This window comes from Carassius carassius, chromosome 12 (assembly GCF_963082965.1).
Source record: "Carassius carassius chromosome 12, fCarCar2.1, whole genome shotgun sequence".
NCBI classification, from domain to species: domain Eukaryota; kingdom Metazoa; phylum Chordata; class Actinopteri; order Cypriniformes; family Cyprinidae; genus Carassius; species Carassius carassius.
In genome coordinates, this window is record NC_081766.1 from 6,069,169 (window position 1) to 6,213,347 (window position 144,179).

At 36.7% G+C, this 144,179-nt stretch overlaps 6 protein-coding genes and 1 long non-coding RNA gene across 10 annotated transcripts in view; 3 read left to right on the top strand and 4 right to left on the bottom strand.

Moving 5' to 3' along the window:
* The window catches only part of LOC132154623 (G-protein-signaling modulator 2-like), a 15,284-nt gene extending 9,112 nt beyond the window's left edge, over window positions 1-6,172 (top strand). For both annotated transcript variants that reach the window (XM_059563258.1, XM_059563257.1), the window contains 13 exons: window positions 728-949; window positions 1,649-1,784; window positions 2,286-2,425; window positions 2,515-2,638; window positions 2,741-2,856; window positions 3,209-3,364; window positions 3,570-3,678; window positions 3,861-3,990; window positions 4,138-4,214; window positions 4,344-4,517; window positions 4,810-4,969; window positions 5,087-5,316; window positions 5,439-6,172. In XM_059563258.1, coding sequence (XP_059419241.1) covers window positions 728-949; window positions 1,649-1,784; window positions 2,286-2,425; window positions 2,515-2,638; window positions 2,741-2,856; window positions 3,209-3,364; window positions 3,570-3,678; window positions 3,861-3,990; window positions 4,138-4,214; window positions 4,344-4,517; window positions 4,810-4,969; window positions 5,087-5,316; window positions 5,439-5,588 — 1,924 coding nt within the window. In that variant the 3' untranslated portion in view covers window positions 5,589-6,172. The remainder of the gene's footprint in view (window positions 1-727; window positions 950-1,648; window positions 1,785-2,285; window positions 2,426-2,514; window positions 2,639-2,740; window positions 2,857-3,208; window positions 3,365-3,569; window positions 3,679-3,860; window positions 3,991-4,137; window positions 4,215-4,343; window positions 4,518-4,809; window positions 4,970-5,086; window positions 5,317-5,438) is intronic.
* A 2,995-nt stretch (window positions 6,173-9,167) lies between these two features.
* LOC132154654 (apoptosis-associated speck-like protein containing a CARD) lies at window positions 9,168-11,196 on the bottom strand. Of its 2 annotated transcripts, XR_009437176.1 has the most exons (4): window positions 10,989-11,195; window positions 10,548-10,796; window positions 10,398-10,459; window positions 9,168-10,009 (listed from the first exon to the last, which is right to left on the bottom strand). XR_009437176.1 is itself a non-coding variant. In XM_059563301.1 (3 exons), exons 1-3 carry the CDS (start codon window positions 10,996-10,998, stop codon window positions 10,401-10,403), a joined length of 318 nt encoding a protein of 105 aa, XP_059419284.1. In that variant the 5' UTR covers window positions 10,999-11,196; the 3' UTR covers window positions 10,379-10,400. The 2 variants fall into 2 exon arrangements, 1 of the variants encoding a protein (XP_059419284.1); XM_059563301.1 differs by lacking the exon at window positions 9,168-10,009 and having other exon boundaries at window positions 10,379-10,459; window positions 10,989-11,196.
* A 603-nt stretch (window positions 11,197-11,799) lies between these two features.
* LOC132154629 (WD repeat-containing protein 47-like) lies at window positions 11,800-28,853 on the bottom strand. The gene is made up of 15 exons (XM_059563264.1): window positions 28,649-28,853; window positions 27,166-27,332; window positions 26,684-26,767; window positions 26,307-26,391; window positions 25,012-25,802; window positions 23,923-24,040; window positions 22,161-22,342; window positions 19,214-19,456; window positions 18,991-19,048; window positions 17,988-18,145; window positions 17,649-17,818; window positions 16,599-16,769; window positions 16,381-16,512; window positions 15,168-15,386; window positions 11,800-13,124 (listed from the first exon to the last, which is right to left on the bottom strand). Exons 2-15 carry the CDS (start codon window positions 27,321-27,323, stop codon window positions 12,982-12,984), a joined length of 2,712 nt encoding a protein of 903 aa, XP_059419247.1. The 5' UTR covers window positions 27,324-27,332; window positions 28,649-28,853; the 3' UTR covers window positions 11,800-12,981.
* Window positions 28,854-29,903: 1,050 nt separating this feature from the next.
* camsap2b (calmodulin regulated spectrin-associated protein family, member 2b) lies at window positions 29,904-70,309 on the bottom strand. The gene is made up of 19 exons (XM_059563306.1): window positions 69,697-70,309; window positions 64,174-64,433; window positions 46,192-46,353; window positions 44,566-44,643; window positions 43,109-43,250; window positions 41,312-41,451; window positions 39,494-39,584; window positions 39,329-39,413; window positions 39,202-39,227; window positions 38,961-39,027; window positions 38,624-38,872; window positions 36,234-38,052; window positions 35,542-35,678; window positions 34,363-34,583; window positions 33,914-34,010; window positions 33,662-33,727; window positions 32,523-32,635; window positions 31,765-31,883; window positions 29,904-31,478 (listed from the first exon to the last, which is right to left on the bottom strand). Exons 1-19 carry the CDS (start codon window positions 69,857-69,859, stop codon window positions 31,182-31,184), a joined length of 4,332 nt encoding a protein of 1,443 aa, XP_059419289.1. The 5' UTR covers window positions 69,860-70,309; the 3' UTR covers window positions 29,904-31,181.
* A 21,223-nt stretch (window positions 70,310-91,532) lies between these two features.
* LOC132154663 (uncharacterized) lies at window positions 91,533-106,184 on the top strand. Its single transcript, XR_009437179.1, has 3 exons — window positions 91,533-91,639; window positions 100,360-100,555; window positions 104,225-106,184. It is a non-coding gene; the product is annotated as an uncharacterized LOC132154663 (long non-coding RNA).
* Window positions 106,185-116,377: 10,193 nt separating this feature from the next.
* On the bottom strand, window positions 116,378-117,294 carry LOC132154656 (C-C motif chemokine 20-like). The gene is made up of 4 exons (XM_059563304.1): window positions 117,170-117,294; window positions 116,903-117,002; window positions 116,704-116,781; window positions 116,378-116,589 (listed from the first exon to the last, which is right to left on the bottom strand). The coding sequence occupies exons 1-4, from the start codon at window positions 117,246-117,248 to the stop codon at window positions 116,547-116,549; spliced, it is 300 nt and encodes a 99-aa protein (XP_059419287.1). The 5' UTR covers window positions 117,249-117,294; the 3' UTR covers window positions 116,378-116,546.
* Window positions 117,295-118,786: 1,492 nt separating this feature from the next.
* Window positions 118,787-122,457, top strand: LOC132154655 (monocyte chemotactic protein 1B-like). Of its 2 annotated transcripts, XM_059563302.1 has the most exons (5): window positions 118,787-119,637; window positions 120,628-120,922; window positions 121,814-121,922; window positions 122,033-122,110; window positions 122,341-122,457. In XM_059563302.1, the coding sequence occupies exons 2-5, from the start codon at window positions 120,820-120,822 to the stop codon at window positions 122,360-122,362; spliced, it is 312 nt and encodes a 103-aa protein (XP_059419285.1). In that variant the 5' UTR covers window positions 118,787-119,637; window positions 120,628-120,819; the 3' UTR covers window positions 122,363-122,457. The 2 variants fall into 2 exon arrangements, with proteins under 2 accessions (XP_059419285.1, XP_059419286.1); XM_059563303.1 differs by lacking the exon at window positions 118,787-119,637 and having other exon boundaries at window positions 120,462-120,922.
* Window positions 122,458-144,179: the final 21,722 nt, after the last annotated feature.

Here is a 144,179-nt window from a genome sequence, read left to right on the forward strand (position 1 = left end):
CTATACACTGGGAGAACAGTGACAAATTCGAAACTCTGAAAAAATGATTGCACAACACCATAAAAAAGAGTGTTGCACTTCTGAAGAGGGAAAACTCAAAAACAAAATTACGTTTGAAGAGATGTAATTTTTTTTACCACTTTGCAAGCCTGCAAAGCTCTGTTTTCAGAGTTTCAAAAAAAATTTCACACATTCGCACACCAGTTTTCAGATCACCATTTACAAGGTTTCAAACCTGGAAAACAATCTAATACAGTGGGAGAACACTGACAAATTTGAAACTCTGAAAATTTATTTGCGCAACATCGTAAAAAAATGTTGCAGTTCTGAAGAAGGAAATCTAAAAAACAACATAATGTTTGCAGAGATATATATATATTTTTTTTTTTTACATTTTGCAAGCTTGCAAATCTTATTTTTCAACCTTTCAGACCTGTATTTTCAGTTTTGAATCATGGCAGGATTTAAATCCCATAGAGATCTTGCATGATGTGACTTTCCCAGCATGAACAAATCAGTGGTCTGTTATGGTAGCACCTTACAGTCATCGAGTTTTCCCAGTGTTTGACTATGGGTTAGATCCATACAATTTGGTCCATAAAAGTTTATTTTGGGTTTCTGTAATGAGGACACCGTACCTCGATTTATTTCTACTAATGTTTGATGCTGAGACATTAAATCTACAGCTCAACCATTCCTAAAAATAGTTTTTTGCTGCCCCCTGCAGGATGGAGGCATCCTGTTTGGACCTGGCTCTGGAGGCCGAGCGGCTGTGTAAGGTGGGGGATTACAGCGCCGGCGTTTCTTTCTTCGAGGCAGCCTTGCAGGTTGGCACAGAAGACCTGCAGGTTCTGAGTGCCATCTACAGTCAACTGGGCAATGCCTACTTTCACTTGCATGACTACAGCAAAGCTCTGGAGTTCCACCACCATGACCTTACTCTAACTAAGTATATTTGCTCAACTTTTCATCAATTTCTTTTAAGAACTTAATACTTTTACTCCGCAAAGATGCATTCATTTGATCCTAGGTTTAAACAAAACTGTCACCTTGCCACGAAATGTTAAACCAGCACTAGTGTTTTCAACATTGATACTAACACTTAATGTTTCTTGAGCAGCAAATCAGCATATTGAGATGATATTAAGAGGATCATGTGACACTAAAGACTGAGTAGTGTCTACTGAAAATTCAGCTTTTTAAATGACTATAGAAGAGTAATAAATATATTAATAATTTTAAATATATTAATAGAAAATTCTATTGTAATATTTCACATTATTACTCTAAATATTCTGAATAAGTGTTCCTGTAGCTTAATTGGTAGAGCATTGCGTTATCAAGCGCAAGGTTGGGGGTTCCATTCCCCAGGAACACATGATAGGAAAAAATTGATGGCCTGAATGCACTGTAAGTCGCTTTGGATAAAAGCGTCTGCTAAATGCATACATTTAAATTTAAATATGCAGCCTTGGTGAGCATAAAAGACTTCTTTCAAATGCAACAGCAACAAAAAAATCTTGCTGACCACCAACTTGTGTGGTAGTGTAAATGCCAGGTGTTTTGGGTTGTGTTAATAATTCATGTTCTTTAGGATTGTATAATATTTGTATTGAATGTTAATGACAGCACAGATTTGTTCTCTCAGAACCACTGGGGATCAGCTTGGTGAGGCCAAAGCCAGCGGTAACTTGGGGAACACATTAAAGGTTTTGGGTCGCTTTGATGAAGCGGTGGTCTGCTGCCAGAGACATTTAGATATCGCTAAGGAACTGGGTGACAAGGTGAGTGATTCGTTTAATGTATACAATAGACATAATGGAACATATTACATTTGCATTTATTCATTTTGCATTATTCATTGATGCTTTTATACAGAGACACTTGCAAATGCTACAACACTAGCGATTCATTCTGATGAGGTGATTATATTAGTGCTCTGAAATTGACAAACAGATCAAACACTCAGCAGACTGTAAATTAATAGATGCCCACAAGGTCTGGTGAATGCTGTAGTTACAGTATATAAAACTTTTGTAAATGTAAAATAATCACTGCTGAATATCATACAGTTGTGTGAATTTTGATGAATAAATTAACAGGTGTTTATTTACCCTGAATTCAAAGTTGTAAATTGTCAGTGAGATAGATTAAGAACTGAGATGAAATAAAAATTGCAATTAAGTTTGTATAAGATGCACCCAAGTATGTCATTAACATCTAAGGTTCACATGTTTAGTATTACTTTTTTCTTTCAATTTATGTTATGTTATTCTTTCCTAAAGGTGGGGCAGGCCAGAGCACTTTATAATTTTGGAAATGTGTACCACGCCAAAGGGAAGAGCATCTGCTGGAGCGGAGCAGAACCTGGAGACTTTCCTGAGGAGGTCATGACAGTACTTAGAAAAGCTGCTGAGTACTACAAGTGAGTACCACCAACCCGCACGATTGGGCATTTTTAACATGACTTGTAAAGTGTTTTGTGAATCCTCCTTCTTTCCTCCAATTGTTCAGAGCGAATCTGTGTATCGTGAAGGAACTCCGAGACAGGGCAGCACAGGGCAGAACTTATGGAAACCTGGGGAACACGTACTACCTGCTAGGAAACTTCAGGGATGCAATGGCCTTTCATGAACAGGTGAGTGATCCGTGTCATCATTTGACTTTAGTAATTTCGAAAAACAGTGTAAGGCTGTGCAAAAACACTCACTGCACTGTGTGTGATCCATCTGTTTTCCAGCGTTTGCTCATTGCTAAAGAGTTTGGTGACCGGTCTGCAGAAAGGAGAGCCTACTGCAACCTGGGAAACGCTTGTATATTCCTTGGGGAGTTTGAGAGGGCTGCAGAACATTACTGGTGAGTGCAGTGTCAATAGTGTTAATTATTGATTAATAGATTTATTATGAGAGGGAAAAAGAAAGAGAGCATTACATGCCTATTGGGATAGGCTTAATGTTTGATATATGGATTTTGTTACAGGGTGTCAACTTTGTCTTAATTTTAGTTTAATCAAATTAAAGGTCAATTAAAGCCTTACATTTTTTAACAAACGTGGAAAATTATAATTTTATTAGGTCTTATATTTGAGAATGCGAAAACAGGAATTACAGTACATTCTAATGTGATGATTGAACTTAAAGTCTACGAAATAATTCAATGAATGTTATGTATCATTTGGGCTCTGACAGTGATTGTGTTGTGAGTGCAGGAAAGCTCTACAGTTGGCACGCCAGCTGAAGGATCTGGCTGTGGAGGCTCAGGCCTGCTACAGTCTGGGCAACACATACACACTGCTGCAGGACTATGAGAGAGCTATTGACTACCATCTCAAACATCTCATCATCGCCCAGGACCTCAATGACAGGTGATCTCACACATTAGGAGTCATGTTTTAGTAGTGGCCTGGCCAACTGATATATTCCCAATATTCCCTGCTGATTCCAATAATCTCAAAATCGCAGAATATGAGCCAATTAATTGTCTTGGCCATTATATTAATTTTTCTCCAGTAGTAGTTAATACTTAGATGTAGAAAAAATATATAAAATGTAATAATTTGTTTTCTGCAGGATCGGTGAGGCTAGGGCCTGCTGGAGTTTGGGAAACGCACATACAGTACTAGGGAATCATGACCAGGCCATGCAGTTTGCAGAGAAACACTTGGAAATAGCAAAAGAGGTACGTGCAGTTATACACCCATCAGTAGGTACATATCTGGACGTACCATTGATAATTGTTTCAAAGGAAATCTGTTATAAAACCAGTCTTGCTTTAAACTGCAGCAAGGTTATATACATTTTGAATAGAAGAAATTATTAATGTTCTTAGGACGTATTTTCATTAAATTCCCTGATTGACAGACTGGTGATCGTAGTGGGGAACTCACTGCTCGCATGAACGTCTCAGATCTTCAGATGGTCCTCGGTCTCAGTTACAGCACAAACAATTCAGTACTTTCTGAAAACAAAGAGTTCGACTACAACCTGCATGGTACAGCAGTCAAACAAACACTAGAACACAAGCACAGCCTTCAGCCATAGTATTTTAATTTCTTCTGTATGGTTAATAAGCGGTATAAAGCATGTGGCCATTGCATTTAAGCTTTTCAACTTATTGATTGGTTTGTTGTTTTTACAGGAGCCAGGCCCAGAATGAGCCGACGGCACAGTATGGAGAACCTAGAGCTGATGAAACTCACACCTGACAAGAACAATGTGAATCTAAATCTATTTATCTGATTCATAACTCTCTGTATAGTCATCAGTTCATAGGACATTGAAGCATGCTATGTTTTCAAATCTCAGCATCAGGAATCATTGAGTAATGTAATTTCTGTCCGGCAGGGTCAGAAGTGGACCAGTGACATCTTCTTCAAGCAGTCCAAACCCCCACTGGCCAAGTCATCCTCAAAGCTCTCCTTTGTTAATCGTTTCCGAGGAAAGAAGCACAAACTGCAGAGTAGCTCCAATAAAATCCTTCAGGATACCAGCAACACACGGGAAGCTCCTCAGAACAAAGTACTAAAACCACATGCAAACATGTTTACTAAAACCCATAGAATAAGACTGTTTACTTTATTACTCGACATTCCTGATCTGAAATAGATTAACGAGTCCATATTATTTAAAAGAAAGGGAAATTGCTTCACATCTGAAACATCTCTTTCAGACTACATTGGCTCTAATAACCAAAGTTAAACCATAGTTGACTTGCATTTGAATCTAACCAGTAAACTGAAAGTACTGGTTACAAAACTGTATGTTCTTTAGAGGGCGTTTATTTTAACATTTATTTAACCTTTGACCTCAGCATGGGAGTACAGACATGTTAGGAGACGAGGGCTTCTTTGACTTGCTGAGTCGTTTCCAGAGCAACAGGATGGACGACCAGCGGTGTGCCATCCAGGATGGGAGGAGCCACCCGTCTGTCAATTCTAGGTCCACCTCCCCACCCAGAACCATCAGGAAATGTTAGTCTTCTTTCACATTATTCATTAAATTTGTCTTTTAATATTCAAACAAGAAGTATTTAAAATTATATAAATATTATACAATATATATAGCTGAACGCGTCTCTGTCTATTCAGCATTCTCAGAATCGGCTGCATCTCCAGGTCAAGAGCCGTTTCTCAGACTATTGGCCAGTGCTCAGGGCAGGAGGCTGGACGAGCAGAGGGCAGGAACAGGGAACAGTCTGCCCGGCCTGCGCACTATATCCGAACACAGCAGCAGACAGATGATCCTCAGCCAGGTCATGGCAAGCACAGACGCTACCGAACCCGACGACCAGTTCTTTGACATGCTCGTCAAGTGTCAGGTGAGAACATGTGTTTGAATTACCCAGAGTAGAAAAAACGAGTAGGGAAAAAAAATGCAAAATAGCAACTGTAGGAAAAAGTTAATTTGTTTAAAGCCATTCTACTTTACTGGATCTCTCAGGGGTCTCGTCTGGATGATCAGAGGTGTGCACCTCCTCTCCCCTCTGCCCGTGGCCCCACTGTCCCGGATGAAGACTTCTTCAGCCTCATAATGCGCTCACAGGCTAAGAGGATTGATGAGCAGAGAGTCACACTGCCCTCCTGCCGCTGAACAGACATACACACTCTCTTCTGAACTCCATACTCAGAAATGAGCTTTCATACACACGAGTGTTGCAAACCTCATGCTGGTAATACAAATCAGGTCGGGTAACATGCCATCATTATGAACTGTGTCCTGTCTGCTACATTATTATGAATGGCATTTTGTGTACAGCTGTACTACATTTCTTTATAGATTTGCATTTGTAAGGATTTTAAAGATTGTTGTAGTTTAGGATGTATTGCTTTGATCATAAGTCAAATCACCTTTATTTATATAGCACTTTTAACAATACAGATTGTGTCAAAGCAATTGGTATGCTATGGAAAATAATTAACTAAATATAATAATTCACTACAATGACTCCTCTTTTGATAGATAACTGCAGGTTAATTTGTATTTAAATAACATTGTTACTGCCACTAGTTACCTTCCAGTTAACTACATGCAGTTGTGAAAATATCAAAAAAAAAAATTGTAATGTCACATTTAGTTTATAAAAGTAGTTAAACTATAAATGTATCTAAAAAGTGGATGATATAGTAAAATGTACATCACAAATGTATATAAATAAAACCTGTACAGAAATTTTACTTCACTTTATTCAGTGTTCTTATCAAGTATGTATCTTATCAAGAGTGTATTGCAACAGTTTTTTCCCCCATATCATTTTTACAGAAAAGCAGAGCATTTGAGTATTCTTTAATTCTAACACTGAATATGATTTACTAAAATAGTGTTGTCTGAAAGATGCAGTATAGTAGGGTGAGCTCTCGAGTGAACTGGTCTTCTGTAGTATACAGTTTCTCAAATAATGTAAAACACAACATAGAATCATCAAACAAAAATGGTTAAGAGTCAGATATTACAGGTAGGTGACTTAAAAGGTTTTTTATTTTATTTATTTTTTTACATTGTCACTACCCTTACGCGCTATGCTACAGATATTCCTCATGCTGGCTTCACTGGTTGAAGTGGAAAATATGATTTCCTTATATAATTCTTCATGAATTATTTGCTTCTGACACAGTTTGTCTGCTAGGGCGTTCACATCAGTAATGCTTTCAATAAGTTTAGACCAATTTCTATCGAAAAACAACAATCAAAGTTGATAGCTACTTGTGGTATCTCATGGATTTGTCCAGTTTGAAACAAATCAGATTCAGAAGTAACCTTGACTCCAAACAAAGCTTTGCAAACTTTTGCCGTCCAGACAGATTTCTGATCATCAATTCCAGTTATTTCACAATTCTGCACCACACTCCTCAGCTCCTGACCACCCAGTCCTTGGTCCTGTTTATATCTTATAATTTTGTGTATATAAACAAAAGCATACATTGAAATTAAACGGTATATTCTGTGTAAAAAATGTATTAATTATATAAATAATACATAATATATGGTTAATATATATATATATTTTTTTTGACTACACAGTGTCAACAGTCTGCCATATTTTTCTTACCCTATTGGCATATCATTTGTAAAATAAGAAAAATTAACTTCAATTATTTTATTTATATGTATGTATGTAGGACCACAAAACCAGTCTTAAGTGTCAGTTTTTTGAAATTGAGATTTATACATCTGAAAGTTGAAAAAATTAGATTTCCATTGATGTATGGTTTATTAGGATCAGACAGTATTTGGCCGAGATACAATTCGATTTTCTCCGTATTTTGATTTTATTGCACCCTCAGATTCCAGATTTTTAAATAGTTGTATCTCATTGTCTCCAGTGGCAACATGCACGATTTGTGGTGATTGCAAGTGACGTCACAGGTAGCGGAGAGTGCAAGTGGCGAGTGCAAGTGACATTGTAATTTAGTTTCTTTTTTCTTGTCTTCACCACCTGGCTACTGTTGTAAAATGTTGAGAGATTTAAACAAAAAGTTATCAAGTGCAAGTCCCATAGACTCCCCATGTTAAAATGCCCAACTTTACAGCAGAAAAAAAAAAATGTTTATAGCATTGTACAAAAAGTGGTTTTGGTCTATAGAAGTATTTTTGCCCTTCATGACAACTGTGAGGGGGATACATTTTTTATTTAACTTATCCGTTTAAATTAAATTAAGGCTGAAAATTCTGCATAATTAAGGGAGTTGCCACTTGAGTGACAGGCGGATTGCCGCTGCTTTCCAAGTCATCGTCGTCGAGCTAGGTGGGCGTGGTTTCAGCAGCCAGCTCCTGTCTCTTTGCCATTTTCGATTATCCTGGAGTGACGCGCTGCCAAGATAGATATCATAACATAACTTAATCTATACAGGAGCAAAATGCACTTGCTTACACATATTTGAGAAACAAATTATTTTCATTATAGATTTAACACGTTAGGAATCTTTTGAATGAAAAGGAAAAACCAAGAAAAATTGAAATTGCATCATAATACCCCTTTAGGTTTTTTGTTACTACGTTGAATATTTCTTTTAATAACCATAAATTATAGTCTACTATTATTTAATAGATCTTATATAATGGTTAAGCGAAGGATGCCAAATAAATTAAAGTCCATTCTGTCCCCATCCAACACCAACAAAATGACTGTACTATGTCAAAGGGCTAATGGATATTTATGGGGGTAATTTATATGCATTTTCTTCATCAATTTCTTTATTAAGAAAAAAAAAGCACAGAAATGAAAGCTTTCAGTAAAATGAACAGGTACCCATTGCCCATTGACAGCAGTTTGTGTCATTACCATCACCCTCTGGATGAGCTCAGACCTGTGTGTGTCCACATACTGAATCCCCAGAGAAGAAAATAAGTTATTATTTTCCATCTCCAAATGATTCCCATTTCCATCTCCAAATGATTGATTTTTCTAAACATTCACTAGATAGATTTGTGATTAAAAAATAGTTTGGCAGAGATAAATAAATAAATAAATGTGATCATTTACACCTACTCATGTCATTTCAAGGCTGTTTTATTATCTTGCGGAACAAAAAAGATGTACACGAACAAAAAAAGCAGCAAAAATCAGAATGCCCCTTTTTGGCTTTGTCTAAATGGCTCATGACAGCCACAAAAAGAAGTATTAGGCCTATAGGTTTAGCCATAAAAGTAATATTAACTACTTTAATGGTAATTTTATGGCTTTTTGTAGTTTGACAGGATTGATAAATTGACAGAATCTTCATTTTGACTTTGAACCATCTCTTTAATAAATGTAGAATAAAACAATAAAAATAAATAAAAAGAATAAAAGCCAGAACAGGAGACAAATATACAAATCGTCTAAATTATGCACTTAGTCCAGGACCAAACAGTGGCTTGTAGTTACTTATAAATGTATATTTGCCTTATATGTGGAATATAAGCTTTATTTTTAGAAGTATAATAACGTGGTACAAGGTTTTAAGCAAAATATAGAACACGGCTAAATTTTTAATTTTAGTATATACAATTTTTCATATGAAAAACAAAATTGGCAAAGGCAAATAGACGATACAAACATTTTATGTTTTAATAAATTGGTTAAATTTCAGATTACCAAACATTTAATAGCTGTCTCTCTCTTTCTCGGAAACATTAGATGTGAGCTTGCTTAAAAATAAAATCAATGAACATGCATGAAGTAACAAGTAACTTTATTTAACTACTTGTTTTCAGAGCCTTACCTCATAGATTTGAAGAATAGTCACATCAGGTACCTTGCAATCTTTTGATATATCAGTATCAAGAATATTAAAATCAATGTATATTTCAGGTAAGAAAATTTAATGCCAATTACAAAATTAAAGAACAGTGTAAAACCACCAATTTATCAATGAGAAGGAAATCCTTATAGTGAAATATAAAAACAGATGCATTACAGTGCAAAGATTATTTCAATTTACTGTGAAAGGAAATTAACAGTAGGCCTATAAATTCAGTAAAAGACAGTATACTATTTATATATGAAGGCATCCCTAAATTACATAAAATCAAGTATATGATAATTCAGCATTCAAGTATGAAATCACTGATGTAAGTCAATGGATGGTTTTCACTGATTTAGATTTTTATCTTAAATGTATTAAAAAGTAGGTGTAGAAAATGTTGGCTATAGTTTGAAAAGAAATAAATTTTTTGCAGAATATCAGACAGTGACAGTGCTATTTTACAAGCACGGCAATAAAAGTATTTGTCTCTTTTTCAAAATGTTTTATAATATGAAGACTTGGTTAAATAACTGTGGATGATAATGTGTAAAATATTTAGATTTTAGCATAAAAAACTGCATAAAAATGCTTATGGCTTGAAAATGTTCACCTACAAAATGAAAACCTGTATGATGTAGAATACATCCTACACATTCTGATTAATTCCTTCTTTTGTGTTTCACAGGGGAAAATGTATCACATGGGTTTTCAGTTTTCCAGGTCGCATCTTTATATATATTTCCGTGTCTTGGTTGCAGGAGGCTTCAGTTTCTTGGTTGCAGGGGGCTATATTTGGGAAAAGAAAGATTACATTTAGGATGTTTACATTGTGTACTGTATTTAATATTTATTAGGCCTATGTATTGGTGTGTTTTAAACTTTCATCTAAAAAATAGACATTTTACAGAAAAGTGTATTAATGCTGAATTTTTGCTCCAAGGGCAGGATATCATCAATCTAAAAATGAGAATTTTGCATGCCAGCATATTTCTCTGGTTATTGTTTAATTTTATAACATACGTGTTTGATATTATAAAACAATAACCTTCATAACATGCAATTGAAAACAGGTTTCACTCACTGTCCAGTTTATAAACTCAGTTTATAAACTAGTTCATGATTTTTATAAAACAATAACCTTCATAACATGCAATTGAAAACAGGTTTCACTCACTGTTCAGTTTAACTGTAGCTCTTTGTTCTTGGTGCCATCAATGTTATCCAGTGTCTCACCACCTGATACCATCAACCATAGGACAGGTCATATTAGACAGGTAGGTTCAAGTTTGTGTATTTAATTTAATTAACACTAAGATTCCCTTACCCAGGTCTCTGAAGAGGTATAGTTCATGATTTCTCAGAGCATAATAAAAGTCACTTTTCACTCTGTCTCCTCCAGAATTTAGTGCATTAAACAGCCTTCTCATTTTGCCCTGGTTGGTTTGTTCTGCTTGGATCTCTGAATATGTTTCAGGATGTAGCATACCCTTGTTTTTTAGTTCATCTGCTATTGCCATCACTGAGGTGACCCTCTGAATAAGCGCTGCAAAGTTCGAATCCACAAACTGGGCCTCTGGAAATAAAACATAAATGTACAGTATATCATATGCATTTTTTGTAGGGTATACATTACAACAATTTTTGAAGTTTTTGTCATTACTATAAAAATAAACAGCCTGATAAATTATTTAAGAGTACAAAATAGAGATTTAGATCTGCTTCAGAGCCAGTAGTTTAAGTCAGATCAGAGCTTTTCCTCGCTTACCAGAGCTCATCGTGATAGATAGCAGACCTTGATCCTCGAATTAAATTGAAATGCCAATCAGCCAGGTACTTTATTTAATGCTTTAATCCAGTATAGCCAACCGCATTTAACACGCAATCGTAAAATTAAGTTTTAACCGAATTACTTTCAAGTAAAGAAAATGTTGCACACGTCTGCGGGCGCCAATGAAAACGAAAGCAGTTTTCAATGTAAAGTGACTGGGGTTTTACGTCACTCACTGCTGCTTCACGCCATTTCTGTATTAGAAGTACATACTTACTGTATCGCTTATAGCCTAGGTTTTCAATAAAATTAGACATTTTGATTTGTGTTAGCTCTAGATTATACAACTTGTTTTCTTTTCTTTTTGTAATCCACAGGCGGAGTTGCATTCACTTGTGCAACATCTCATGTGTAATATGCAATAACACACACACACACACACACACACACACACAGGTACATAGTAGTTCGGTTAATTTCTCTATCTCTCTTCATATGTATATATATATATATTAGCTTTTCTTGCTTAATATGCGAAGACGGGTACCGCTCAAAAATTTTACTAAATGTTACTACTATCTTTGTATTTCGACTTTGTATCAAAACGTTTTTGAATAACTTTTGATAGTAGACGGTTTAAAAATGAAACAAGTCTGTTCAAAGTTGAGACGAGGTATTTGGATACTTCCTGGTTGTCAAAGGTTAGCAGAACATGTCCATAGTTAATGTGATGAACTACACCTGTGAAAAATGTAATCAAAGTAAAACATGATCAACAAGTGCTTAATGCAAATGAATGAACACCGAGTAGAGAATAGGGTTCTTTATTTAGACACAACAGCAGCACACTTGTCCCACTTTACTGTAATCACTGATGTCCAAATATGATTAAGATTACATGAACAACACAATATTTCACTACGTGACTTCAAAGAGAGCTGCTTATGAGCATAACTGTGTCAACATGTTTGGCTTCGTTTTAAAATTAATGACATTGATAACAACACAATCTTAAGATTAAATAAAATCTATATCATTAGAAAATATATAACATAAACTACCCAAAACAGAGTGCTGTAGAAACAAAACAGGAGGTGGGTGTTAAAAAACACAAAAAGTGCAAGCTCATAAGATCAAAAGTTTTCACCTGTTTAACAAACCTATGCACCAATGCCCAAACATTTCATTTAATGTTTTTAGCACTACGTATAGACTTAAGTTAATAGGACACAGTTTCCCTTTCAAAAAAAATTCAATACTTTGAATCATGCCATCAATTCAGAGACACTCACGCGTGATGCAAACGGTTTCAAGCGAAAACAGTATAATTCAACAAATGATGGACTTACTTGACAGCATTTACAAAGGCAGTTTACATTAACATTACTTTTGAAATTTGCACGAGCCGCTGAATTTTGATACAGTATTTGCAACAGGTCATAATGTCTGTTTTTAAGCCAAGCATTTGACTGCATGTATATATTTCACTCCAATACGTTGCATTTATTTGGTTTGCAATGATGCATCAGAAATTACTCAGATAATGAATATTGCATCTAATTTCAGATGCTAGATTCAAACAGCCAAGTATAGATATTTGGAGAGCAGACACACAGAGAGGAAGGCCACAGTATAGATCATATGACACCACTGAGTCTGTGTTTATCCAAGCATGTGTGGTGTGGAGGGATGGTTCAGTGTTTGATAAACTATTGAATGGGTAGCACATACATAAGCAAGCACACTACAGCAAAGCACTGCATCCCAATATGGCTCAGGGCCATCAGACACACAGGCAGTCAATCAGATATTATGTACATAAAAAGGGTTTGCACTGATTTCACCCATTCATTGTTACAGAACTCAATATCCAGGAACACAAAATAAATACACACTCATAACGAACAGACAGACTTAAAACAGAAGCACAGTGCCACACACACATACTGTATATACTTGTGTTGTTTCTCTCTGGTGGCCAGAGCTGGCTCTACGTGGCCTCTGTCCAGAGTGTGACCGTGCGGTCAGCTGAGGAGGACAGGAAGGAGAGGTGGTGTGTGTGCCACCTGCACTGGATCACTTTATCAGCATGCTCTCCAGCTACGGTCAACGGCAGCTGCTTCGTCAGGTCACCTGTGCACACATACAATTGATTGCTTTAAAACATACATTGCCTTAAATGCTTGAAAATGTTTAAATACATACTTAAACTTCAACGTTTGCATACATTAGGGCTGTGCAAAAAATCGAATGTGTTGCCAAGTCCACGGGTTGAAGTGACCCCAATACCAATAATGTGATGTTTAGCCCCTAAAATGCAAATTTTACCAAGGCAACCCTGCCAAAAAAATGTGTATTTTAACCCCGGGACGCAATTTTTATAGGGGAACCTCCTGGAAATGCGATTCGGCTAGTTTTGGACCAGTTTTGAGAAGCAAGTGGGCAGGATTTGTTTTGAAAACCTGGCAACCCTGATCTGATCGCACGTGTTGGAGATGTACTTCTAATCACATGAGTGCCTTTACTGACGAGATGCACATCCGATTTTTTTGCACAGCCCTAGCATACATGCACTTAAATATAAGTGTAGCTGACACTTCCACTTCCAATAAAACAGGTTCCCACAACTTTTGACCAATGAATTTCCATTACTTTTCCAGTCATTTGAGATTATAGGATATCATACTGGTTTAAAAAAAAATCATTTAATAGAGATTAATTATATGAAGAGCAATTTATAGGTTTAAATTTTGTATTTCTCTTGAATGTAGAAAACTTGATAAACTAGTTTTGTGATCATGAGTCAGATTCACATCTTTAAAGGAGCTATGTGGAGGTTTTTACTTAAAAAAAATCTTTAAGATAGAGTTTTCATTTGTACATGTATGAGCCAACCATGATGTAAAAAAAAGAATGACACCTCGACTGTCCACCACGGTTGCCTCTATCAGCCTGTAGGCTGTAAAAAATGTGACGTCATGCGCGTTCTCGTCTACTTGGGCTTACAACCTTACGGCACGCCAGCCATTATAGTAAGCAGCGGCAATAGTGTTTTCAAATGGACTCTGCGGATGGAAAGAAGCGACCAGCCTCCAGCACAGTTCAGACACCCACGGACACTCCTCGTAAGTAAAAAAAAAAAAAAAAAAAAAAAAAAAAAGAGCGTGCGCACTGAGAACGAGCATGAGACTGGCTGCAGTTCCTCTAACGGCCACTGGTGTCAGTAACGGTTAGAAATTTCAGAACCTACGTAATGCTCCTTTAACGCTATGAGCACACAGGATACACAAAAGTGTCCCTTCCAAAACTTGCTTTTTACATTTTTTAAAACGTTTTTTTTTTTTTTACTGAAATGTGACCATTTTATAAGATTTTTTAATTTCAACAAGCTGTTTGCTTTTTGATTCCAATTGTTTGATATAATAAATAACCATAAATAGTTTGTGTTTCCTTTCCATTATTTTAAAATCACAAAGATAAGGCATGCACTCTATCATTATTCCACTTTGTCAATGAAAAGAAAAAAGTCATTCAATAATCGTAAAATGTTCAATTAATATTGATATTTTAATTTTGTCATATCGTCCAGCCCTACTCTCTCTTACCACCATGTAACTTCTAATCTGAAAATGTAAATAATTAAAATGGATTTCTATACTATTGGTAATTTTTGGCCTGCAGTATATAGAGGTGTAAAAATGTAGTAAAATACACTGATGTACTGAAATAATTACAAAGACTAATGAAAATGACAAAAAAATCCAAATTTACCTTCAACTAAAATTAAAATCAAATCAGAAATATCTAAATAAAACTGATTCACAATATTAATAAAAACTATAATAGTATTTCAATAACACTGGTTTCATTGGAGGCGTATAAATGTAGTAAAATAAATTAAAATATAAAAAAAGGAAACAAGTAAAAAAGGGGTTAAACCATAAAAAAAAGTTTAAATACACTTAACTAAAATAGCTAAAAATAAACCAAAATTAAAATGAATGAAAACTGTATAGACATTAAAAAAAACACAACAACAGAAAATATGAAAAATAAACATGATTCAAAATATTAACAAAAACTACAATAATATCTCAGTGATAGTACAATAGAAATGGTTTCATGTATTAAATTCATCAACACTCAGGGTGAACTAAGGGGTGTCTAAGATCGCACCTTGCAGGTCAGTGACGATGACCTTGGTGTCGTAGGATCCCGTGAGCAGGTAATGAGCCCCGGGGGAGAAGCGCACCGATCGGACATCGCTGGAGTGTGGTCGGTACGTCTGAACCATGCGTCCACCTCTGATGTCATACAGCATACAGGAGCTGTCCTCCTGCCCTGTTGCCAGCAGACGCCCGCTCGGGTCGACCGCCACCGACGCCACAGGGCTGCCTGTCAAACCATGACAGACAATCACAAACTTAGGAGACAAGATTTATAAACACTTCATTTTGTCAAAATTCATTTCTCAGAATATGAATGGGGCATAAAAAGTAAAACTAAATTAACTAAAAAAAAAATTTTAAAAAAAGAAACCCATAAACAATTAGTTGTCATGGCAACATTTTTCATTTGTAGTTAGTTTAAAATAAAGATTAAATATAATAAAAGAAAATATAAATAAATTATTCATTATTATAAAATAAAATATTTATAAATAAAAAAATATTAAATTAAAGTTATAAAATATATCTATGTCTCAAATGGACCACTGATACTACTAATTGAAATTGTCGATAGAGTGTCAATAGTCTACTTGAGGGATAGTTGGCAGTAATGCACGTAAGTATGCGATCCACCATAAAGCAAGTAGAAGAAGATGATATCTCAGGCGCCTGCTGCTGAGAAGCGCGTTCACAAGAGTTCTAACAGTTCAGACATTGCGTGAATCAGAGGTAAAAAAAAAAAAAAACTAAATAAATACTGTTCAGTTTCTTGCACAGACCAATCGTTTTGTGTCTTTACACATCAATGTATCATCACAAGCCGCAAGGGTTTAATTTGGATTTGGGCATGTTTTTTTTACTCTCATAGATTCTGTGACCATTGCCATCCATTGTACGACTGAGAGACTGCACCGGCTGAAGTTAAAAATCATAATTTTTTTGTTCTACTTAAGAAACAAAGTCACCTGCATCTTGGATGCCCTGTGGGTAAGCAGATAAACATAAATTTTTAATTTTTGGGTGAACTATCCCTTTAATGCTCTACCATGACCATTTCAGCCTTACTAGCATTTGAACAACCGTCTAGATCAGTCTGAACCAGCCAATAAGCATAAATGACCAATGTAGACCAGCTAAAAAACATACAAAACCAGCTCCCATCAGAAAATTAATCATGCAAAGTAAAAATGAAAGAACAAAGTGAAGGAGGTGAAGCCCACCTGCGCCGTGGAGGGCAGTCCCCACCACTCTCACACAGCTGGGAACACGCAGGTCCCAGAAACGCACCGTCTTATCCTGAGAGCCAGATGCTATCATCCAGCCCCCCCATGTGTACAGAGACAGGATATGATCTGAGGAGAGAGAACACACACAAACCAACATATTTTTGAGGATCTGTGTGTTTATATAAAATAAATTAGTATTTTTTTTTGTGTACCTGTGTGTCCGCTTAGCGCATGCAGGCCCTGTCCTCTCTGGCAGTCCGTTGTGTAGATGTTACAGTCTCCAGCACCTGCACTGATTAAAATGGCCCCTCCACTCTCAGGACCCTCCATAAACGCCAAATCTCTGATGGTCCCATCATGCATACTGAACTCCAGATCAGGACCTGAAGCAAAAAGAGTCATTTCCATTACCCTTCAAATTGCGCAAATTGAAATTGCGAATCGAAAAAAAACGCCTAATGGAAACACGTCAATTTTGCAAAACTCCCAAATATTGTGAAAAAGTTTTTACGCTCCCATGAGGTGGTTTTTCAGGCAATGTGAAAAAGGAATAATTCAGCATTTACAGTTCACATGGCGTATGTAAAAAGTCATATGATTATTCTTCAATGTACTATAACCTCCAAGAAACACTTCAGAATTGGCCGCTATCCAGTATAAGGGGCTTTCACTACCATTAATGCTTAGACAATTTCCACTGCAAACGTCTGCGGTGCAGTGTGGCTCTGATACGGCCACTGAAGCTGACTGCATCCACTCTAGTCAACGCTTGTGTTTATACCAGCAGCGCCGCGCTTGTTTCTGAAGCGGATCTCTGTGCTGCTTCCTAAAGATACACACATATGCTTCCTTTGAATACATACAGCCAAAATCAGTCAAAATCCCACCAAAATCCAATGCCAAGACTTATCACGAGAGGCCAAAGATTACATTTTAGTAGCATAACATTGGTTAATGGAAATCGCCATTTTGCAATACTTCGCAATACAAAATATCGCCAAAATTTTGATATGAGATTAATGATATACGGACAAACATGGTTTATGCAATTGCTACTAAAGTTGAGATTTCTGAGTGCAGGAAATCATTTAATGAAAATAAAAGTCATTGAAATCTACAGAAGTAAATAAAAGTGCATTTTGGTTGTTATAAAAACCAAATAGCCCAAAATCTCAATTGGCCAGTGCATGAAAAAACTGTGTTTTTGTAGTGTGTAACTTTAAGACTCATGAATATTGGTTTGCGATCTTTCTTTCTCTCACCTGTAGCATTGCAGGTTTCAGGGTTGAAGGGCAGCACTTTGACATATTTGTCATTGGAGCCGGTGGCCAGTAGCTGTCCGCAGGGGCTCCAGGCCACACAATATATGGAGCCTTTGTGATGCTTGTTCCTCTTGAAGCAGATTACAGGAGGTTTACTCGTGCCCGAACCACTGAGAGAAACAATACAACTACAGTATATCAACATTCAACAGCTAACTGAAAGATTCCGATTCTCAGTTTTATTGCTGAAATGAGGATTTCTAGGTCCTTGCTTGTGACCTATCATCTATAATGTGTTTAATCATTAAAGCAGGTTTATGCAGTGTGTGGGTTGCTGACCTCGTGTCCAGCGTGTCAGGATAGGCACACACACGCAGCATCTTAGAATTGGAGCCGACAGCGTATAACGTCCCTGTGGGGTGGAAAGCCACGGCCCGGACCGCCTGCGTATCCTCCAGGGTGCTGACCATCACAAACTTGGCTTTAGACTTCTCTTTCTACAACAAACACAAAAACACATTTTGTATGTGAGAAGGGTTAATTCGAAGATTAGGCAATATATTAATCTTGAATAATCCAGAAAAATCCCTAATCTGGGTTTGATCTGAGAAGTTTTAAGAGCTGTAATTAAACCAACACTAAAGCCTTTAGAGAGAGAGACAGAATAAGAATGTTTTATTCATTGAATGTTAACCCTGTATAGCCAGACATGTTTTTTGTTGAAAATCATATTTGATACATCAGGCATCAGTTTATAGCTCACTTGGTATGATACACAGGAGTGTAGTATAAAACATATCTGAGGAGCACTGGGAAAAAAATATTAAGAGGCCCAAACTAAACAAAAATATGCAATTTGGTGCAGTTTCTGATATTTATATAGCCAAAAATATGAAATTCTGTCAGCTTGTGAATCAATGAGATCTTTATAAGAATCTAATGCAATGCAATACAATACAGTGATGATTAAGAAATTTACAAATAAACATTCCTCAAAGTCAAACCATATCTGATACTCAAATTAAAAAAAAAATTACAGTATAAAATGTATTCTTAAGCTTATCTAAGTGAAAAGACATTAAAGATTACAAAACAAAAAGATATGTAGCATAACCTGCCCTGAAGGATGTGTTTTAGTGTGATACTTAAAGGCCTTTTATTTAGTAAAATATTACATAATATCAATCAGATGACAAAAGACATGTAGAAGATTGTGTGCAACAAGTTTTTCAGCAGCATTTATCATGTTGATAATTTAGAGGCTTTAGACCTTCGCATATCAATTATGATACAGTATGGGTTTTACTGGATTTATTATGTTGAGCTGTAGGGGGCACTGTACCTCTGGGCCTTTAGAGCGGGTCAAACTGTCATTTTGTCCAGTTTTGTCTTGTTGGGCACTGCAGCAAACATTCCAAGCAAATTTCAATTTTGGAAAAACATTAAAACTTGATATGACAAAAAGATCATATTTCCCACCAAGCAAACTTACTTTATGGATACACTGATATAGAAATGTTCAAACTCTTTTAATGAAGAAAAAATGATTTGAGAGTGAGACTCACCTCTGGGACAGTACAGGAGACTGGCTGGGCGGAGGGCAGGCTGCTTGACCTACTGACCGCTGAGGAGTGCTGGTGACCACATCGCTGGCTCCTCCACACTCTTCCTGTGTCTGTGGCATGGCTGAGGAATCTCTCGGTACACTGCTGTCATTACTGCCTCCATTACACTGCTGAGAGAGAGCCTGCACCTCTTCTCCCAAATCATCCATTCCCACATTCAGCTCCTCCAGCCTCTGAATAGACCTGCACACATACAGCACTCAAAAACATGAAGCTTTAGAGTCATCTTGGAGCTAGACTTATTCTCAGGTGGTATGGCCATGGGCAGCCAACTGATCGTTCACTGACAATGGCTTTTGTGATGGGGTGGGGGCTCTGTGCCCCAGGACTGATGAAAGACTTTTTCCATTATGCACACATTTAAGTAAATAAAAGCTTATAAAATGTATTCGTTTTCTTTGGGGATTTCTTCACCCGCTTCAAGTTGCGTAGCTACTTGGGGTTACCATATGTAGAAGCCTGAGGTTCATCTCATTAGCCTTTCATTTGATATTCATCTTAATCTCTGCCAAACACCACCCACTAGGGCTGGGATAAACGATTATTTTTTAAACGATTAATCTAGCGATTATTTTTTCGATGCATCGATTAATCTAACGATTAATTTTTCCGGGCCGATTCGATTTCGATTATCTCCCCATTAATTGACTACTAACAATTTATACATGTTGATTTACATATCTGAATGAAAAAAACATGAATTCCTTAACATTGCAATATATGTTTATTGCTCTTAAAATTACAAAATAAAAGACTGACTAAGAATGCATTACTTTGCAATTGTATAGAGCATAGCATTCAATAAAACCTTGAAGCCTTGAAAACACATACCCTTGGTTTCACAGACAGGGCTTAAGACTAGTCCTAGACTAAAATGTAAGTCTGAGCTGTTTCCACTGAAATAAACTTGCACTGACTGATCTTAAAAATATATCAGTGCCTTTTTAGTTTTAAGATGCACATCGGTAATGTTTTTTTTCTAAGCATGTTTATAAAAATTACTTAAATGTCCTAATTGATCTATGGTCTAATCCTGGCTTAGTCTAAGCCCTGTCTGTGAAACCGGGCCATAGCTTACTGAAACAAGCTTACTGAACACATAGGGCCTAGCTTACTGAAAAAAAGTTCTTCTTTCAGATGAAAATAACAACAACTTGATGTCTAGCATTCAATAAAAAAGTTCACCCAAAATACTTGTTTAGAGCAATTGAAAGAATACAGTAACCAATGTAAACTTTAGGGCTTTAAGCTAATACAGAGAGTGCTTTTCCAAAATAAAAATAAAAACTTTAACAGTGGGAGCCAGCAGCCTGTCATGGAGAAAAAAAAATCTCCGATTGCTCCACGTGAAACTTTGGCGTTCCGCCCTTTTTCTATCGTGTCTAATGATTTTGGTTAATATTCACGAGGGGTGGGGGAAGAGAGAGAGAGAGCGCTCGTGTAGTTTGAAGACTGTGAGTGAAACTGCGCGTGAAACTTTGGTGTTTCGCCCTTTTTCTATCGTGTTTAATGATTTTGATTTTGCACAAGGGAGAGAGAGAGCAAGAAGCGCTTGTGTTGTTTGAAGACTGTGAGTGCGCGCGCAGCCGGGGCTCTCTCTCGTACGCGCTCTGTCACTGTCACTCACCGATCAAATAAGACTTTGACACCCGCCAAAAAAAAGATCAATGCAGAAAAACCCCTGGATTGGTTATATAACGTTGGACAGAATGTTGATCCGGCCATCGCGTATATTCAGCGCACATAAGGTAAACGTTTTGCAAACGTTTTTTAGAGAAATAAAAACAGGTCGACGAATCGATGCGCATATTTTGCGTCGACGCAAAGTCATCGATGACCTCGACGCGTTGTCCCAGCCCTACCACCCACCATTACCATGACTGGTCAATTCCCAGTGGTCAAGGGGGTTTCCCCCCCGAAAATCCCCTGAAGTAGATGGCATAAGGCCAGAACACACAGACATACACATTTTTAATTGTTTTTAATCTATTTTTGATTTAATTTATTTTGCAAAATAGTAAATTCCTTAACTTTTCCTAATATATATTCAAAATAATATCCTACATTTCTGTTATAACTAACGACCAGTAGGCTAAGGCTTCTTGTTGACAAAACAATGAATGTTTCTTCTGCCCTCCCTTCCTGTCTGACATGCTGCATTATTTATGGCTGTGGCCTTTAATGATGACATCACCCTCTGTTGTGATTTGGTTTTACAAGTATGTCGTAACCACAGCAACAGAAGAACTAGAGAAGGATCAAAGCAGAAATAAAATGAGTTCAGCAATTCTCAGATTTCAGTTTTTGTGGGAGTGGGAGCTCACACAACATCAATAAACACTCTCCAAAAAAAATCCTTCAACAAATTAGCAGATTCTCAGAGAGGATTACTGACACATTTGGAGTCTGTTTTGCAATGTGCAGCGCAAGCAATGTATTAAAATCCATTTTTAAAAAAGAATCTAAAATCATTATTTTTGAGCTTTAACCTCTCCTAAATCTTGATGAATCTTCTCATCTCTTTCCATTATTTGACACATAGAAGGAATCACACAAGTCCCTGGGTCATTGACGTACATCAAGTGGGATGTAAACAAGTATACATTTATATGTGTTTGTTTTCCTTTGGGAATTCTCCAACCACTTTGAGTTCTCTGGCTGCTCGCTGCACCATCTGTAAAACCCTAAGCTCATTCTCATCTACATCTCATTAGCCTTTCATTGATATTCAACCTGCCAAGCTTTTTCTCTGCATCTTTTCCTTTTGCTTTTAGCAGCATCATATGTCACCTTGTGTTTTTGTGTTTGTAAACTTCAGCTAGTGTGATGTACGTCAGTGCAGCTCTAGAACAAATGACCTTTGGATGTGATGTGGAGCTTAGCTGACCTAGTAAGGAAGGCTTCTGTGAGGTTGTGCTTGGCAGTGGGCGGGGCCTCGTGCTGCTGGACTCCGCCCTCTCGTAGCATCTGCTGGTAAAGTTCCCGCTGCTGCTGCTTCTGTTCCAGATGTTGCTGCACACGCATACGCTGGCGGTAATATTCCTGAAACTGCTCGGTGGATTCCCACAACTATACAGAAACAGGAGACAAAGACATGCTGAGAAGTAAACGAGAAAGAGGTATGACATTGGGAAAGCCTAACCGAGAGTCAGCAGGTAAGCAGCTAAACGCTGTGCCACCAAAGAGTTCTCAAGCGAATAATGTCTGGCTTTAATCCTTTGGTTCCTTTGGTAGACACACTGCTTTACTCTCATTTCACACTAAATGCTTACTAGTAGACAGACGCTGAAGAGGAGTCACTTTCTCGTCTTATGAACGGATTTAATACACCAAAGCTTTACAGTGATTACTACCGCAGATTAAAAACCTAGACAGGAAACTGTGTTATGTTGTCACTGAACTCAGAGCCTCTATTTGAGATATCAACATATCCAGACTACTTAGCACTGGCAGCCAACCACATATTTCTTTAAAAATATCCAAAACATTTGGACGAAATACCAAAGTAGATGTAAAATATTAATTTGTCTATTAGATCCAAATACAAATAAAATGTTTTATTTGTTATAATATTTACCAAATAATTTTTAGTAAGCCTTAAACATTATTTAGGCATATAATATAAAACAAATTAGATTCCCAGAGTCAGGGAGAGCATATCACAGCTGGAATGACCACACTAGTTTTCTGTAATCCACAGGATATGGACTAAAGGACCCTAAGTGCTTGCTGTCATAACGAATAACTCATATTATCCTTTTCATGTTTGTGTGTGATCACAGAGAAAGGGAAGATGGGTGAGTTTCCTGATGGAAAGTGACCTAAGGAGAACAGGGCTGTGTGTAACAGGGTAAACAGAGCATTAAAAAAAAAAACTTCTAATAATAATATATTTTTTTTTATTTACTTTATTTCAGCTAGCACCCAAGGCAATAGATATCATTTACATTTAGTTTAACTTGATGTACTAAACTATATAAACAATTGTAAACAAAATTACAACTTTAATTAAATTTAAAATGAAACCAGAAAATATAAATATGAATACAAACTATAATGGTATCTAATGATACTAAAACAACTCTGCTCTATAGCTCAACATTTCTTTTTTAACTTCTTACAACAAACTAAATGTCAGCATTCCAGAACTCTATTTACAACAGCCAATAATGGTGAACATTCTAGAACTCTTTTCACCACAACCTCTGACAGCCAACATACTAGAACTCTTCACACAAAAAGAATGTGAATTTATCGATCAACATTCTAGAATATTTCTAGTTGCATTCAACCACAAACACATGCCTAGCAACTGTAGCTTGGTGACAGCCAATCTAAGCCCTGTGCAACTATGCAGTGATAAAGTGGAAGCAGTAGCTGAGCTTGCCAGTTATTTATGACCCTGCTCAGGAGAGAGCACATGAAAACTTCTACTGCTCAGACATATAATCACAAAGCATGTACAACAGCTGGCACAAATAAATTAGAAAGCCACTAAAAATGAAAGCTAAATTGAAATACTATTAGAACCTAATTGCTCAGTGTCCAATACTGTTCAATTAAAATAAAGAACAGCATTAACAGAAACATATAGAGTACTTTATCTAATGTTCAGGAGATATCTATGGATTTATTGACTGGCGAAGTACCTCATTTTTCTCGGCAGAACCAGGGGATGGAGCATCTTGACCAGGGGCAGAGACTGGGCGAGAGATTTGAGGACCAGGTGAGCTCATCATTTTATCAGATGGAGTTTCAGTTCTGGAGCTGCAAGACCAGAGAGTCCACATTACTCTTTTTAGACACACACCTCACCTTTTTAATGACTCTGTTCTGCCACACCCATCAAAATTCTCAGAATTCAATATGCGTTGAATATGTAATGCACACTGCCATATTTTTACACAGTGTTTGAACTAACAATGCATATGCAATACCTTAATAAAAAACATTTGAAATAAGTCTCCTATGCTCACTGACACATCAATGTTGAAAACACTTCTGCAGCTTTTATGTGGAAACTGTAATGCACTACTTTTCAAAAGTTTAGGGTAAGAAAAAAAATCAATACTTATATTCAGCAATGATGCATTAAATTGATCAAAAGTGACAGTGAAGAAGGCATTTATAATGTTACAAAATAAACGCTGTTCTTTTGAACTTTCTATTCATCAAATAAAATATCATGGTTAAAAAAACCTGTTTTTAACACTGATAATAATAATAAGTAATATTAATATTTCAGCACCAGTAATAACTTATAATGACTGAGAAGAAATTCAGCATATTAGAATAATTTCTTAAGAATCATGTGACTGAAATAATGCCTCCTGTAAATTCAGCTTTGCCAACACAGAAATAAATAAAAGTTTAAAATATATTGAAGTAAAAAAAAAAAATTGTCAATTGTTAATTAATTTTTTACTGCTTTTACTGTAATGCAGCTTTGGTGAGCATAAGAAACTTATTTCAAAAACATTATAAAAAAAAAAATTCTTCCAAACGTAGACATAAATTTAATAAATCATTAAAATAATAAAGACACTATGGTTTTAATAATTACAGCTAATTATCAAAATATCTGCTAATTTGCACTGTAGTAATGCTATCAAATGGTGCAACCGATCATATTAAATATGTACAGGTTAAGTATTCTGGAGCTTGTTTTAAATGGGTCAGGCATCTCTAACTCAAATATTAATAATACAAGTATTTTAGGTGTATCAGATGATGTTTACCCTTCCGGTGACTCCTCAAAGATGCTGTGACATCCTGAATTCTCCATCATCACACTGCGGTTCAGGTGTTGAAAATTAGCGAATGAGTGTGACATGGGTGAAGTTTTCCCTCCGCCCGTACCAGCTGCTCTCTTCTCTTGGCCAGAGAGACCGTAGGACAGGCCGTCCAGCGCAGGGTTCAGAGAGCGTGACATGTAGGTGTCTGCAGACTGTGGGCGCCGAAGAGGGGAAGCAGGGTACGGGGAGAGCTTGCTGATGAGTGGAGTGAGGAGATCTGCATAAGCTGCCTTCGCAGGTTTAACAAGTCGATCCACATGGATATTAAGCATCTTCTGCTCAAAAGCACAAGAAAAGACGCTGGGCGACAGGTTCTGGAGCCAAGAAAGCAAGCTTAGGTCGAGATCATCACAGCCGTTCCCGCACAGCATATCTATTCCCAGAAGAATCTCACTCTCTGTGATCTCCTCTCCAGTGGCTTTGCTCTGGCAGAATTCAACGCAGCATTCATACAGAAGGCCTTTAATAAGAAGCTGGAATAGACGGTTGGAGCTAGCGCGGAAACCCGCCTCACTCAGCTTTCGGTCAGCGGGAATAAACTCCGCCACCATGCCGCAGGCCTCTTCGAAACACTGCACGCGTGCTGTACTCGGGTTCCAGTCCTTAAACTCGGCATGGTTGGTGAGGCGGGGCAGTGTCAGGAGAAGGCAAAGCTTGCTGTAGTCATCCTTTGATGGACAAAACTCTTCCAGCGAATGCAGACACTTCACAGCCTCCTGCATGGTCATCTCCAACTGAACACAGAGAAACAGGATGAGAGAGAAGCCAAAGCCATTTGCAAACAAGCTCTAATCGGTTTCTCACACGTTGCTACCATGGTTTAATGGACAAGATACTCTCTCAAGATCAACATCAATATTACAGGCACAACATTTTTTAAATTATTATCATTGCAATTAAAAAAAAAATTTCTATTTTGATGCATTTATATGTAAGATAAAATATCATTTATTTCTGTGATGCAATGCAAAACTGAATTTTCAGCAGCCATTATTCTATTCTTCAGTGTCACATGATCCTTTAGAAATCATTCTAAAGTGCTGATTTGGTGCTTAAGACATAATGTAAAAGCCTTTGCTGTCACTTTTGATCACTTTTTAACCGTATGCACAATTAAACAGTTTAAAAATCAGTGCCACGTAATGACAAACAAAATAAATCAAACATCACATGGTGGCATCTGACGACAAGACACCATTTCTGTGTTAGGTTGTCATGGTGACACTGATGTTACTCACATGCTGTGGCTCATCCTCAGCAGACATGGCGTTGTTCACGCACAAAGCTTCAAGAAACTTCTGTTTCAAAACAATGTAGCGGAACCTGAAAGTACATGGAAAAATGCAGCAATATAAAGTACGTGAAGTTAAACCAACAGTGCCTCAATTTTATTGAAATATCCATATAAATAATTTTGCTCTTAATTTGGGCAATATTGCTGGTTTTATATTGCTATATTCAGGGAACACTTATAAATTGAGTGTTTATGAACAAAATGATAATTCTAAATTCTCAAATGTAGAGGACAAAATTTATTTTCTTCATATTTAAATGCAAGTAAACTCCTATTAGATACGAGATGCAATTCTAGAAAGATTCTGAGCTGATATCTCACCTTTTCCTGTCAAATTTATCCAGACACTCAAGAGGTTGAATAAACTGTAACACCTCATCCCACTGTCCATCCAGAATGAGCTGCCTGCAGGGCAGAGGAATGGTTGAGGGAGAGAAAGAGAGTCTAAACTTGGAACAAGTGTGGCTACACAATTTGACTTGTAATAGCACAATAATAATACCACCTTCCACAACTAACAATTTAGACAAGTTTACAATATAATCAAAGAGACTTTTTCAATGAAAACAAGTCAAAATCAACTGACTGGTATTAACAGAGATGGAAATTAGCAATACAAAACACGCTTAATCTAAGTTTAGTAAGTTTAACGTGGTGATAAAGGCACCTTTGCTTATAAGGGTCCTGGTTTCTGAAAATAGACCCAAAATCTCACGCACTGATTCAATGAGTCATGAGCAACACTCAGAGAAAGTTATTCAAATAATAATTTAAATTTCAAATTTAAATGAGATGGATCAAACCTGAGGAAGAGCATGTCGTCTGAATACAGGCCGTTGATGACCCCGCTTTCCTTCTCCAGGGCCAGCATGCTAATGTGCAGCTTGCGGGAGCTCAGAAAGTCCAGCATCACCTTGATGATCTCCACTTCCTTTACATTTATGATCTCTTCAGCCGTCATGGTGGCAAGCTTTCACAGAAAGAATGGGAGAATGAATAAATCATTTAGCAAACAGTTTTATCCGAGAACAGCTGTAGTATGGACTTTATCAATCAACCAATGGTCATCAGGCCATTGCTAAATTAAAAAAAACATGAATTCAGAAACAATTTTTATGTGTATTTTTCTCTCTCCAGATCTAATGACTAGGCTAGGCTATAAAATATAGGACTTCAGGGTCCTTCTAATCACAGGGCTAATGACAATGTTCCCAACTCCCCACCACCGATGGCAGTCCTGGTTCAACATTAGTTAACTACATAATTTAACACTTCAACATTTGCATTAATTAACATTTCAACATGAACTAATACATTATTAAAATCAAAAGTTGAATTATGTAAGTTGCATTTTTATTACCTAACATTAACATAAGACACTGTAACAAATGTACTGCTAATGGGATCTTATTGTTAAGTGTTACTAATAATTATTAATTATTATTTCAGTTCATAAAGCCCTGTAATTTACTGTAGCTAGCTAGAAATCACTACAGTGCTTAAAGACTACAACTGAAAAAGCAACAACCATTACTTTCTAATTAAAATACCAAACCAAATGTTATGACAAAGAAAGGTCAACATACCAGAAAATGCAAATGAATACACACAAAAGCATGGGAGGTGACCTGCCATTCTACCAAAACAAAAACAGCCTGCTCCTCAATACTATCACATCACATTCTCCAACTTAACCTATTTAAACTCATTTCTAGTGAAAACAACACTTAGATTATGTGCACATTATTCCTGATAGCTAAAGGAATTAGTACTACATCAACGAGAAAACTATTTATTAATATTAACAATATCATTCCTTTGAGAATGTTCTGAATGTACATTATACATTCCTGGCAACCCATACATTTCTACAACAAGCACAATGTAGTAGTTTATGAACAGCTCTTTTTGGGATTGAAACCTTCAACATTTTAGTATTACAAGCTCATTCTTTGAACCGCTAAGCCACGCCACGCCACTCCTAAACATGCTCTATGGGAAACGCATATTTGCTTTCTCATGCTTTCCCACCACTGAACCTGCACGAGTTCACTGCTATACATCTATCTGACAGTTTACACGGATTATGTCCTAAATAAACTACATTACATCCCATCAGGCACCAGTGAGAGCGGACATCCAGCCAATCCATATCCACCACAGACATGTTCTGAAGCTGCGGGGGGAGAGTGTGTGTCATGCAGGCGGCGGCGCAGCAGCCTCCCCGGCCTCGCCTATCCTCAAAACAACGGCGATAACCGCCGCGACGAGCAATTTTAATCTCACCTGAAAATTTCTGCATATAAACGAAGTGCAGGAATCCTCTGTGTGTCCGCCGAGGGTGTCTCGACACGCACTGTCTATTGTTTTTTCCTCCGTGTTTCGGGGTGAGAGGCTCTTGTTGTCCCTGGCGCTCGCTGGTTGTCAAGCGCAAGCTTCCTCTGCGCTCTCCACCAATCCGCGCTCACGCACACAAACCCCCGCAAAACCCGCCCAGGCCCGCACTGACCTGCGTGTTATTCAACAAACTGGGGCTTAATGGGTATTTGTGATTAGCAGCATTATGTACGCATTATACTATGTGTGTAAACTAATACTAAGCCGAGAAAGTAGCGGTTTATGGGGATGTTTGGGGGTTTTGTAATAGAATTGGCATGTCCTAATGAAATGTAAATTATTACAAACAACACACAAATACAAATAGCACAATATACAAATAAATAACACAAAAATATAACTAAGTTACAGAATTAATAACCGATTTTTAATTCAAAATGTATTGCTCGTGGTTGAAATGTTTAATTGGGGATGATTGATTTCAATTTACAATTCCAAAACAAGATATATATAATAATAGTTTTCTTTATTATATTTTTTTTACATTTAATTAAAATCCGTTAAGTAGCCTACGCTATCTAAAGCGTGCTGCGTGACCAATGTAGTTCAACTCCCGAACCAATGACTCGGTTCTTTTTTTTGTGAATCTGGAATACACCTCAACCACTCCGGTCTGAGTCCGACTCCCTTCTCATATGAATCGGTTCTTTTAAAAGAATCAAAATGTATACAGCACGACCAGTGTAATCCGACTCTCCAATGAATCATTCTTTTCTTTTCAGTGAATCAATCATATTCAAAAGTTTCCACACTACCTTCCGAGTCTTAAATCACTTGCTGTATTGAAACCTTGAACGCAATAAGTGTTGTTTTTGTTTATACATTATAATGAACTAAGTAAGTTAATGCTTTTTTTTTGTGCACTGCATTCATGCTGCCTGTTAGGAGTGAAAAGGTCATTTAAAACACCTTTTGCACCATTTTTTCATTGATATTATCTCTTCATTTGTAAATCAAAATGGTTGAAATCAGTATTTTTCAACATTTCCATTAACAATTATAATATTTGTAAGGACCAGAACGGTCCATTTTTTTAATGATACACATCCCTACACATTATTACATACCAAGTCATAAATTATGTTATTACAAGTAGATAATAATATTGTATCATAACAGCCAGTGGAAAAATAGGTCAAACAAGTTTTGGTTGTAATTTGTAAATCTTGTATTTATGTTGAGGTTAACATTTAAATACAAACAGACAAAGCATTTGACGAACGAACAGCGGAGATGACCTGGAAAAAGATTAGACAGCGTGTGGAAATGAACATCTTACTTCTACTCTTATCGTGTCCCATCATATTTGCACCTGCTAAACAGCTTTTTCATATGAAAAATATCAGTAATATTCAATGGCTTAAAAAATAGGCTTAGTATGTAAAACTATATCTGTACAGCATCAATAAATCCAAACAATGATTTACTTCACGTAGTAAAAATAACAAATATCTTTCGATTCTTTTGCACCGGAAGACAACATGTGTTATGAGACAACAGCCTGCCCAAATAATCCCAGCTCTTTAAAATGCACTTCATAATTAAAAATTAGTTACCACATGATTTAGCAATAATAAGCATCATCTCTTTGAAAGCTTCATTATATGATATTCAGTAACTCAATGTTTCCTCTGTATTATTCATATGGAAATGTACTATCCTCAAATAGTCAGCTAAACTGCTCTGTCTCTCTAAAATGTATGTTTCAAACATACATGGCACCCAGATATTCTGGGTCACGACACTAGCGATAGCAACATATAGGAATGTATTTTACCATTCTAACTACTGTAACATGTTTAGTTTTGGTCCTCAACTAAATAAGTTAAAGGCCCCATCATTACTTTTACACCACATAAAGAGTAACCCAAGCCAAGCAACCCTTGAGCAAACAACTCTTACTGTAGCTAATTTTACACACGTTCCTGGAGTAGCAGACGTGCAACAAGAATGATGAATCCTATTCAAAATATAAAAACAAGAGACATTAAATAAAGCAAGAAATTCTGAGGTCCCAGTACACTAAATGCTTCTTCAACTGCATGGCCATCTGTAACGTTAGTCTTCAAGTGTAGTATGTCCCTAATATAATCTTTTACACCTCCATTTCCACAAACACAAAAAGAAGCAGATTATGTATCTTCATATGATGCAATGACTTCCTCATAAACTCAGTAAGTGTGCGTTAGGCATTGCATAAAAGACACAACAAGACAAGCGTAAGGCCACAAAATTGAACATGTCTGAAATAAAAACGACTTAAAAGCGCATCTGTCAGTGCTGCAAACAAAGTGTGTATGTGTACTGTTGAACAAATGAACATCCAAAGCCTGCGAAAAAGATATATACATTCAGGATGTGTATCATAATGTGCGACAGGCAGAAACACTCAGTTTCAGAGATCTGCCAGTGAGCTGTCAACTTATTTGAGGAGTTTTTTGGGTGTGTTTTGTTTCTTGATCTGCCAGAGGTGGCTGTAGATGGTGATGGCGTCCACACTAGCTGACATGGTCTTAGCGGGGATTTTGCTGAACTGTTTCTTATCCGAGCTGTATTTGTAGAGGTTCTCGATCATTTTAGGTGTGATGGTCTTGGGCCCGATGCCAGCCAGCTTGTTGATCTCCTCCACCTCTGGATAATACATGTATAGAGAGCGAAACTGGCAGCCAGAGTCTCTGAACAGAATCAAGAAATTGTTGGCTTCGGTTTTCTCCATTTCCTGGGAAAATGAAAACAAATGCTTACAAATATAAAATCATTATTATTCCCCTTTGGGATGATAATCTAGAACTCTCTGCACTGCAAGTAAATCAGGAACTATGTATTTAAATAGGACTCATGTAACATCTTCATATTCCAGAGTCTCACAATAGAAAAAATTAAATAAAAATTAATAATAAAAAAGAAAGATATATTTGTTATGTAGATAAAGACTTTTAATTTGCTACATAAATTAAAAAATATATTTTTTACAGCAATACTTGTGCAACATTTCTTCCCCTCACCTCCAGGATTTTGTTCTTCTGTCCCTCATTGACGCGGCCCGCGAGGCAGCAGTGAGCCAGTGCGTTCTGGATGATGTGTTTATTTGATTTAGCACTGGGCTCCTTGTACAACTTTGGCCCTAGAGAGGGAGACACATAGAATTAGAGGAAGCTATCAACATTTGTGTGCAGACTACTGTTGAGGGTCAAGGTTATGATAGTGGTCAGTCAATTTTATCAGTTTTAAATGTCAAAGTTGAGTGTATTCAGTTTAATCTTACAGTAAATGGCATACTGCTTGTTGGTAGCTGATATAAACACTCGTTCAAACGTTCTACATAAAGATTTTAGGTTAAGATGTAGCTATTCTACCCTTGTTGTTTTTGCAGTTCATTAAAATAAATACATTTTTAAAACGTACAAACATTACATATACACTACTGTTCATAAGTGTAGGGTCAGCAAGATTTTTTTTTTTTTTAAATAATAATTATCTTGCATCACAGGAATAAATTGCATTTTAAAAATATTACAATGGACAACTGTTGTTTTAAAATGTATTGTATTTCACGTTACTACAATTTTAACTGTATTTTTGATCAAATAAAGGCAGCCTTGATGAGCATAACAGATATTTAGAAAAAATACTACCAACCACAAACTTTTTTAATAGTAGTGTAGTACATGAATAAGTCATAAAAGCTGCATGCATAATAATGAGAAAATTTTACATATTTTTAGATGAAATACAGCACGACACACTGCAGGATTCATGTCACCTGTGTATTCTGCGTTAGATGCTGCAGACGATGTTGTTGATTCAAGCTCCCAGTTCTCCCCGTTTCCACTTACAGAGGGACACGGTGACAGAAAGCCCTCTGTGGACTCTGGCCTGAAAATACACAATCAGACACACTTAGAATAGCTCTGAAGTACTCATTTTACAGGTGGCCTGTATTGCTGCTGGAAAAAGCAATGTTTCATATAAAATGAAGTGCCCAAAAACTAGCAGTAGGCATAATTCCACACACTGATGTTGAGAAGCTGAAGGCAGTAAAAAAGGAAGCAGAGCGTGGATGAAGGAGAAATTGCAATTCACTGCATTATGTTCTAACCAGGTGCAAGTTTCCACCAACTAATTCAAGTAATTTAAAAAGCCCACAGAAAATGCAAAAATGTTTGCATGACTTGTCATAGAAGTAATGGCCAATCAGAACATATGTGATGTTTTTATACAGTGATGCAGATAATGATTTTGTTGCAACCAGATGGACTGACAAAATGTCTTGTAACGTGTCATTTGTCGCTGGACAAAAACTAACATGGTAGTAGTATAATTTATTAATTGCAACTGGTTAGAGGGATAGTCCAACCAAAAATGAAAATTTGGTTATTTACTCACCCTCATTTCATTCCAAACCTGTATTACTTTCTTTCTTCTGTGTAACACAATAGAAGATATGTTCTGGTCTTACTGACTTTCATAGGATTTTTTGTCCATACTATGAAAGCCAAAGGGACCTAAAACATTTGGTAACCAACAATCTACAAAATACATGATCATGCTCTACAGAAGAAAGTAAGTCATACAGGTTTGGAATGAAACTTTTTCATTTTTGGGTGGACTATACCTTTAAGAAACAATGCTAAATTGAGTTTCATAATTTTTTTGCTAAAAGATGAGCCAATTTCTGTTGTTTTTATGATAAAGTGGCCAAAAAAAATACTGTAATACAACAACAAAACATGAACACAAAGACCGCCACTGATTGTTGTATAACAAATGATTCAAAGATGATAATTATAACAGTTTTCCATTAATATGCTGATGATCTGGTGAACTGATCTGTCCAAGCGAATGAGTTTGTCCAGTATCCAAGCTGAAATGACATGGGTATGATGCTGTCTGCAAACTGACCTTCCCTTTCTCCCTTTAGGGGAGCTCAGAAAGAAACACAGACTGCCAGGAGACAGTCTGCTGCCTCTGAGCAACCAGAGAAAAGACAGAGATACCACAGACAGAGAGTTATGAACAAGACAACAGAGATGTGTGTCAGTACTGATTAATACAAGAGTGTGGCATTTATTATCTCGACAAAAACTCATTATTTTCTCTGTTTTTGAATGATCTTTTACAGGGAAGGTAACAGTGAACAGGACATGGTCTCACCTGGATGTCCTCTTATCTGATTGGACACTCTCACTGTCTGCCAAATTCAGGGAGGCGAGTGATAAGCTGGACACAGAATATCCACGAGGTCTTGACCCTGAACACACAAATACACATGCATATATACATGCACATAATTGGCATAGAAAACTCTGATATCATGAGAGCATATTACGTGTATTTAAGATAAATATAGTTTTTATATGATTAAAAATATAAACATTTTAATAAAACAGAATGTAGATACATAATTATTAATTTTATAAAAAATATATATTTTTTTAATAATACTAAGTATGTAATAATAATAAAATATATAGATAGATTCATATTTATTATTAATACTAATTATTGTTTTAATAATCATAATATTAAAATAATTCTAATTCATATTTTAATAACTGATTTATTGTTTAAAAAGAACAAACAAACTGTATTTCCCATCGTACCTGTGGTTGTCCGTGCTGGAGGTTTTGGAGACTCCATGATGTCTCTGTGCATAGATTTGGGGCGTGGCTTCTTCTGCTTGACACTAGGGGGGCGTGGCTTAATAACACTGTCCATGTCATCCATCAGTTTGAGCTGCTTCTTCCGCAAACATTCATTTTTTATATAATCCCGTCTTGACTTCTCATCCTCTTTCTTCTCACGTTCTTCTTCCGCTTTCAATCTGATTAAGGAAGGAATACAAGTATGATGAACAAATTTCCCTAAAACATTGTTTTTTCAAGTTTAATGGATTTTACAAACCATTTTGGATTAGTTTATTAGCAAATTGCAGTTTATTAGCATATAGCATATTCCAGTGACAAGTGCCGTATTTTCCGGACTATAAGTCACACTTTTTTTCATAGTTTGGCTGGTCCTGCGACTTATAGTCAGGTGCCACTTATTTATCAAAATTAATTTGACATGAACCGAGTGAAATGAACCAATAGAAAACATTACCGTCTACAGCCGCGAGAGGGCGCGCTATGCTGCTCAGTGCTCCTGTAGTCTACACTGAAGACATAGAGCGCCCTCTCGCGGCTGTAGACGGTAATGCTTTCTCTTGGTTCTTGGTTCTAAATGAATGCGACTTATAGTCCAGTGCGACTTATATATGTTTTTTTTTTTTCCTCATCATGCCGTATTTTTGGACTGATGTGACTTATACTCAGGTGTGACTTATAGTCCGAATTTTTTAAATAAAAATTTTAAATTTTAATTTGCGTCATCACTGAGAAATGTTCTGGAATGATCTTAACTTAAATGCTTTAAATTATTATAGTAAATATTGCATTTTATTACTACATATTGTTATACTATTGAGTATAAATTAAAATAATTAGTTCTTAGTTTATATTTTTATTAATAATAATAAATATTTATTGTACTGTTTATTTCTATCTTCATGCATTAAACATTTTAATGATCCTCTGCAACTGTTACTGCTCAGTCAAAATTTTCACTCAAAGTTCGTTCACCTGCTTTAAAAACACTTTTTCTTAAAACACCTATATCCCTAGTGCACATTGATATCTGGGAGCATGATGTTTTGATTTAGCTACAGTATTTGTGATTATGTGGCTTAGTTTACTGTGATGGGGTAGTTCTCTGTTATTGTGTGATTTTGGTATTTTTCATACCGTGCTGCTTCTTTCTTTAGTTCTATCTCGGCCTCCTGTTGCTGTTTCTTGATCTGCATCTCTTTTTCCCTCCGTAGCCTTTTTTCCATCAGAGCTGCCTTCTTCTGTGCAATATCCTCCTCTGCGTTCAGGTCATCCTGAGTCACAGCAACACAAAAAAACAATCATTTAGTCTGTCACAGTACCTCATGTGCAGCTGGGTGTACGAGAGAACGTCTCTGACAGAACACTGTGTTGTGCTTCATGAATGATAGAAAACACAAACATTGAACTCAAACACTTTTTTAAAATAAAAAGAGTTTATCTCAAACGAGTGCTTACTTGAGATGACTTGCACATTAAAATGGGGTTAAAATTACAAAGACACACTGAAGCCTTTGAACAGAGCACCATACACTGTCACCATTTGTATCAAATACAAAGAATGTAATTTTTTAATTAGCCCCTGGTTTTCGCTATTTTAGAGAAGTATGGGAGTAAAATCTGATGGTTATTGTAAATAACCTAAGAGTTTAAAAGACACTACTTTTTCATAATTATAAAAGGATTTAGCTTATTTATTACATTTTTTAAAAATGTCTCTAAACTGGGGGCCCCAATTTGAAAACCCCTGATTTAGACAACTTTTCTTGACATGTAAATGATTTCTGCTCTCCGATTCTTCATACTTCTGATGTAAATATTTTTCTCACCTTATAGAAGAAGCCACAGCACATCTTCTGGTCTGGTCTAGATTCTAGTCCAGTCTCTGTTTCTTTGCTGCTCTCCAGATCATGTCCATCCAGAGGCTTCAGAACAGAAAGAGGAACCTCGATCAGACTCTTCTTCTCATGCAACTCCTCTTCATTTGTGTGTCCACTGGCTGTTAGTGTCAAATGGTCCTTTGTTGGCTGAGACAGAACCTCAAATGTAGGTGCATTCATGATTCGGTTACTCTCTCCAACATCCTGTTTTTCTTCTCTCTGTTTTTCATTCACCTGAGCAGATGGCGAATTATCACCTGCATCTTTGGACTCTTTCTTACATGGCTTTTCTCTAGCTGTGTGGTCTTCGCTCGAAGCTCCCTCATCATCTCCCATATAGGCAAATGGGCTGGACTGCGCTTGACTCTGCCAAAAACGTCTAAGTCGAGGCAGGCTGTCCACTGACTGTTGAGTGTTGAGCATGCGGCTAAAAGAGGTGACCTTCAGGTCGTTGGGCCTTGGCGTCCGTGGCGTCCTTGCGTGGAAAGACGCAGACTTCCTTTTGATCATAGAGGGCGAACGGTGCGTTGTGTGTGGCGAACAGGTGGACGACAAAATGGGGGAGAGTGACCCCACCGAACCTCGGCCAACTAAGCTGCTGCTGCGCAGCTCACGCATCTCTTTACGTGGTGATGGCTCTGGTGGCGAAATCACCCAACTTTGGTGTTCACGCATTTGCATGATGTGTTCCTGCTGCTGTGCCAAGCGCTGCATCTCTGACTGTAGGAAGCTCAGAGACACGTTCAGGTGCTCGATGGATCGCGTATACTCCGTCAGGTCTACCTCTGCGGCTGCTTCCTCTAAGGGCGATTTCGGCGGTGCGCCGTCAGGTCGACATCTTTCAAGTGTGGGATCGGAGTCATTCAAATTCAAAGGTGTCTTTAGAGGTTGCAGGTCACTGGTTGGTTTTTCCCGACCATCTGGGCCTTCACTCTCACCCCCTAGTGGGGACACAACTCCTTTACGCCTGACCACATTGAGAAAGGCGGTCCTGCCCATGCGCTGCCTGTGACGTGTGAAAGCTGCTTCGACTTTCTTCTTGTGTGCCTCAATGGCTCTGCGTTTCTCTTCCAGCTTCATCTTCAACTGCACCATCTCCGACGCCAACAGGTGTGAGGTATCACGAGGGGAGGTGATGTGAGAGGGGCTGTGTGCGTCAGGAGTAATCGAACGAACTGTCCCAGACGCTCCTGGGGTTGTGATGTTCAGGTCGCCGTTCTCAGGCGTGTTACCGCCACTCCCGCTGCTGCGGCCATCACCCTGGCTTAGTTTACGAAACTTCTGTTCGGCAAAGTTGGTCATGCGAACTACAGAACCCAACGAGGAGGCCATGCTAGTGGCCAGGGAGCGAGTTTCCAAAAGGTTTGGACATGGGATGCTGGATATCTCCGGAAGTGGACAGGAACGAGCTTCGAAGTCCTGGTCCATGTCCAAATAGTCCTTCAGGGATGAATCCTCATCCTGTCCGTCTTGGATGTCTTCAGTACGGACATGGATTCCAGTGTCCATGTCAGTAGAGGTGGAATTTAGGTCTGCATCATCCACTCTGGCCTTGGAAAGCGAGTCCTCTGGATCATTTGGATCAGATGCGGAGTTGTGGGGAGATGGGCTGTGCAGGAAAAAAGTGCTGTCCCCAGAAGGGGGCTGCAAGCTGCTGTGTGGTCGCTCAGAGTCATGGATGATCTTCAGGGCTTCTTCTATACTAGGGGTGTTGGGCTGAGGGGCATACGGAGGGCTTGGGTTGTCTGCTGATACACCATTTGAGTACCTGAAACATGGGATATTCGGTCAGTTTTTAAGACCTGGAAAAGATCTATTACTTCAATAAATTAAAGCTGTCCACTGAACAAAATAAAACAGAAAACATCTGTGAGGTCGAGGTAGTGACATTTGTCCTAATCTTTTTAAAATATGCCGACTGTGCTGAAGTTTCAATTAAATTTAGTGTGTAAGACATATCATTTACACATAGGACACATTGCATGTATGCAAAATATTGCAGTTTGGACGCTTTCATTGCAAATAAACTGGATTACCAGTGGCTACTGAATTGAGTCTGAGAATAAATGAGAATACAGCAAAAAGATTAATATTGTCACTTTTTTACAATTTTAGTATGGACCTAACTAAGGACTTGTTCTTGTATAGACGGTGTGTGTGTTGTTTTTATTGTGCCTTTATCATTTTGACAGTGTCCTTCTCCATGCAATTCCATTCATTAATACTTATTTTGTGTTTCAAAAAACACACAGGTTTAATATAACACGAAAGTGGGACAAAATGTTCATTTTTGGGTGAACTGTAGCTTTAAATGTGCCAAAAGGAAAACAAAGATTTACCCAGTGTAGTTTCCCAGACGGTGTCTGCTGATGTGTCTGGTGGATTCCTCACCATCCTCCTCACGAATTTTGCTGTGGGCGTTCCCATTAACGGGCTGGAAGGAGAGGTTCCTCCGCATGCCTCGGGCCGCCTGGTGAACTTTAAAACCCAAACCTTCACTGCTTGCCGATCGGCTCAGTCCACGTCCTGAAGATGAACTCATGCTGTCATCAAGTGGAATCTCAAATGATATCCCATGAGCTGAAGACCTGAGGTGAAGACAAACAGTTACTCATCTGTAGCATGTAAACAGAGTAAGAGAGTCAAATGCATAGAAAGTTTGCAGAGTGCACAAACCGTTTCTCTTTAGGCCACGTCCCCACACATCCATCCACATACGACAAGGAGGACGACCGCCTGATAACTGTTGTGAGAAAAAAGAAACCCATTTACTAACATGAAGCATCAAGTAAGTGTTTACACAACTGTGTTTTACCAGATCTACAGAGCTACAGGATATACAAAAGTAATATGAGATGCAAAATCTTTAATATGTTCAATAAAAGTGTGACTTAATTAATAATTTTTTTTGTCTTACCTGAGTTGTCATTTTTAGGTTGTGACCTAAAGGAAGAATATTTTTTTGGAATATAAATTCAGACTTGCAGAAGCTCATTATTTAAATTCTTTGTAAACCTCAGACTTGCATTGTATTAAAGACAAACCTAGACTGGTCTGGACTGCCTGGTCTGTGGATCAGGTTTTGTTTGGTTATGGGAGCCATTTTATTGGACTGGGATGGGTCAGATACTACAAAAGAAAAGATAAACACAATTGGTCTTAATAAAATGCATGACATGCACACCAAACATAATCTCACCAGAAATTACCTTTAGTACTGAGTGTGCGGGGCTGAACAAAAGATGGTTTCACAACTTCACACCACCAGAATAGCTCTGCCATAAACACAAGGTAGTTACTCTGAAAACACACAAACACACACTGAAATTATTGAGAAGAAAATTAAACACAGCAAAGAGTAGTAGAGAAGAGACCTAGATGGAAAACTTTCAGACGCTCTCTCTTCAGAAGGGCCTGTTTGTAATGTTGCTCTATAACCACAAGATGTCATGTTCTCTTATAAATTGTAATAGATTAACTTCAAAAAGCAAGATAATGGCTACTGTATGTATATACTACTCAGTATATACTGTGTACTGCCTACTGCTTTTAAAAATAGTGCGGCGCTAACTTAAAAAAAATTGTGAAACAGTATGAAATATTAACCTTGCTATTTTTTGCATACAGAAATTCTGCAGACTTCACACAGTATTCATACTATACACTGTATGAGGATTAGTATGGATGGTCATGTGATCTGAACGTGGTGGCAGTGAAGTCTAGATTCTGATCACCCAATAGTCATCATAACATTCTGTTGTGACCGAACACACAAACACAAGTTTAAGCTATTTAAACATATTTCCTCAGTGTATAACGTAATATACTGTGTTAAATGAAAACAACTGTGCAGCAACCATAAAGAACTGTCTCTTTCAGTGCATTAAAGGGTGTTCTGACTCAACAAGAGCAACAAAGCAGCCGGGGCAGGCTGACACAAACAGAACAGACCCAGCACTCTCTGCTGATTTATTCAGTCCTGACACCTTATTTCACCACAGTTAGCGGCTGTTAGCCTCATGAATGAGGCCTGATTTAGTGAAAAACACACCACTTAAACCCTAAATGACCAGAGAAATCAGATGCACCTTTGTTTTACTCAAGTACATGTGACTGGCTGAAGCAACTGACAGGTATTTTAACCTGATTTACATAATCTACCACAGACTTGTCTGACGTAACGGTAAATACACGACTTCCTGTTTGGAAAATGTAACACACAAAAAAAAATAGGTTATGATGATATCAGTGTGAGGTAATGGTTGCACATGCACTGTGTTTATCTAGACACATAACTGTCTGAGGCAATCCACTAGGCAGCGCTCTCAAATACAGTGCACACAAACGATGACTCAGTCATCCCAAACCGTCAGATTTAAAACACGCACTGGTCGGCTTTCCTTTCCTGCATCAGCCCTGCTGAAATTCCCTGTAATACTCCAGGGATCACTTATTCATCAGCTACATTCAGTGGAAAATCACCACATAAAGTGCTCCGAATCTGTATCCTAGAAACCATAAAAAGTTTGCAACACTGAACCAAATGGGAAACACACATCCTATTCATTGTGTTGAAACATCTGAGAAAACTAAATACTAAATCATACCAGGAAGAAAAAAATATATATTACACACCATTGTCTTCCATAAGAAAATCAGCACATCAAATTTCTGAAGAAAATCAGAGCAGTGATTGCCATGTGACAATCATTATCAAAACATGTCAGGATGAGCAATAACAATTAAATCCATCAATCAATCTTTCAGTAAAATGGTATCGGAAAATACTTTTATTGTACCTTTATTTATTTACAAAAAATAACTTTTCTTCTCTGCATTTCTTATCTTCTCTATCTTGCTTCCTAATCAAGTTGGCAAATAAACCTGGCATTGTATATTGCACATATTGTTGGCTCCTCAACAAATTGCTTTTGTGCCTCTTTTGTCATTTCGGATAAAATTATCTGCCAAATGCATAAACATATATGCAGTAAAGAGAAGTAAACTACATGAATGTCAGGCTTTACTTTGATGGTGCTGGAGGCGTACAGCATATCCTCCAGGGTGAAGTGACAGCAGTTGTTGAGGTTTTCTTTGCAGAACTCCTGGATCAGCTGGAGATTGTACAGACTGTCAGCCAATGACATTGTTTCTTTGACACAGATATCTGGATGGGGAGGAAACAAACAACATTACAGCCAATGAGGTTATGAACAGATCTGAGGGGGAGGAGACAGAATTTAAGTAGAAGCCAGTGATGTTTCATAGAAGTCTGTGAGGGGCGGGAACAGAATGTGTGATGTAACAAGCAGAATCCTCAGAGTCACGGGGTAGAGACGTGTTTATGTTTGAATAACTGCTCCTCTGTTCGCTCTCAAACGCACTCCTACTCGCTCCTATTCCTTTCGCTCATTTCTTCTTCCACCCTCCATTTACCTTTCTATCCTCAAGAAATTATGACTTTTATATAGCAAGGATGCATTACAAGGATCAAAATTGACAAAGACATTTGTGTTGTCATCTAGTGGCTTAAGTAGCACAAATAATTGTCTTTCAAATCAAGTTTAACGTCAAAGAAACCCTGCTATTATATCATTAAGTCGAATTTAATTTAAGGTAAAGACTTTGTGTCCTTCAAATGACTCTAAATATCTGAATGTTATGTTACTGACATAAGGGACTTCAGAGAGAGTTTAGTGGATAACGTAGTTTTCCAGATGCTGTTTGTGGGTGTATGTCTGTTATCTATGGGGGCAGATTAGGGGCAGAGTATTTGGTTGAGAGTTTATCTGTACAGGCCTCTGTTGGAAGGCTGTGCTACAGTATCTCAACTACACCTCTCAATTAAACAAAAAAAAAGACAGTAGGAATACACTCTTTCTGACTAAAGTATATTGCAGTTTTGTTGGTCACTTCCCCAGACAATGTTTAAATGGTTTGTTCATTTTCGGAACACAACTTCAGATATTTTTCATGAAATCCGAGGGCTTTCTGACTGCATGGAGAGCGAGGGAACTACCATGTTCAAGCCCCAGCAAGGTAGTGAGGACATCATTAAAATAGTCCATGTGGCATCAGTGGTTCAACCCTAATTTTATGAAGCTACAAGAAAAAATGTTGTGCACAAACAAAACAAAAATAACAACTTTATTCAACAATTTCTTCTCACATACATGCATGCTTGTGGTGCTGCTGACACAGGAGCCACCGTTCTGACGTAGAACACGAATGTGCTGCGCCTTGTTTACAAGAAGAGTAGTAATGAATGTGTGGTGAAGACTGACAACTGACAACTGACTACTGATGTCACATGGAATATTTTAACAATGTCCTTACTACCTTTCCGGGCCTTGAACGTGGTAGTTGCATTGCTGTCTATGCAGGGTCATAAAGCTCTCAGATTCCATCAAAAATATCTTAATTAAGTGTTTGGAATGACACGAGGGTAAGTAATTAATGACAGAATTTTTGGGTGAACTATCCATTTTAAGTCTAGTCTGAAACTACACAAGAATTACACTTTATCAGACATAGTACAAGTGGAGAAAATCACTAATTGTGCTCTTGAATTTCAGAAATGTGTTCTAGCAGTACTACGCCAAAACAGGCCTTAGTTACTCATGCGGTAGGACAAATTTTAGTCCAACTCATGACACTTCCTAGTCCTTTTTATGTCCTCCATAATTGACTTCAGAACCACTCAATGTGCCATGTCATCATGTCATCACAATAAATTGTGAAAAGCATTCACAATATAATGTTATAAGGCTGAACGCTGGAAGGAGAAACAGATCCATATTTCTCAGTGTTTCCTGCATAAGTACCTTCCAGTGGCACAGCATCGGGACAGTAGAAGTGCAGCAGTGCAGCCAGTGAGCAGCCGTCTGTGTTGTCCTTCAAGAGATTGTCCACCAGGGGGAGACAAATAACCTGACGTGCTTTATAGTCCTCTCTCCTGTACCGCCCCTGTGGATTACACACACATAATGGTTGCCATAAAAGCAAGAAACAGACCCAGTTAAAGACAGAGTCAGTTAAGGGACACACACAGAGAAAAATTACTTCAGCATATAGTGACAGGGCTGATGTAAAGTTACCCGAACTGCTACAGTTACAACTGCATGCAAAAGGATGCAAAGAATGTGAGATCACCATAGAAATCTGATATCTTCTTCATATTTGATCTGTATAAGGAAACTTAAAGGGTTAGTTCACCCAAAAATGAAAACTAGCCCATAAATTACTCACCCTCAAGGCATCCTAGGTGTATATGACTTTGTTCTTTCAGATGAATCCAGTTGGAGTTATATTAAAAAATATTTTATGTTTAATGGCACTCAGCAGGTGTTGCAGTGCATCAGTCCAAAAGAGATAAAATAAAAAGCGCACATCCATAATAAAAAGTGTCTCACACGGCTCCGGGGGGTGAACAAAGTCTGTACATCTCTACGTACTAGTGTCTCTCAAACTTAGCATTTCATCTCAAGCTTATAAAATCTTGACTTCAATGATATTTGTGTTTGGATTAATGGATTTTATGGTTTTTAGGTATGTTCAAGTTTGCTGTGGTTTGAGAGGGGCAAAGTTACAAAGGCACAAAATAAAATTGGCCTGCAGACTTGTGAATATTTCTTAAGAACTGTTCATGTTTATATGGAAGTATTCCTCAATACAGTACATTCATTGCGACTGTTTTTCCATGCCAAATAGAGTAAGAACAAGCTGCAAAACAGATTCCAGCACTACATGAATGACAGAAGGCTTGTAGTGTAAGTACTGCTGAAGTTTTCATTCATTTTTCATGATGCAGAATTAAATAAATTGCTTAGCCTGTAGCTATGCTTCCAAAATAACTTCCTATTTATATTCTGTCATTTCTTTAAATTATAATTTCTATAAATATATTTTAAATATAGTGCATTCATTAATTATTTAAATATTTGTCAAAAGTATTTGAGAAACAATGCAAATGAAATATTAAGTGCTACATTGGTATACAGTATAGGAGCTTTGAATTGTTTTTATTTTCACATTATTTTCAAATGTCTTCATTAAAGCTTTATCTGTGCATTGACTTAAGTAGATTGTCCCAAACATCTGTAGGGCAATTTATGATTCAGCGGCACAGTGAGGATATGTCTAACCTCAAAGGAAAGAAAAGTATAGTTTGTATGAGCCCATGCCATACTGTAATCAATCACTTATTTAATATTCAACAGCATGTCAACATAAGTAAAGAATAGCTGTTCCAGAGTTTATTTTTTAATGATTGTCTCCTCACCTTTTGAACAGTGCAGGGTTCTCCTATATCTCGAACTCTTTGTTCTTGGGCCAATAGGTCTCTAAGATGTTCATTTACCTGTATTGGAAAATGAACGTGTGAAATAATCATGTTGCCTACACAGGGACACACAAGCACAAATAAACACAGATTAATTCAGAAGATTTTTCTGTCCATTTACCCCGTAGTGTAGTGTCATTGATCTTTGAAACTAAGAAGTACTGTGTGTGGATTTAACTCTAATATGTCTTTACTTGTCTTGTCAGCTGGATGCTTGGTAAAACATGATAAGAAAAAAAAAAACAGGGATGGGCAGAGCTAAGAGAGTGTTTTCATACTCTATAAGAGGTAAGATAAACAACAGAACATGAAGAGTTTACATGAAAAAACAGATAACTTCATGATCAAAAATCATGTTTTTTATGTTATCATGTTTTTATTGTGCTGTATTGTGTTAGTTAGCTTTCCCAAACACAGCACACTGAGGCCAGGCTAGACACAACAGTGAAAAAAAGACGGCATGTCAACAGATCAAACACAAATATCTAAAAATGCCCAAAATATCAAAGAAAAAATATCACATAAAAAAGAAAATACAGAACTTAAAAGTGCTAATTCCATGGAAAAATTAATAAAATTGGGAAAAGATTCAAAGGATAAGACCTCCAAAAGAAGAGCCGCGACCAAAAAGAAGTCCGCTTCACAAAATAAAAATATTCCACTTTCAGGAACTTCTAGAGCTTCACAGGAAACCGTACCAACTGAGTAAGCTGACCCTAAATCATCAAACATGAATGTGGATAAAATAGATGGAAAAGAATGAGGCACGGGAGCACATGAGGAAGTCTAGATCCACACAGCATTCCATTTGATCAGAACTCGGTTTCTCATCGATATATTCAGAACAATACTCTACCGCCAGAGACAGGAGCAGGAAATCTTGAGGGTACAGAAAACATATTAAGTATTTGCACTGCAGATGCTTTGTTTCAAAAATGGAGGGACTTCATTCAAGCCCGATGTGAACATGACATCAGTCAACAGAGCATATATGACCTAGAGCTTAGTGAAATCAATGGGACAATACTGAAACTGGGCCAGAACAAGCTAAATGCTCAGTGAGTCTTCAAAAGAAAGAGGAGGATCTTATGACATCGCTTGATATCTTGTGTGGAAATGAATGCGAAAACGAATATTATGAGAGCTCTGCAGAATTTAAAGAGTTCAAAATTAAAACGTAGTCTGAGTTCTATAAAGGAGGCAAAGTGAAATGGTGGAACTTCTATTTCTCAGAGCCACCTGCGAGAAGAAGTAGCCCAACATGTTGCTCATCTAATAAAGTGTGGAAAAAGTGAGCATTCATTAAAAACACCAGTTCTGCTTTTAGTGGAAAACAGAAGTATTCATTGAGGACCATCACAGGAGAAACGGGGCAAGTGTCATCATATTAAATTTAATTGTATTAAATTGTATATTTTTCACTACAAAAGGGGGGCCCGGAAGACACAAAAGAACAAGACATTTTGGGTAATCTGAAGAAATCCAATAAGAAAAAAAATTACATTCTGAAATTCACTAAAACTGTAGGCAATTAACATATTATAATGTGAATTGTAGGGATCTCACCTTGTTGATCCATGTTGTCACAGCCTCTTCAGTATCATAAGGGAAGTCTTCCTCAGGAAGAAAAGGAGTAAACTTCTGTATGCAGGTCAGCACTCTCTCCACACTGACCATTTCAACTGTGTACGCCATCATCAGAGTGTCAGTCAGTGCCAGGTGAGAACTCTAAATTGACAAAAAACATAAGCACTGATTCTTCCTAGCAATTCTCAATACAAAATAACTGTTTATAAAAGGGAGCTAATTTACAAGAGGGACAAATAACATAATAAATATGTTGTGCAATTTTATGTAAATGAACACTGAGAAAAGTTTCTGTTTTTTCATACATTAAATATCTTAGCAGAAGGTCAAAAACAACGTGTTTGTCTGCGCATGCAACATACATACAACTTCTTAAGTAGACATTGCTACATTTTACAAGTATTGATTTTAGACTGGGAGGAAATTCTGATTAAATATCTGCAGAGATGTATAAAGTACTAGAGACCCAGACTTGAGTAAAAGTACAGGTGCTCTATCAAAAAATTGACTTGAGTAGAAGTTGAAGTGCTCTTTAAGCACCACACTTAAGTAGAAGTACTAAAGTATTCAACATTTTTTGTACTTAAGTATTGCAAGTAGTCAATTTTTAAATTTACTACTCAAGTACTGAAAGTAAAAGTACAAGTATTGTGTTATGTAGTTATTAAAGAAAGTAGTCAAAAGTTTGAACATTGTTTTTATTATTTCAAATGATTAAACTAAAGGACAATCACAATTCCTTTGACTGTAACTTTTTGTAAAAAAAAAACAGATTAAAGGGTTAGTTCGCCCGATTTGCAAAATTATGTCATTAATAACTTACCCTCATGTTGTTTCAAACCCGTAAGACCTCAGTTTATTTTTGGAACACAGTTTAACCCTTAGGGTACTAAGCCCTTTTTGGTCCGTTTTCTCTATTTTTACATTTCGGCTTATAAACCATATGTAATGATGATGGACCACCATGTATTTGGTATCGATGGATTCAGAAGACCCTAAGCTACCATAAGCATGCATGCAATATGTTTATAAAGGAAGTATGAGTGAAAAATTGTACAATAAACTAGAGAATTTCAAAACAAAAATGAGATTTTTGTCATTTATTACTGAAAATCCTACCTCACACAACAAAAGTGAAAAGTTTTTGACCCAAAAATATATTTTTCAAACCCTTTGCTTGACAGAAATGGGTTAATGTTCAATCAAATGTGTAAAGAACAATTCAATAATTAACTTTATTTACAAACAGTCCTAGGCGTTTTTTCATTTTTGGGACTAAGCCCTTTTTGGTCTGTTTTCTCTATTTTTACATTTCGGCTTATAAACCATATGTAATGATGATGGACCACCATGTATTTGGTATCGATGGATTCAGAAGACCCTAAGCTACCATAAGCATGCATGCAATGTGTTTATAAAGGAAGTATGAGTGAAAAATTGTACAATAAACTAGAGAATTTCAAAAACGAAAATTAGATTTTTTTTTGTCATTTATTACTGAAAAACACACAATATAGAACAGTTTTTGAAAAAAAAAATTTTTTTTCAAACTCTTTGCTTGACAGAAATGTGTTATTGTTTAATCAAATGTGTAAAGAACAATTAAATAATTAACTTTTTTTACAAACAGTCCTAGGCATGCCAGTGAGCAAAGCAAGGCCAGGAGGTCTTGTTGTACACTTTGCTTGCCTTGCAGTGCTCACAGTACTTTCTGACATCTGCAGGCTTGTGTGCAGGGTTTGCTGGGTCCAAGGGACAATGGGTAGGGGTGTGCGGCGAGTTGTCCTGTCTGCATCCTGCATCAGAGCAAATACACAATCAAACTGGAAGCTTTTTTTGTGTCAAAATTCAATGTAGAAAAAATAACTCCTATAAACTCATGTAACCCTATGAAACTCCACTGTACACTAAAAACACATTTCACCTCTCTTGACCTGAGCAGTTTACTTAGTTGAGTAAGTCAGTCTATTGAAACAAATTGCACACCACTCTTGAACTGAGTTTACAGGGAAAGAGTAGTATGGTACACTAAAACAAATATTTCATGCCTCAATCGCTATCTGACTAAAAATCCAAAACATATACATACTCAAGATGTATGATATAATAAATTATAATGATAAAGAGGTTATTTGAAGTTACATACCAGTCCTCAAATGGATCTGCCCCATCCTGGTAAAATACTTCGTCATCTGTGTAAAAGCTGTCTGCTCCAGATTTCCCCTCGTCACTTTCCAGTAATTGTTCCAGAGCTTGTTCTGCCCTAAATCTTTTACTGCTTGCAATTTTGATAAAACAATTCTGTAATAATGCTATATCTCTCTCGAATTTATCTCTTTGTGCTCGCTAATACTCCGATCGTTCTCTGTAACACTCCGATCGCTTTCTGCTTTCTCCACCTCATGCTGATTCTCCGATCGGTTATTGATTACACCTGGCTGGAGGTCGTTTTACTATAGTCCAGCCCAGCTTTTACAAGGCTACAGCAGAGCTACAGAGTCCTCTGAATGGCTAGAATAAATCATGGTAACCTTCCTCTGATTGGGTTAGAAAAATATTCCTCCCAGCGGTTTTTACATTGGTTGTTGCGTGTTGAATCTGCCTAACATAATAGTTTTCATTGGCCTGTTTACGCAGTGGTATTGCGCAATAAGGGAAGCGTGTTTAATATACAAACTGGATACCGCTGTTTTCAGTGGAATCTGAGGAAGACGGCAAAAAAAACCGCATCTCTCTAGCATTAATAGTTTTTGAGATAACTACACATTTGTTAAAGTATGCCATTTTGGGCGGTACCGCCCAATCCGTCCCCAGAGGGTTAAGATATTTTAGATTTAGTCCGAGAGCTCTCAGTCCCTCCATTGAAGCTGTGTGTACGGTATACTGTCCATACTGTCCAAAACATCATCAAAGTAGTCCATGTGACATCAGAGGGTCAGTTAGAATTTTTTGAAGCATCGAAAATATATTTTGGTCCAAAAATAGCAAAAACTACGACTTTATTCAGCATTGTCTTCTCTTCCGTGTCTGTTGTAAGACAGTTCAAAACAAAGCAGTTTGTGATATCCGGTTCGAGAACGAATCATTCGATGTAACCGGATCTTTTTTAAACAGTTCACCAAATCGAACTGAATCGTTTTAAACGGTTCGCGTCTCCAATACGCATTAATCCACAAATGACTTAAGCTGTTAACTTGTTTAATGTGGCTGACACTCCCTCTGAGTTCAAACAAACCAACATCCCGGAGTAATTCATTTACTCAAACAGTACACTGACTGAACTGATGTGAAGAGAGAACTGAAGATGAACACCGAGCCGAGCCAGATAACGAACAATAGACTGACTCGGTCACGAGTCAAGAACCGTTTCTGTCAGACGTGTCCGATTCTAGAACCGAGGAGCTGATGATACTGCGCATGTGTGATTCAACGTGAAGCAGAATGACACACTGAGCGTCTGAACCGAACTGATTCTTTTGGTGATTGATTCTGAACTGATTCTGTGCTAATGTTATGAGCCTAGGTAAACCGAAGGCTTGCAGTCAACGCCAATGACGCCATTACGTCGAGCGCAAAAGAACCGGTGAACTGTTTTGTTCAACCGGTTTATTGAATCGAACTGTCAGAAAGAACTACTGGTGAGCCGAAAACCGATGCAACCGGTTCTTGACTCGTGAATGAGTCATTATCTGGCTCGGCTCGGTGTTCATCTCTCTCTTCACAACAGTTCGGTCAGCACGCGCTGAGTCTTCTTAATCGCTTGATTCGCTCAATGATGTGCCAGCTTCATCAAACCTGCCATCTACAGTTCTGTTTGTAATGGAATGATTCGTAACATTTTTATAATTGTAACGAGTAACGATGCAGCACATAAAAAAAATATCGGAGTAAAAGTATTAAACTCATCGAAAATATGTACTGAAAAGTGGAAGTAGGAGAAAATAATAATACTCTAGTAAAGTACAGATACCACCTTTTAGTACTTAAGTACAGTAGTGAAGTAGTTCTACTTCGTTACTATACATCTCTGAATATCTGTCACTAAATTGGACATCACTAACTATTGTTCAGTTACAATTAATACTATTACTGTGACTGCTGTTCTTGAAAATAGAGCTCAAGAAAAAGCATTACGGAAAGGCCTACAGGATAGCGGAGGAAATATCATCTGAGTCAACTGAGGATGATGGTAGTAGTAGTGAGAAAGAATGGCTGCCAGAAAAAGAAGGATTGCACTGTAGCTATCCTTTGAAACTACACTACAGAAGAGTGAAACAGAGAGTATTCCTCAATTGCGTTTGCAATAATTGTTGTAACATATATTTTTTGTATATATTTTATAGTTTTCACATGATATATCATTTTATTATTATTTTATTTTTTCATTTTATATCATCTGCATAAGAGCTTTAAAGAACATTAAAACTAAAGAAGGAAAAAACAGGATTTCTTTTGAGTGCTTTCAGCCATGATGAGTTTAGCCCCATCCTGGATCTTAAAATCTTACATTAATGAGATTTCCTTTAATCCCCTTAAATTAAATTGCCTAAATATCCCTAGAAATACAGCAAAAAGTTAACTAAAAATGCCCACTCCAAACAAATCTTAATCTGAAGGAGATTCTTTGATTATACGCCTTACACATTCTTATTTAAGCAATACATTTTCATAAGACATTTCCAGCATTTTACACAAAGCTGAAACAAAATACCAATACAAACTTGATACAAAATGCTAATGCTTGTTTAAATACTCAAGAGTTATCTTAAGGGCTATGAATGAAAAAGCAGACATGGTACAACCACTTCTGGTCTCCAGGCAGCTCCTGTGGAAGTGGTGTCCTGGAGGAATGCCTGATCAGACCTCCATATTGTGCTCTCCTTAAAGGTAAAGTTTGTAGGACCTGCCATGAGAGGGCGCACTACCAAAACAATAACAATCGCATGGTTTGATGACGCTAAGGAGGAGCATGGGATGATGGGATTTGTTGTCTTCTACCCAACCGCTGACCGCCATCAATCAGATGGAAAGATAAATCATGTATTTAATGGATGAGGTAAAGTTTTGTAAATGTTGTGTTTGATGTCATAATTTTCAAATGCGAGTTCAACGATTTGCGCGAGTAGATTACGTACAAAGTCAATGCCAAGACGCGATCAGCCTATGGATCAGACGCTCCTTGCGCGGGTCTAGAGACGCGATGCCCCGCGTTTGGAGTGTATGCCCCATAATACTAATCTTGTTGATCGTTATAATAGCATACGTTTTCTGTAAAGATACGAATCAAAACAACTCACCTGTCGATTAAAACACAAGTGAGATCGGCATCTCTTTTTATGTTTACGGGAGCTGTCCTAGTCGACAGAACCAGCGACAGATGGTAAACAGTAATTATGTTCCATAAATAAGTAAAACAATCCACCATAAAACGTGCAAGAAGAAGTAAATAAGGAACTGCTTGAAGCAAGCTAGTGGTTCGCTGGACGCTAGACACTACTTCCGCATTTGTCCGCACACTGTTGTCATGTGGTTTCTACGTCAGTAAAGGCGGTAACAAAGGGTAACTAACGTCATTTACAGGCGACTGCACTGCCCCGTGTCACTGTTTAGAATGGGAATTTTCTCATGATTTACAAGTAGTTGAAAACATTAGAGATATTGTTAGTAATCAGCTGGACAAAATATATAACACTAGCCTAGTGGTTTTTGGATATTTTACTGCAAATATCTTACAAATTGTATCTTTGAGCCCATTTACAAATATAAAATGCTTAATTACTATAGCAGCCATATCTTTGGATAATGCAACAGTGGTAAACCATTACTTGTGTATTTGTAGAGTTTCTTAGTCCCATGTAATTGTGCTTTTCCATGTGAAATTATGTTATTTCTATTATCTGTTACATATTTAACTTTGAGACAAGATCAAGCAAGTGCCTAAACGTGTACATCTGTAGGCTGTGACTGGCCTTAAATCTCTTTGACCAGCTTTAACATTCTGATTAAAATTTGAAAAAGGACACGTTACTTAATCAAGCAATCCTTAAGCCACTAAAATGGACAAATAACAATTTAATCTAGGGAGATCAGCAAGTCTTGGCTTTTCACCATCCCTGAATAACGAAGAAAAGACTTATGTAAGATTCACATCCACATGCTGTATAAAATAAATTTAAGAAGAAACACAGATGTGCCTATCCAGCAAGTGCTCATATTTTGCCTAAAAGATAAAATATTAACAAATTCAATATGCAAAAGTAAAGCTCTTTATGAATGCTAACAGATGACAAGCGTTTTTACTCTTTAATCTGTCTGGGTGATATCTTAAGTCCAAGAAGCTTACCAAGTATTTATTGTAAGCATCCAAAAATCTTTCTTTGGACTCCACCCAAACATTCAGCATGTCCAACTGAGTGCTGCCACGCAGTTTCTGTATATGTTGATATTTTTTCATCTGCATGATTTAGGTGTTGTTCTCAGGGCTCCACAACAAAATGATTGCAAATGCTACAAAAATATAGCATTTGCGAACTCTCAATTGGCCAAAGTCGGGAAACCTTTGTGCAAAGTATGAGCATGAGCACTCATGTACCATTTACAAACAAATGACTATTCTGGAGCAATACTCAGTCAAAAACTTCTACGAAACATCCAGGAGTTCACAGCTTAAATCAGACTTACTCAGTAGGGCTGCAACAAATGATTATTTTGATAATCTATTAATCTAACGATAATTGGAACGATTAATCGACTAATCGTCGATTATTTCACTTATTCACTGAATTTGATTGATTATTCATCTCTTAAAATTAGTTAAAATACTGTTATACATAACAAATAAATACAAGATGGTCTAATCACTTCAGCTTTGGGAAATAATATTACAATTAATGTGATAATGTTATTATTATTATCAATATTTAAAACAGTTGAGTAAATTTTTTCCAATTTCTTTGATGAATAGAAAGTTCAGAAGATCAGCATTTATCTGAAATAGAAATCTTTTGTAACATTATAAATGTCTTTGTCAATTTAAAGCATCCTTGCTAAATAGAAGTATTAATTTCTACAATAATAATATTTTGAAACAAATAAATGCAGGCTTGGTGAGCAGAAGAGACTTCTTAAAAACAAAACAAAAAAAACAATTAAAAATCTTAACGTTACCATTCAAAAACTTTTGACTGGTAATCTCTCTTAAATTACCTAACTGGGTTATGATAATTAAAACAGTCCTGAGCTAGATTAAGCTTTGATCTCTGCAAACCAAACTATCACATCAATCAAATATTTAATAATAATGTTTAATACCGTAAAGCTGCTTGATTTAAGGTATTACATAAAATACTATAGACCTGTCGTGAATGCTTTACTGAGCTCATGCACACATTCACATCGGTGTAATAAGATGCATTTTTAAATGCTGCTTTCACACTGCTGTGATTTTTTTGTTGTTGTTGTTTATTTCTTTATTGAGAGGAAAGCGCGCGTCATATATTTTCAAATCCAAACGCTATTCGGTTTGGCTCACGTGCGTTTCTCTGCAGCAGCACTGAGTGCTGTATCTCATCTTCTCTTGAATTGCATCAAGGAGGGCTGAATTACAGTCTCGCACTACAGTGCCACACTGGTCAAACCGCATTATTGCAGGCTCTAAATTAGGTCAAATTAAATCAAACAACTACTCGACAATAAAAAATATTTGTAGACAATTTTTTTATTGTAATGTTGATAATGTCGACTAATCGTTACAGCCCTATTACCCAGACAGTGAGTGAATCATTTAAAGCTGTTACTGAGTTCATAATTGACTACCCCACTGAACCATCCTTAACTGTCCTAATACAAATGTTTCCCGAAATGTTTTAGGTTAGTGTTTCTTGTAGCAATGGTATATGTAATATCACACTATTACTTTTAAAGACAATATTTTAAAGATAAAATTTTAAAGTAAATAACACATGCATAACTGCTGCAATAAAATGAATGTTTATTTTATATACTTACTAAATTGTAAATAATTAATTGGAAAATATATATCAATATGCAAAAAATAACTGAACTTAAATCTGTAAAATACTGTAAAAAAAGTCATGATTTTGTAATCCTACTTTTCAAAACAAATAAAGAAAAGAAAAAGAAAAACACTATAACCAACAGTGCACTCAGTATAAATATGACATGAATAAGACGTAACGGCTGACTGAATAGCACAGCATAGTTTAAATCTCTTTGGACAGCTTTAGTGTTTAAATGGGTCAAATTTACTTACTAAAATGTCTGTACCCAAACACATGGACGTCCACATGTTTGGGAAATTAAATATTTATGAAATGTTCAAAGATTTGTTTAAATGATATTGATGTGTATTTGATGAATGCTTACAATATAAGAGAAAATTTGTCTATTAATAAGACAGAACTTTTAAACAAAGACAGTAAACTGAATGCATTGTTACATTAATATATTTACTTCTTGTTCATATGATACTCTATACAGAAAACTAACAAATGCATGAAAATCCATTTTTGGGTGTTATGACTGCCTGCTGGAGTGCCCATGAACTCTGCTAGAGGGATCTCTATCCCTTACCTTTGCCACTGAAAACCAGACTACATTTCCCATAACCCCTGCCTAGGAACTAATTTACAGTCACACCCCGATTCTAATCAGGTGGACTATAAAAGACACACTCACATACACACACTCATCGCCGAGTATCGCTAGCTTGTAGTGTTTCCAATCTTCTGTCTTTCTTAGTTTTTGCCTTGTCTGCGTTTTATCCCTGGACTGTGTATCTAGTTTTTGATTGTTTGCTGCTTTGACCATTGCCTGTTTTGTGGATTACTCTTTTGTCTCACCCTGGATTGTACCTGTTTGTTGGTGTTTGACCCTGCTTGTTTTGACCTAATTTTGAATGTAGCATATGATGAAAACCTTTATTGCCCCGAGGGGAATTTGTTTTGCACTCAAGGGAGCCACATTTAACATTAACACAGATAACATAAAGGATACAGTAAAAAGTAAAACAAAACAAACAACAACACAGCAATGGTGTTGACATACAATCATCAATCTAATCACTAAAATAAATCAATAAATAATTAAACAAATAATCAATAGTACACATTTAAAAATGTCTATGTGCCTTTGTCTGATCTGTTCAGTAACTGAATGTTCCTCGGCACAAATGATGTAATGGCACATTTAGTTTTTGTTAGGGACATTCGAAATCTGCGTCCAGAGGGGAGGGGGGAAAACTCCCACCAATAAAGTGGGAGGGATGGATCATCCAGTATCCTCAGAGCCAAATTGAGGGTATACTGATCTGCGAGATTGGAGATGCTTTTAACCTCAGATCCAGTAATTTTCCTACCTATTTTAGTCACCTTGTCGAGCATATTCCTGTTCTGGACAGAAAGACCCCCCCCCCCCCCCCCCCAGCACTGGATGGCAAAAGTCACCACACTCTGAATAAAAGTTAAATAATACAATTTCAGAGTTGTTGTGTCAGCATTGAAACTACGCAGTTTCCTTAAAAAATAAAACCGCTGCTGTGCTTTCGAGCATCTTGCTAATGTGTTAGCAGACCAGGTAAGTTTGTGATCAATAATAGTGCCCAGATACTTATACTCCTCCACAGTCTCAATAACTGTCCCTTGAATAGTAACAGGTTGCAGTGGGGGGGGGGGGCTTTTTCCTAAAATCGATCACCATTTCTTTTGTTTTTGAAATATTTAAAATTAATGAAAATTGACTGCACCATTCATGAAATTGGTCAACCTCAGTCCTGTAGTCCTGTTCATTCCCCTTCTTGTTGTACCTGTTAAAAAGTCCTGAATCCACTTTACAAGATTGAGATTTACACCCATGTTTGTCAGCTTCTCTATCAACATGTGTGACTGGATAGTATTAAAAGCTGAAGAGAAGTCTGCAAATAGGATGCGTACATGAGAGGCAGGTGTTTCAAGGTGTTTGTAAATTCCATTCAGAAGGGTTGTGACAGCATCTTCCACCCTCCTTTTCTCCCTATAAGCAGACTGTAACGTATCTATGTGAGCTTTGGTTTGTATTTTGAGATGAATTAAAATGATCCGCTCAAAATACTTCATAGCAACAGAAGTGAGTGCTACTGGTCTAAAATCGTTCAGTCCAACTGGTTTGGGTTTCTTAGGAAGTGGTAAAATTTCCGCTGTTTTCCATATCTTTGGAACTTTATGTGTGTCAAGTGATTTCTGAAACAATCCTATGAACACTGGACTCAGTTGTTCTTTGCAGCTCTTTAGGATGGTGCGTTCCAGCCTGTCAGGGCCGGCAGCTTTCCTTGTCCTTATATGGGAGAAGATCCGCCCCACTTCCTCACAGCTTACCCTGATTGAAGCACTTGCTCTTCCATCAAGGCTTATTGGATTGGCTGGCACGTCACTCTCCCATCTCGCAAAGTGTTCGTTCAGGGCATTTGCCTGCTCAACTGTATGCTCCGGGGTGTTAGAGCAGTTATTTTGACCTATGATAGTTTTAATACCCCTCCACGTCATACGTGAGTTATTTTCCTTTAGTCGTTTTTCAACTTTGTCTTTATATTGTCTCTTGCCCTGTTTGATTTTCATCTGTATTTCCTTCTGAATCAGCTTCCCTCCATTCCTGTCATTTGCTTTAAACGCTCTTGAGGATTTGGTTGAGGATTTGGATCCTTAACTTCATTGTCACACAATCCACGTTATACACACATTTCTGCATCTTTTATATTAGAAACAAATACAAACACCCAGAGTCTGGAGTTCACCTCAAACAGTGCTGTTTAGAGGTAGCAGATGATTACAAGGCCCTGTCAGGCTGAATTTATCTTATGAGTTTGTCTCTACATTGCAGGCTGTTTATCAAACCACAGAAACTTTCAAATCACTTAACTTTCTGTAAAGAAGCACCAAACAAGGCTTCAGTAAATCAAACACTGAATTTACATACTGTAGCAGTACGTTATAAAAATAGATTTTCACATTTCTCTGCCATATACTTTCAGCTGTTACAAAAAAAAAACACTGGCTAATTAACGGTTGGTCTAAATGTAAAGCAAAGGTCCAAAGAGGTGCTCATGAACCTGGCCTAGGACAGTGTGTCTGAATAGGAATTGCTTTCATATCATCAAAGGTGAGAGCTGCAGGTCTGGAACTGCTTCTGAGAGCTCAGGTATCCTTTACAACACAATGTGTTGATGTATACAATGCCATTTTCAGAGGGTTCATGCTTCGCTATGCAAACATGCTTTTCTTCTCTCTTCCTCTCTTTGCATAAAGACCTGTTGTGCTTTTCCTCTATCCTACTAACCGAGTGACTAATGGGTGGAGCGCTGCCAGCCAAAGAAGGTGAAGAGCATGAGAGGAAGACTGAAAAACAGAGTAGCTCTAGGAACTATACTATAAATAGTTTTCATTCTGTTCATCTGCTCTTGACTTTCAGCCTCACGTACAGTACAGAACATTACAATTAGAGGTCGACTGATAGTGGATTTTACCGATACCGATAGCTAGGTTGAAAATAAAAAAACTATTTTGAATCACTTTGTATATAAATATTAATATTAATATTAAATATTAACTTTATATTGATAATTAAAGTTAGCTCATAGTTCATAAATTCATGTTAACAGAAGCAACTTTAAAATGTCAAAATGTATTGGTAAATTTTGAAATTAGACGGAATTTTTGAAATATCTACACAAAGGCCACATTGAAATTACATAGATATGGACATTTTATGCAGACTCTCAAACTTTATTTGCTTTTATTTTAGAACACTTGATGATTAGCTAAACAAAATACCAAAATATGGCAGTCACACACATGGACAAATACTCATCGCGTGTCTGGGACAACAGGTATCACACACACTGGACATGAACTCTAATTTCAACTACTGTATATCACACTCACATACATTACAGACATTCTAATATATTCAACAGTGTCCATGAGATGTTATTTAAAACAGATAGATTTATTTTTGAACAATATATATTTATTGCTTCGGATTTAAAACTAAATAAAAAAATTTCAAAATCGTTTAAATATTTAGCCCTGGAAATAAACAAAAAGTTTTAGGATTTTGAAAAAAAGATAAAACAAATACAATTCATGACATGGAGAAGAAATATTTTATATTCTGCGCTATTTCTAGGTGAAATATCAAATAATTAGATTTATGACACTGATCATGTGAATCCTTTGCACAAACGGTAAGATGTTACTCCATTAAAGGACAAGACACTGTTTGGCTCATCTCAAATCATGATCATCAGGTTTCACACAAACTTACAGAGTTCATGCAGCTTGAATGCTGCCTTATATTATAGCAAAAGAGGAACAAACAAAATACTAAGACATTCTGCAATGTTAGTTATTGCAATTCTTTTTCATGTTATAATATAAATTAAAATGCACAATGTTGGATTAAACTAGAAAATTATACAAAATAGAAGCATTTTCATTATATCAGACCCTCACTGTATACAAGCAGTTTAAACCACTACATTTAGTGTTTAACCTGCGGAGTGACAGTGTATGTGCAGTCAACACTTTTCTCCCAAATATGCTGATTAAAGTGAATTTCATCAATGCAGTTTCACAGTGCAGACCCCTCCTCTCCAACTCACACACACCTCGACACACTGCCGCAGTGCTAATCGCCATGCCAACAGACACACCCACCCATGTGCACATAATGTGTGCACTCGTACAGAGACAGGAGACTAAGCTGTGTTTTTGGACACAGTGGGTTTACCTATGGGTGAGTTTTGCAGACCAACGAAGGTCACATTCTTTTTTCTAAATCTCATGTCACATGTGCTCTTCTTATCCAAATAACCTTGCCAATCATAAACACACACACACACACACACACACTGTGGCTGATCCAAAGACAAATCTGATAGCATACCGAAATGTGTTTTCATTTTAGAGCTTACTGTACGTAGGGGGAGTCTGTAACAGTGAGAGCTGTGGATGTGAGTGTGCTAGTGTCTTAATGTGCATGTTGTTTCTGTGTTAAATCAGATGGTCTAGACTGAGCGCTCCAGTTTCGGAAAGGTAAAAGCACCAAAATTGAACACCGAAAGGATACTGACTAAAGGATACTATTACTGCAGAGATGGTGAGAGCGAAAGAGAGAGAGAGTACTGCAATGCAGACATCAGCAGTACCTAATATGGCAGTGTTCAGACCTGCACCTTATCCACCCTACACTTTACACCCTACAACAACCTTAAATGAAGTGCACTGCAGCTTACACACAGTCACCAAAAACAGCACAGTTTGCATTACCAGTTCAGTACCAGCAGATTCATGTTATCACTGCCCTAACTTATGAGAGTAACACAAAGGAAAACCTCAAAATTACAGCCACACCAAAATCATTTTTATTTTGTTTTGCTTGTTCTATGAAAATCACTATGAAGGCATTACAGCAGACTTATGAAAGCTTAGGGTAAGGATACACTAAAATTCAAATTCTTGTTGATAACACTAAGCTGATTAATATGCCAGAGATTACATATATATTATGTTTTGTAGTGGTCGACCAATATATCGTCATGGCCAATATATCGTCTGATTTTTTAAATATCGGCATCGGCAGATACATTTTTCTGCTTGGCCGATATGTTCGAGGCGGGACTTTTATTTTGACGGTGCTGAGAAAGGCAGCGCCTGAGCGCATACAGCTCACATTCTCCCTGTTGTTCTCTGTCGTCATTAACAGTTCTAATACAGATAGAAGTCTGTCTAATAATTAGTGGACGAAATTATGATTCTTTCAAGAGATTCGTTCATTTTCAGTTCATTCACCAAAATGATTTGTTCAGAATCGTTCACTGATTTGTTCAGTGATCATTTCTTCGTATTACACAAAATATTAAGTCAACGAACGTATTCACTTGTTACGAAAACTGATCTGACTTTATTAAAATGTGTGCATAATCGCATTCAATATATAAAGTCTATTTAAGTTTTTCAGATGAACAAAGCACAAGGTTTTCTTGCCTAATTAGCATTTTAATTGTTTGGTCAGACAGTTTGTTTTGTATTGTCGCATCATGTCAAAAATACGTCATGATGAGGAAAAAAACATATATAAGTCGCACTGGACTATAAGTCGCATTCATTTAGAACCAAGAACCAAGAGAAAACATTACCGTCTACAGCCGCCAGAGGGCGCTCTATACTGCTCAGTGTAGGCTACAGGAACACTGAGCAGCATAGAGCGCCCTCTCGCGGCTGTAGACGGTAATGTTTTCTCTTGGTTCATTTCTCTCGGTTCATGTCAAATTAATTTTGATAAATAAGTCGCACCTGACTAAAAGTCGCAGGACCAGCCAAACTATGAAAAAAAGTTCGACTTATAGTCCGGAAAATACGGTATGTGCACAGTACCTGTAACTGCGCTTTGCATTTTGCGAGATTGACATGCGAAATTAATCTGGAACAATCTTAATAAATTAATTGGTAAAGATACTCAGCACTGCGCACCGGCACTTGAACTGAAATTAAATGGAATCATAACCAGAGAAGAAGATATTATAGCAAGCACTTTTAACAAATTTTTTATCCAATCAGTTGAGGAACTGGCACAGAAGTGCATTACTAGTAATATAGTGAGCATTCCTATTGATAATGACAAACCAGTTTTTAGAATTGAGGAAATTAGTGAACTTGAGGTAGAGAATACCATAAATTCACTAAGGAACTCAAAAGCTAAAGATGCTTTTGGTCTTGATTCTGTATTTTTTAAAACTCATAAACAGTCTTTAATTATACCTCTTACACATTTAATTAATTTATCAATTAAACAAGGTATTTTCCCAAGTTCCTGGAAAACAGCCGTGGTAACCCCCATTTTCAAGGCCGGTGATAAAACACTAGTAGAGAACTATAGGCCCATCAGTATACTACCTGTAATATCCAAGGTAGTAGAGAAATGGGTGGCGAAACAGCTGACTGCTCATCTTAGTAAAGGCCATACACCACTGCACCCAATGCAGTTTGGCTTTCGAAGTAATCACTCCACGGAAACAGCCAACTGCTTTTTTATCGAGAACATCAAAATGAATCTAGATAAAGGAGGCGTGGTGGGTGCAATATTTTTAGATTTCAAAAAAGCATTTGACACCGTCGATCATGACGTTCTTTTGTCAAAATTATCCTACTTTAATTTCTGTGGGAATGCAATTAAATGGATGAAATCATATTTAACTGACAGAAAACAAAGCACACGCATTAACAACACTCAATCCACATATCTAAACTCTAGAATAGGTGTCCCTCAAGGATCTATACTGGGCCCCCTTTTGTTCAGTCTCTATATAAATGACCTGCCCACTGTTTGTCCATCTGTACATTTACAAATGTATGCAGATGACACAGTCCTCTACGTGCATGCTAAAAATAAACAACAAGCTGCACACCAACTGACTGAGGCCATGAGCAAGGTATCCATATGGCTAACTAATTCATGCTTACATCTGAACATAAGTAAAACAGTATGTATGTATTTTACAAAACAAACTACTGTGACTTATGACCCTGAGGTAATTGTTAACCAAGATAAGGTTAGAGTGGTATCTGACTTTAAATATCTGGGAATCATCCTAGACTCACAACTCTCCTTTAAAAAGCATACAAAAAAGGTTGCCAATATTGTTAAATTTAATCTTGCAAATTTTAAGCATATAAGATCATATCTACCATTGAAGGCTGCAAAGCTTTTCTTGCATGCGATGATCTTATCACATTTTTCTTATTGTTTAACAAGCTGGTCGCAAGCCAATAAAACAACATTGCAACCATTGGAGTCACTCTATAAACAGGCATTAAAGACATTGGACTGTAAGGCTAATAGCTATCATCATTGTCACATAATCAAAAAACACAATATGTTTAGCTTTGAAAACTTCAGACACTTTGCTGACGCATGTCTTGTCTTTAAGGTACTCCGTGGGCTTGCTCCACCACCACTGTGCCAGTTTATAAAACAGAAAGATAGGGTCAATAGAGTAACCAGAGCAACCACCAGAGGGGACTGCATAGTTCAATATAGAAAAAGTAGGATTGGAAATACAGCCTTTTCTGTCAGAGCTACAATTTTTTGGAATAGCCTACCCAATGAGTTAAGGGAGTGTAATAGTCTCTCCTCTTTTAAAAACCAGCTTAAATCTTGGATTAGGGATAATTATAATTGTAACCATACACCAAATGTTTAAGTTTATGAACATATATGTATGTGTGTATGTGTATATATATATGTATGTGTATGTGTATGTATATATATATATATATGTGTGTGTGTATATGTGTATGTATGTATGTATATATATATATATATATATATATATATTTTTTTTTTATTATTTGTTCATTATTTGCTCTGTCACATCTCATACTCCAAGGCTATTGGCTCGAGGTTGAGTAATTCTTTGACAGGATGAAATGGTTGTTACCTGGTTCACTGAGCTGCACATGCCCTGTTAATAGCGCCGCGCTGCTGTGGAGGGAGGTACTTCAGTGAACAAGAAATATGAGTCAGTGGATTGCGTGAACGAGAACGATTCGTTCACCTAAAAGATTTGTTCAAAGATAACGATTCGTTCATGAACGACACACTACTAATAATCAAATAGATCGGATAAACAAAGGAATGAATGTATACAAAAAGTATTATAATGATTGCTTTAATATTATTAGTAATAGAAAGGCAAACATTATAATACTTTCTCGTTTGCCGTCAGAATTCAGCAAACACGCATTTATATAATTTAAACAAATCTTCGAATGGCTAATGAACATTTAATTTCACAAACCTTGCAAACTTTGTCGAATCCAGCAGTGAGATCTTGTGAAGTGTGCATGTATATCCAGTATGATTGTGTGTTCTCTGCTTGATGGCTGGTCCGTGTGAATTGAATGCTTTCAACTTTAAACTCGTGATTTAAAATTATGCTGCGCTTTATGCATTTGTCCACAGTCATATTCATGTCACTCATTTATGAGCGCCCTGTTGGTTACAGTATTTACTTCATTTTCAATTATATTTTTATTAAATATTTATTTATTTGTTAAAAAAAAATACTTTGGCATCAAAGTATGTTTATTTTAAACATTTATTTTTTGAATCCATTCTCAAATGATTTCAAATTTCTTAAATATGAATTAAAATGAATAAATAATTTGAATAAATGTTTATTAAAAAAAAAAAAAAAAAAAAAAAAATATATATATATATATATATATATATATATATATATAAACTACAAGTGAATTTAGACATCACAGCATTAGTTGGTCAATTCTGTTTAATTACAATAGGCCAATAATTATTAATAGTTAATTAAATTAAATTCTATACTATTTTGTCTAAATAATTAATAATAATCCAAAATAAAAAGCTAAAAACAAAAAAACAATCATTTTAAATTAACGTGAATTAATAAATAACAACATTATAATGCACAGTACAAAAAAAAATGTATATTCATTTTGAGATTTGCGAAATATTACCTTTAACAATGTTATTAAATTCTACTAGGTAATCTAAACAAAAAAAAAAGAAAGACATAAATATAAGTATTGTAATTTTATGTTCTACCTAAATATTTGACTTTTTATTTTACAGTGAAATATTACAATAGTAATGTTTCTTATTTTACTTAATATTTTACTGAATAATGACAATAATATTAAAAGAATAATACAAATTATTATTATTATTATTTATATAAAAAAACTCAAAACAATTTGGCCAAATTGCAGCCCTATAAAGAAGCATTTTTACTTTTTTTAAATCACAATTTTTATCAGGAAAAAAAAAATTCACCAAATTGCACAGCCCTACTCTCCATGCTTTGTGCATTTCTACTAAGCACACATATGTCAGCAACAGAAAAAAATTAAGATGTAGTGCCAAATCACTTGCCATCTGTATGGGGATCTTGCAGAGATCTCTCTCAGTCACAAGTCTCTCCTGGTCAGTGACGTAGAGGCCCTTCTGAGCGAGGGCCTGGATGATGGCGTTGTGACCCAGCAGAGGTCTAGCCGCGTCGCTCCTGAGGATCAGACTCCCAGCACGGCAATACAACTCAGCAGAAAGCAGCAGAGACACAACAGGCGGCTTCACATGCTCCTGATCATACTGGTCTCGGTAGAATGGATCCTCCAACTCCACAGGCACACAGTCTAAAGAGAAAGAGAGAGATTGTGATTGATTACACAAAAGTGTCCAAGAATTTGGAGGCTAATGTTTAAAAGTGATTATTCAGGTGGTTACGTGAAGTGGGTAAATCATTTTGTCAACCCCCCCAAAAAAAACAGTACTATTCATTTCTTTAGGTGAAAAGCATATCTTTTAATGTGCCTTTAAATCTGATTTAGAATCAGTGCTTGGTCAAACAGGCTGATCTGAGGTCAACAAGTGGAACCTGAAAAGAGAGACACACTGTTTTCAGTCTAATCCCATTGTGCCTCCCGCTTAATCCGATTTACTGAAGATCTTCAGAATAGCACCAGACTCAAACACACACACAAAACAGACAGGTACAGGCATGCATGAATTGAGTCACACACACACACACACACACACACATACAGACTGCAATCATTGAGGAGCAAGCAAATACAATTATACACACGTGTAAACACCCAGGTATAGGCCTGCAAAAACTGAGTCACGAGCACTTGCCTAAAAGACAAAGCAGTCATGATGCACACAAACAGAAAATAACAGCTTTAGGATGACAACATCTGCAGACCAACAATTCTGCTCCGTTTCTGACGCTGAGCTGCGACTGAAGATGTCTGAGTTTAGGAGAAGCAGGAAATTCCTGGCACCCCATAATGCTTCAGTCAGTGTTTGAGTCAGACAACAGGTGATGTAGATTCCTGCTCTCCCTGGGTCATTTCCTTTCAGTATGTCTTTGTGTGTATGTTTTTCAGCAGCAGGAAATATGTGTCTTAAAGGTGCAGTACAATTCCTGCCGTTCCTGCTTAAAAATAAAACATTACAATTAAAAATATTTAAATAATTAATTAAATAAATATATAATAAATAATTATACAAATCTATTAAAATTAAATCAAATAAAAAAGGTAAGAAATGTTTAAGAAAAATAATTATTTACAAATTAATTAATAATTCAATATTAAAAAGAAAAAATACAGAAAAATATATATATATTAAAGTAAATGTTATTATTTTAAAATATTTTTTATTCAATTTTAACAAGTTTAAACTAATACAATTAAATAAATAAATTAGAGTAAAAAAAAAAACATTTGGTTGTTGCATGATTAGTTGACCATCATTATCTATTTGTATTAAACACGTATATCCAGCATTAACTTATAACTTCTGTCGATGGTTTTTTGTGTATTTTAAATATTTAAAAACTCTTAAAAACATTCCCCCAAACCTTTACAAAAAGCTGCTACGTCAATGGAAACCCTTTTCCCCGCAGGCTCCGCCAGTTCAGAGCCAAAAGCGAAAATACACACACACTTGCTTCTGTAAAGCTCACAGTTTTTCCTGAACATGCTCATAAAGAGCTGCCTGGTTAAGGAAAATAATTTTCCCCCCACGTTTCATCCCAGCTAGATGGGGGACAGAGGCAGGAAGCGGCTCTCGAAGGCACGACAAACACAGGGAGGAAGTGAGGGGTCAGAGAGAGAAAAGCCTGAGGCAGCGAGTCACCACAACTCACAAAAGCCTTTCAAAAGTTCAAATCTGCCTTTTTGTGAGTTAAAATGTTACAGTAAGGAAACATAACTCAGTTCCTTTATGAAATTATTATCTTAAGGTCAATTAGGTCATGTGTTTTCTGAATATCCTACATTCTATAGAATTTTAAAGATGTTCTTGACATATGCGTATAATAATCATTCCAAGTATAATTACATTGACCAAATTGTACGTACGTTAAGGACAGCAATTGTAATTGTCTTTTCCTCTTTAATGTGGAACGGCTTCTCAAGAAATGAAAAAAGAAGTAGAACAAGACTTGATTTTGTTCATCATTAACTAACTGGATTGTTGTTGTTTGCTAATAACAAACTGATGCTATCATCTTAAGACACAAAGAAAGTAATAATTTTCACATTCCACATTATGAGTCCCTCATGTAACATAACATAAGCATTTGACATTCCTGGCCCTTAATAACAGTTTACAGAGAGAATAACAGTGCAGAGAGTCACATGTGAATGTCACACACTCCCAGCGCTCCTCAGGCTTCAGTGATGTAACAGAAACGAATGCTCTCTCTCTCTGTTGTGGTATGTGCAGTATGCCACAGATGTTAGGCTGGAGGGAAAGACAGGACATGGACAATGTCATTATGAGGGCCTACTGGCACTCAAAACAGCTGTTTGTGGCCTTGTTTATTTTTCATTTCCGAGGAAAGTATCTGGGTGAACAGACATCCACCAGACTCTGTTTCCATTCTGAGGATGCCTTGCAATGGCACGGCTCGTCGTCCTGTGTTTGTTTCTCATGCTGATCAGCAGTTTCATTCTGCTGTCAAGAGAAGTGACAGATGGGGAGATACTGTATTATCACCCTTACAAAAACCAAAAAAAAAACTACCATAGGACTTTGAAAAATACCACATTCATGAACCAAGGTATTACAAAGTACTATCATGAAATATGTTGACAAAATCACTGGATACAAAATACATGTTCCTGTATGTATGGTCCCTTGTGAAAAAGAAGTACACTTAAGCATACTTTTAAAACAAGTCTTTGTTATGGAAATAATATGCATTCAAAGAATTGAACTGAAGTGCAAATTAATGTAATGTTATTGGACACTAGATTGTATGTTATTTGCAAATAAATGAAGATGTATTATTAAATTCTATTAAGTGCAATTAGTTGAACTTAAGAGTGTTTTTGTGACCCACTTACAGTAGTTATTACAGTAAATACATCTTTAAATATAATTTCATAATTTTATTTGTAATACGATTACTACCAAATGAACTGTTATGCATTAATGAAAATGAAATTATACTTTATTGTAATTACTGAAACTTGTATGTCAAATTTAAATGGATTTTTTATGTAATATTGGATAACACAACAGTTAGTAATTAAATGTACTCCTTAGAAGCACAATAAAAGATTATCAAATCATGTACTTAAAATTAAAATTTTTAATCTGAAATTAAACTGCACTCTTAAAGGGGTCATATGATGTTGCTAAAAAGAACATTTTTTGTGTAATTGGTGTAATGAAATAGATTTATGTGGTTTAATAAGTAAAAAAAAAGGCATTATTTTCCACATAATGTACTTTATTGTTTCTCCTCTATGCCCCACCTTTCTCAAACACGTCAATTTTTACAAAGTTCATCGTTCTGAAAAGCGAAGTGTGCTCTGATTGGCCAGCTAACCAATGCATTGTGATTGGCCGAATACCTCAAGTGTGTGACGGAAATGTTACACCCCTTTCTATACTGTGATGTCAGGTGTCCCAGAGCGCCGGGACAAAAATATATTAAAATCCCATTTTAAACAAAGCATTTGTTGCATCCAGTGGAGTTGTTGCATTACTGATTATAATGATAATACCAGCATATTTGAATCGTCAGTGGGAAATCTTTTAAATATATAAACGTACTTACAGTCTGTGAGTTAGAACAGCTGGCATTGTAGTCTACTCTCCAATGATCAGGAAACATTCCTCCATAAAATGCATAGACATGTGGAGGCGTGCTAGAACGAGCCGTTTTAGGTAGGAGTGATTGACTCTTACCTTTTATAAAGAATATCTCTTTGGATTTGAGGCTTTAGTCTTTGAAACTTTACAGATCTTCTATTTGCACCAAGAGATTGTAACACTCCAAAGAGAAAGGAAATATTTAAATTGCACCATATGACCCTTTTAAAGTGTACTTATTAAGTGTGTTAAGAAATGTAAAAATGATGAAGTACAGTTTTTTTTAAAATATACTTTTATACATTCAATACAATTTAGCACATTTCATTCACAAGAGGTTTAATGTCCAAAAACAATGGCAACCAAGTACAATAATAATAGTACGAAAGTACACTGACTCAAATTTAGGTGATTCAGAGACATCTGCAATGGAGATCATAGTAAGTCCATGCTTTATCAATTAGATAACAATTTATCATTATAGTTCATGAACACCAGCAACTCCAATGAGAAAAGCAGACTTTTTACACACACACACACGCACACACACACACACACTTCTGCCAGGAGCCATCTTCATCTTGGCCCTATTGCACTGCACTCCACAGGCGTGTTGTGGGCCGGATGGCCACTCTAGCAATAAAAGCCAAACTACTAAGGCCATGCAAGTTTGATAGTCTGTGTTTATGTTTATTCCAGCATCCTCCACGGGGACCTATTCTGGAAAATTCAATCCTATTACTGTGTGCAGAAGTGGAGAATCTGCTTTGAGCATTCATTATGCACTGTGGGGAAGGACTCTGAGGCATGAGCCAGACAGTGGCCTTTCATGAGTCTATGTAGGGATCTAGGCTAATGTTTTCTGCAGACATGGCAATCGCTACCACCATCTAGACTTTTTCTGAAATTCACTTGTCTGTATAGTGTTCTCATGAGACACATATGCACATAAAATAACTTTAAAATTACAGAAATAATTTTCATCTTGTTTCTGTCTCCAAAGAGAACAACACATTTATTCTATTTTCATAATCTAACTAATTAATGTATAATGTTTCCCATTAACAAAATCCATCCAATAAATGACCAGGATGTTAAATTTAAAAATATGCCCACTGCATTTCTAAATACTGGTAAGGGAAAATAGGCACATTGACACACTTTTACTCCATATTTCTCAGAGTAAGTTTATTTTCAGTACAGAGACTTGCTTTGATGTCTTGTCAAAACAACAACAACAACAACTGAACATGTCCCCTGTAACTGCCTAGGAAAAAAAATATACAGTTGATTGAATATATAGTGAGCAACAGCAAGTTTTCACAATGGAAACTGCAATTAAACGATTAATTTGTCAATATCTGCTTTCTCTAAAGCTAAATTATTATATTTTGCTTATATTACATTATTATTTAGTCATTATAGTGCTGTTATTGTACTGTATCTATTTATTCATTTGTTTACTTATTTTAATTTCTTATTCGTTTTTAATTGATTAACAATCATATATATATATATATATATATATATATATATATATATATATATATATATATATATATATATATATATATATATATATATATATGATTGTAACATACACATTTTTTTTTTACACTCTCATTTCGTAAATCATTTTCACGGACCCCCTAGCATTCCCTTGCGGCCCCCTGTGGTCCACAGTGTGAAAAATTCGATATTTAATCACTGAGATAGTGTTCAGCCCTAGACAACTTCCCCCAGAACTCAAATGTAAGATTTTTCAAACCGTTAAGCGCCACCTACCAGACCCGAAGGCTTTGGCGATGAGCCACGTCAAACTGCACGATATCTTGGCCTTGGTGAAATCATAGTGATCAACAGATTTGATCGTCGGCACGATGAACGTCCTCTTGCTCTCCTTGATCTCTGCGGCATCACCCATCTTGACATCTGCGCGCGGCTGCATCGCGTCCCGCGGGAGTGACTATGCGATCAGAGCGGTGGACGACATTCCCATGCTTTAATGTGATGTGAAATATAACGGATCGGCCCGAGCTCTCGTGTAGTCCAGTAATCCTCCTTTCATATATTGATTATATACACGAAAAACAATCCCAACTGCATCCCCGAGCGCCGGATTTAATATCCAACAAGAAATTCCAGGCGATTGCGGTAGTTCTCATCCTTTTCCCAGCATTATATCCTCAAGTTGGTATAGACGACTAAAATCAATAATTTGTAGGTGACACGAGCGCCATGATGAGGGATGTCAAGTGCAGTGGCGAAGAGAGGCGATCGATGAGATCACTGTTTTGTGTCATGATTTCTCCTCTTCTTTAACTTTTGTTACTGTCTTTCCTAAAATCTCCCTCTCCCTGCGGTCCGCCTGCCGCACTGTGGCCTGGAAAAAATAAGAGAGATGACTGCGCATGCGCGAAACGCCCAGACGCAGACAAGCAGCGCTGCTGGCGGAGGCAGATTCACGGAGCATCAAATGTTTGACTTATCTACACTGCATTATATTTTACACATCTGTCCTTTCAGTTCTCTAAATACCCTATTGTGTTTGTAGGCTACGCTGTGTAAAAAAACAGTCAAACTCAATTTTGTTGAATGTATAATGTTGCTAAAATTGTTTGCGTTTAATTTGCTGTGAATGTTAAACGTGGTGACATCAGGTAAATTTAAACAATGACACATAATGGCTTAATTTACCTGAATTCACTCCTGTACGTTTATCCAACTATTAAACCCTCATTCTTACCACATAGGCTACATATATATATATTTTTACAACTAAAAATAATTTTAACTGCTCCTCAAAATAACAGGGATTCAGTGTACATTTTCATTTGATTATTTTCTTTAACAAAATATTATATGTGCCCTCACCACCCTTCACTGAGATCAGATATATAACAAAATATTGTAATGTTCATGTAGTGTGTGTGTGTGTGTGTGTGTATGAAAGGATATAATTATATACACGCTATAATTACATTAAAATATAATGTAAAATATTAATTTATTATAATAATATATGTTATAATTAGTAAAATATATAGTAAACATTTCCCACCATCAACAAATATTTGTGGAAAATGTAAAAAAATCACTATAATCATTAGACAGCACTAATATTATATATATATAATGTTCAATCAATAAAATAAATGCATGATATTAACATCCAAAACTAATGAAGTGGGGTGGTAACTCTGATGTTTAAACAGTTAATTAGCGAGTGGAGCCTTAACTGTGAGGTGTTGAGGCAGATCTGAGTCTTCAGGTTGTGTTACTCAACAGCAGGATCAGATCTGTCAGACAGGAAGGGGTGTGACCACTGCTGCGGCCCAGGCCTCTGACTATCAGCTCTGGAGAATAGCTGTAATTACTGCCCTCTACCCACATACACAACCCTTTCATCAAACACACACACACACACACACACACACACACACACACACATGCACGCAGATACACAGCCTTTTATGTGTGATAGAGAGAGGCTCCTCAAGCACAAATGGAAGTCATTTAGCCTTCTGAACTCCAAAAAAATATGAGAGAGAGAGAGAGAGAGAGAGAGAGAGAGAGAGAGAGAGAGAGATCCAGATGTGACTAAAATCTCTACTGCTAATTTTAGCAGCTGGCTTCTTTTACTGGCTGTTAAAACGTCTGACCCTGTTTGAATTACATCACACCAGGAAGTCAATCTGAGTATCAAATCAGATGGTGAAGAACCACTGAACTTAAAAAAAGTTCAATGATAATGAAAACATTCAATCTCCCTATACTCGTGCACACCTGTTTGTGCTTTTCCATTTCACTGCAGAAATCAATGCCAACTGTGCACACAGAGTAATGTCGCCCTCTAGCGGACACCTGCGCACCCTGCGCCGCTTCATTTGGGATGGATGGAAGCATGTACCACATTAGTACAGCTTGTAAACTTTAGAACCTCTTAGTTACAGCTTTGTACCTTTCAGAGTGTTTTAGAGTTTATAAAAAAAAATCACGTATGAAAACTGATGAAATAACTAATTTTAACTTAAAACTTAAAAAGGCAAATAGACTTAACTTACATTTTCGAGTTTTATATGGTTGTTTACTTGTTTTAATGATTTAATACAAATACTGTTTTTCCATAAACAGCTTTATTTGGTTTATACATTTACATTAATTTAAGAAACATTGCTCACATCAAGATAATATTTTTAAGTCACATTAAGACACTTGAACAACACTTTAAGCTCATATTTTTAACAGTAAGCTCACATTTAAAAAAAAACAGTAGTTCATATTTTTAACAGGAAGCTGCATTTTTAAGTCACATTAAAAAATTAAGCTCATGTTTAACAGTAAGGTAACATTTTTACAAAACATTAAGCTCACATTAAAAAAAAAACATTAAGCTCATGATGATGAAATAACTAATGCTACATTAATAGAAATAACGTGTTTTGTTCATAAGTGGCAGACACTTCTTAAACTTGGAATATATATATATATAAAGCTATATAATGACATTTGTGGTGATGATGATGATGATGATGATGATGATATAAAAAATAAATAGGTCCTTAACACAAGCATAGTAAAAAAACAAAAACAAAACAAAAAAACAAGATTAAAAAAAAATACATAGAGAATTAAAATGAATAGCAAACACATGCTAGCTAAATAAATAAACCTTAAGATACTATTTCAATTTTCTTACATTTCTTTTACTTACATTGCTTTACAAGACATCAGCTGAAGGTTGATCTGCGTTGTTGTATTTCTACCACAAGATGGCAGCATTATTTTATTTTTTTATTCTCCTTTTTCTTTACATTCATCATTCTTGTTAGACTATAAAAATATGCTTGATGCCGTATAGAGAGAGAGAGAGAGAGAGAGATACCATTTTAATATATATCTTTTTAAAACTGATATTAACTAATCTATTAAATTGACTAATCTAAAATTTATATTGAGATATTAATTATGATCATTCTAACTGATGATCAATGGATTAACGATAGTTTTGTGTGAATAATCTGAAAAAAACAAAAGAGACAAATTATCCAGCCATCTGATATTAAAAGACATATAGGGGAAAAGTGATATAAAAAACACTTTTTTTTGTTTGCGTTTAATTTTTTTCTGGATTTTATGGCCCTATCAAGTCTTATTGTATATAAATGATGGTGGAACACATGAGTAAAAAGAGCCAGACCCTTATAAACATTCAGGAATGCGTTTTGATTGCGAACATCAGAACCTTTGATTATTCACATGACGTTCAATTCAAAGTGTGTGCCATTATCATGCTAAATGCTACCAGCTTCATCTAGCCCCCCAAAACCACACACACATATAATGTGCTTCATATTTCATACAAAGATGCCTTCACACAAACATAGCACCGGCTGTGTGTTTTCCACTGCATCTATTCACTGACCCCCACCCGACAGGCCCTACACCCTCCCATACACAGATGAACCCTGTCCGTCATGAAGCAGCACACAAAAGGACAGTTCAGGCTGTTGCTAGTGTCTTTATGTCTATGCATGCAGTTCATTGTGTGCTCTTTGCTGCCAAACTGCTTCCAGATATGACCCAGTCGACGTCAGTGGCCTTCTCAGTTATCGCAGATACTCCCTCTGTTTGCCCATGTAGCTGTACATTTCTATAAACCCTGTTAACATTCACAACACAGAACTGCTTCATTTGAAACATTTTAGAGAGGCTGCTATTGAAGTGCACAAGCCATTCTCTTTCACTTGTTTTGTGTCATACATTTACATACTGGTATACAAACACTCTGGCAAGGACATGTCTGGGTTATATTTTAGCACAAAACCAAACATTTTTGCATTAATCCCGTTTTTAAAAACCACTTGGAATTTTGCATTAAGATAATTTTTTTCAGTTCTCATTAATGTCACATAAAAAATAAAATAATACATTACTGTTCAAAGGATTGTGATTGGTAAGATTTGTAAAGAAAAAAAAAAAAAAGGAAGTTGTATTTTTGCATTTATAATATATTTTAAAATGTTATTTATTCCTGTCATGGCAAAGTGAGATATGATATATTCTCATTATAAACATGATTGAAAACAGTTGAAGACATGATGAAAACAGTTGTGCTGCTTAATATTTTTGTTGAAACAGTGATGCATTTTTTCAAGATTCTTTGATGAATAGAAAGTTCAAAAGAACACTCTATTACTGTATTTTAAATTTATTTTTTGTAACATTATGATTATGAATGTCTTTACTGATCAATTTAATGGATCCTTGCTGAATAAAAGTATTTGATCATTTAAACATATTAAAGTAATGAGAATTTAGAGAGAAAGATGCTTAATTGTCATAAAAAATAGACAATGAATGAATGAATAACCATGACCATGGTGGACAGTAGAGGACCGCACTGAGGTTTTGTGCAGAAAGTAAAGGAAAGAGAGGGAGAGAGCTTGGCAGACGGGTTCACTCTTGTGCTTGGGTCACTGTGGGGTATTTTTAACGCTCACAGACCTCAAGGCTGTAGTTAGAGGGTGGGGTCACGCTGGCCTTTTTTTTCCCCCTGGCAGTGCAAACCTGTATTTATCTGAATAAAATCCAGAGGGGAGTCTGGACCATATGCCCTAAGTTTATCTTTTCTAAAACGTTGTGACTTTGCAGCAGTGACACAGAAACCACACTGGATCTGGCTTGTTTTGTGAATTTGTATGAAACAAGGGTCTTGTTGTAGCTTAAAATGTCCAGGAAAACAAGCAATGCAACTCGAATCAGCTTTTCTTTTACAATATCCTTTAGTGAGCAGTGTTGAAATAAGCTTTTTGTAGTTCCACCCCATTTTTCCTCTTCCTGGCATGCACTGAGGAATGAATAATAAATATGGTTAAAATTAAGATAAGCACTTTGCTCCCCATTACTTGCATGTTTCTCAGAAAACATGAGATGAATTATGTAGAACAATTTAAAAAATCTAAATAAACAGAAAATGTTTGAATGTAATTCTTTTTTAGATGTCAACTTAGGGGATAGCGCACTCAAAATGAAAATCCTTATTATTATTTACTCAGTCTCATGTTGTTCCAAACTTCTATGCATTTCTTTCTTCTGCAGAACACAGAAGATGATGTTTTGAAGAATGCTGGGAACCAAACAACACTGGAGCCTTTTGACTTTTGTTGTATACACAAAAAACACAGAGAATTTTCTTTCTGCTTTTATGTTCCACAGAAAAAAAGCCATACCATCTTGGAACAACATGAGATTTTTTTTTTAATTTTTGGGTGGACTGTCGCTTAAAGAATCTTCTAATGAAAATCTAAAAAGGTAATTGGTATAATGATAAACTGTTGCTTTTATTTATCTGTTGACTGTTTGTGTTTTAACTCTAAAATTCTCAGCCATTAAAAAAATTAATGAGCTAAAGACGAATTAGATTATGAAGAGAGATGCAGAGTGAAAGAGAAAGAGAAAGAATGACACTGATTGCAAGAAAAATAGAGAGAGAACTTTTTCTGCATGCGTGAACAGTAAATGTATTTTCGCTTGCTAATTAAAAGTGCTGTTATGTTTATTTTCATTTGTGCTGCTCCAGTTCTGCTCACACATTTTCATGCGGCCTATATTTTTCCTGAATAGCTTTTTGCTCTTTTCATAAACTCCGTGAAATGACAGCTAGCATGGCACAAGAGCAGACTATTTTCTGAACCGATGATGGTGACTGACCACTCACATTTACTCAGCTACAACACATATGTGGCATTGAGCAATGTAGCTCACCTAATCACTGTGAAGTAACAAAGAGGAAGTAGAATAGAAACAATTGTCCCTAAAAATATTTTCACCAAATATTGTGCTGCTCTCGACTCTCAGTATCAGAAACAAGCGGCCTTGACCTTAGAGGAATAGTTCACCCAAAAAAAATCAAATGTGCTGTATACTCATCCTCAGGCCATTCATGTTTTATTTCTTTATCAGAATAGATTTGGAGAAATGTAGCATTACATCACTTGTTCACCACTGGATCCTCTGCGGTGAATGGGTGCCGTCAGAATGAGAGTCCAAACAGCTGATAAAAATATCACAATAATCCACAAGTAATCCACACAAGAAGCAAATCCATCAAAGTGTTTTCATTTTAAACTGTCCATAACTCATAATACTGTAACACTTCCTTCAGTGGAAAAAAAAACATCCTCTGCTGTCCTCTCACATCAAAATCCACCGACATATTTGTTTAGAAAGTTTTGGACTTGATGTCTGCATATTTCTCAGACAAGATGACCTGTCACTAGAGAAAGTTATATCAAGACTCATAAATTAGTATTTCAGCTTCAAGAAAAAAACATGTTGATGGATTTGTTTCTTACAAACACACAACTTTTCACTTCACAATATGGACTGGGGTGGTGTGGATCACTTGTGGATTGTTGTGATGATTTTATCAGTTGTTTAAATTCTCATTCTGATGACACCCATTCACTGCAGATGATTCATTGCTGAGCAAGTGATGTGATGCTAAATTTCTCCAAATGTGTTCAAACTCAAGAAACAAACTCAACACCATCTTTGATGGGCTGAGGATTAGGCAGTTTTCACCAAATTTTAAATTTTGGGTGATGTGTCTTATGAAACTGTGCCTTATGAATGTAAAGCAGGCTTTGCAAAGAGACTGTTTTTGAAGCATTGGGCCCTGCCAACTAAACTGGACCAGACGGACAACCCACATCCTATAACTAAGCATTGTTGCTCACTTCAGACTAAAAGAAGGCATTTGGAACACAGAGAAAATAATAAATAAATAAAATGATTTAAAAAAACACACACATGATATGGCCCCTATGCTTTATAAATCATCAGTTGTGCGTTTTACTTTTCATGTTACATATGGTTCCCGTTTAAACTGCATACAGGAAGTGGGTATGGCCTCAGTTTTTTGCAATTGTTTAGGACATGTTTAGGAAACATTCATTATCGTTCCTAACCATTGAGTCTACTGTGCATTAAGTGCCACTTGAGTTTAATGAAACTGTTTACTTGCACATAAACAGGCATTGATTTTATTATATCGGTTGAGTCAGGACGCATAGTTTGGTCTTATGCCTGCACAGCAGAAAGTTTGTTAAAGGAGAACGATGAGCAGCTTTGTGTAAATTCTCACTGTCACACTGGAACTGCATAATATTGCGACAAAATCTAAGAAAACCACATGATCATTCAACACAAGAGACCCAAAACCATGAAGACTAGGCCTATCTGAACATCTAATATCAGCTCTTTCTTCACCCTTGACACTGACTAGAGATTCGTTCAACATCAGTTCCATCCCATTTTCCCCTCAACCATATATTTTACTCAAACTAAATAATATTATAGCAATGAGTAATGTACTGTAAGAGTATAGAGCTATAAAATGAAAGGGCCACAGGAATCATCATATTTAAGATTATATAAAGAAAACAAAATAGGAAAAGTAAGTGATCGAAGCAAATCACCATTTACTCTCAACAACATCTCAGTAACTGCTGCACATGAGTCCAATTCTATATTTATATAGCTTCATTTAGGCCTGAGAGCATTATTAATAGTGTTAAGATGCTGTTTATAAGAATGTATTGTTGTTACGATCGGAACCCAGGGAAACACAGGAGACGAGAGATCCAAACGCAGTGTGGTATTTAATGGGTAATCCAAATCAGAATCCAACAAGCAGGGGTCAAAACCAGAAATCAATCCAAACAAACAAACAATAGGGATAGGAACAGGAAACTCGGAAGGCGAGGAAACTGGGTGACGGAATGAAAGGACTCCATCAAAACAAACAGAAAAAGACAGGTTAATATAGGCAGGGTAATGACTATCAAGTGAAGACACCTGAGTGCAATTAACAGGAGTGCAATTACTGTGATGAAGGGACAAGGCTTTGTGGGAATTGTAGTGCCTACGGTGAGGTGCCTATGGGGAAGTGAGACCACTAGTGGAGACTCAGGGAAACAGAGACCAGACAGCGTGACAATTGTTAACACTTCACGTCGGCTTCAGGTGTGTGACTTTAGTTTGTCCACTATGAAATGACGTGTGTAAAATGCTGAAGCCAGCGGGCAGATCTGCTCTCGATGCAGAGCCACCGTCAGCAGCAAACACCAACACATGCTCACTTTTATCCCAATGAAAAGAGTTAACCCCAGCATTCAGAAAATACCACAGCAAATCCTCATCCTCCTGCTTGCTCGCTTTCGTGCATGCGTTTTCATCACTGATAAAGCCGCTGGCTGTGCTTACCTCCTCTCATCCTCAGCATTATTCTTCATGCGTTTTTACCTTGAATAGTCAGATGTGTAGGAGTGCTGAGCCAGAATCTGTTTATATGCCTGAGATTGTGCCAGGAAAAGGAAATAATCTGATTCGAGATCAGCACTTTAACTGCGAGATGCTTTGTGAGGTACTGTTAAGTACAGAGATGGAAGAAATTAAATAAAGTGTTTATCAAAACAGTAAGAAAGACAGTGTTGCTTGCATCAGCAGGGCAGGAGACACTTGTGTGCAAATTCATTAAAGGAAGTGGACACAGATGCATACGTGCACATAAACGCACATACTTACATACAAAGTCACATATGTTGCTCCAGGATGGTCTTCAGGCCTCCTGGATGTTTTCGGCCGCTTATATAAGTGCAAACTGTCCGCTGTGATTAGGGTCAGTCCACACAGAAACAGCTCACGCACACGAGCGTGTCACTTCCTGTTTGCCCACCTCTCAGCCTTCCACATGCCCCATGGGCTTCACAGTTCCTGAAGTAAACAACACACAATGCAGCATTATTGCAGAGGTCATCTCACTACCAAAGAAATAATAGTGATTTTCAAGCATCTGTTCATCTAAACTACTGTACATGTACATCAGTTGATTCAGGTTATATTAGACTTTAGGATTGGGTTGACAAATTCAAGTTTTGAAATAAATTGGGTCAATATATTTTACCATCTGGACTTCATTACTAATCTTTTTGTTGTTGTTGTTGTTCAGGAATGAAGAATGGATTGTAACAAGTGACACATTTTCATAAAATATTTATCTTTCAGCATGGCATCTGTAGCATATTTTGGTGCCTTCAGCCAATCAGTAAGCAAAAATCACAACTATAGGTTAAAATTTTCCAGGTTTTATAATCATCTTTACTCTAAATTGAACACATAAAAGTCAAAACATTATATTTATATTACGAGATTATAGTTTTCAAAAAAAAAAAAATCTTTCACAGGAACATTAAATAGTGTAAATTAAATTACCATGTGCACATTTGAACACTTGCTTCATTTGTGTGAACTTTAACCTTAGAAATACTTCTATTGCTATTATTTAAAAAATGGAAGTGTTTTAAATGGGTAGTTCCAATCATATGAAATAAAGTCCAAAAAAAACTTTTTTTATATTTATTATTATTTATTATTTATAAAATTCAGCTGTCAGAACAGCTGTAATAATGCTAATACTGTCTAAAAGACATATGGCAAACATTATTTTGCTACTGCATTACATTTTTTCTTTTTCTTTTCTTTCTTTTTTCTTTTTTATAATGTGACCAAAAACAAAAATTATATACTGCACAAAGCATCACAGCTTGTATCCTAACAGGAGCCAGTAAGAAAGGATTCTGGCTTTGCTGCACTGGCCACCTGGCATTTAGGATTGGATTTAAAATTGCATTATGCCTTTTTGTTAAAAAAAAATCCCAGCAATTGAGTATATCTTAGGGTGCCTGATGAAAAATGTTTCAATTTGCATCTTTATATCTTGTTTAAGTAACATCTGGAAGGCTGTTTCACTGGAAATCTGCCAAGGACGCTTGGAAAAAAGGAAACATAAAATTATTCTCATTCTCTAAATCTCATTTAAATCTGATCAAATAATCCTTTCTCTGAATCTGTATAAGGTCTTCACAGGGTATTTGTAAACCTAAACCTCAGAACAACAACAGTACTACCAATAATTATGGCGTTTCGACATACTGATGTTTCTTTTAAGCTCATTATTATTCTTCTGAGACCAAAATTCTTAGAGCTTTCAGACTTCATGCATGTCTGTCTGTTATGGACTGAAGGCTTTTTAAAATCTGGCACAAAACCTTGACTTGACAAGCTGACTTTTTTTAGTAGCTTTTGATTACAGGGACACTATTCTGTTTTTGTGACATTGTAAATTTTGACATGTGAATCATATCCCATAAATCTGTGGAATAAAACACAGAGACCCAAAGGCCATGTGATTTAAAGACCCATGCAAACTGATTCACATTCCTTGTTATTCATACTGTAGATGGTGGTACTGTCTAAACTCGATCTACTACTATCATAACACAGATTTTGTGTGAGCAGCTGACCTCTGTGAAGATATTTTTAACAGAAGTTTAAATACACTTTCCTATAAAATACTGTCAATACGGATTTATAAAGCAATAGTGTTAATTGATTTACTTTACTTTTACAGACACTTTTATACAACTGGTGTTTTCCATAGGAACTGAACACACAACTTTTATATTACCAGTGTCACAGATTTTGTTTCTCACAATTCTGAGTTTATGTCTTGCATTTATTTATTTCTGTTATAGAACAGAAAATGAAAAAGTTATATTATTTTATTGGCTATTTGAAGACAGATAATTAATGCAAATAGATGCAGAAAAGACAAAGTTGAAAAAAGTGGAACAGATATATAATATCATTGAAGGTCTGAGAATAGCAGAGACAGTTGCTGTCGAGACTTATTAGTCACATCCAATCAACATCCCTCCACCCAATCCTGATTGGCTAAACCCCTGTCAATCAAACCCCACCTCTGTTTAAAGCTGCTTTTGAGTTGTGTGCTTCTAAATACATCCTCTATGACCTTTTGAACTTTAAGATTAAATAAATTTCAGCAGCTAGCACATATCAGCTCAATATCAGGAAAATTAAAAATACTTTGATGCTGTTATGACAAGTACACATCCTAAATATTAAAGCCAAAGCTCTAAAATGGACAAATGTTTAAATATATGCGAAAAAAGAATATGCAAAGATGAGGATCTGTTAATATGTTCATGATAAACAATTCACAAACCTGTGTGTCCATCTGGAGTGTTGAAGAATAGTGACAGACTGTAATAGAGTAAAATACAGCCAAATAAGTGCTTGTCATATTTTTTGCCACATCATTCTGCATATAATGACTGTCCTGATATACATCCAATATTAATAAGATGCTAATGGTAAAAAACAAAACGAAAAAAAAAAAAAACTTCAGATGGCTTAAGAAAAGCACCAACACTGATGTTAAAATATTTTTTGCTGCATTTAATATGCATGTTTGAGACCAGGGCAGAGCTTTGAGCACAATACTGCCATTTATTTTTTAAAATAGGCTTAAATTATGCAGCAACAACATGGCATTAGCCAGAGCGTGATCGTCATTATAATGCTTTTGGCAGCATCCTTAATCATGAGACGCTGATTCGAACGGGAGTGAAAAGAATCAGTGAAGAAGGATGATGCACAGAGAGATGCATCAGTGATGTTAGATGTGTGTCTGCAGTAAGAGAATATGCTTGGCTGAGCATGTAGGCCAAGCCAACAACAATGCAGAATAACCCCCACAGCAGAGCAAACCTCCAGCCGTCCAACTGCCTGCATCTTGTCTACACGTCATGCGCGCTTTCACATCAGTGCGACAGGCCCGGCGCCACAGAGAATATCATAATGCTCACTGCCTAATTCTGCTATCAGCACCTTCCTCAAGCGGCATGGGCTTTAAGAAAGGGCCTGCAAGTCTTGAATTTAAATGAAAAAAAACAATGAGTTTATTGAACACGTGATAAAATGTGCATTTTAAACAGTTTGCATTCATTGCTGAAACAAGTAAAAATGACTGAATTTATGGAGCTGAAACCTAGTTTAGGTGAGAGGAGTTGTATTTTTTTTTTGCTCTCCAATGCTGCACAAAAAAATAATAATATATTGTCACATTACACTGGAACAGGGAGGTGAGGAGATGCTGGAAAACACATCTACATGGAATTTAATGGCGCTTGCAACGGGAAAACACGGGACGACATTTAGGAACAAACAGAGAAATTTAGAATGGGACTAACTAAATATACAGGACTTGATGAGGGGAGGACAAGGAACACTTGGGATTAATGAAACAACATAAGAAACACCTGGGTAAAATTAACACAATACAAAACACGTCTGACACACACACACACAGACACACACACACACACACACACACACATATATATATATATATATATATATATATATATATATATATATATATATATATATATATATATATATATAATTCATTACATTTATATAGCGCTTTTCTAGGCACTCAAAGCGCTTTACATAGTAAGGGGGTATCTCCTCATCCACCACCAGTGTGCAGCATCCACCTGGATGATGCGACGGCAGCCATATTGCGCCAGAACGCCCACCACACACCAGCTTATTGGTGGAGAGGAGACAGAGTGATGAAGCCAATCAGCAGATATGGGGATTGTTAGGAGGCCATGATGGTCAGAGGCCAATGGGCGAATTTAGCCAGGATGCCGAGGTCACACCTCTATATATATATATATATATATATATATATTATAATATTATAAGATATTATTGCAATTTTAAATGACTTTAAAATATATTTTAAAATGTAATTTATTCCTAAATGCCAAATCTGAATTTTCAGAAGCCATGACTCCAGTTTTTAGTGTCACATTATCCTTCGAAAATCATTCTGATATGCTGCTTTGACACTCAAGAAACATTTCTTATTATTATCTATATTGAAAACTTGTGCTGTTTGATATCTTGGTGGAAACTGCAGCTAATATTTAAAAATATTTTGTCAAGACAGAGATAGATAGATGGTTGAAATTATCAGTATATAATATCAACACAACTCTATTTGGTAACTAGCCATAGTGTCTTGCTATAATCCTTAGAGGCTGAGCATGTGAGAGTGAAATGAATGTTATAAATGGAAATTGTGGTGGTTCTGTGGCTAAATCTGGTTCTATCCGGACACAAGTGTAATATCAAACCAAGCCAGATACACTGATTCAGGATCAGAGGAATAATGATTGTTTGGGGCCCTGATATAGTTTCATGGTCACTTCCTCTTGCTGGGTCAGAATGTCCTTCCTCAATTTCTGCTCCAAGCGAACAGTTACAAAACGGCTTCATAAGTAACCGTCAGTCCACCTGAAACCCAGACATGTTACTCAGCATCTCCCTCTATATCAGACACACTGTCCTTACAACAGACCACTGGTCAACCCAGGTCAAGATGCGCCAGATCAGCTGACATTCAGAGGGTACAAGACCACAGAGACGACAGTATGTCACAGGTGCTGGACTACTAGTGAAATATAAAGCCCTGTGGAGTTCCATAAGCAGAGCCAGTGAGAATTGACATGTTTCACTACAGTGTATCACTACAGAAGAGACTCGAATGCTTTTAATTATTGTAAAATGGATGCAAAAAAATAAAAAATAAAATACATAAACCAAATAAATAATAATCTTGAAATGCTATTGTTTAAAACTGTAATTTAGTAAATTTAGTAATGCAAGTAAATGGTAAATGCAAGGTTTTTATTATTATTATTATTTTATAAAACACCATCATGGTAACACATTAAATTAAACAACATAAAATGTAAATTTTAATTTTAAAACCCTAATGTTTATAACTGAAAACAAAAACATATAAGAAATAATTATTTAGACACCATAATGTGAAGTGTCACCCAGTGTATTCTGGGAATGTCATTTTACAGGTTTTTATTACTGTAAATTATAGATTATAAACTTATCATTAACCAAGGCTTTTACTGTCTTTTTTACACTGTATAGATAGACATATACAGTGTTTATGTCGCCCAAGTAGAGTATGGTGCTATCAGTGCCAAAGACATTCCCAGGGAATACAAGAACTGATCACAAAATGTACATCTTGTTCAAAACTAAAATTTCCCCACAAGGGTAGCATAATCAAATGCACAGTGAAGACCAACATGGGTAAAAAAGATCCTATTAAATTCAAATCTAATTATTCCAAAAAATGTTTTTGTAATGAAGAGATTTAATTATTAGCTTAGTATAAAATAATAAAAGTCAATGGAAAATCCCCACAATGACAGAAAAGCAATCTGTCAATCATCATTCTGTCACTCTATGTTTTGAGGATGTCAAAACATACACTCAACTCCACTGAGTCCTCACTTGTGTGCACTGTAGGAACATATACACCAAGGTTGTTTGGGGTAAACAACCTTTTAAATGTTTTGAAAGAAGTCTCTTATGCACACCAAGTTTGCATTTATTTGATCACAAATACATCAAAAACACGAATATTGTGCAATATTACAATTTAAAATAACTTCAGTGTAAATAGTATTTAATATATAGCTTATTCTTGTGATCAGATCAATCTAATATGCTGATTTCCTGCTCAAGAAACATTTCTAATTAATATCAGTGTTCAACATTATAATAAATATCAACAGTTTAATAAATCTGTGTAATTTTTCTGGAAACTCTGCAACATTATTTCAGGATTTTTGATGGACAGTGAGTTCAAAAGAACAGCATTTATTTAAAATAAATAATCACACACTATACCAAATGTTTCCAAAACAGAATCATGTTTCTCTGGTATTATTTTGTTTATCTTCTGAGGGAACTTGGTAGTGCTCATTATCAGCAGCTGACATGAGCAATGTGTCACTGCCTAAACCAGTGGGGGCCTGGTTAAGGACCTCTCCCCTTGTTAAGACCTAATCACTCCAATTAAGAAACATCTGTCCTCACTCAAGGCATGTCCGCAATCAACCAGCCATTCTCGGATCTGACACAGGAAGCTAAAGAAGCAGTGTTTGATCTATCCACCATTTTTAACGTCAGAACAAACACAGCAATTTAGAACTTGAATGTGCAAGGATTCCGGTGTCATTCATTTCCAGTTATTTTTATCTGTCCAAACACATTCCATCATGCTGCTTGATATTGCAAACTGGTATTTCTTTTCATCAATTAACATTATATTTTCACTGTTTACTGCACTTTTATTATAATTCTAGAGCAGCAAATAAATGGAAAGTCTCAAATAGCTCTCTTCCAGATAAGGTGGATACAGAGTCTGTTCTCATTCTGTTTTTATTTTTTCATTTCTAAATATGTTTACTGGTTGTATGATTGAGGCCTATTCCCTATACTTAAAACTAACTGATAGGTTTTTGTTAATGCACAGATAGAAATCTGCACTCTTCCTACTAAATCCCTGGTTTTGGTAGGTTGCCATGGCAATCAAGTGTAGCAGATCAGATTTCCACACGTGATGACAGTGATAAAAAGTGGAACAATCATTCTGATCACACACACAAATAGTGTTTTTGCATCAACACGGTTATAAAATTACATGTCGTCCAAATTTCAATTGATTTACAAAGCAGCACCAGAATTTATCATACAGTCATTTACAAAATCTGCTGGTAAGAATATATTGAGCACATTTACATGATGTGAAACAAGACAAAAAATGATTCATCATCAATAAGAAAAGAGAACAGATTTTGAAATGGCTTTTGGAATTTATGTTAATAATGGATATGGGATTTTCTCTCATAACACTCTGCCAAACACAATTTGTGATGTGGTGTTAGGCAGATAACTGTTAAAATGCCCTGCCTAAATTTAGCAATAAATTCCAGCACTGAATACCATCCCAGTGAAATGTTCTTTCCCACATGTGAACGTCTATGTCAAATCACCATGGAGACGACAGAAACCAGCCTCTGCTGCACAAACCTGCAACTCTTTCATTACGGATTATCCTTTAGCAGGAGCGAATTTATCAACCTTGCAAATAACTACTGAGCGCATGAATGTGTGTGTGTGTGTGTGTGTGTGTGTGTGTGTGTGTGAAGAGGAGAGAGATTAATTTTCCTTCACACTGTCTACCACATCCTTATAAATTGTGGTTTTAACTGACAACGTAGACAGAAATGTGTGCAGTATTATGCATAACTCTATGTGGCTATGGGGACAGAATGTTAGATGAGCAATAATTTAAGAATGAAGTTGTCTTTTTTCCGTACTGATCCAAATAAAACCTTAAAATTAGTTCAAAATGAATATACAACCAGTTTTCAACAATCAAATACTGTAGCCTATTTGAAAAACCATATGGCAAACTCACACACATGACTTTCTTCTACGGAACACAAAAGGAGAAATTTTGAAAAATACAATTTTTACAATACAAATACAATACAAAAAACACTTTTCCAGGCAGTACGAGCCATAAATATGTTCAACGTGACTTCTTACTTCCTTTTTTTTTCCATGGAAGAAATAAAATCATACATGATGGTGACTCTCATTGCTCACAAATGGAGGACTGAATCCTATTCAGAGTAAATAATTCAACCAAATGTGTCACAGAGCTCTGCGGTTCGACAGAAAGAGCACAGAGAAGAATCACTCTTAATGTTTTTCATTCCTCTTTGCTGTTTTATAGATCTTGGGGAACCAATTGTCAATTCAAATTTAATCTGTTCCAGATGAAGTTCACAAACATACCTCAATGAAACTGTTTAAGGGAGCTTTAATGCTTCCTTCTGCAGCTCTGACTAGAAGGAAGACAAATGATTTGGTTTAAAAGAGTCCCAATAGCAATACTCTTTCTCCTCTAAGCCAAGCAAATTAATTCAGATTTGTAGTTAGTGGGGTAAACAGGAAGTGTACAGACTAAGAAAAAAAGCGAATCAAGTAATACATGCCTATATCGTAAACACACACTGCAAAAAACAAAGCATTCAGAGATCAAACTAAATGTAAAATGTGCTTGCTCTACAATCAGTCCATCCAGACACTAGCTGTCTTGTTTTAATAATATATATATATATTATATGAATATCATTTGACTGAAAATATAAATTTGGATTTTAATTTAAATATTGTAAAATTATTTTCATCATTTTTTTGTTAGTTACTGGTCTTTTGCACGCAAAAAAAATAAATAAAAAATAAATAAATATATATATATATATATATATTTTTTTTTTTATTATTATTGAATATATAGCATCACTTTCATAAATTACATACGTTTTTAAGCATCTTTAAGATTGAAATCACCACAATGACAGACTCGCAGAAAATATGGGCCTTGGTTTTGCCTTTTTTTTCTAAAGGACCCCACCCACCCACGCTATTGCCCCCCTTCACAAAATTGTAACACACACTGAACTCAACATCAAATAGTTTTACACTAAACCAATCACGGACAATAGCATTTGGCAACTTACATCTAAATGTCCAATCATATGTTCTACAGACTGTCATGTGACACAAAGCCCCGCCCCATTTGTGGAATCATTGAGAGCGGGAGTGGAGCTACAGCGATGTGAACTGTTCAGCTCAAACTGAAAGCAGGACTGAAAGAATTAAAATCATTATCAGAGCTGCAGAAAAGTACTTGGATCTGGGGAATGTTACTGTTGACATGATAAATGAAAGGCTCAAGATTCCAACATTAAATAGTCAAGCAGTAAATAGTCAGACAACATGTGGTGGATCTTAATGGTGTTATATATTTTGCAATGGAATGCAAGAAGTTTGATTGCAAATGGACAGGAGTTTAAGAAATTTATAGCAGACCAAGAGAAAGGCCCAGATATTATATGTATACAGGAAACTTGGCTTAAGTCACAATATAACTTTCTAATACATGGATATACTACTATTCGGAGGGATAGACAACAAGGGAATGGAGGTGGAGTAGCTACTTTTATAAAGCAAGGAATCGGGTATAAAACAGTTGAGGTAGATGGGGAAGTAGAAGTTGTGGTGGTGGAAATATGGGAAGGATCAAGGTGTATTAGAGTAATTAATTTTTACAATCCATGTGATAGGTTAAGCAAGGATATTCTAGAAAGTATAGGAGGAAATGAAAGTCAAAAAATGGTGTGGTGTGGTGATTTTAACGCTCATAGTTCAATATGGGGAAGCGCAAAAACAGATTATAATGGTAAGATCATTGAAGATATGCTAGATTGGGGAAGATTAGTGTGCATTAATGATGGAAGTCATACTAGAATTGATTTGAATAAGGGAAGGCATTCGGTATTAGACTTGACAATAGTATCTGAAAGTTTAGCGAGTAAATGTGAATGGAAAGTACTAAAACAAAGTACTGTAGGAAGTGATCATTTTCCTATTTGCAGTAAAGTTGGAGTAGATATAGAACAAAGAGTGGGGGAAAGAATGCCTAGGTGGAGGTTCAAGTCAGCGGATTGGGATAAGTATAAGGAGTTATGTGGAAGCAAAATGAAGGACATTAGTAAATGTATAGAAGATGTTGATGTTTTTAATGATGAAATATGCAAGGTTCTTCAGAGTACAGCAGTAGAAGTAATAGGTAAGAGGAAGGCAGGCAGCAGGAAGAAAGTTATGCCATGGTGGAACGAGGAGTGTAGTGAGGCAACAAAAAGGAGAAATAAAGCACTCAAGAAGGTAAGAAGGTCACTTAATTATAATGATTTAATAAGTTATAAAAGGGCACAAGCTATAGTGAGAAGAGTCATTCGGACATCTAAAAGAAATTATTGGAGGGAATTTTGTAATAGAATAGGGGAAGACATTGAAATAAGTGAGTTATGGAATATGATACGAAAGATGGGAGGGATACAAAGAGGTTACAACATACCTGTATTAGAATATAATAATAGACAAATTATATCTGAAAGCGGTAAAGCAGAGGTATTTGCAGAAACATTCGTTAAAATTCATAGTAATTCGAATTTATCAGAGGATGCGAGGAAAACTAGGGACCAGATACTAAGTAAATATCCTCATTTATTGGAGGAAAAGGGACTTTCAGGAAGTACAATGGATTCAGAGTTTAATTTGTACGAATTGAAAAAAGCGCTTGCAGGGGTTAAGCAAACATCTCCAGGCAGAGATGACATTTGTTATGAGATGGTAAAACATTTATCAGAGACAGCATTAGAGACAATTTTGAGGCTTTTTAATAAGGTTTGGGAGTTAGGAAAGTTACCAAATGACTGGAAGCATGGTGTCATAGTGCCAATTCCAAAACCAGGCAAAGATCATACACAGCCAAATAATTATAGACCTATAGCTTTAACGTCTAATCTATGCAAAATAATGGAGCGTATGGTCATGAGTAGATTAGTATATGTCATTGAAAGGGATAATATTTTATCACCTTATCAAAGTGGATTTAGGAAAGGACGTAATACAATGGACTCAGTACTGTGCCTGGAATCTGAAATAAGAAAGGCTCAGGTAAATAAGGAAGCTTTAGTTGGGGTATTTTTTGATGTTGAAAAAGCTTATGACATGATGTGGAAAGAGGGACTTTTAATTAAGTTAGAAAAAATGGAAATTAAAGGAAGAATGTATAACTGGATCAGGGATTTCCTGTTTAACAGAACTATACAAGTAAGAGTAAGTACTGCTTTTTCTCAGATACACACAATAGAGAATGGAACACCTCAGGGAAGCGTTAGTAGTCCAATTCTGTTTAATATTATGATTAACGACATCTTTACAAAGGTTGATAGGGGCATTGGAAGATCTTTATATGCGGATGATGGAGCACTGTGGAAAAGAGGGCGTAATGTAAAGAATGTGGAAAGATGTTTGCAGAATGCCGTTAAAATGGTAGAAAATTGGGCAAATGAATGGGGATTTCGGTTTTCAGTAGATAAAACGCAGGTAATTTGTTTTGCAAAAAGGAAAAGTAACCCTACCATTAACATCAGATTGTATGGACAAGAAGTGAAGCAAACAGCAGTTGTGAGGTTTCTGGGTATATGGATGGATTTGAAATTGAATTTTAGTATGCATATCCAGAAACTGGTTGACAAATGCAAAAAAGCATTAAATATCATGAGGTGTTTAGCAGGAGTTGATTGGGGAGCATGTCGCCAGTCTCTTAAAATAATATATTGTGCTCTAATAAGATCAGCAATAGATTATGGCAGTATGGTATATTGCACTGCATCCAAAACACAACTCGTAAAAATAGAGGCAATTCAGTCACAAGCTTTGCGAGTTTGTTGTGGAGCGTTTAGATCCTCTCCAATAACAGCAGTGCAAGTAGAGATGGGTGTAATGCCTCAAGTAATTCGTAGGCTCAAGTTAAAGATGAGGTATTTTATAAGTATAAAGGGACACTTGGACAGTCACCCAGTTAAAATGGTGTTGGAGGATTGTTGGGAATATGGACATAAAAAGTTATCAAGTTTTGGATGGAAGGCCAGTGAGGAAGCCCGGAGAATGGGATTAAGTGACTTCAATGTTGCTCCTACTGTGGCTAGGTCAGCAATTCCTCCTTGGTTTTTCCCAATGCCTTTGATTGATACTCAATTGCTTAAAGAAAAGCATAACAATACAAATGGATTAGGAAATTTTAATATACAGCAATACATTGATCAAAGTTATTATAGTGCAGTTCAAATATACACTGATGGTTCAAAAGATCCAGAATCTGGGAAAACAGCAGTAGCGGTATATATTCCACTTTTTAACATTAGAATAGCAAAAAGAATATCAGATTATCTTTCAGTATTCTCTGCAGAAATTATTGCAATATGTCTAGCGCTTCAGTGGATAGAAGAAATCCAACCAACAAGGGTAGTGATATGTACAGATTCTTTATCCGCACTAAATAGCTTGGAAAGTGGAACATCATCAGCAAGGCAAGACATGATAAATGAAGTAATGCAGAGTCTTTACAGAACAAGACAGTATGGACTTCTGGTGAATCTTGTATGGGTTCCATCGCATATGGGTGTGAAAGGAAATGAGGAGGCTGATAATCAGGCTAAACAGGCATTAAATCATTCACAAATTGACATTGAAGTGGCATTAAGTAAAACAGAAATTAAAGTGATAATAGCTAAACAAATACAGGAAATTTGGCAGAAAGAATGGAATGAAGGAAAGAAAGGTAGACATTTTTACTGCATTCAAGGAAAAGTTGGGTCAGAGAGAAGAAGATTCGGAAACCGGAAAGAGGATGTTTTAATAACAAGAATGCGTATTGGACATTGTTTATTAAATCAAAGCTTACAAAGAATTGGTAAACATGAGAATGGAAATTGTGACAAATGTGGGTTAGTTGAAAATATAGAGCATGTCCTTTTAGAATGCGAAGCTTATGAAAGAGAGCGGTCCCAGTTAAGACATGCTTTAAGAAGTGTAGGAATCAATGAGTTGACACTTCAGGTTCTCCTAGGACAAGGTGCTAAACAATCAAGAGTTTATCATGAGTTATTTATATTTTTAAAGGAAACAGGATTATTTAATAGGATTTAAAACTCCATTATGTGTAAATTTTATATGGATATATATATATAATTTTTTTTTTTTTTTTTTTTTTTTTTTTTTTTTTTTTTAAAGAGTAGATCTAGTTTAAACTTCCTTTCCAAATATGCGCTTCACACTCCATATCAGTAGGTGGCGGGAATGCACCTTTTAAGTTGGTTTGCCAACCGCCATTAAATCCTAGAAGAAGAAGAAGAAGAAGAAGAAGAGCTACAGCGATTCAGCGGTGACCGGCGCAGATCCACCCAGCTGGAGGATCCGGAGAGAATTCTGAAGCGATACGAACGCTCCTTACGTGGACTGGCTTCCTTTATTTCTTCTTAAGATTTTAAAGAAGGTATGTACGCATTCACTTTGCTCTCACAATGCAAAGGTTGCAGATTTAGATCATAAAATCAACGCAAAAGGTGGTGGCAGCTACTCATGAATTAAACTGTCACCAATAAGTTATTCATAAAAGTGCTTTTTCTGCAGGATGATCGAGTCAGCCAGACAAAATATTGTATTTTATTTAGCTGTTTCGTGTATTACATTCATTTTTCAGAGTAAAATTATCTGTTAGAAATCTACATATAGTAAAAGTTAAATATCCGATAGTCAAGAAGCTTCTTGTCTAATTCTGATAGGTACATGAGTTGCAGATACAGAGATCTCTAAAAGCCATTTTTTGCCTCTCAGGGTGTAACATCCAAACAACTATCGGTGGTTATCCTTGTTCTTTCCTTAATTATATACGACTGTTCTCTTTATATGTTCACTGAATTATGATTTATTGCACCAAATCCTCTGGAATATTTATCTTTTATTGCAACAACGTCATCTCTCTACACCATTAAAAAAGGTAAAACTGGAAATAAATATATTCATGTTTTGAAATAAAAAGAAATATTAAGATATTTTTTGGTGATTTAATAATTCATTCAATTCATAAAAGGGTTAAATGTGTAAAGTACATTATAAAAAGTGATTTTTCATAGCTGTAAATAATACGAAGATTATTAAAAGAGTATGTTTCACACACACAAAAAAAACATACTATTTCCGTCTTCTTCAAAATATTTAAATTAATTAAATTTACTTGCCAATTCTTTGCGATCTATTGTGAAATGTAACAGAAGTTTGCGAGTGAATACTGTTTCTACACCAATTTCTTTTTAAGGAGACACTGGGAATTGTTATGATACATTTAGTTGCAACATGTTTAACTCACTGTTTTGTTTTTTTGTGCTATGTACCTCAAATGTTAAAGTAGTTTGGAAATGTGCAGTTTACCTCAAACTATATAAATTAATGTAAAACACAAAGAGTGCTATTGCTAGTATTGTCCCCAGAGTGGGCCCCAATTAAAAACACAGACATTTAAAATTATGTGCATCCATTTGTTGTGGAATTCAAATTTCTTAATTGTAAACATTCTCATTTTTAAAGTGGTAAGCTTATTAAAATCATTTTTATTTAAAATGCAATTAAAATGGGACACAAATGTAGGTGTATACACTGTCCCATTTTGAGCAATCATTGTGGATCTAATAGATCAACCCTCATCGTCTGCTCCGAGTTGAAATTTCTAGTTTTCTAAATGTGTAGATGAAAAGCTTGCTCCAGATCACCTGGATTTCACTTTAACCATTGTCGGTCTGATCATAAACAGTTGTGTGAGTCATCTCAGCGCTCAGGCTCTCATCATCACTGCTGCATCATTAGATTAAATCAGTAAACTGATGCTTGTATGTGGGCTGAAGATAAACGTAGCTTAGTGACAAGTTAAATGTGCATGATTACCTTTAATCTGGGTTTCAGTTTCATTGTTCTCTTCAGTTTTTTCTACAGTAAATGTTACTTATTAACTACAGCAGTTGATGTGTTTTGTGCAGACGAGTCACTGTTTAAAAGAAAAAGGAGATTATGTGCTGAAAAACTGAATCAAGTTGATCCTTCAAATCCATCTGGTGTTGTTGACAGAATCCAGATGTGTCTTCTTGCAATATATGAAATCTGTTTGTTGCCGTTCTGGTCTGCAGTGAGATAAATTGAGGTCACGGAAAGCTGCAACAGACCGAAAAAGACAACTGTTAAATATATTACAGGCTGTGTGATTATATCTGTACCGAAAAGCAAACACCTCTCCACACACACACACACACACACAGTCTCCACCTTCTTTGTCTGTCTCCCGGGTTTATCTCCACCTACTGCCACCCTCAGAGACACCTGAACACAGACATAACGATATAACAGCAACGGGCGTCTGAAAACCCCTTCCTCTCTTTCTCTGTCTCTCTCTCTCTCTCTCTCTGTCTAGCACACAGCAAACAGGCCCAAAAAGAGTCAGAAAGGGCTTCTATTCTTTCATGATTGGAGGACACAAAGTGTGATAAAAGCCACAAATCCAATGTTTTTAATCTCTGGTATATCTGCAGGATAAGATACACTGGCCCCAGAAAGTATTTCAACACTTAATAATGTCATTGTAAGAATGCCATTGAATTAAAAAAAGTATTATTTTAATTAATACATTTAAAAAAACACTGCTTAAGCACACGTATGCGAGCAAAACATTTCACAAATAGAGGTTGTTTGATCTTTAGATGGGAGGAGAATAAATACTGTTTAAATTTAAGAAAAAACTATTTGAACTTTAGAGTTTATATAATTTTTCAGAAAGTTTGTTCTGAGGGAAACCTCATTTGGTCGCAAATGCCAGTGTCTAATGTGAAAATGTAATGTGTAATCTAATGTGCAAAATTAAGTTCAGAATGCTGTCTTGCACAAGACATAAAATAGAAGAACACAGAAGTAAAAAAATCTGAGCGACCCCAAAAGTTTGAACATGTAGTGTACAAGTGTGAGCCTTTAGATGGAACACAAAACAGTATCTCCATAGAGCAAAAAAGCACACAGCAAAGGACAACACACTAATGATAGACAGTTTTGTATTGTCCAGAGTGTGAACATTTTACTTCTACCAATGTTATAAAATAGTTTGAGCTCAGCTCTTTTACAATTTCTCAGAAATCCAAGAACCCTTGTAGGAGGTAAACACATTGATTGTTTTTCAAGTAAAAAATGAAAGATGTAGTTTTGTGTGTGGTATTCAGCAGCATAAATGTGGCCATTCATTACGAACAGTGAAAAGCAGTCACCATTCAACAATATTTTCACACACACAGAAGTCAAGGCAGCTCTAAAATCTGTAGAATGCTTGGGGTGTCTTGAGGGAAACAACGCCCATTCCAAGTCTCAACAAAATTCATCCACACACACAAATACAGATAACATACCTCAATATGTGGTTGTGGTGTTTTGGGGAAAATATTCCAGAATGGGCTGCACTTCAAAGAGATGTTCATCCATTCTGTCTGAGGAACTAAAATGAACAGGAACACCTCAGGGGGAATATGACACCAGCTGCTAAAATGCCTTCTTGGTTTTAGTTCTAATGCTTTTTCTGGGTGCGCTTGAGCATGTGCGCTCACATATGTAGACTCCATCTAGAGGCTTCGCTATTTCCAGAGCCGGGTTATGTGGCATCCACACTGTAATCTTTTGAGTGGAGAGGATGTTGAGATGGATTATTGAAGCCCCAGCATGCTGCGTGTGTCATTACCGTGGAGAGATCAGCACAGTGAGGTTAATGAGCCAATCTGCATAAACTTTGTCCCCATCTGGAGCGTTTGGGTGGTGTGGGGCTATGCGTTACCAGCATTCCTGCATCTACATCACCAACAACCCTTAACATAGCAAATTATTTATGCTAACGATCTTTCTACTCTTCACTGAAAACTTACAACACAAGCTCAGGCTCCCTGGAGCATGACTATGGTTGGTTGGTAAAAATCGCACTAAAATGGTATGGTTTCGGCTGCAGTGACACATTTATGTACAGTTAAAATATGGGATTTTATGTATAATTTCCATTACCTGCTGCACAGTCATAGTGTGTAATTGTATTCTCCTTTTTTTATAGATTGGTTTTAAAATACCATTTCTTATACTAGCTTTCAGAGACCACTAGAAGTAACCTGTTGGTAGGTTGATTTCCTTAAACTGCAAATACCCTGTGTCTTTGTGTGCTTTCAAAAGTCTTTTTGAGTAACAACATTGGCTCAGTCAATGTCATGAGTTTAAGGTGGGACTGAAATTGTTTTTTGAACAGTGGCAGATGGGAGGAAACTTTCCATGAATGGAAACCATCATTTTTGCATTTCCTTTTTAATGTCACTAGTGATGTAGAAATTACATAGTCATTTTAATTGGAATTAAAATAGCCATCATTGAATTTGATTTTTGACAATTTGCTGCCTTTGAAAGACTTGTAGAAAGAGCTGGACTGGGGTGTTTTAAAGACTGTGAGTCAGAATTAAATATAGAAATAAAAATTTAGTTTGTAATCCGAGCACACTCTTTAAAAATAAAGGTTCTTTGTTGGAACAGTGGTTCCATGAAGAATCTTTAACATCCATAGAACCTTTTTGCATAAAAAGTTCTTTATAGTTAAAAAAAAGTTCTTTAGATTAAAATGTTCTTCACACTTCGTTCACTGAGAAGTTCATTGGGAAACCAAAATGGTTCTTCTATGGCGTTCAAAGCAACCTCTTTTTTTGGAACCCTTATTTTTAAGATAAACACTGAATTTCCATGCCCTACAGGGCAAAATAACTGCACACTTTGTCAGTTGAGATATGACTGAAGTCAGATCTCTTAGACTATGATTGACTGTGACAGATGGGTTTGGTTGGACTATGCTTAGAGAGAAAACCAAATGTGAAAATTATAATTATCAAAAAACTGAGCCAATCTACTCCGTTCCAGTTTTGGTGTAGTGACTCCTTTTTTTATATTCTAGGCAGTTTAAAAGTTGTCAGATGTTAATGTCATTAATTTCAGCTTCCATTCCAAGGTGTTTTTTTTTTTTTTTTGCAGTGTAGTGTTGAAAATTCAGTGACACTTCTACTGACAAGTGACGTTCTGCTTTCGCACATGGTGGCTGGAGATATTCTCAGGGTGTTTTTAAGGTTTTTTAGTTTGGGAAATGTAGGTGGTAATTGTAAGTGTGCATTCACAAATTAGCTCTAAAGATCTTAAATTGTCTCAAAAACATCCACAATAAGACATTCATTTGACTGGTCAACAGCTTCTTTGACCGTTACATCATAATTGTGATGAAATAATGTGAAATTTTTAAAGCATGTTATATTATTCTTTTCCCCAAAACCCATGGTAAAAATGTGTTTAATCAAAGACCAATTTTGATACAATGTGAAATTGATACAGAAAAATGTCTCCTATGAGCTGAATTGAAGAAACAGGTGAAATTGATTTTAACCCTCTATTCTCATTGGAAACTGATTAAAGGTCATTGTAAACACGTCTTGAGAACATTTTCTGAAGGTGCTGACTGTAGAATGTGCCATGTGTTTATGACTGAGCATTTAACCACAGACATCTTACACAGCAGTTTCCCAAAAGAACACCTCTGCATTAGTAAATTAAGAAAACAACATAAATGACAGCAAAGAAATGCAATACCTTAAAAACCTCATCCAAATGGCTAATAATGAAACTGCAAGATGTCTGTTTGCATGAAATCTCTGGCTGTAATCTGTGATCTGCAGACTCAATAAGTTGAAACCTTTTGAAGAGCAACCACATACACATGCAGTTAAAGAACACTGTGTTCTACTGAGTGTCTATGGCATAAACAGAAAGCGACAATTCCTCTTTTTTTTCTCACTTCCAAAAGACAACCACCCAGCTAGTCTAAACCATTAGAACATTTCACCCCCCTCCCCATTACCCATAATGCTGTATACCCCACTAGGCACAGTGTGGGACCCTACTGCTATAGGATGCACAAGCAATGAGCCGTTCATTTCTCTTATTTCGTTTCCTTTTCTTTCTCTCCATCTCTTTCTTTACTTGTTACCCCTCTCTGTGTGAAAAATGAGTGAGGACTGTTAGAGAGTTATGCCAAGGAAAAAGAAAAAGAGGCTGTTTTGCTAATTTAATCTGCTTGGAGACAAAATGATGGAACTGGATATTTAGTTACATTAGTTTTTTTATGTTAATGATTGTGGTGTTTGCTTATTTATTTTTTTACTTCATTTTTAATAATTTTTTCCCCAAAATGTAGTAAAGAGAAAAACATATTTTACAACCTTTCCACATAAAGAGAACCAGCTTGTTTCAATGCAAACCCTTGATGGGAATGACATTTCACTTGTATTTTATCATGTATATAGTGTTAGCACGCATGTCTTGATGTCACATGATCATATAAAACATGCCAGTGCTGAGTTTCAATTCAAACAAAGGTTTTGGCACAAAGTGAATTCTTATTTTTCCTCATTAAAGCATGCTCTTTTTATAGACTTCTCAATTTGTCTTCAGTAGAAGCCACCAATTTGTCTTGTTTCAGCAGACGCCAAAGCAGATGCTGCTTTTAGCACAAAAAAACTACGTAACGACTCAAATTTTGGGGCTCTTACAGTGGAGCACGCCCATACTCCGATTTCTCTGTAGTTTTGAAAGGATGCAAAAATACATTTAATGATTTGACTTTCTTAACATGACTTTTATTATTCATTTCTTCATTTTCTTCTAATTAGTCTCAGCCTAAAGGGCTGTTTAAACCTGAAGTGATGTCTATAAAGCTAACTACATAACGACAAAAAGGAACTATATTGTTGGAATCACTTTCAGATTTTTTTTTATCCAGATGAACGATAAAATAATTTACAGTCAAGCTGAATCATTTGAGCATTTAAATGAAGAATATAAAGTGACAGATGACAAAGCTGTAGCATGTGCTTAGAATAAACAGAACATTATCATTTGCTGGTGTATGCTAATGTAGTTATCATTCTTGGTGTGAATAGCCCTTCTGGCGGCATTTTAAAAATGTTTCTCAAAATGGTTCAGTGTGATCATCTGGTGTTCAGTTTCTGGAAGTCAGAATACTGATGTTTTCATTGGTGAAAACCCAAATGGTGCACTTGATGCATACTTGCGGTCTATGTAGTGTATATGTTTAGTAGCATGTCCTGCTTATAAATTTATGGTTCAGAAGAGCTCATAAGCGCCCCCTTTGCCACCATGTGGCCGACTACTAACCGATATCACCAAAGTGTGGACTTTGGGACTTTGGGACAGGACTATTGACAGTAGTCAAAGAATATTGGTAGCATTACTTTTGAACTATAGTACTTGGGGCTCTCAAATGATTTTGAAAGCTTGCTGAAAGAATAAAATTTATTTGTGTACCATTTTTCATGAATACTGTTATAGTCTGCATTTTCCCATCTCTGAAAAGGCTAAAAAAATAAAAAATAAATCATACATTTATATTTGATGCCCGATCCGATTCTCATTGTTTGCCAGATTAGAAAAGAAACTTATTGTTTGACTTTTAAAGTCTGATGAGATAAAATTGAAGCTTGTAATGGCAGCCTCATGGTAAACCCTTCTATTAGACGTGCATTTCTTCATACAGTATGTTCATATGGAGACGGCATGAACAGGAAATGGCATGCATTCCTTTTGTCCTATTATAAAATAAACTCCAGTGTGCACTTCCTGCAGAGGCGTTGAGAAGAGAGAAAATGGGTGAAGAGGGAAAAGAACAGAAGCAGAGGAAATAAAGATTGTAGTGTTGAACTTAAATGGACTCCGTTACACTCAAGGGTCTCTGATGTGATTTGATGAATCCTCGTGTGGTGGTGTTGGCTTGTAAATCACACGCCATGTTTCCATCTTTTGTAAGGAAGATTAAAGCTCTTTGTGTTGCCACATACATCCCTGCAGTCCTGCACTTCCTGTCAACAAGACATGTGATTGTTTGGCCAGTGTGTGAGGTTGCCATTTGTCATAGGCTTTGCGACAGCCCTGCTTCCACCTTCTGCTGCTTTTTTGCAAGTTCACCTGAGGCTGTGTGAGACATGTCCTGGCATGAGGTTGTTTATTGAATATTCATGTTTTACAGAGAGACCAATGGTGCATATAAACCATTGATATGGAATCTACAAATTTATCAGTAATGATGTGTATAGACAAAAGATAATTATGGCTATATTCACAATGCTTTTGCTGATGAAATAAAATTCTGCAACATATTAACAAAATTTCTCTGGTTTAAAATTTTATTCATCTCTGCAAATCAGTTCAATGAATTGGTGAATCAAAGATTTTCATGATGGTCCCACCAGACATTTTTCATATATTTAAACATTTTTGTAAAGACGCATACAAGTAAATATTTCTATTCACTTAATTATATTATATTGGTGCATATAATTCAATCCTATTATTGTTTAAACTACTGAAATAATAATTTAAATACAATAAAATAAAATTATCAAACAAAACACTTGTTTAAATAAAATAAAAATATACTAAAACTAAAACTGAATTAAAAAAGACAAAGGCACAACTAAATTACTAAAATGTAAAATAAAATAGTAAATAGTTAATTCTTAAAAAAAGAGAAAACTAAATCAAAATATTAATATTAATATTAAAATATTCAAAAAATATGAATAAGTAAAATTATATGATATAGGTAATATTAAAATAACTGATATAAATAAAAATATTATCTTTCTTCTATTTATTTAACAGCTGTGTTTTCTTCTCCTTAAAAGTTATTGGCTTATAGGGTGAAAAAAATAAAAAACAACAAATTCATAATTATACAGAGATATATATTGAATATCATAAGATTTAGAAATATCAAGATTTTTTATATTGCACAGCCCTATTTACTGTATGAGTGCATGTTTTACGAGGTTCTTTCAGGCCAGGCTGTCTTGTATCAGTCATATGGTTTTCTGCAGTGCTCTGTAATCCAGGGCTTCATCTTTTGTGGATGTGGCTCTGGTGCCCGACGGTCTGTCCCAGTCCTTTTGTTTAGGCCTACAATAGCTGTGCACTTTCTCTTTTATGACCGTATTTTCGAGCGGGGATGCCATGCGATCTATTTTTTTACTGTGTTTCAGCTGCTCTGGGGCCAAGAAGTTCGAGCATGATCATGTAAGAGTGTGACTTTTGTGTGTGTTTCAGAGGCTGTGCAGGACTGTAGAAGCTGCTGAAGTTTTGACTGTGGGTTTCAACTCTCCCTCTCACCCACGCTCTGTCTCCAAAAGCTGCAGGGGTTTCGCTGAGTTGGCAAAAACGCGTCGCGACGCAGCAACAGAAATAAACTGTCAGCCTTCAAGAACTCCAACACACGCACATCTTGTCCTCATTGGACCTCCAAGTAAGAGCTGTGAGGATAATATACTACAGTGTTGAATAAGAAAAACAGTAAAATGAGGAGCTTTCCAAAAGCTGACATGCTGTAGATATATTTTACATAAATGATTGTTTGGGTTTTGGATCCAGGCCCTTCATATAAGGGATTTATTAGAGTTTGCGTGTTCCAAGAAAAATGAAGCTATGTTGCATATAAGGGCTCCATACATCCACATGCGAACCCTGACCGTAACTATATTTAAAAATGACTATATAATGACTTTCCATGTATAAGCTACATCAGTGGAACAGCCTCTTTTGTGAATCAGAAATGAGAGAAGAGGGAATGATGGAAACCTAGAATCTGTTCTCTCAATACACACGGAGACATCATCACATCTGCAAGGCATCGGTCTCTCTGACTGACAGCAGGTTTATTTTCATTAATATGCTCATACACATTCTTGCATGTCCATTCCCACAGATTTATGTCCTTTTAATGTAGTTGCCGCTATGTGAGGGAGGCAGGGTGAAAGCTTTACGTCTGTCTGCTGTGATCCATGGCATAAACAGTCTCCCTGTACTCTGGAATCCAGCCACTCCTACAGGCTTTAGAAAACGGGGCATTCAGGGTGAAAGGAAGGGGCAGTGTTTGTTGTATCTTCAGGATAACAGTTTTATGTTTGGTTGTTTTTAAGTTTTGGTTGATCGATGTTTTAAGGTGGGGTTGCTTAATTAGTGCTTTTCAGATTGGTAGTTAGTTTAATAGTGGGGTTGCTTAACTGGTTTATGGTTTTCATTGGTTGATGTTTTTTTTTAATTGGTGGTTTTATTTAAGTAGAGCTATAATTTTGATTTATTTTATTTTTTTTGTAAAAGAAGTTAATAGCCTACTTTTATTGAGTAATGATGCATTAAATTGATCGTAATTGACAGGAAGGACATTTTATAATGTTAAAAAAGTTTTTTTTTTTAATAAATGTCGTTCTTTTGAACTTTCTATTGATCAAAGAATACAGGGAGAGAGAAAAAATGAATCCTGGTTGCCAGAAAAATATTAAGCAGAACAACTGCTTTTGACATTCATAATAATAAGAAATGTTTCTTGAGCAGAAAATCAGGATATTAGATTGATTTCAGAAGGATCGTGACAGTGAAGCCAGGAGTTTAAAAACTTTTAAACTTTTAAAATAGAAAAATTATTACAATTGAAAAGCTGTAAATTGCAATAATATTCCACAATTTAAATGTTTTTACTGTATTTTAGGTAAAAAAAAATGCATTCTTGGTGAGACGTCTTAATGAGCCCAGAATTTTGCTTGTGTTGTGTACGTGATTTCAATTCATCTATCTTTTACCAGTTTTGAGCATAGAAAGAGAAAAAAAAGCTCCATATTACACTATATAAGCTTTCCAATCACTTGCATGTACTAGAATATGGAATAGTTTTTTAAAATATTATTAGACGATTAAACTGATTTTTATGAACCCATTAAGTATAAAAAATACTTTAATAAATATATTATTTCTTTTTTTTTCTCTCTCTCATTTAGAATTCTGTAGTTCTGGTGGCTACCAGCAGTGGCGCTGTTTAATTGCTGTCTGACTTTAAAACAACTGTATGTGTTTTTTTTTCTTACTTTGCTACTTTGGAGCCCCTTACTGTATGAAGTGTCAATTTTAACTGTCATAAATATACAGTATTACAGTGAATAGCTGTACATCCGCATTTGTCGTTACCGTCAAGTAATCTGCTCTTTTTGTGGAATTTCATACCTTCCCACCAATCTTTTATACTTCCAAACCATAAGTTTTTGAGTTGCTTGGGAAAGAAATAGAAGCCATTCACCTTATTAGAAGTCAGTGTATCATTAGCACTGATGTTTCACCATAAAAAACTTGCTGAGAAAAAAGGTGAGAATGTTTTATTGATTGCGAAGATTAACTTTTTGCATAGTTACATTTATTAGAAGCAGGGTAGCTAATTTGGTAAGAAAATATTTTTTAAGCTGGTTAAAAGTCTCTTCACATCCCGATAGCAATCACTAAGTTCAGTTGTCTAAATGAATTTATATGTATTTTAATCATCTGTGGATGGCGTAGGACCATAAAATGTTCGTCCAATCTCATTCCTCAGCCCGAGGACTACGATAGGCTGTCCTACCTGCCTGTCAATGAATTTATTTGCATAACTTTAATAAGCACTTTCCATTAAGCTATTGCAGACCAAGTGAGAATTGATGTCCTTATTATTGTTATAATATGTGCTTTTTACTGTAGAATTTTCTCACCTGTGAATGAGACATGAAAAAATCTGACCACGTTACATTCAACCCTTCACCAACGCCGTCTCTCAGTGTGTCACTGGTTAGCCTCTGGTCTTCCTGTGCGTATTCATGTGTTTTGGAGGAGGCGTGGCTTTGAGGAGTGATTTGATGGGAGGGTGGGATTTTATGCTTTTAGAACTAGTTTGCTATTGCTAGCCTTTCCGAAATCTCCTAGACTTACTTTAAGTGAAACTATCCAGTGACTTATAAATGGGCCTTTACAGTAGTCCTTGTAGTTTAGTTAGTAGTTTGGAAATGTACTTGTCAGTAGTCTGCCTCTCACTTCTCTCTTTGTCTCTTTGTCTCTTTGTGTTGCTGTGTGAGGGTTTTGAATGAACTCTGTGGTGATTAACAGGAAACTGAGAGTCTGAGTGCTGATTTGCCAGAGATTGATTGGGTTGTGGGTTGTCCAGCCACTGATTTTTACAATAGGAAACATTGTGCATAGGCAGGTCTGACAAACATCCTTTTGTCTGCAGTGTAGAAAACAGCTGTGTACGTGTAATTGAGCGATTGGGTGTGTGCATGCTATGGGGCTGGGGGTGACACAGTCCCAGACGGTCTCTGAGTTCAGGTCTGTAGCAGGTGACCCGTAGAAAGGCTTCGGGCTGATAGCAGAGCCTGACAGCACTCTAAATGCCTCTTGTAGACACACACACTAATGCATGCATCTACACTCTCTCCTATGGGGTTATGGGAACAATTCAACCAGCCACTCGGGGCTGCATTCCTGAAGGTTTAGGGGTCAAAGGTTAAACTGGGGTTTACCTTTTTGAGCTAAAAACTAAAACAAACTTCAGAGGCAGTGAACTCGGAGAGTCTGGGCACTTGAACTGTTTTCCTCTTGGTTAAATGCCTAGAATTTGACAATATGACACATTTTACTGTTTAGCTGGAACAGCTGTGGATAATAGACCCTGAAATGGTTACACTACTATTCCACAGTTGTGCCAACAGTTTTCAACACTGATAATAATAATACATGTTTCTCGAGCATCAGATCAGCATATTAGAATGATTTCTGAAGATTCATGTGACCCTGAAGATTGGAGTAATGGCTGGTGAAAATTCAGCTGAAAATGAATCTCATAATAAACCCCAAAATGGTCATCAGGATCCTAAAGCAAAATGTTTATGTATTAGCCTGAAAAGGTTAATTTTGGGATAATGACTGCTAAACTGAAATACATAGACTAGCAGTCATTTTACAAAAATATCTGTCTGCTCAGTGCCTTGATTGACCAATCAGCAAAAGGATGTAGAATACTTAAAGGATATAGAATTATTTAAAGTGTTTGTTTCGAAGATGCACAGCATTCATTTAGTTAATTCTCTTCATTTGAGCTTCTTTTCGCATTGTTTCCTAGTGAGGGCTGATCGGGTTAGCTGGTTTTCCAGCCCACTACTTTATTTCCAACCCAAAAGTTGAACCTCATGGCACCTGCGGCACTGTGAGAACATATCGCTGTGGAAAATCAGGGAAGCTTTTCTTTCATCTCATCAGACCGTCTGGCATGCCATCACTGTCCAGCAGCGCCGCACAGCTTCAAAAGAGCATCTTGTCTTCAATGATCCTTCACAGCACAGCAAAGGCAAGAGAGACGCCATCATAATGGAATACTTGATTCTGATTGGTCAGTCACGACATGCTGTCATAAAATATTTTTGTTTAATGACTGATGATGATACGGTAACTTTAAAAGGTAAATGTACACTAAATGCCACCAAAAAAGCTAATTTAATTTGAGCAAACCAATTAGAACAAACAATAACTAATTTTAACAAATGAACAAACCAATAATTTTGTTAAATGTATCAGACTTTCCAGCACTACTTATCAATCAGAGAATTATTTGTAAAAATAGAGCAAATTGAGTTCTATCACAACATCTATCAGTGAATCATTTTCTTAAACTGAATAAACAAATCAGTTTATTAAAATGAACCAGACATCCCAGAACTACGTATCAATCAGTACATCATGTTTTAAAACATAAAAAAAGTGATTCACTAAAATAAACTGATCTATCCCAGCATGACATTTATCAGTGAATCCTTTGTTTGAAATGAACAAACAAATTGATTTGTTGAAATGAGTCAGACTTCCAAGCACAACATATCACTCAGTGAATCATTTTTTTTAAACCGAACAGATTGATTCAGTAAAATGAATTGATCTGCCTCGCACAACATCTATAAATGAGTTATTAGTTTGAACATAACATAAAAAAAAATCAACTTGTTAAAAAACGAACTGGACATCCCAGTACTACTTATCAATCAGTGAATCATGTTTTAAAACAGAACTACAAAGTGATTCTCTACAATGAAGTGATCTCCCCAGCACATCTATCAATCAGTTTGCTTGAACTGATTCAACAGAACAAACTAATGATTTGTGACTCAGACTTCCCAGTAAACCATTGTTTTAACTGATTTATAGTCACCCTTCATTTCTATTTAGTTTCTATTTCTATTCATTTCCATTTAATTACTCTTAATTTCCAAATTTAGTTCTATTAGTTTGATTAGTTAGGACATCATGTAGTTTTCCACTCTCACGGTAAGGACACGTCCACAGCGGTGTAAACCACAGGTGGCTGTAGAGGACGTAAGCGTTCTGAGACACATCAGGTGTGAACGTGTTCCTGATTGCCTCCTGTCCGCAGCGGCAGCGATGTGTAATCAGCGCTGATAGACGAGCTGCCCGACCACGGCTTGATGCAGAGTATTTTAAGAGCTAAAATGGGGCCCCCTCCCAACCCCCCACTAACCTCGCCCCAAATTTTGTGGAAGACCACAAGGAGACGCACTGAAAAAGCCCACATCCACAGTCCACATTAAGATCAGACCACCATGTCTGAAAGCCATTATGGACTATATCTCAGACACGTGTATGTAGGAAAGCACATTCTTTCTCTCTCTCTCTGTGAAGCTGGACCATTTCAGACCACCTTTAGTACTCTTAGGACAAATAAGGAATTGAAAGCTACACTACAAGCTCTGGTGTTTTTGTAAAGGTGTTGATTCACACTAAAGGACAAACTGCTGTGGGACTAAGGGTGAGTTGGACTGAATGTGTATTTTTAATGACAGTGTGTTGTGCAAATACAGTGGGTTCCAAAATCCTGTAACCACATTCCCCTTTTTTATTTAAACTTGACGTGACATAATTTTTGGGGGGATTTTGGAACAATTAAAAATCATTAAAAAAATTTAAAATTCTGAAATATTTCAGATTTCTAGAAGGTGGTTTGGATCAGACTTGTACAAATGTTTTCGTGTGTGTTTTTTCCTGTTAAAATAGTAAAAAGCTAAATATATTTAAATTAGATGATGCCAAAAATGTAGATTTTTCTGCCTGTATGAACTTGGGTCACTAATCGATTCACTAAAATGAATCAGGTGTTCCAGCAATACATATTAATCATTGAATAATTAAAACAGTGCAAGCAAATTGATTCACAAAAATAAGCGGAACAGAATATTTATATTAAATTTTTTTTTTTTTTAAATAAAAACATCTAAATATAGACCAAAAACTCTGTAAACATAACTTGAGTCACTAATCCATTCACTAAATGAATCCGAATCAATCGGTAAATGGTTTTTAACAGAGCAAGCTAATTGATTTACTGAAATGATCTACTCCAGCACAATATTTTTCATAAATTGTTAAATACTAAATACATTTGAGTTGGATAGGCCAAAAAAAAATTATAACAATTTTTTTTGGTCTGCAGGAACATAACTTATCAATTTGCTCAAATCAATCAGACATCCAGCACTGCATAATTATTAGTGAATCATTAAAAAAAATAAAATAAGCTAACTGATATACTAAAATGAATTGATCTAAACAAATTACCGTATTTTTCGGACTATAAGTCGCACCCGAGTATAAGTCGCATCAGTCCAAAAATATGTCATGACAAGGGAAAAAAACATATATAAGTCGCACTGGACTATAAGTCGCATTTATTTAGAAACAAGAACCAAAAGAAAACATTACCGTCTACAGCCGCTAGAGGTCGCTCTATGTTTATTAGGGGTAGACTACAGGAGCACTGAGCAGTATAGAGCGCCCTCTCGCAGAGGTAGACAGTAATGTTTTCTCTTGGTTCATTTCTCTTGGTTCATGTCAAATTAATTTTGATAAATAAGTCGCACCTGACTATAAGTCGCAGGACCAGCCAAACTATGAAAAAAAGTGTGACTTATAGTCCGGAAAATACGGTAAAATGTTTTGCCGGTAAAATGTTATGTTTGTTGTTTGAACATAACTTGTAAGGTAAACATAACTTTTAAACATATGTAAGCAAATTTGTTATACTGACCAGGTTTATTCAGGTGTATAAAAGACTGACAAATGCAAAGATCTTCATGAACAACCTTAGTGATAAATATATGTGTTTGCATGCTACTGTATATTCTATATTACTGGGTGCACATTGATCACACAAATGTATGAAGTTTGTATAAATATCCTGATAAATAACTGATAATATCTAAAAATTCCATGAGAACACCATCAAAACAATGTTTTGGTGATGGAATATAAACTAGACTTCCCTTTCATTTCGGGTAGTCTGTATGTGTTCTGTCTCGTGATTAATGTAATGCTGAGTATCTGGATTCACAAGGGACCCCATTACAAACACACATCTACTTTACGCACAATCCCCCTGGATTATCACATCCCTCCCTTACACTGCTGTTGCCATCGGAAACCCTTTGGCCCCCCCATGGTCATCTGAAGAGGCTGTGTGGTGTGTGTGGATTCATTGTCCATTGTGTTTGAAATGGTAGAGCGATTTGGTTGAAGAGTTTGGATTAAGTTCAAATCAGATCACAGCCTTTTGTCTGAAAATAAAGAGTGGGTGTGAGAGGTAAACTTTAATATTTGTTTGAAATAAAGAAAATTATCTGAAATTATAAAAAATATATATCCTCTGCAATGACATGCTTTCCAGAACATCACTTTTTATGATTATTTATTTTATGATGAGATTTTATTTGACTTACAAAGCATTTTCTCAATAGATTTTGGTTTTGTGAAGGAATGTCCTCCATAGTTTTTCTGGAGCTCTATTAGTATTTTAGAGCTATATTAATATAATTGCATATTTTTATTAATTTTTTATTATTTTTTGACAGGAGCTTAATCTTGTCCAGTTTTTAGACATGGCTTTAATTGGGGTTGTTTAAGATCGATAAATAAATAGTCTATAATATTGTGTTTAATACTGTGAAATATTATTACAATTTAAAACGACGGTTTATATTTTAAAATGTATAATTTTTTAGAAACCATTACTCCTGTTCTTTAATGACACACATAATCCTTCAGGAATCAATAATTATTACAATCATTAATTTTCTGATTTGGCTCAAATAACAATTTTTAATAACAATGTTTACAAGTTGTTTTTGTGAAAACAATCCCCCCCAGGATTCTTTGATGAATAAGTGTGAAAGAACGGCATTTATTTCAAACGGAAATCTTTTGCAACATTATAAATGTCACAGTCACTTTAAAACTTTTGCATCCTTAGCTAAATGAAAATATTAATTAAAAAAAAAAAAAAAAAATTTACTGTTCCCAAACTTTTGAACATTTTATTTTATTATAGTTTTTCTTATTTTGAATTTCATATTCTAATTTTATCTTCTAGCACTCGGCTCAGTGGGGTGAAGGTTCTTCTTGAAGCTTCTTGGAGGACGCAGAAGCCCATGTGACAAGGTTTGAATAAAATATATTGGTCTTTGCCACCTTCTTGCTGGTCTTGTTGAACATTCAACGCTGTCGGTGAGTTTTTGACATAGAAAAACCATCGACCGTTGATTGTGCCCTGAGGCCACGCCCTCTTCAGCCCAGACACGCCCACCTCTGCAAACGACTTCATTTCTTCAAAGGTCATAATCAACATTCATTGCTGTCGGTGGGTTAATTGTGTAACAGCTCTCTGAACAATGAATGTAACTATGGCCCAGATTCCAGCCCATCATGCCAGCATACATCACACTCTACGCCAGTACAGCAGAGATCAGCTTTTCTTTTCCTTTCTTCTCCTGCTCTCATCCTCACGGATCTGGAGTTCTTCAAGGAAGACACAAATAGAAGCAGCCGCACTGACTGCTTCCTCCTGCATCTAATTGGTGGTTGTGTATATGTGTGTGTGTGTGTGTGTGTGTGTGTGGAGCGGATAGAAGGAAATGGAGGATGAATGCATAATCATTTAGATGTTCTTCTCATTTGGCTGTTTTGTCTCTCAAATTATATACTGTGTTCACTGCAGCCTGAAATGAGCCTAAAATGGCACTTGCTGCTGAATACTGTGTCCTCTCTGTCAGCTGTGTGTGTGTTTGGTGGGCACTTGCAAGTGTATGTGGTTTGTGCAACTTTTTAGTTTATGTAGGTGAGAAATGTAGTGTATGTGTGCGTCTCCATTGAACACATCAAAGAACGATGTCTTTCTGTCTCCTTCTGTCTCTTTCTTTGACTACCTTTCATTCTTCCATGTTCTCAGTGGAGCTGAATAAAATGTCTGAATAATAAAATCTCAGTGGTGCATTGCGTCTCTGTCCTGATTTTGAGTGTTTGTTGTCTCGTCTTTTTATTGAGAAGATTCTCTTTTTAAAACCAGTGCTTAAACTCGACTAAAGACAGGGAGTGGCATGCGAAATATGATTTTACCAAAGTACAGCATTTGTTAACACCAAGAACCATATTATCAACCAAGCATACATCTGAAGTCTGAAAAGTGGGTGAGGTAAGTGCATTCTAAACCTTATCAGCTTGGCTCATGAATATTAATCAGGTGACATTATCAGTCCAATGGAATGCAACGGGTGGGATCTGGAAGTGGAAATCCCATACATTTTCTCCATGGGGAACAGATTTAATGTTAAATTAAACTTTCAAAAACATACATACTTTGAGCACTGACATTATTAATTGATGAGATATGATTTTGTTCAAGCCACCGGCCCACATTAATTCAACTTCTTCTTAAATTAATCATGTTTAACTGCAGATTTCCCAGTAAAAAATTACATTGCCCATGGTTCTGAAAATGTTATATATTATATATTATATATATATATAAATAGTTTTTTGAGTACCCGAATGACCCTAGGAGCTATGTTGTCCGGGGCTATATGCCCCTGGTAGGGTCTCCCAAGGCAAACAGGTCCTAGGCGACGGGTCAGACTAAGAGCGGTTCAAAACCCCTTATGAGAAGGAACAATCAAAGAACCGTGACGTCGCCCGGTATGGCGCAGCCGGGGCCCCACCCTGGAGCCAGGCCCGGGGTTGGGGCTCGTATGCGAGCGCCTGGTGGCCGGGCCTCCCCCCACGGGGTCCGGCCGGGCTCAGCCCGAAGGAGCGACGTGGGGCCGCCTTCCCGTGGGCTCACCACCTACAGGAGGGACCGTAAGGGGCCGGTGCTTAGACAATCGGGTGGCAGTCGAAGGCGGGGGCCTCGACAGCCCGATCCCTGGACACGGAAACTAGCTCTAGGGACGTGGAACGTCACCTCACTGGCGGGGAAGGAGCCCGAGATTGTGCGTGAGGTAGAGAGGTTCCGACTAGCGATAGTCGGACTCACCTCTACGCACAGCTTGGGCTCTGGTACCACACTCCTCGAGAGAGGATGGACTCTTCACCACTCTGGAGTTGCCCAAGGTGAGAGGCGGCGGGCTGGTGTGGGTTTGCTTATAGCCCCCCAGCTCAGCTGCCATGTGTTGGAGTTTACCCCGGTGAACGAGAGGGTCGCTTCCCTGCGCCTTCGGGTCGGGGATAGGTCTCTCACTGTCGTTTGTGCCTACGGGCCGAACGGCAATGCAGAGTACCCAGCCTTCTTGGAGTCTCTGGGAGGGGTGCTGGAAAGTGCTTCGACTGGGGACTCCGTCGTTTTACTGGGGGACTTCAACGCCCACGTGGGCAACGACAGTGACACCTGGAGGGGCGTGATTGGGAGGAACGGCCCCCCTGATCTGAACCCGAGCGGTGTTCAGTTATTGGACTTCTGTGCTAGTTACAGCTTGTCCATAACGAACACCATGTTCAAGCATAAGGGTGTCCATCAGTACACGTGGCACCAGGACACCCTAGGCCGTAGGTCGATGATTGACTTTGTGGTCGTTTCATCCGACCTCCGGCCGTATGTCTTGGACACTCGGGTGAAGAGAGGGGCGGAGCTGTCAACCGATCACCACCTGGTGGTGAGTTGGATCCGATGGCGAGGGAGGAAGCTGGACAGACTCGGCAGACCCAAACGTACTGTGAGGGTCTGCTGGGAACGTTTGGCCGAGTCTCCTGTCAGAGAGATCTTCAACTCCCACCTCCGGCAGAGCTTCGACCGGATCCCGAGGGAGGCTGGAGATATTGAGTCCGAGTGGACCATGTTCTCCACCTCCATTGTCGAAGCGGCCGCTCGGAGCTGTGGCCGTAAGGTTTCCGGTGCCTGTCGAGGCGGCAATCCCCGAACCCGGTGGTGGACACCGGAAGTAAGGGATGCCGTCAAGCTGAAGAAGGAGTCCTATCGGGCCTGGTTGGCTTGTGGGACTCCTGAGGCAGCTGACAGGTACCGGCAGGCCAAGCGGACTACAGCCCGGGTGGTTGTGGAGGCAAAAACTCGGGCCTGGGAGGAGTTCGGTGAGGCCATGGAGAAGGACTATCGGTCAGCCTCGAAGAGATTCTGGCAAACCGTCCGGCGCCTCAGGAGAGGGAAGCAGTGCCCTACCAACGCTGTTTACAGTAGAGGTGGGGAGCTGTTGACCTCAACTGGGGATGTCGTTGGACGGTGGAAGGAATACTTCGAGGATCTCCTCAATCCCGCTGTCACGTCTTCCATTGAGGAAGCAGAGGCTGAGGGCTCAGATGTGGACTCGTCCATAACCCAAGCTGAAGTCACCGAGGTAGTCAAGAAACTCCTCGGTGGCAAGGCACCGGGGGTGGATGAGATCCGCCCTGAGTACCTCAAGTCTCTGGATGTTGTGGGGCTGTCTTGGCTGACACGCCTCTGCAGCATCGCGTGGCAGTCGGGGACGGTGCCTCTGGGATGGCAGACCGGGGTGGTGGTCCCTCTTTTTAAGAAGGGGGACCGGAGGGTGTGTTCCAACTACAGGGGGATCACACTTCTCAGCCTCCCTGGGAAAGTCTATGCCAGGGTACTGGAGAGGAGAATCCGGCCGATAGTAGAACCTCGGATTCAGGAGGAACAGTGTGGTTTTCGTCCAGGCCGTGGAACACTGGACCAGCTCTATACCCTCTACAGGGTGCTGGAGGGTTCATGGGAGTATGCCCAACCAGTCCACATGTGCTTTGTGGATTTGGAGAAGGCATTCGACTGTGTCCCTCGCGGCGGCCTGTGGAGGGTTCTCCGGGAGTATGGGGTCCGGGGCCCTTTGATAAGGGCTATCCGGTCCCTGTACGAACGGAGCAGGAGCTTGGTTCGTATTGCCAGCTGTAAGTCAGACTTGTTCCCGGTGCGTGTTGGACTCCGGCAGGGCTGCCCTTTGTCGCCGGTTCTGTTCATGATTTTTATGGACAGAATTTCTAGGCGCAGCCAGGGGCCGGAGGGGGTCAGGTTTGGTGACAACACGATTTCGTCTCTGCTCTTTGCGGATGATGTTGTCGTGTTGGCCTCATCAGGCCAGGACCTTCAGCATGCACTGGGACGGTTTGCAGCCGAGTGTGAAGCGGCTGGGATGAGAATCAGCACCTCCAAATCCGAGGCCATGGTCCTCAGTCGGAAAAGGGTGGCTTGCCCACTTCAGGTTGGTGGAGAGTTCCTGCCTCAAGTGGAGGAGTTTAAGTATCTTGGGGTCTTGTTCACGAGTGAGGGAAGGATGGAACGGGAGATTGACAGACGGATCGGTGCAGCTTCTGCAGTAATGCGGTCGATGTACCGGTCTGTCGTGGTGAAGAAAGAGCTGAGCCGCAAGGCGAAGCTCTCGATTTACCGGTCAATCTACGTTCCTACTCTCACCTATGGTCATGAGCTTTGGGTCATGACCGAAAGGACAAGATCCCGGATACAGGCGGCCGAAATGTGCTTTCTCCGCAGGGTGGCTGGGCGATCCCTTAGAGATAGGGTGAGAAGCTCAGTCACCCGGGAGGAGCTCAGAGTAGAGCCGCTGCTCCTCCACATCGAGAGGGGTCAGCTGAGGTGGCTCGGGCATCTGTTCCGGATGCCTCCTGGACGCCTTCCCGGGAAGGTGTTCCGGGCACATCCCACTGGGAGGAGACCCCGGGGGAGACCTAGGACACGCTGGAGAGACTATGTCTCCCGGCTGGCCTGGGAACGCCTCGGTGTCCCCCCAGAAGAGCTGGAGGAAGTGTCTAGGGAGAGGGAAGTCTGGGGTTCTCTGCTTAGACTGCTGCCCCCGCGACCCGGCCCCGGATAAGCGGTAGAAGATGGATGGATGGATGGATAGTTTTTTTTTCTTATTGAGGAAAATATAATGGTTGTTTCTTGTCATCTTAAATCCTTATATTAAATGTAAAATATGCTACTACCATGTTTTGGATATGATACTCATGGATTGTTGGACATTTATCATGTACTGTATTTAAGTGCATATACCACATTATGTTAATTATTATTCTTTACTGTACAGTAAATAATCCCCATATCCGCTGATTGGCTTCATCACTCGGTCTCCTCTCCACCAGTAAGCTGGTGTGTGGTGGGCGTTCTGGCGCTGCACACTGGTGGTGGATGAGGAGATACCCCCTTACTATGTAAAGCGCTTTGAGTGCCTAGAAAAGCGCTATATAAATGTAATGAATTAATTATAAATTATTACTATGGTATTGGTGGAAAATATTGTTTGTTTTAGGTCCCAATCTGAACCTTACCCTAAGAATTAATGGCAATGATTGGCTGACCTTTTAGAATAAGCATCACTTCCCTTCGTGTAAATCTATGGGAGCAAAATGTTCCATTTTTTTAAATAAGCTGAGTGAACACAAGGAATTCCCTAAAAATTATTGCTCCAATTTGGTTTAGTTATTTTATTAGTTTATAACCCACAGAGCACAATAAAATTCACAATGCTGTGAAGATAAAGTTGTATCGACACCTAAAAACTCTTTTGAGTCATGAGTCAGCTCAATAAACTCAGCTATTAGGATTGTACGGTTCTTTTTGAGCCCTAAACGAGTCAGTTTCTTGCACAGGTCTGTGAGAACACGGCTACAGCACTTGTCAGATCCACAGCTCTGGGATCAAACCTCCTAGCCTTGAGCTGTAGATGAAGTAATCAGACCTAATGCAGAACGACACTGTCTGTCGGAGTTATTCTCAGTGCTCGTGTATTCTTTTAAGGCCCGATTAAATGGCTTGACGAGGGCAGCTTTCTTTATTTTAGGAAGGCAGAACACGCATTTCAAGATTGCATTCCTAAGGCCTATCCCTTTTTTTTTTAAATACGCAATATGCTTAAGTCACAGTGCGTGACCCAAGATTTCAACACTGAAACCCTGTAACTGTGATCTTAGCTCATTATCTAAAGAGTATTGGCTAATATGAACAGCAATTAGACATTCATACGTGTCTGAGTTCATGTGACAGGGGAAGTTTGCCGTTCAGCATGTGATTGCATAAAAGGAAAGATTAGAGCTGGGCAGTAGAGCTGTTTTGTTGCCGAGTTCCTGTTTGTGTGTGAGTGTTTCTCCATTATTCAGCAGGAAGTCCTCTGTGTGTGCAGCAGTGCAGAGAGGACCAAGACCGAGGCAATGATGTCATCACCAGTCATGGCTTGACTAGAGAGAATGGCTGGTAATTAAACCACTCAGCTGCAGGAAGCATGTGGTTGTAATTCTGGGGACAAAATGGCTTAAAAATTGTCCCTAGAAGCAGCCAAAAATTAATTTGGGGGATGCTGTAAAATAGAAAGTGGTAATGTGTTCTTGAACTGTTCAGTGCTCTGAAACGCCAAAGAGATACTTGTGGAAAAAGTGGGAAATTAAAAGAATTTTGAAGTTTTCCACCCTGTATTCAGAAAATTATTCCATTAAAATAATTGAAATATACATCAGAATACAACTTCAAAATGTTTTTAATACTAGGCTATATGGAATTGTCTTCTCACACAGAGTTCGTTCCTTCTGAAAGGGATTTAAAAATGATACTTTGATTATACTTTTGTAAGTATTAAAGCTTCAGAAGCCATTCAGTATAATCTTCCGATTTTCTTCGTTTATGTTCAACAGAAGAAACACAAGCGCAAGGGTTTAGATCAACACAAGGGTGAGTATAAATGATGACAAAATGTTTATTTGTAGGTGAACTATCCCTTTAAAACTAACATTTACATTTTGGCCGCATCTTGTTGTTGTTTCTAAACACAAAAGTAGTCTATGGTTTACAGCTGTCCGGTCATTTTGCAGGGATTATGTCTTTCTTCCTCGTTCTTGAAGGCAAAATTTGCTAGACTTTCCCCTCATAATCAGATCTTCTTTTTCCGTTTATCTTTTATTTAGGCTATCATTTTGAGCACCTTGCATCTCTTTGTTAGTTTCTCCTGAGGAGCCATTTATATTGAGAGTAAGTAAGAAAGACCTCAAAAACTTTGTAGTTATAGAGAGAGTATATTAAAGTAACTGTGTTTATTATAGATTTGTTGTTATTGATCTCCTAATGCTAAAGATGAGGCTACAGTCGCTGGTTTAGGTCAATTAAATACAGAGGACGGCGACACCATGTGGATCCTAGAAGTATTTCATCATTTTATTTTATTTTATTTATTTATTTTTTTTTTTTACTTCATTCCAAATGTAAATTCCACTATAACGAATGCCTAACCCCAACCCAGCACTAGACCGCTCCTTGGGTGAAGCTCGACACCCACGAGAAGAACAATGCATGTGTCTGTGAGAATTCATTTGACAGATCTCTCTCAAGGTATGTTCATTCAAACCAGAGATACTTTATTCTGCATTCCAGTCCTCCCTCATAGGTGACATCAAGGGAATTTCCCAGAGCTGAAGCAAATTGCCTATGGGAAATTTCTGTCCTAAAGCCTTATCTTATGAACTCGTGCTTTATGTCTGACCGGTCACAGGAAATTATTCAACTCACCTCATTTTGTCCTATAACAGAAAATTTCTCTGCTCTTTTAGTCTATGTACTTAGTGTGTATCACATGGTAAATCTACATAATCATAAATCATTAAGCACAACTTAATTAACTAAAAGCTGTGCTCTACATCGTTTTATGTGCCGTTATTTTACTGATATTGTTTAGAAACCCATCGTATGTCTATATAGGCTATTCTATAATTCTATAATGATTATTTTTACAATTATTTGCATTATTGTTCATATATATATATATATATATATATATATAAGCTATTTGTGTGTGCATGTGTGAATTATATGAATAATTATTATATGCAAGTTTGTGACATTTAATTGCATTACACATGCATTGCATATACACACTATTATTATTATTCATTTTATATGAAAATCATTTCAATACAAAAGGCAAGTTTTTTTTTACATTTTTACATTAAATTTTAATGCATTGAATTAAAAAAGCAAACAAACAGTATAAAATAATATGCATATACAAATATGCAGGGTAAATATGTAAATTTCATAAAGAAATAGATCCCCCTCCACGAAGAATTATTCTTGTAGTAACATCAGTTTAGGCTCAGTAGCTGAACAATTAGACCCTTGAATGTTTTCTGCTGATTACTTGCACTTTCTCCCTAAAGAACAGAAAAGAGATAACGGAGTCATTAGCTTTCGTTTCAAGGCTGTTCAGTTAATCTGTGTTCATTTGTTTTTATCTATCCACAGCACTCACATATCTGCAAACTTACTTTAGCTTACGGATATTTTCCATCACCCAGGCTTTGGAGGGGTCTGTGCAGATGTTCTTGCCTTTGTATGTGTGGAATCTGTGAGGTTAAGAAACACCTTTGGGTTAGTTTTTTTTTTCTCTCTCCAGGAATCAGTCATAACACATATAATCAATCAATAAATAATGCACCATATATGCAGAAGGCATCTTATACTTACATGACAGCATCAATGTGGCAGTTTCTTGTCATGGTCTGAATGGAATATCCTTTAATATATGTCATTGATATTACTCCTTTGGTATACTTCCTGCAACATGCTGTAAAAACAATTAAAGTTTAGTTTTATTTTTTTGTAACTTTATTTAGACATTACAAAAATATCGTCACATTATGAACCTCATATCTTAAAAACATTTTCCACATAACAGTGTCTCAAATAGATTTATCAAAACAGCTATGGAAAGTAATAAAGAAATGTACTTACACAAAGCAGAGGCATCTGTATGAAGTACACTAAGAGCTACAACCATAAGTATGATCACGGTAGCTGAAATTCGAGTCATCGTCTCTGTCTCTGTGTCTGTGTGTGTGAGATTCTCCGAGTCAGATAAGAAATGTGCCAATTGTGAGCGCATGCAAAGAGACTCTAGCTTTTTTATAGGGTGGACATGGAAACACCCGAGTCAGGGTTTTCCGTGCATACGTATACACAAGTAAATATGTTCTGTACAAACAAAAAAGTCAAAAAGGTGCACCAAGGAAGAAAGCAGAGGAAAAAAGCTTGAGGGAAAGCACAGGGTTTCATTTTTTACTTCCCTTAAGAGAGAGTTAACCATCAACATATTTTAATTGTTTCCTATATTGGTAAATAAATAGAAACAATGTTGGAAACTCCAGGAGGCCTAAAGTACAAAGAAACAATGAAACAAAGAACAAAGAAAAACTCCAGGACCAAAAATTTGCCAAAGAATGCTATGACATAAGTAACTTTATGTTATGTATTATTAAATTAAATTAATGAATACACCAAAGGGTGTGTGACATAGTTTAATACTTCTATTCTTTGACTGTATTGTCATTACTGTTGACTACTATTAGATTAGATTAGATTGTTTTATATGTTGTATTTTGTTTTGTGTTAAGTGTTTTAACTTTACATTTATGCATTTGTCAGATGCTTTTATTCAATGTGAGTTACATTGCATTCTGTGTACACATTTGATCAGTTCTTGCTTTCCCTGGGAAACCTTACTATTTGAATTACAGGAACATTACAATTTTATGAGTGTTTAAAATGCATTGTACAGCTACAATGTTTTGATCACACTATTGCTGAAGTGACAATAACGGAGTTAAAATGATATTTGTTGGATATCTGGCAAATAAACTAACAAATATCTCCATGCTCAATTTTTGGAGGCAAACACATTCAGATTTTATTCTTTACAAACAAGCTTACCTTACACATGCACTATATAAGAAAATGGTCAACAGCAGAAAGAAGCTCATACGAGTTTGGAACAAGTGGAGGGTGAGTAAATGACGACAGAATTTTCATTCTGGAATTGAACTTATCCCTTAAGTTTTTAAGTTTTAAATTATATCATATTTTATCTGTTTGCTTATCTGCTTTAAAAATAATTTTGACCCACTCTAAAATTAACAACTTTGTTGAAATAAAATGTTATAACAGTTACGACTTGCAGTGAACTTATCTTTGCACTTTTCAATCATTTTTCATTACTTTTTTTAATGAAAAATAATTATTAGTTATTATAAGAATATTTAATTAATTTATTAAAAGAATAGTTAAACCGAAAATGAAATTTTGCTATAAAAAAATGTACTAAATTCTAAGCAATTCTAGATGTAGTTTTGTTTCTTTCTTAATCAGAACAAATGCTAAATACTAAATTTCTCCAAATCTGAAGAAATAAACTCATCTGTGTCTTTGAAGTCCTGGGGTGAGTACATTTTCACTAAATGTTAATTTCTGGGTGAACTTTTCTTTTAAAATGACTGTTGCATACAAAAAAATAATAATAATAATAATAAGAAACTTACTATTTAAAGTGGGATTGACCGCCATTTGTATTTTTTTTTCTCTTAAATTTACTCTGACACGTGGAATATTTTACATACTGTAAAACCACTTGGAATCACAGATAATGATTTGCTGTGACATGGTTCATTTGGCATGGGACTTTTGTAACCAGGAACTGGAAATGTCCACCAGGACAAGCACTTAAACCCCTAACCTTTTGATTATAGAATGAATGCATTATTAAATTATGATTATATTGTGGTTTATGATTATATAACACTAGATAAAACCACACACACACACACATACACACACACACACACACACACACACACACAAATGAATAGTTCTGAACTATCCACATGCTCAGCGGGCGTCCTCATTTCCAGATGCTAACGTGTGGTTTCTTGTGGGTGTGAAGAATTACATATATTTTCTAGGTCATAATGTTTTATGTAACTCATGTCCTAACATCAAAGGGTGAAATAGGTCATAAGTATGAGAACAAATCCTTAAAGTGGCTCCTTTAGCAATGAATCACTTCCCTTCAAACCCACAGCCTTCGCTTTAGTCGTCCTGCTTGACTTTAGACATACCAATTTGAAAGCATTGCTCTCTGTGTTGGTTTTACTAAAACATTTTCAGATTCTTTCATTTACACCTCCAGGTTTAAAGAGGTGTCATGCTACTTGACATTTGGAGTTTAATTTCTGTGAAACACACTTTTGATCTTTTAAAATGGGGGAGTGTCTGGATTAGAATTAGAGTAAAGTCATATCTGGTTGAATTTATATATATATATGTTTTTTTCTTTCCCATCAAAGACTGCCATCTGATCTGGAGCTTTGATAAGAGAATCTGATGAGTGTTCGATTTCCAGGAAAGGCGGATGCCTTTGACTGCTGAATGTTAGTCTAAATGTTTGACTAGATGTTCATGTTATTTAAATTCTTTGTCTTAAAAGTAAATACATATGAAATTATATTTAACTCATGTAACCCATCACAGACATCTTTATTATCCACAAATTGCAAAAATGCTCACTTGAAATATATACATATAAATATGTGTGTGTGTTACAGTATAGTGTGTGTATATATACATTATACTGTATATGTATATATATATACAGTATAGTGTGTGTATGTGTTTTCTGATTTTATGTGCTAAATTTTAAAACAAAATATAAATACCAATATAAATTCTAATAACTAAAATAATATTTAAATAAAAATAACCCCTTTTTCCCCTCACACACACACATATATATACAGTATATGTAGAACTATGACCTATTTGAGTTTTTTTTTACTCCCATTTTTTCCTTGCAATAAATGAACATTTATACAACATGTGTAAATTGTTCTTCATTATTGTTCTACGATCTCCTCAGTTTTTTAAAAATAAAAAATGTAATAAAATGAAGACCAGTCATGACACCTAAAATATACAGCTCATCTTATACTGTACTTTAATGTTGAGGAAAAAAGTTCATCTACATGTTTACCCAGGAATACATTATTTTATTTTTTTTACTTTTTTATGAACTAAAGCTAATCTATTGCCATTTTTCCATATTACAATCAGGTGATTGTTTGGTTGTTTTTGTATTTTAATTTGTTGCATCTACAGTCACAATGATGTTGTTTTTTATTGTTGTTGATTTTGCATTCCTTACATATATTTTAAATGTATATTTACCAGCATTAATAATGTTATGTGTCTAAACCAATAATTTTGGTGATTACACACATTTGTGATCGTATCACAAATTGGGATCGATTTTCTAATTACAGTACCCATGATAGTGAGAGGAATGGAATATCCCGTTTTAGTACTCAAATTTAGTTGACCTACTAATATTTACCAGATTTTTCCCCTGTCTTCCATCCCCTCAGTGACGCTCCTGTGTGGTCTACAAAATCCCCTCACGAACAGCTATATATTCTAGCTTTTGGGGATGCCAGATAACGTGGACTGGGAGAGCTCTGCATCTTCATCATCACCATCCTCAAAACTGCTGCTGCTGTCTTACACAACTGTCATTATCTTGTTGAACACTTTATCATTTTCATTTTTCTTTTTCACCCATGAAAAAGTGGCTTGTTTCCCCTCCCATGATGAACAGACTCGTCCTGACGTCATCCACGCTGCTGCTGTTGCTGTGTGTCTGGGTCAACTTGAGTCAAAGCAGTAAGTATAACCAACTTTTCTTAGACAATCTCTTTGGTTGTTCATTGCTTTGAGTTTCCAAGGCTCCTCCTGAAATGTAACCACATGCATTTTAATAATTTAGAATTTAAATGGTTGCATTCGCCATATAGCAGAGACGCTGCCATGTTTAATAATCAGGAATTTTGCAGTTGGTTTGATGACTTAACTGATATGATGGATTTATGTCTTAACTTATACAGTAACTGTTTAACTAAAAAATAATCTGACAGTTTATTTGAGCATCACTGACATGATATGGTTTTGATTTCTGTAATAGTACTAATAATCTGAATGTGCTAAAACTACCAGGTTTATATATTTATCATCAATAAATCCAATTTGTTACATTTTAACTAATTTTATATTTCTTATTCCACTTCTAGCCAGATCTTAACCGTTCATACATTTTAACTGAACAGATTCATACTGATTCTAAACAACTGTAATAAATTAATTTAGAATTTTTTTCTAAATATAAATTAAAATAAAGCCTTTGCTAATAGTTAATAATATAACTATGGCATGTCTTTTTGAGTGCATCGCCACTACTTATTAATGTATTACAAATATGCATATTATGTTTATTATTGTTTATGTTAATAAGACCAATAAGGTCAGATTCAAATACATTGTTTAATAATAATTAAAAAAAAAGAAAGTTTATATTTATGCATATAGCAGGAGCTTTTGTTCAAAAGTGACTTAAAATAGATAACATTTTTTCAGAGTCAACAATATTAATAGTATACACTCCCAAGTTTATTGCCAGGAAAATGAGCACATGAATGTATATTTGAATAAAGATATGGGTCAGGGTAGTTGGTCAAGTGTCATAAAACCACATGAACTGAGAGTTTGTCTTGTGTTAAGGTCCAGTGAGGTGCTGTACCAAATATTCATCACTGCCGTTTCCTTTCCTCCGACTGAAAGACTTCACTCGACAGGACGCCACCATGACTTGCAACATAGAGGCTGTCATGTGAGGAGCAACACTGGTTTTGTCTTAAATAAATATTTTATTAATGTTTATGTAAGGAAACAAGCTGTAATATTGGTAATATTTAATCTAGAATATTCTCTCTCTTGTAGTTTTACTACTGTGAAGAACAGACAGGTCTGTGCTAACCCTGATGATCTATGGGTTCAGAATGCCATCATGCATATCCAGTGAGTTCAGCATGACACACACTTAATGTCTCTTAGCAATGACAATGAGCACAAGGCTTAAAGTGGCTATAGTGAATGACTAAACTGCAAGTATATTACTGACCCAGTGTAAAGTTTTGTAATGTGCAGTGTCATACATCTCCATATGCTGAATATACTGGTAAATTTGAATGAGCTAAAGATAAAACTTGAGAATCTTCTCCTAAGGGTTTTATTTAATTGTCTTGCAGGAACACAAAAAAGTCATCATAATGTGGACACAATCAAACCGGCTTAAACTGAACAAATGAACAGAAACAGAAATCCTTCAATATGATGTATTGTTTAAAATCTATTTTTATAATTTATAAATTGTTTTGACAGCAACACTGTTGTTTGTTTGGTTTTGTCTGCAACATTTCCAGTTGACACTATGTGAATTTGTGCACAAATTTGTTGTAAGTTGTGGCCTTGTGGTTAGAGAATTTGACTCCTAACCCTAAGGTTGTGGGTTTGAGTCTCGGGCCAGCAATATCACGACTAAGATGCCCTTGAGCAAGGCACCGAACCCCCAACTGCTCCCTGGGTGCCGCAGTATAAATGACTGCCCACTGCTCCAGGTGTGTGTTCATGGTGTTTGTGTGTTCATTGCTGTGTGTGTGTGTGTGTGTGCACTTTGAATGGGTTAAATGCCGAGCACGATTCCGGAGTATGCGTCACCATACTTGGCTGTATGTCACTTCACAATATTGTATGCTCATAAGGCTGCTCTGGCATAACAGCACACTAAACAAAATATTTCAATGTTCAGTAAACCTGGGCAAATGAATATTTGTGAGCACATAGTAGACAGCAGGTGGCAGTATGTGCCCAAAACCCAGCTGCAGCCCCAAAATACACATAAAATCCTCAATATTTTGAATTGGACATTTATTAAGAGCTTGTAAAAGCATTAATAGTAATTCATCAAATGCATCCTCCTTTTAAGTGATCAGGGTGTTAAAAATTATGTTGTCAAGACAGCTGCATTTGTCTTGTCTGATTCACTTTCTGTCATCCGTTGCTCAGGTGGAACGCCAACATACAACAACAGCTCATCATTATTTGATTGTGCTTAGGTTTTTGGTACCCGTGTGTAATTATACGTTTTTTTTCAACATGAAGCATATCTTTTTCAGATTTTTCTAAAGCAATTTACACTTAATGCATTGCTGAAGTCAACATTTTTGTAAACAGCCATGCAGTCATGCTATTATTCTTGTGAATATGTTCCAATGTGAGTTCTGCAAAGCCACTTGATCGTATTTTTGACTATAATTTAATTTCCTCAAATGGCAAGTCAGTGTGCTTAAAACTCCTGCTTTTCTATCTTTCTCCCGTATTTTGGCTGAGGCTGAATATGACCTCCAGGGTGACAAATCCAAACTGGAGAGAGCTGCTGCACATATCTAACTTCCTTCTTTTTATGAAAGGAGAACACAAGTTCCTCTTTCATTGAGCATGTACAAATTCCCCCAGAACGAGATATCCAGTCAGCAAGTTTCTGTTGTAATATAAACCCTTACACAATGATCACGACCCTGTGCACCACACAAAGTTGAGTGATCTTACATGGAAGCATGTGGAAGATTAAAAGCAATTGCCATTTCAGTATTTGCCTTTCATAGTTGCACATTAAAGTCCCTATCCACTGAAGTGAAATTTCCTCTCTTATTTAGCATTAAAAAAGCAATTTCTCACTTTCATGCAGAAATAAAGCTACAAAAGCTATCACTGGGGCAGTAGGTATTCAAGAGAAACTTTTGGGAGCAAACGCAACAGCAGTGAATATAAATTTTTAATCTCTTATTTTATCTTCAGTCTGACTTAAAGGAGCAAACTCTTCTTGAACTTATGCTACGAGAAGATTAAAAACATATGCAATCATGCAATGTTTTGTTTTAGTTCAAACCAATAATTTGGAGCGTGTAAAAAGGGCCTGGTCATTTGATTTTTGATCAATCACTTTCTTTCTAGATATGACAGCTGCAAATGTAGGCCTATAGGACATTGAAATGAGTTTACCTCCTGAGCTATTTATATATATCTGATTTATTAATGGGATGTTCTTATATACCTTTCAGCAAATAGATCTGTATTCTGGGTACAGTGGCCAAATTGGACTTGTGTTCATAAAAATTCTTATAACCATCCTCCATCTTCTCTGAAGATACGCGTAATAACTTTCATTTAATAATAAATATGGTAATCTGGTTAAGAACTAGATATTGTTCTACATAACCTTTAGATTAAACCCATACAGAAAGGTAATATATTAACATATATGTGAGACACTATTAAATATATTGAAATATATTCAAAAATTGCATAGAACATAAATCTGATATTGTGTGTTTTATTATGTTTTTGTTAAATTATATTCATGCCTCACATGGTGTATTTTAATCATTGCATTTTTGCAATGCAGTCAAATTTTATTTCTACACTATATGTTTTAAAGTTATTATATATATATATAACTGACTTCAAACAATGTTTTGCTATGCTTTCATATTCTCATTAAATTTACAGTTTGATGTAGGCCTACTATCCATTTAACCAATACTTGATCAAGTTTCAGGACATTATATCTGACTTTTATTTACTATTTATGTAAAGGCTGGTAACTTTGATGTGTTTTAATGGGCACGCGTGTTGCAAATCCAATCATGCCAAACTATGAGCAACAATCACATGCTGCTCTGCGCAGTGTAAGAGCACTAAAGAGGGCCCTGAAGGACCTGGACAGTATCTTGCCCCAAGCTTAGCTGAGGGCTTGAAAAAATAATTCCCACAAGCGAGGTTAAACAGATAGAATCGGTGCCTGCAGGGCAGGGACGTCTAAGTTACAGAATCTGGCAAAAGTGGACGGCGACAACCAGCCATGGCTGAAGAGATCTCACTGATAGAAATGCCACTGGACCGCACATGAGGAGGCCATTCCCCTTGTGGAGTGGGCTCTCACAACAACAGGACATTCCAATCCTTCAGATGCGTAAGCCAAAGCTATTGCATCAAAAGAGCCGCGTCTATGCACTTAGTAAAAGTGCGCTGGGCCAGGGACAGTCCAAACGGAAGGACTGCATGCTGATAGGCTACTCCCTTGAACGCAAACAGCGAGTCAGGCTTTTTCAGCTGCTATTTCCTTGTCCCAAAGAGAGACAGTGGGCTCAGACCCATTGTAGATCTCAGACATCTGAACAGCTTGCTTATGTGCCGGTCATTCAAAATGATGATGATCAAGAAGATTGTCATCCATATTGACCCCTAGGACTGGTTTTTGAAAGATGCTTACTTTCACATCCACATAGCCCCCCTCACACACCGTTTTTGAGATTTGCGTTTGAGGGAGTGGCATATCAGTATGCAGTCTTTCCTTTTAGTCTGACCCTGGCCCCACAACCTTTTACGAAGTGCATAGACGTGGCTCTTTCCACTCTCAGGCAGATGGGAATCTGAGTATTGAACTACCTACATGATTGGCTTGTTCTAGCCAGATCAGAATGGGAACTGACCGCTCACAAAGAATTGTTACTCAGTCATTTAGAGCGCCTAGGGTTGGTCATCAACCCACGCAAGAGCCAGTTTTTGCCCAGGAAATGAAGTGTCTTTCTGGGAATGGTTCTAGACTCTGCCCTAATGCAGGCATGGATCTTGCCAGATCAATTCCTGATGATTCAGCGATTGACGGCTTCCCTCAAACCGGGAACGACATGCCCCCTGAGGGTTTTTCAGAGGTTGCTCGGCCTTATGGCTGCTGCCGCCTCAGTAACTCTGCTTGACTTGCTTCACATGCTTCTCTGTCTGAAAAAATTTCTGGTCAGGGTGAACTACCACTATATCAAAGCCATACCCCCTGAATGACCACTCACCTGTTCCAAACAAGAGTGAGGTTCGGCGTGGCCTCCAGAAGGAAGGTGATCACAACAGATGTGTCCAACACCGGGTGGGGCACGCTGTTGGAGGATAATCTGACATTCGAAATGCTTGCGATCTCCTTAGCCCTGAAACTCTCTGCCGGAGAACAATAGCTTCTGAAAAGAAGTTTGAATAATGCCTCTGAAGTGGGGCAGTCTGCGAGCGATCTGCAGCAAGTAGCTTCGTCAAATTGTTTCTAAAACCTCAATATTCCCAGAATGGCTGCCCATGCTGTATAATGGGAGAAGAGAGGCTTTATTTTTCTTGTAGAGAGCTTGCCTTGAAAAAGCGGGGAGTCTGTGTTCATATAAGTGGTTGTGCTTGTGAGAGGATGAGGAACTTTGCTCTTCAAAATATGTTGGTCCGCTATCACAGTGTTAAAATACAGAACAGAACCCCTCCTTTTCCTCTCTACCGCCTCAGGACGGCTTCGGTGGCTAGGGGTCCAACATAACTGTTGGAAGGGGACCCTGGTGCTTTGGAAAGTGGAAGCATTTCACCGGCCGGGGGTGTTGTTTCAGCCCAGGTTCCATCTTCTGCTGAGGTTGATGCTGCACTGGCTTTACAGGCTGAGCAGCAGGGTTATTCTGATGGCATGAAGCTGCGGGGCCGGGACGTTTAGGGAGAAAGTGATGCAGTGCCTGCGACATATTCTGAGCCTCTGAAAACCGATCAGTAAACCAGTTTACAGCAGAGCTGAATAGTCCTTTTGGCGAGACTGGTCGTGGATGGCCATTTTTCCGGCATACCCTTTATCGACAGCACTGTCAATGGTAATGACAGTTGCTGCAGTTGATGGGCTTTACCCGTCCCGAATAGGGGATGTGCCACGTCTTGGTGACCTCCTCGTGGACAGCTGGCAAGAATGGGGCTGGGCGCTGGCGAGAGGATTGCTGGCGAGAGGATTGCTGGCGGGTCTCTGGCGAGACAGGGGTAGCTGCAGCCTGGAGCAATGGGCGTGCCAAAAGGTTTCTCATTGGTGAAAAGAATGTTACGGTGTTGGCCAATCAGCGATAAACGTTAAACTTTCAATCATTATGCCGCAACAGAAGAGGGCGGTAATGCACCAATAAGCTGGATGCCAACTGCCTTTAAACTGGAAAGAAGACGACGTGGTTTATCTATGCTTTAAATACCACAAATATGTTCGTTAAGATAGCTTGTTACAATATGATCATCACGAACGTAAGTAACGTTACAAGTTTAGTTGTGCTATGGATGCTACATGACAGATAATTTGGGTAATTTCGTGTCAAATCAACAAAACTGCTCAATTTTTATTTTTCGCAGTACTTTTTTTCTGAAGAAATAGAAACATAAACGGTGATAAAAACAAAATATCAAATGTATTTGAATCAGATTTACAGATTTTTTTTCTTCTTTTCTTTTTTGTTTTTTGAGTGGGTTAAAATGACCATTTCTAGCTAAAATTTGGAGCCAAACTACTGATTGTTTTTGCAGTTCTGCACTGTATGTACCTGCACTATCTGAGCTAAAGAGGATGGAACAGAATTTAAAGCATTTTAAATTTTAAAAGCATTTTCTTTTCTTCTTCTTCTTATTTTATTTATTTTATTTGTTCATGTAGGGGGACCCTGTTACACCTTTCCTACCACACACCTGATGGATATTGACTGTAAAATGGCAATCATAGGAGGAGGGCTCACTGTGAATAGATGTGTGTCAGTGCAGCAGCCTTGATGAAGCCTTCATAACAGCCTTCTTGATGTATTTTGTGCTCAACATTGCATATCCAATGCACCTGAGAAAGACACTGACTTTCCTTCAGAGGCACATTCTCAACATTAGAAAGGGAGACAAGCACTGTCAGTAACTTTACTCTGAATGATAAGCCTTTTGTATTCTCATGCCTCAACTGTACCATTGCCCAAAGTGCACTCGAAGGTCATTCACTCTTTTGAAGTTAATCCAACATGTTGGAGTTGTACATGCACATTAACCAAATATTAGTATAACCTGTGGTATAGATGAGTGCCAATCACGTTTTTTTGTGATTCCATTCTTTTAGTAAACATGCACAGGAAGCATATGTACTTTTGGTACTCAGTGCAGAGTCAGCAGTACAGTTGTATTATAATACAATGGAGAAGGTCCTGGCTGCAGACTTACACTCTCAGACACTTGCGCTTCTGCTAGTGACAACACTTGCAGTCTTTTTTATTTTTTATTTTATTCTACTTATTGGTTACTTCTTGTTTGAATCTCTAAACATCTATCTACAACCCGAATTCCGGAAAAGTTGGGACGTTTTTTAAATTTTAATAAAATGAAAACTAAAAGACTTTCAAATCACATGAGCCAATATTTTATTCACAATAGAACATAGATAACATAGCAAATGTTTAAAGTGAGAGAGTTTACAATTTTATGCACAAAATAAGCTCATTTCAATTTTGATTTCTGCTACAGGTCTCAAAATAGTTGGGACGGGGCATGTTTACCATGGTGTAGCATCTCCTATTCTTTTCAAAACAGTTTGAAGACGTCTGGGCATTGAGGCTATGAGTTGCTGGAGTTTTGCTGTTGGAATTTGGTCCCATTCTTGCCTTATATAGATTTCCAGCTGCTGAAGAGTTCGTGGTCGTCTTTGACGTATTTTTCGTTTAATGATGCGCCAAATGTTCTCTATAGGTGAAAGATCTGGACTGCAGGCAGGCCAGGTTAGCACCCGGACTCTTCTACGACAAAGCCATGCTGTTGTTATAGCTGCAGTATGTGGTTTTGCATTGTCCTGCTGAAATAAACAAGGCTTCCCTGAAATAGACGTTGTTTGGAGGGAAGCATATGTTGCTCTAAAACCTTTATATACCTTTCAGCATTCACAGAGCCTTCCAAAACATGCAAGCTGCCCATACCGTATGCACTTATGCACCCCCATACCATCAGAGATGCTGGCTTTTGAACTGAACGCTGATAACATGCTGGAAGGTCTCCCTCCTCTTTAGCCCGGAGGACACGGCGTCCGTGATTTCCAACAAGAATGTCAAATTTGGACTCGTCTGACCATAAAACACTATTCCACTTTGAAATAGTCCATTTTAAATGAGCCTTGGCCCACAGGACACGACGGCGCTTCTGGACCATGTTCACATATGGCTTCCTTTTTGCATGATAGAGCTTTAGTTGGCATCTGCTGATGGCATGGCGGATTGTGTTTACCGACAGTGGTTTCTGAAAGTATTCCTGGGCCCATTTAGTAATGTCATTGACACAATCATGCCGATGAGTGATGCAGTGTCGTCTGAGAGCCCGAAGACCACAGGCATCCAATAAAGGTCTCCGGCCTTGTCCCTTACGCACAGAGATTTCTCCAGTTTCTCTGAATCTCTTGATGATGTTATGCACTGTAGATGATGAGATTTGCAAAGCCTTTGCAATTTGACGTTGAGGAACATTGTTTTTAAAGTTTTCCACAATTCTTTTAAGCAGTCTTTCACAGATTGGAGAGCCTCTGCCCATCTTTACTTCTGAGAGACTCTTCTCTAAGACAAAGCTTTTACAGCTAATCATGTTACAGACCTGATATCAATTAACTTAATTAATCACTAGATGTTCTCCCAGCTGAATCTTTTCAAAACTGCTTGCTTTTTTAGCCATTTGTTGCCCCCGTGCCAACTTTTTTGAGACCTGTAGCAGGCATTAAATTTTAAATAAGCTAATTAAGTGGATAAAAGTGTAAAATTTCTCAGTTTAAACATTTGCTACGTTATCTATGTTCTATTGTGAATAAAATATTGACTCATGTGATTTGAAATTCCTTTAGATTTCATTTTATTAAAATTTAAAAAACGTCCCAACTTTTCCGGAATTCGGGTTCTATCTATCTATCTATCTATCTATCTATCTATCTATCTATCTATCTATCTATCTATCTATCTATCTATCTATCTATCTATCTATCTATCTATCTATCTATCTATCTATCTATCTATCTATCTATCACTTGAATTGACAACTGAAACTGAAAGCTATATAAATGTTTTAGTGGATAATTCTGTGTCTGTATGCTTATGTCACGTAACATAAGGTTACTAAACCCTTGACTAATGTTTTAATTTGATAATTTATTGGTTTTGTCAACTACATCTTTTTTCTATCAAGCAAAACCTAGTTTTCTAGGGTAACACTTTACAATAAGGTTTAATTGTTAACATTGAAGTTTTGCCTAACATTAACTATGAGCAATACATTTGATACAGTATTTATTAAACTTTGTTAGTTAATAAAAATACAGCTGTTCGTTGTTTGTTCTTGTTAGTTCATTAATGTTAACAAATACAGCTGACTTTAAATGACTTTAACTTAAGAACAGCAGGTGCGACTAACCGTATTAAGAGACGTTTGTATTCTCAAAAATAATTGTAATCTGTTTTTGATTATTGATAAACTAAGACCTAAACGTGTGGTGGTGATTACGTCAGTAAGCCGTTTTAAAGGTACTTTCGAAAGTAATTTAAAATAATATTCTTTAAATCATTAACACTGTTTTTACCTTGGAAGAATTACATTTGGTTTTATAGAATTATGTGTTTAATTTATTGCTTTCTATTAATCTATAGGCCAATAGCGATTAAGAGTATGGCTCGGCTTTAGGCGGAACAGCCAGTTTTCGCTAAACCTTTTGGCACACCCCCTACCTTTCTTTCAACCAATGAGAAACCTTTTGGCACGCCCACCTTTTGACACGCCCATTGCTCCAGACTGCAGTTACCGCTACTTGTCTCTGGCAGGAACCACTCGTCCAGTAAGCCATGAGTGAAGAGGGGTGCTAGTCCTCACTTGTGAAGCACTCCGGCATGAGAGGACGTGGGGAGTGCAGGGCACGCAGTCGCAGAGCCCGCTGAGAGAGATCCGCTGCCCCGCTGTCTCTTACTCTTAGGAGAGAAGAAGGACACGAGGGCCTTGCGGGGGGGGGCCCCTTGATGAAACAAACCACCCGCCGCGAGCATAGACGAGAGAGGCTCATGCTCTCACAGAAAGAGCACGAGCCATCAGCGAGCACAGCCTCTGCGTTGGCGTGGCCAAGGCAGCGAAGCACCACTGGTTTGTGCAGCTACACAAACGTGAAAAAATTAGGCTTCAGCAGAATGGACAAAATTAGTTTTTTCCATACACATAACGAGAGTGAACGTTTGAAATGGAACTCCATCTCTCAGTGCTGTTTCACTGCTTTCAGGTAAGTTTAGTCATTAAAATCACAGAAATAACAGATACAACACTTTATGACACTTTCTTACATGTAACTGACACGTTTCTGTTCAATATTTACTTTACAGAAATGGTTTAGTGTCTTCAGAAAAAGACCATTTCACAAGCCTTAACTTATACATTCTAACTAAAGAGGTAGGCTAACTATAGATTTAAGCTCTTATTATGAATGTTTGGGCTTTTAATCACATCTTATGTGTAGATGAGTGGTTTTGATAGCTTTGTAAATGTTTTGCTGGTAATTTGTCAATATGGAAGTAAGCTAATTCATTTAACCTAAAAGTCTGCACTGTAGAATCTATCGGTGACATCACTTACATGCAGGCTAAAATGGGCTTAAACTATTTCAGACATGTTTAGATTTGACATTGTAAACAAATATTGATAAAAATTGTACTGTGATTTCAGGAGCGTCAGAAAAAAAAACTCTAAAACCGATGAATTGTTTGCATGGCTAATGATGGCTCTTAAATATTTAAATGCATTTTGTTGAATGCCTACTAAGACTTGCATATTTGAGCATAATGTTTTGACCCTGGATGCTTACAGAAAGATAATCTTTTATTTATGTGGCAGAAACATCACGATCATTCATAATTTTTTGTTGGTTCATGCCGAACTGGTGTTAATGTGATAAATGTACACTTTATATTAATTAGTAAATTCAGCTGATATTGTCACTGTTTTTAAGTTGCATTTTCTGGAGATTTAAAAAAATTTTGTGTCCAGTTTCTGTTTGATTTATTATGAAGGGGCAAATTATATTCTATATAAAATGAAAACATTTACATGAATGAAGATTTAATTTATTTAAATACAGTTTGAGTAAACAGGAATATATTTTGTGAAAATATGTTACTTATATGCAATCTACAGTAAAACGGACCATTATTTGAATATTTGAATGTTATAAGGCAAGGCAAGGCAAGTTTATTTATATAGCACATTTCGTACACAATGGTAATTTAAAGTACTTAAAAGAAAGTAAATACATATATATACAATTATAGAAATCGAATGTATTTGCATATACATAAATGTAAAAAAATATTAGAAATTAATATATGGACATATATTGCAAATTAATATATTTACAGAGTCTGATATCTGTATTTACATATAAAGGAAATAAATATATGTAAAAATTTCTGATAAAAATATATTTACATATGTTTAATATATGTGGAAAATATTACAAAACAGCCAAAATCAAATAATTAAATATATTTAAATATTTAAATAAATATATTTACATATATTGTATGAAATATATTTTCTTCTATTTAAATATAAGATATTTAAATAAATGAAAATGTATTTATTAATAATATATTTTAATCAATGTGACTTCTGTGGGAAGGGTCAGTGTCCATAAGGTCTGGTAAGCAGTTAGTGGTTTTCAAAATAAATAAAATGAATAAGTGTTTGTCAAGCTCATTTTATTTTTCACAAGCTCTTCATTAACTGCATGTGCAATGCTTTCACTGTGTGTGGGTGTGTTAGTCTAGTTTCCTTTCATGGAAAGCTGAAGTTGATGTTCCTAGAATCAACTGATCAAAATGAAACTGAATTGTTAAATTAAAGAAGAAACCAGCCACTCTTACAAAACAAAAATCTGCTAAAAATTTGTTAATGTGTCCCCAATGACTTATGGAGAAATTAATGATTACATTTGTATTTTTTAAGTGATTTGAAACATTGTTTTATTAGCATTATAAAATTATTGAGTAAACATGAAATCTTAAAACTAAAACTGTCAGTCAATATTGTCAATATTCCTTTTAGTATTGACAGTTACAAAAAAATATGCTGACACTGTGTTCTATTATATAGCTTTATTCTTATTCATCTGCTTCAGTCACCTGACTTTTTCTGCTCATCTGCATATTTATGACCATCAATGGAATGATGGTACATCTAAAAATAACAAGTCATTTGATTGGCCTACAAACAATCCAAATAATAAATTGCACAAATGTTTACCCTTTAAAACATGTGACAGAATTACCCAAATTGTTAGACAGTGGAATTCACAAAGATATAGTTTTTGAAACCAACTTATAAAACCACTGCTAAAGAAAATACAGTTATTCACCTTTCTGGTATTCTCCTGTGGAATATGAAAACAAGGACACATGAAACATGACACATTTAACTTTCATTTTAATAGACCAGTTGAATAAAACAAGCAGAGGGAATCTGTTTTGTATTATTGATACACTGAAGTAAAATGATATATTATGTGTAAAAATATACAGTATATTATTATTTACATGTCAAGATTAATTTATCTCATGTAGAATAAATCATTTGTTAATAACTAACTAATAAAGACGTATATATACCTGTGATTAACAGTTTATGGAATGTTTATTAGAACAATTTATTAATTGTCATACAGTATCAAGACACAGACAACGGATTAATATAGTTACAAATAACATATATGTTATGGTTGAAAGACCTCTGACAAAAAAGGACTTTTAAATACACTGAAAAAAATGTGGAGTAAGATTTGAATCAACTAAATCAATTCTCACTCAGAAAAGGCAAATTAATTTACAAAAAAAACTGATTTACAAAAAAGCCTAAACATAATTATTAATAGCTTTAAATATTAATTTTAAAGTTACGTTTACTTGGGAATTCCCAGTAAATTTGATTGACTCTTTGTTTGTAAATTGTACATTATGTAATGCTTATCACTGTAAAATAATAGTGCTGTTAAATATCAATAATTTACTGCACTGAAAAAAAAAATGTAAGATTTACTCAATTTTTTATTGAAAATTTTGCACACATATATTTTAAGAAAAACTAAAGCATTGAACTAAATAAAATCTGTAAGTACGCAAATAGACATATTTTTTTTCTTTTAATATAATATGCCCACTCAATAAAATTATTAAACAAATAAACACAGAGACCTGTTTGAGTATGAATGGGTCATTTTGAGTAGACAATAAACGTCAGATGTCACAAAACATTAAGTTACTAAACCTAACAACAAAAGCAACCAAAATACAGTGTAAGTACAACTCTAAAACAGTGAAAGTTTAAACCTTTTTAATTATTCATGCCCCGGTGCATGATGGGAAATATGGGATCATAATTTATTTACTTATGGAATCTTTGTAAACATAACAAATAATTCCAAGTAAAATATACTTATAAGTTCAACCTTTAATAATAATTATATAGAATTTACTGAAAATATCTTAACTAAATTATTTAATGTAGAAATTACATTTGTTTTCATGTAGTATTTACTTCACCACAAAATAATTCATATAAGTGTATAAGAACGATATTATCCTGCTTTAAAAGTTCTGTGTCATAATGTATGTTTAATGTATTGTAAAAAGTGCTATACCTGTATAATGAATTTAAATAACTTGATGCGTTAATGGTGAGTTTTAACCACTCTTCCAGTACTCAGTTTCTACTAATTTATTATCATAATCTTTGTCCTTTAGGAAACGAATATGAACTCCGGGCGCAATGGTTAATTTGGATTCGAAATGATAAATATCAAAATTCTCAGTTCCAACTTCCAAATTAAAATTCACAGCATACTGATATGTGTAATAATTATTATTTGTCTCTTGTGAATTAGTGTAAAACCCCACCCATGAGTTCCAGAAGATATTTTTCCAGTCTTTGAAGGTTTTCTTGATATAAAGTCGAGCACAAGCTTTACCATCTTTAGTGAAGAGCTGCAGACCAGCATCATACCATTTTATTTGAATAGGGATGACATTATTAGCATCATAGTACCCTGGTTCATAAAAAAATTCTGGAAAAGACCAGGCTGATGAAGGGTCAGACTGAAGATTCCCCTTGTTACACTCTGATGGCACTTTTTCATCACTTTCCCAGGGTGTAGTTTGTGCTAAAACTTTGTCATATTTTTTGTCCAGCAGGAAGCGGATTTGAACTCCAGGAGCAATATTCAAGCTGGAATCATACTGGTAAATATCATAATTCACTGTTGTACTGTTGTCGATCAATGTAAATTTCACAGCATATTGAAATGTGTAATAGTCATTATTTTCATGTTGTGAACTTTTGTAGAACCCCACCCATGAGTAGTAAAGAACATCATTCCAGTTACTGAAGGTTTTCTCGATGTAGAGTCGAGCACAGGCTTTTCCATTTTCAGTGTAGAGCTGCAGACTAGCGTTAACCCCCTTTATTCTGATTGGAATCACTCTGTTTGCTCCATCAAACTCTGGTCCATACCACAAGACTGGTGTACCAAAATTATAATTCCAATTTGTTGTGTACAGTCGCAGTCGGGGTTGTAGACCAGCATTCAGTGAGACAGAAGTATCTATAATCCCAGATGAGTCAAAAATTTGGGAATATGTTTTCCTCACCCGTGTCGGATCTTCATTAGTATCACTGGAATGAGTGTTTTGGCAAATATCAATGTATACATATTGATAATTTTCCAATATGCCAGGAGTTATATTCTTCCATATGAGTTTTGAGTAACCTTCTGTAGTTGTTTTAATCTCTAGTTTAATGCTATCAAATGTATTGCATTGGGAATAGGGTGAGCGTTTCTTTCGGCAGTTAGAGCTATTGCTTTTATATCTAATCCTTTTCAGAAACTGTCTGCATCTTTCTTCATTTTCTTGTTCATTATTTGTGCATGGATAAGTTTGTCTGATCTGCAAGAGCAAAGCAGGAGCAATCTCATAAGTGTCATCAGAACAAAATTCATTACTGCCTCGGATATGTGCTGTAATAAACACATTGCGTATCCTGTTTGTTGTGGTTTCATCCAAAGAGACAATAAGCCTGTCCATGTTTCTTTCTGGCAAATTGTTATTACTGTAATACATCTGCACATAAGCCGGGAAAGTAGCGGCCCCAGGATATCTTTGTGAATTTAGATTGCCAACCTCATAGTTACGCTGCCCATGTTCCAATCTGCCGAGAATGCCTTCTCTGTTTCCAAACCAACGGAATCCAAATGCACCACTATTAGGATAAAAGTTCAAAAGGATTTGATTGTTTTGATCGATGTTCACTTGTTGGGCAAACCAGAACAATAACTGGAGTCCATGATGTGGCACAGACTTGCCATAATCAGTGTTTGCCAAATCATCAATATTGTTAAGTCTTTTCACAGGAGAGACACCAAGTAATGCCGTGGAGAGGCAGAAGAGCAGGAAGCAGAGTTTCATTGCACCCATGGCATAAAATCTTCATCAAAAACAAAATATTGTAAATAAAACATATACGCTTTTGATAGAATTGGATTATAAGATGGCAATGGAAAAATATGTGTATGTGTACATATGTGTACATAAAAAAAAATTCACATTTCAATAAAATTCAGTAATAATTCATAATAATTCATAATTATTATTTATAATCTGAATATATTTTGAACTCTTTAAAGACATTAGTGTATATGACAGTATACCTGTAATATTGCGATATTTAACAGACTTCAGTTTAAATTCACCCTACCTCAGATTGAAGGTCCTCAGTGGAAGAGCCTCTGCATCTGTCACATCTCTCAGATGATTATTTATACAGTATGAAGGAGGCTGTACTTTACAGACAGGGTGTGTCTGCACAGTTCAGCCTGTAAGACTATCTTCAGTTGTGGTGTAATTTTTACCATCTTACCAGAACAAACTGTGGGCTAATTTTATTTTATTTTTATTTTTAAGTGTACTTATTTACTCTGGAGACTAGTGAAGAGCATGCTTAAAATATGAGACTTATGTTGTGTAAAAACAACAAAGAAAATCAAGGTAATGCTCACTTGTGAACAATTTTTTTTTATTGTGGGTCATTTCTCAAGTGTGTCTTTTAAAGAAGTTTAATTCACAGGGACCACACTTAAAACACCAGTATATTGCAAATTGTATGACTGAAATATTGTCTGTTCTGCAGAGTTTCACTGGGGAGCGTCTGCTGCAGGCAGTGTGAACACGCTACACACACACACACACACACACACACACACACACACACACACTGTGAAAAATGGGGACATCCCATAGGCGTAATGGTTTTTATACTGTACAAACTGTATATTCTATCACCATTCACCAACCCTACACCTAACCCTAACCCTCACAGGAAACTTTGTGCATTTTTACTTTCTCAAAAATAACCATTCTGTATGGTTTATAAGGGTTTTGAATGGGTTATGTCCTCATAAGTCACCCTCTCCTTGTAATACCTGTGTCATACCCATGTCATTATACAGAGTTGTGTCCTGATGTCACAAAAAAAAAAAAGAGCACACACACACACATACACATACACATACACTGTTTACCAGTGAGTTGAGCCAGAAGACTCAACTAAGAGGTTGAAGTCATATCACAACCAGATCAATTGAGTTCTGATCAAGCATTCCTGTTCATTTTGTTATATTAACAAAAAAGCTTTCTCATGATTGGCTGTAACCATGATGCAAAAACTGTCATTTCAAATCAAATCATAGGCCTAATATTATATACATATAATCCCATCAAAATACCAAGTTTTAAAGAAAAAAATCTATATATTATTGAAATTTAATAAAATACATTTATTTAATTAAAATACAATTATTATATGATTAGGATCTCTGGTTAGTTTTGACTACAAACAATGAACTAGACTGTTAATTATGTATACTTGTTTATGATGGAGACAACAGTGTCAGTGAAAGGCTTAAAATATGAGACATCTGATATGTGAAGACAACAAAGAAAAAAATCAAGGTAAAAGCAAGGTCTCACTTGTGACAATAATATTTTTAATGTGTGTAAGTTCTCAATTGTGTCTTTTAGAGTTTATAGTTTGCAATGAAAAAATACCCAGGAAATTGCCATTGAAGATTTATTGTCATTTTTGCAGAGATTAGGGCAATATTCCAGTTCTCTGCTGTTTTCTGTGATTTTTTTCATATATTTATGTATCATAAAAATCAAGTTGTATAAGAATGCTTGAATTCAATTGGATACAAATAAGTGTGGGGGACGGTGGAGCAAATACCTTTTTTTTAAATAAGGAACAAAATTCAAGTACAAACCTTAACGGCATATTTCAATGATCAGACACAGTGAGTGTTAGTGCAGTTGTTGTGTTTCAACGACCTTGGTGTTATGACATAGTGGTGGCGAGATGAAGCATCACAAAGCCTTAAAGCTTTTCAGCCAGATGTGTTGCTTTGGATGTATGCTAGGGACACCTGCTGGTCAATCCAAATAAGATACATATGATACATTGATACATTAAATACTCACATTAGTAGACACGTAAAAAAAAGAAATAACTTTTTATGCTCATTCCAATAAAAAGAGAAACCTCGATACGGAGCTCCATCTGGAAGTAGGCTACCTGATATTCTCGATACAAGCTTCAAAGCCTCAATATCAGGGGTGATATCACTAGCCAATGACATGCTCTTGCTAGATGGATTAAACTCAGTTTAGATTCTTTTCTTTACTTTTCTTTGCCTCTATCCATGCCATTCAAAACCACCAGCAGTTGCCTATGTCTAAAGGGTTAGCAACCAAGTAGAGCTGATAGTACATCTGGATGAATTCTTGTCCTGGAGTACATTCCCACTTTCTGGTTTCAAAAGTCCCATTTCAAAGGCACCATGGCGCTCTTTATCAAGTCAAGCCCCCCAAAGCCCCCCACTTTTTTGGGCAAGTGTGTTCGCATAGGGATTTTCAATAGTTGGTGTGAATAAATATAGATTTTAAATTCAAAGAGACAGGATAGTCTGCGCATGACTTGATGTTTTATTCGGACCCAGAATAAGGCGAGATGAACATCATGCAGCGCTAAACACTCATGCAGTCCCTTATATGGACAAAAGCTTACAGCGATCGCTGTATGAAAATAGTTGTTTTCACAGAAAAACAGTAACGTTTGGAAACATGAAGACATTAAACATACGATTGTGATGATATACTGTAGGGTTTATTTGTGTTTTTCAAGTCATCTACAGGTATAGGCTAAATAAAGTAAATGAACAATGCAGTGCTAATTAACAAAGCATTTATTACAGTAGGCTATATAAACTATTCTGCCTTATTATGTGAAAAAAGTGTTTATAGTATAAACATTAAACAATCATTATTATTGATTATTGTCCAGCAGTTATCTGATTTCTAAGCCAATTAAAAGCTAGAAATTAGAGAGAGAAAAAATTTGCCCATACAAGACAAACATTTTTGAACAGTAAAATTGTAATGTCTCTTTTGTTCACCAAGCCTGCATTTATTTGATCCAAAGTACAGCAAACAGTAACATTTTGAAAGATTTGTACTATTTAAAATAACTTTTCTATTTGAATGGATTTTAAAATGTAATTTATTTTGATTTCAAAGCAAAAGTTTTAGCATCATTAATCCAGTCACACGATCCTTCAGAAATAATTCTGTTATTCTGATTTGCTGCTCAAAAAAGCATTTATTTTTATGATGATGTTGAAAACAGCTAAGTCGATTTTTTCACAGAAGAACAACATTTACCTGAATTATAATTTTTTTGTAACATTATAAATGTCTTTAGCATCCTTGCTAAATATAAGTATTAATTTCTGTCATTTATTTTCAGAAAAATAAAAATTATTCTGACTCTAAGCTTTTGAATGGTATAGTCTATAATGTTACAAAAGTTTTTTATTTCACATAAATGCTGATCTTTGGATCCTTCTATTCATCAAAATTACTCAACTGTTTTAAGTAATGATAATAATAATAATTTTAAAAAAAGGTTTCTTGAGCAGTAAGTCAGCAAATAACAATTATTTCTGAAGGATCATGTGACACTGAAGACTGGAATAATGATGCTGTAAATTCAACTTTGATCACTACAATCAATAACATTTTAAAATACATTCAAATAGAGAGCAGTTAGTTTAAATACAAATATTTCACAACATTACTGCTTTTTGGAATTATATATAAAAGTTTGTGAGGAAAGACAGTAAACATCAAGAAGAAATAGTATTTTCTCATAAAGCTCACTGGGCTCACTGAGTTAATACAGAAAACAGGTCTTAAATGGCTGTAATGAACTGAACATGACCTAAGGTGACAGTCAAAGCTGTTGACAGCAGTTTCATATATAAAAAAAAAATCATACATCCTTGTTTTTACGAAAGAGGAACAAAACAAGGATGAGCATGTAGAAATACTCTTCGCTGAATGATTTGTAAGGCATTTCTAATCCTTATCCACTAATAAACCCGACAGGGGAAATTGAAATGGCATGAAATGGAGCTTGTGCAGAGGCTGTTGTCCTGCAAAGATCTCACACTACACACAGTATGAGAACAGTCTTGCATGTCAAGAGTCAAAGAAGATTCTGTGGTTTAGAACTTGGCACATTTTCCTTAAGAAAGGAAAATTATACATTTGGATAATATATACATAGTTGTGTGTAATGTGTAAAGGATTTATTTTGTTACATATATAGTTAGAAATCTAAAAGTGTTAGTTATGAAGTTATGAAACCTATATGAACAATTTAAATATTAGAATATTTTTTTAACTCCTAGTCTAATTTAAAATAAAAAAAATTTTTAGCTCAGTTTGGAGTGGGAAAGTATTTTATATATATATTTACATCAATTTCTTCCTCGTGTGATATTGCACCATTTGTATAAAAAATCAAGTTTAAAAAAGCAAGAACTCATGCCAGATGTCATGTCAGTGGCACTGCATGATAAACTGGACATGTGTTGTGAGAGGGTCCACCTGCTTGTCCCAAATTCTTAAAAATATTAATCAGTCATTATAATATGATTTATTAATGAGGAGATTTGAAACAGTACTCTATGGCTCTGTTTATACTAATGTAGTAGGGCTATTGTCATAACCTTTGTCAGGAAACAGATGTGTACTTCAAATGCAGTGGCAAAATGGTTTTGTGCTGACATAAGAATTCTTGTTCCCATCAAAATGCAGAGCACACTGATATTTGTATTTACTTGTTATTGGCAGATTGTGCTAACACGTGACCATAATTTTTGTCCATTTTAAGGAGTTATGCTTTAAGCATGGAACATTTCACATATACTAAAAACATTATTTAGTTGTTATAGCACAAAATGTAAAATATGGCCCCTACTGTCCACAAAACCATCATTAACCTCAACACTGTATCGAGTCTTCGACTGACTAAATCTCAAAAATGTTGATATTCAGATGAAAGGAAAATACTAAAAAATTGTTTAGCCATTAATCAAAACTGCTGAGATGTGAGCGGCATATATTCAGGAGAAATATATTATCAGTTAGTTTATTCTAAGTGCTGAATTCTTAGTTCATTAATATATTTGATTGTTTTGGCCAACATATTTTGTAATTAATATAATTATATATATTAATCATTTTTAAAACACATATGACATTTCCCAAAATTCACAGAAAAAAAAAAAAAAACGGCCACCGTAATCAGTTTTGGTATGCTTGTTCTGTCCATTGGAATATCAAAAAAGGCCACAGACTCAACTCACTTTCATCATATTATACATTGAAATTAAATATGGTTTTCAAGATTATTGATAACAAGAGATTATCTTATCTAGAATAAGTGTATGTTAAAAAAACTAATTGAGATATAAGCATTAGAGAGATCTGTAATTAACAGTGCATGATATTGTTAGAACAATGTGTTATTGATCATTCTAATCAGGACATGGACAGCAGATTGTTACAGATGTTGATGTATATTTTACTGTTAACATTATCCTAATTTAAAGCTTCTATCATTAACCATTCTTCCAGGGCTCAGTTTTCACTAATAGGTTATCAGAACTTTTGTCTTTCAGGAAACGGATCTGTACTCCGAGCACAATGTCCAGTTTGGATTTGTACTGATAAATATCATAATTCTCATCAGCAACCTCCATCTTTTCAAACTTCACAACATAGTGATACATGTAATAGTCATAATATTTCTCATGTAAACTAGTGTAAAACCCCACCCATGAGTAGTAAAATTAATCTTTCCAGTCTGTGAAGGTCTTCTTTATATAAAGTCGACCATAAGCTTTACCGTCTTCAGTGTAGAGCTGCAGACCAACATCATCATACTCTGGTCCATAAAATAATTCTGGAACGTTTGATGAGAGTTTAGCTTGACTTTGTGTGCCACAGTCTGATGACAATATTGTCAATGCTTCAGTACCCTCCCAGGGTGTAGTTTGTGCTAAAACTTTGTCATATTTTTTGTCCAGCAGGAAATGGATTTGAACTCCATGAGCAATAGCTAAACTGGAACTGTATTGGTAAATATCATAATTGTGTGTGATATAGTTTTCAATCTTTGTAAACTTATCAGCATCCTGATATGATGAATATGCATCATTTTATGCATCACCCCACCCATGAGTGGGAAATATTTTTTTCCAGTTGCTAAAAGTTTTCTGGATGTAAAGTCAAGTGCAGGCTTTCCATCTTCAGTGTAGAGCTGCAGACTAGCATCAAACCCCTTTATTCCGACGGGAATCACTCTGTTAGCTTCATCAGACTCTGGTCCATACCAAATGTATGGATAAGTAAATTGAAAATCAAAAAGTGATGGGTATAGTTGCAGTTGAGGTTGAAGACCAGCATTCATGGAGACAGAAGTATCTGAAGCCCCAGACGAGCTGTTCCCTCACCTGTGCATGAACTTCATTAGTTTTACTGGAACAAGTGTTTTTCCGTGTCCAGAGATCGGGTCGTCGGGGGTCTCGCCTTCAACTGTCGCCGGATCCACTATGCACCGGCCCCACCGGAGGGTGGCCCCACGTCACTCCTTCAGGCTGAGCCCGGCAGGACCCCATGGGGGGAGGCCCGGCCACCAGGCGCTCGCATACGAGCCCCAACCCCGGGCCTGGCTCCAGGGTGGGGCCCCGGCTGCACCATGCCAGGCGACATCTCGGTCCTTGGTGTATTTTTCTACATAAAGGCAGCCTCCCCGGGAAAGTCTAAGCCAGGGTACTGGAGAGGAGAATTCAGCCGATAGTGGAACCTCGGATTCAGGAGGAACAGTGTGGTTTTCGTCCCGGTCGGGGAACACTGGACCAGCTCTATACCCTTTCCAGAGTGCTGGAGGGTTCATGGGAGTTTGCCCAACCAGTCCACAGGTGTTTTGTGGATTTGGAGAAGGCATTCCTCAGACCAGGACCTTCAGCGTGCACTGGGACGGTTTGCAGCCGAGTGTGAAGCGGCTGGGATGAGAATAAGCACCTCCAAGTCCGAGGCCATGGTTCTCAGTCGGAAAAAGGGTGGATTGCCCACTTCAGGTTGGTGGAGAGTTCCTGCCTCAAGTGGAGGAGTTCAGGTCTTGTTCACGAGTGAGGGAAGGATCGAACTGGAGATTGACAGACGGATCGGTGCAGCTTCTGCAGTAATGGGGTCGCTGTACCTGTCTGTCGTGGAAAAGAAGGAGCTGAGCTGTAAGGCATAGCTCTCGATTTACCGGTCAATCTACGTTCCTACTCTCACCTATGGTCATGAGCTGTGGGTCATGACCGAAAGGACAAGATCCCAGATACAGGTGGCCGAAATGAGCTTTCTCCGTAGTGTGGCTGGGCGCTCCTTTAGAGATAGGGTGAGAAGCTCGGTCACTCGGGAGGAGCTCAGAGTAGAGCCGTTGCTCCTCCACATCGAGGGGAGCCAGCTGAGGTGGCTCAGGCATCTATTTCGGATGCCTCCTGGAGGCCTTCCCAGGGAGGTGTTCCAGGCACGTCCCACCGGGAGGAGGCCCCGGGGAAGACCTAGGACACGCTGGAGGGACTATGTCTCCCGGCTGGCCTGGGCATTATTCTGAAGGTCATGTGCTGTAATAAACAAACTGAGTATCTTGTTTGGCCTATTTTATTTCACAGAGATAATGAGCCTGTCAATGGCAGTGGCTCAGTGGTTCATGTAGGTTGTCT

What these genes read in the sequence shown, in the direction of transcription:
- LOC132154654 (XM_059563301.1), bottom strand. An exon ending in ATACCTCTTCAGAGACCTGG is followed by an intron (nt 10,460 to 10,547) that starts GTAAGGGAATCT and finishes TGATGGTATCAG; the next exon opens with GTGGTGAGACACTGGATAAC.
- LOC132154629 (XM_059563264.1), bottom strand. Translation starts at nt 27,323, where the DNA reads ATGACGGCTGAAGAGATCATAAATGTAAAGGAAGTGGAGATCATCAAG. An exon ending in CTGAGGATGAGCCACAGCAT is followed by an intron (nt 25,803 to 26,306) that starts GTGAGTAACATC and finishes CTCTGTGTTCAG; the next exon opens with TTGGAGATGACCATGCAGGA. An exon ending in CCTGACACGCTGGACACGAG is followed by an intron (nt 17,819 to 17,987) that starts GTCAGCAACCCA and finishes TGTTTCTCTCAG; the next exon opens with TGGTTCGGGCACGAGTAAAC.
- camsap2b (XM_059563306.1), bottom strand. Translation starts at nt 69,859, where the DNA reads ATGCAGCCGCGCGCAGATGTCAAGATGGGTGATGCCGCAGAGATCAAG. An exon ending in GGCAGTCCAGACCAGTCTAG is followed by an intron (nt 39,228 to 39,328) that starts GTTTGTCTTTAA and finishes TTCTTCCTTTAG; the next exon opens with GTCACAACCTAAAAATGACA. An exon ending in ACGTGGCCTAAAGAGAAACG is followed by an intron (nt 38,873 to 38,960) that starts GTTTGTGCACTC and finishes TCTTCACCTCAG; the next exon opens with GTCTTCAGCTCATGGGATAT.
- LOC132154656 (XM_059563304.1), bottom strand. Translation starts at nt 117,248, where the DNA reads ATGACTCGAATTTCAGCTACCGTGATCATACTTATGGTTGTAGCTCTT. An exon ending in TGCCACATTGATGCTGTCAT is followed by an intron (nt 116,782 to 116,902) that starts GTAAGTATAAGA and finishes TTAACCTCACAG; the next exon opens with ATTCCACACATACAAAGGCA. An exon ending in GAAAATATCCGTAAGCTAAA is followed by an intron (nt 116,590 to 116,703) that starts GTAAGTTTGCAG and finishes TCTGTTCTTTAG; the next exon opens with GGAGAAAGTGCAAGTAATCA.
- LOC132154655 (XM_059563302.1), top strand. Translation starts at nt 120,820, where the DNA reads ATGAAAAAGTGGCTTGTTTCCCCTCCCATGATGAACAGACTCGTCCTG. An exon ending in GGTCAACTTGAGTCAAAGCA is followed by an intron (nt 120,923 to 121,813) that starts GTAAGTATAACC and finishes TCTTGTGTTAAG; the next exon opens with GTCCAGTGAGGTGCTGTACC. An exon ending in AATGCCATCATGCATATCCA is followed by an intron (nt 122,111 to 122,340) that starts GTGAGTTCAGCA and finishes ATTGTCTTGCAG; the next exon opens with GAACACAAAAAAGTCATCAT.